The sequence below is a fragment of the Lagenorhynchus albirostris genome, chromosome X, assembly GCF_949774975.1.
Source record: "Lagenorhynchus albirostris chromosome X, mLagAlb1.1, whole genome shotgun sequence".
Classification (NCBI taxonomy): Eukaryota; Metazoa; Chordata; class Mammalia; order Artiodactyla; family Delphinidae; genus Lagenorhynchus; species Lagenorhynchus albirostris.
The window spans coordinates 38200855-38343958 of record NC_083116.1 but is presented as its reverse complement, the minus strand read 5'-3'; the positions used below and the strand labels follow the sequence as shown (position 1 = coordinate 38343958).

At 47.2% G+C, this 143104-nt stretch overlaps 3 protein-coding genes across 5 annotated transcripts; 2 read left to right on the top strand and 1 right to left on the bottom strand.

Moving 5' to 3' along the window:
* Positions 1 to 55503: 55503 nt before the first annotated feature.
* On the bottom strand, positions 55504 to 113742 carry TSC22D3 (TSC22 domain family member 3). Of its 3 annotated transcripts, none has more exons than XM_060137568.1 (4): positions 113587 to 113742; positions 112518 to 112943; positions 58171 to 58222; positions 55504 to 57018 (listed from the first exon to the last, which is right to left on the bottom strand). In XM_060137568.1, the coding sequence occupies exons 1-4, from the start codon at positions 113679 to 113681 to the stop codon at positions 56788 to 56790; spliced, it is 804 nt and encodes a 267-aa protein (XP_059993551.1). In that variant the 5' UTR covers positions 113682 to 113742; the 3' UTR covers positions 55504 to 56787. The 3 variants fall into 3 exon arrangements, with proteins under 3 accessions (XP_059993551.1, XP_059993550.1, XP_059993553.1); XM_060137567.1 differs by lacking the exon at positions 113587 to 113742 and adding an exon at positions 113329 to 113484; XM_060137570.1 differs by lacking the exons at positions 112518 to 112943; positions 113587 to 113742 and adding an exon at positions 58941 to 59332.
* Positions 67197 to 69928, top strand: LOC132513957 (COP9 signalosome complex subunit 9-like). Its single transcript, XM_060138606.1, has 2 exons — positions 67197 to 67259; positions 69621 to 69928. Exons 1-2 carry the CDS (start codon positions 67197 to 67199, stop codon positions 69798 to 69800), a joined length of 243 nt encoding a protein of 80 aa, XP_059994589.1. The 3' UTR covers positions 69801 to 69928.
* Positions 113743 to 114975: 1233 nt separating the features above from the next.
* NCBP2L (nuclear cap binding protein subunit 2 like) lies at positions 114976 to 134658 on the top strand. The gene is made up of 2 exons (XM_060138187.1): positions 114976 to 115076; positions 134055 to 134658. Exons 1-2 carry the CDS (start codon positions 114993 to 114995, stop codon positions 134634 to 134636), a joined length of 666 nt encoding a protein of 221 aa, XP_059994170.1. The 5' UTR covers positions 114976 to 114992; the 3' UTR covers positions 134637 to 134658.
* Positions 134659 to 143104: the final 8446 nt, after the last annotated feature.

The following is a 143104-nucleotide window of genomic DNA, read 5'->3' as shown; positions in this document are numbered from 1 at the left end:
GGACACTGACTTTTTGGGATGCTAAATGCTTCTGGAGCTTTGTGAAGAGTGCTCCCTTGTCTTTGAAGCCTGGTTCTGCTTTTGTTTTTGCTTTATGTTGAATATTGGGATATTTACAATGATCTTTTGAAAAAAGTGATTGAAAAGGGACTGAATTGAGTTATGAAGCATGTTCTTTTGACCCTCTAGCCCTCTTTAACTTCAAGTCTTTGCTCTGGGAGAAGCTGACATGGAGCACTGATGCTATAACTTGCTGATTCTGCTATTTCCTGAAGTACTGGGTCAGTTGATCAGGGCTTGCCATGTCAGAATATTTTGACATCAGACCTGTACTCTGGGCCCCCTTGGGCAATCCAGTTCCTAGGATGAGGTTTTGAGGCCCTCAAGAAAGGCCCTCAGTCCCCATCTTTGATCCCTATGCCCGGGGGGAAGGTCAAGATTCAATTCCCTGTGACACCCAGTAAAGTGCCCTAAGTACCACTGAGGCCATTCTTTTTCTCTCCAGTGGGAGAGACCCAAGTGTGCTGGATGGCAAGTGATTCTTGACTGGGGAACAGTAGCAGGAACAGACCTGGAGGGGCCGGGGAGGAGGCACAAAAGCTGGAGTTGCAGGGAGAGCACAGTTGAAAGGAAATAGCTATGTAACTGCTTCTGAGCAAAAGGCATCACCAGGTTCGATTTCCCATATGCCCTAACCTCCCCTTACCCTCAGAACTGGAGAAAAGAAGATTCCTTGGACCAGGGCTGAGCTGGGCAACCCTCAAACCTAATGCCTTTATCAGAGGTTTCTTTCATCTCAAGTTGGAGCTTTCCACGTTTGGAATAAAAGCGTTTTCTGCTCAAGAGTTTACTTAGCTTGCCCATTAATAGCATGTAGCCCTTAACCTGAGGGTTATTAGAATCATGGAAAACTTGAAATTTTAAAAAGAGAAACGTTGTCTCCCCTATTGACCTGCCCTCCTACCAACCTCCCTCTTAACTAGCTCTTGGGCGGGGGGATGAGGCCTCCGAAAAGGAGTCAGGTTATTGGTGGCACCTCCCCAGCAACTTTTAAGGTGAGGACGGGGGAAGAAAGCTCTGCACTGCCGCCCCGGGGCCCACCACTCGGACTGGAGACCACTGAGTGGGTATGTGCCCAGTTTGCAAAAAGAGCCATTACGTTCAGTCAGGAAGTAGAGCCAGCCCCCAGCCTCGCCTTAGTCTGCACCTCCAGCCTTGAGACGGCTGGCTCTTCAGTTGATTGGCTCCTGCAGCACTGAGACCCAGTCTCCTCTGTTTCTGGTTTTTCCTTGCCCTGCCTATGCCGGGGATTCACTTCCATTACCCTGACAAGGCCTTTTGCGACCAGTGCATTACAGAACCAAAAGAGATTATAGGAGGGCCCTGTGTCTTTGGAGTCCTCTACAGAGGCCAAAGCATCCCGCCACCCCGGATCATGAGGTAACTGAGGTCACCAGGGTCATCTGTGCTGCCCTCCTATCGGAGCTGCAAATGGGAGAGGGGGGGATTGGAATTCACACAGCCATATGGTGGGAACACACTGAAGTTAATTCACACCTCATTTCCAGGCTGAGGCTTGACCGATCATGTGCCTGTTAGTCATTTGCTGCCTCTTGCCAACAGCCGGCAACAGTAAGGCTGTTCTGAAAGGCTCAGCCTTTGGCACCTGCTTATCCAAAAGCACGCTCGGTGGTGTCCCTCCCCTCAGAACCAGTCATTGGCCCCTGGACACTCCTGCCTGAAACAGGTTCTGTCTTGACGGTCATGGTTGAAATGCAATGGAGCTACAGCTAAAGACTCCCCTTGCTGCTGTATTCTTTCGCCAGGTTTTGAAGCCTGTTTTCTCTTGTAGATTTTTTTGGCGAGTCTCGCACTCCTTGTTTAAGAAAAAAGCAAATTCTCCAAATTATGACAGATGAGGCTTGATGTTCCGCAGAATCTTGCTTGGTTCAAATATTTCTTCTAAATCACCTTTTCCAAAGTCTTGGCCGGACAGCGGCAAGGGAGCTAAGATGTTAACGGGCATATTCGGATCCCTGGTACTAAACACACGTCGGGGTTAGGATCCATCAGGCCTTGCCATTGGTTCTCGGGTTGCTCTTCTGGGATATTTCTGCCAGGGCAGGTGATGTTAGCTGCCTCAGAAGAAAACCTTTGTGCTGTTAAGAAAAACCTGTGTTAGGAAAACTATTATTTCAGGGAGAAGATTGAATGTGAGGCCAGATGTTAGTTTTCAAATCTCAAGGAAATTCCAGCGTAAAGTCAGTTTCTGAGGGTTTGCCTTAAGTCTGCTCACCAGAAGACTGACCTATGGTCACATTTGGTACATTTGCATGGGGGTGAGCTCACCGTTTCTTTGGGTTGGGGGAGCATGCCACCCGGCTTGTGAGATCATAGTTCCCCAACCAGGGATTGAACCCATGCCCCAGCACCGAAACTGCTGAGTCCTAACCACTGGACCGCCAGGAATCCCCGTGAGTGTATATTAATGAGAAACGTTGAAGTGGAGGGTGAGCGATACAGAGGGTGATACGAAGAAGAAGCGATGGTTCTTTCCTTAAAACTTTCAGGAAGTTGACTTGGCCCCAGAAGACCCGTGGTAATGATGGTTGAGTAGCTGCTCTACATGGCCTCTAAGATTGCAGAGGTAAAGGGTTTGCAGGGACTGGACAGGTCCCCACTGCCTCACCCTTCCTGAGGCTGCTTTCCTGTCTCAGCACTGAGGGCCTGGCCACCACCTTCCATCCCTCCTCCCCCGCTCTCCTGTCTGGATGCCCTTAGCCTTTGATGTTCCTAAGGACATTGATCTTGCCGTGAAGTTCCTTAGGCCCTCTGTTCCTGAGCGTGTTCCCTTGGTTTTTAGCTTGCAGAGTGAAAGGGAAGGAGACACAGAGCGGCAGGGTAACTTTTTCCATCCCAACCCTTGGTAAACTTACCCGCCCCAGAGCCTCAGAAACCTGGCTGGCTCCTCTTCCAGCTGAGTCCACGTGGTGTGATCCTCTTTGCTGCTGACCTGTTGTACGCCCCTTGGTGACAGCTCACTGTCCCCACCCCATGTCTGGAGGGACACCAAAGCCAGCCACCAGAGTCGGACTCTTCCCCATCTTTCCCTTTCTCCAAGCTCTTTTCCCCAGTACGTTTCTCCGAAAGCTCAGTGGCCAACTATAAAATTAATTAAAAACAGGGAGGGGAAGGCTCTTTTTGAAGCAAAAATGTCTGAAGCCCTGCAGAGTGACAAGAGGCCTTTCTCCCATTCCTCTCCATCCTGCTTTGTTTTTTCAAATGGCTCAATTCTATATTCTCTAAGTTCACCTCCACACTTGGCGTGTCCACTTGCTGCTGCAGCTGGGTCTTGTTGCTTCTTCACCCATAACAGTTGCCATGAGCTCACTCACATCTTGGGGTTTTGATTCAGGGTAAATCCCCTACCTACAGACAAGTTCAGTTCCAAGAGCGTGTTCGTAAGTCCAATTTGTTCGTAAGTCCAACAAAGTTAGCCTAGGTACCCAACTAACACAATCAGCTATACAGTACTGTACTGTAATAGGTTTATAATAATTTTCACATAAATAATGCATAAAAAACAAAAAATAAACATTTTTAATCTTACAGGACAGTACCTTGAAAAGTACAGTAGTACAATACAACAGCTGACATACAGGGGCTGGCATCGAGTGAACAGGCAAGAAGAGTTACTAACTGGAGGAGGGAGGGGAGGTGGGAGATGGTGGAGCTGAAGGACCATCAGCAACAGGAGATGGAGGGCAAGCTGCAGTTTCACTCACGCCTGACGTGGATGGCACAGGTTCTGGTTCCTTGCTGATTCAATTCTGTCTACCCTCTTGAAAAAACGGTCCAGTGATGTCTGGGTAGTACTGTACCAGCTACATCACTGCTGCTTTTACACTTCTTCCAGACATCCTGGGCTTGAAATAAAGATACTGTACCACTGTACTCTATACAGTACTGTACAGTAAAGTACACAAAAGCACAACCAGTTGTAGAGGATGCACGCACGTGACAGTGGACGCCAGACATGAACTAACTTACGTGACTGGACATGTGAACGCACATTCGCATCTTTGAAAGTTCGCAACTTAAAGGTTCGTATGTAGGGGACTTACTGTGAAACAAACAGGGCAGCCAGGCTTGTCCATTCACCCGGGCGATACACAGCAGAGGTTCTCTGTATGTAAGCAAGCCTGGAGCCACTCCACCCAACTGTAGCCCTCATCCTCAAAGTTCCTGGGGTAGGGCCTCTGATGACACAGTGGGTGGGGACTCAGTGTGCCGGAGGGGCTGCAGCGAGGCAGGGGAGGAGCACAATGAGAGGAGGTCTGCTGCAGCCCAGATGAGGACCCTTCCCAGCCTGGATGAGGACCCTTCCCCCTCCCATGGTTTTCCTGCAGCCACCAACCACGGGGCCTGTCACTACTGTCCGACTTCCACCAGGGGGAGCCAAGCGGGCTGGAGGGAAGGGAGACCTGCTCAGGGCTCTAAGCACCTGCCGGAACTCCAGGTCCCCTCTTCCCTTTTATGTCCCCAGCAGTCAGGGTGACAACGTGGTGTCCAATTCCCACTCATTCAGCAGACAGGAAAGTGCACACAGTGTAAGCGTATTCCAAGTGCTGTGCTAGATGCTAGGAACACAGAGGAAACTGCCTTGGTTCTCTACCCGAGGCACTCGTCTAGAGGGCGAAACAGGACGTTACAACTTGCTGTGATAGGAACTCTGATGAGGGAAGAGCAAAGTGCGCTAGGAGTACAGAAGGGGCACCTGAGTCAGTGGTGGAAGTCAGGGAAGGCTTCCTCGTGAAAATTATTTTGACTCAAAGCAGTTGATTACAAGTTGGCCAAAGGGGGACTGGGGAGAAGGGTGTTTCAGGCGAACAGAATAGCATGTGCTTACCTGGACATCCAAAAGAATGCAGCTGGGGTGTGTGTGTGTGTGTGTGTGTGTGTGTGTGTGTGTGTGTGTGTGTGTGTGTGTGTGTGTGTGTGTGTGTGTGTGTGTGTGTTTAGGGGTAAGATGGGGAGCCGCGATGAGGAACGGGGCTGGTGAGACCAGACCATGAAGGATCTTATAAGTAGAATGACCGGACGCCTATTGTCCCAGGGTACTTATTAATAGCACGCCCTTACACACTGTTCTGCTGTGGTTAACTGAGGACCCTATCATATGGTACCCTACTTGTAAGACATGCTTAGGAGTGTGAACTTTATCCTAGGAGCAGAGAGTTTTAAGCAGGGTACTGACAGGATAAGATCCACACAGTTAAAATAGACTGGCAGCATGTGAAGAATGGATCAGGTGAGGGTGAGTGTGGAGGAAGGAGATCAGTTACAGGGCCGTGCAGTTGTCCAAGGGAGAGATGAGGGCAGCCAGGGCGAGAGAAGTGCTGGTAGAAAGAAGACCAATCTGCAATATATTTGGCAGGAAAGTGCAACAGAACTTGGTGATGTTTTGATGCATGGGTTGAGGGAGGAGGGGGTCCAGGACAACTTCCATTTTTCTGGCTTGAGTGTCTGGTGGATGCTGGTACTGTGGAGGATGGGGCGTGATGCTGAAGTTCAGCTGAGGAACTGCTAAGTTTAAGGTGCCTGGGGGAGGGCCCAATGGGCAGCCGTTGCTGCCAGCGGAGAGGTTGTGCTCATCAGTACATTTCTGCCCAAATGCCCTCTCCAGATAGTCATGAGGCAGTGGGGCTGTAAACCGGGCCAGCCTTAAGGATGCTGGGTGTTTGAATCCAAAGGATAAGGAAAAGTGGGGGGAAGTTGTGGAATGGGAGGAAAGCTAGGGAACAATGAAGAAAGGTAAGAAGTGTTTTAAATGCACAAGATAAAAATCTGGATTGTAGGTTATCTAAAGGAGAACGATAAATAGAAGCCAACAAAGAAGACTCCAAACGAAAGAAATGTGGATATTTTAAAAATTACAGACAGTTTACAACAGCATTATAGACAGTTAGGGAGACGTGTGTAAAAAGCCTTAACCTGTAATCTGCCACCCCACGACAGTGATGATTATTTTGGTGTATTTGGGAGGTATGCATGAGTGAAGCAAGAGCAGCAACAGCAGGTTAACTAAAGAAAATCTATGGTAACAGTTTAACAGGGTCCAAGGCCAGATTTAGAAGGCTACATCAGCAACCCAGCTAGGGAATGGCAATCAGGGACTCACTGAAAGCGGGGGGCAAGGGCTTCAGAGCCTTGTGTCCACACTGAACAGAATCCTTATGTTTTTCTTCTCAATTAAAATGTCTATTTTGAGATGATTATAGATTCACATGCAGCTGTGAAAAATAATTCAAAGAGATCCCATATGCCCTTTGCCCACTTTCTCCCAGTAGGCACATCTTGCAGAACTAGAGTGTAATATACAACCAGAATCAATATATTGATACAAGCAAAATACAAACAGTGCCATCACCACCAGGAGCCCTCACAGCCACTTCCCTCCCACCCCTGCCCCCTCCTTAATCCCTGGCAACTACTAATCTGTTCTTCATTTCTATAATTTGGTCATTTCAAGAATGTTATATAAATAGAATCATACAGCACGTCACCTTTAGGGATAGTTATCAATAGTTTGTTCCATGGTATATATGTACAGTTCAGCCATTCACCCATCGAAGGACATATGTATTTCCAGTTTGGGGCTGTTAAGAATAAAACTGCTATGAACATTCATGTACAGGTTTTTGTGTGAACACAAGTTTTTATTTCTCTGGGATAAATGCCCAGAAACACAGTTGCTGAGTCGTATGGTGGTTGCACGTTTAGGTTTTTTTTAGAAACTGCCAAACTGGTTTCCACAGTGGCTGCATCATTTCGCATTCCCAGCAGCAGTGTACGAATGGTCCAGTTTCTCTGCATCCTCACCAGCCCTTGGTGGTATCACCGTTTGGCTTTTGGCTTTTGTTTACACACCTCTGAGAGGTGTGTAGTGATGTCTCCTGGTTTTCATTTGCGTTTCCCTAATGGCTGATGATATTGCCCATCTTTTCTTGTGCTTATTTGCCACCCTTAGATCCTCTTTGCTGTAGTGTCTGATCAAATCTTTGTGGATCTTTTCTAAGCCTTCTGTTTCAGCTGGCTCCCTCTGACATGGCTCCAGCACAGAAAGGGGGGGATAGGGCGCCACCGCAGGACTGCCAGCTGGGGGTCGAAATACAGGTCGCCACTCAGCCTCCACTGACAACCAAGTAGGGAGCCTCCCTGTTACTGGTGGTCAGGATTGGTAGTTCCAGCCTCCACTGATACCTCCTGGCTGGGAGGGGTAGGAGTTCCTCGTTACTGCTCCCCACATGGCCTCCACTGACATCACAGGGTGGGAGGGGTGTGTCTCCATTACTGCTGGGTGACAGAGAAAGTCTTAGCTCTCTACTAGAGCTTTTTTTTTTTTTAATTTATTTTTGGCTGCATTGGGTCTTTTTTGCGGTGCAGCGGGCTTCTCATTGCGGTGGCTTCTCTTGTTGTGGAGCACGGGCTCTAGGCGCACGGGCTTCAGTAGTTGTGGCACATGGGCTCAGTAGTTGTAGCTCGCGGGCTCTAGAGCACAGGCTCAGTAGTTGTGGCGCACAGACTTAGTTGCTCCCCGGCATGTGGGATCTTCCTGGACCAGGGTTCGAACCCATGTCCCCCGCATTGGCAGGTGGATTCTTAACTACTGTGTCACCAGGGAAGTCCTCCTAGAGCTTCTGACACCACCCATCCAGGAAGGGAAGGGTAGTCGCATTACCGCCTTGTGGGTGTGGAAGTCCTCCGTCCCCACATGGTCTCCACTGATGCCTGAGGAGGGACCACATTACCACCCAGTGAGGATGAAAATCCAGCTCCCTCCTCTGCCTCCTCTCCCTCCCCATCTGGCAGGGGACTCGGGTGGGAGCTTGGGGGCCTGAAGCTGAAGTCTCTGCTCCCCCCTTGGCCTTTGCTGGTAGCGATGGGGCCACAGTTTTTCCTGTGGTGTTTAGCAACAGTAGAGAGGTTCATATCTAAAATGTTCTGTCTTCCTAGGCTGCCCCTTTCCTAGAGAGAGACAACTTTTGCTGGGGCTTTTTAATCTGCAACATTAGCCTTTCCAGGTTGTCATCTTCTTCAGCCCAAAGTCTGGGAAAATGAGACAAGAAGAAAACTGAGGGAACTCACCACCATGTCGTTCCTTGAGTCCAAAAAACCCTAGCCTGCCTGCCTTCTCCACCTTTCAGAATCTCCTGTGGTTGTTTCGTACATACTCTCCAGAGTTTTCAGATGTACTTAGCAGAAGGAATCGGCAAAAGCACATCTACACCATCTTCCCAGACCTCCTTTTGCTTTTGAAAAAAACACAACTTTGTATTGACGAACAACATATCGGAAAATGTGCAATTCATAAGTTTACAGCTCAATGAATTTTCACACACTGGACACACCTAACACCTAGATCAAAGCAACAGAACATTACCAGCACTTCATGAGTCCCCTCATGGCCCTTCTCGGCCACACTTTCCACACTGCAGCAGCTACTGCCTCTGTGGCTCTTACCTGGCTAGCCCAGCAGAAGGGCAGCAACAGCTGGAGATCCACTCTTGCTTGTAGCTCTCTCCTGTGTTGTGTGCGTGTGTGTGTGTATGCCTCCTCACGTGCAGGCTGGTGGGGTTTTGCACACCACTCTATCCATCTGACCTCCTCGCCTGGGCACCTTAGGTTTGCAAGTTCTTCACAGACCTGAGTTCAAATTTGAGTTCCATTACTTACCCAAAGTTCAGTGTAGTGACTAAGAACATGGGCATTGGAGTCAAACCTGAGTTCAAATCCCAGCTCTCCCATTTGTCGGCTGTGTGGTCCAGAAAAGGGTAATAACAGTAGGCCCTTACATGGTGCTGTGAGGATTAAATGAAACAACTCATGTGAAGTGCTTAGAAAAGCACTTGACACACAAGCCAACCCTCAATCAATGTAGGTATTAACCACGGTTAGTATTAGCACTTGTGTGAATCTTAAGGGATATCAATTATGTCAAGTGCCCGATACAGTTCCTGACACTCGGTAAGTGTTAGCTCTCCTCCTTCCTGCCTGCAGGGGAACACTAAGGAGTTGGTACCTATTGTAATTTTGTTCTCATGGGTCAGAGGAAAAGAGGGAAAAGCTTCAGTGGGGAAGATCCTGTGGTTGTTTCATACATACTCTCCAGAGTTTTCAGCACACACCGTGGCTGTGCTGTGATGTCCTTCCCAGGACCTCCTGGGAATATGCATCAGGCTCCCTTGGGACAGACTTCCTTCCCCTGCTTGGGAGCAAGGTCAGGTTCCAGTGCCTTCCTTCATGCCCCGACTCTGCACTCTTCTCAGTGAAGGCCTGGATGGAGCAGAAGGTAATGCTCGTGGGAAAGCCAGCCCCCTCTCCACAGGTTGAGGTCTGCCTGGCCCCCCAGCTCTGACACTACTGTACTTCCTTCTTAATATGGCAGAGTAAAGGCCCTGGAGAGTTCCGGGCCAGTACAACTCCATGTCCTAGCTTGGTCCCTGTGAGTCCTTTCCTTTCTCTGGCAAATGGTACTGGCCGCCATGCCCAGGCCTGCCTCGGTGAAGTCCCAAGGTGTCTCCCAGCACCCCAATCTGGGGGTTAAGGAGAGAGCTTGTCAATAAATAACCAAAATGTAGTCTGACATAACCTTCATTTCCAAACTATGTCACTACACATTTCTGTTAGGAGAGAAGGAAAGAGTATCTTGAAGTTGAACAGAGCTAGGGCATTACAACTCCCCAAAGTTTGGGGATCAGCTACTGTAATACCTGAATGTAATTTATGAACTCATGCTCTGCCTTGTTCCAGTGCAGAGATTTGCTACAGCCTCTGGATTTATGGCGTTGCCCTTCTCTCTGCAGACAGCAGGGGGCCTCATTAGCACAAACTCAATGTCACTGACAAATATATGGGGAGGGATGTTTGCCAAGGTTCTTGAAGCAAAGTAAAACTTTAACAGAAATGTGCAAGAAAATTGGCTGTTCGGCTTAATTCCCTTAAAAAAAAAAGGATTTTCTGAGTTAATAGGGGTTAAGGAGAACCTTCTTATTGTTCCACTCCATGTGGTTGCAAATTCATCCAAAATTCACAAGTTGTCTTCACTGCCTCAATTTGGAATTGGGATCCTGAGTAGGGTTGCCAGATTTAGAAAGTAAAAATACAGGATGTCAAATAACAACCCTTGACATTTCGTTGTTTCTTTTTTAAATAAGACTCTGAAAGATGGAGACAGGAAGGCAGAGCAGCTAGGGAGCTCAGGACCTGAGGAAAAGCATAGTGGTGAGTTCCTTGGGTTTCCCTTTTTTTTTTTTTTAAATAGCTTTTATGTCCCAACATTTCATTGGGTTTCTTTTTTGTCTCATATATGCTGGACTTGGTGCTGGGGAGGAAGGCAATCCAGAAGTGCCAGTGGGCACAGACAAAAAAAGCCCTTACAAAACCCAGCTCTCTCTAGGCAAAGGAACAGGAAAGAGACAGCCTGAGACAGAAAACTTTCAGATAAAAACTGCTCTACAGCAACCAAACACCACAAAGAAAAGGGAAGACCTAGTGAGACACCACAATTGCAGGCCATAAGGAGGTGTCCCAACACGCCCACACACACACACACACACACACACACACACACACACACACACATACACACACCAGGGTGGTTTCATGAAAGACCTAGCATGGGGCCGCGGTTTTCACTGCCACCAGACCATAAGGAGGTCCTTCATCCCATGGTGCCAATGGAGATACCCTCTCCCCTCCCAGTGCAGGCCTAGTGGGGAGCCTGGCCTCTGGATGTCAGCGGAGCCTGAGTGGGGACCTTGTCCTCCTTCTCCCAGCAAGATGGTGTCTGAGCAGGTTGACTAAAACAAGGTTTAAATGAGATCCAGAATCTCCTAATACCCCAAATGTGCAAAGTGCAATAAAAAAATGACTCATCTCTCCAAGAGCCAGGAAGATCTCAAACTGATTGAAAAGTGACCGTCAACAGACGCCAACACCAGGATGATGGAGATGTTAGAATTATCTGATAAAGATTTTAAAGCAGCCATCATAAAAGCGCTTCTATGAGCAAATATGAACACGCTCGAAACAAATTAAAAAATAGTAAGTCTCAGCAAAGAAATAGAGACATAAAGAGACGATTGGAAATTTCAGAACTGAAAAATACCAAAACCTCAAAGGATGGGCTCAACAGCAGAGTACAGGGGCCAGAGAGAAAGTGTCAGCGCACTCCAAGATAGAACAATAGACATGACCCACTCTGAACATCAGAGAGAAAGTAGATGGAAATGGAAGAAAAAGAACAGAACCTTGCCGACTTGTGCGACTATAATAACGAAAACCTAACATTCATGACATTGGAGTTCTGGAAGGAAAGGAGAAAGAGGATGGGGCTAAAAAGGTACTAGAAGAAATAATGGCTGTAAACTTCCTAAATTTGGCAGAAGACACACACCCACAGATTCAAGAAGCTGGGTGAACCGCAATCAGGATAAACCCCAATATAATCCACACCCAAACACATCAAAACCAAAGACAGAAAAAGTCTTAAAGACAGGCAGGGAGAATTGGGATTGACATATATACACTATTGATACTATGTATAAAATAGTTAACTAATGAGAACCTACTGTATAGCACAAGGAACTCTACTCCATGCTCTGTGGTGACCTAAATGGGAAGAAAATCCAAAAAAGAGGATTATACATATACGTATAAAAATTAATTAAAAAAAATAAAACACAGGGAGGAAGAAACAACACCTTACCCATAGAGGGAAAACAATTCAAATGACAGCAGATTTCTCATCAGAAACCAAGGGGGGCAGGAGGCAGTGCTGAAAGAAAAGAAATGTCAACCCAGAATCCAGAGCAAATATCCTTCAGGAATCAAGGTGAAGAATCAAGACGTTCTTAGATGAAGGAAAATTAAGGACAATTTGTCACCAGTAGACCTACTCTGAAAGAATGAATGACTAAAGGAAGTTCTCCAAATAGAAAGGAGTCGATTAAAGAAGGAATAGAGTCATAGAACATCAGAAAAAAGGAAAGAACATGGTAAGCAAAAACATGGGTAAATACAATAGGCTTTCTTTCTCCTCTTGAGTTTTCTAAATTATGTTTGATGGTTGAAGCAAAACTGGTAACCCTGTCTGATGTGGTTCTCAATGTATGTAGAAGTGATATTTAAGACAATTATATGCTTATAAATTATACTTTAATAAAGCTAGAAAAAAATAAAAGAAAATAAGAAAACAGCCCACTATATTATAAATGATGGAGTGTAAAAGGAGATAAGATTTCTATACCTCACTCAAACTGGAAAAATGTCAATACCAGTAGGCTGTGATAAGTTACGTGCATATTATATAATGCTTAGAGCAACCACTAGAAAAGTCATGCAAAGAGATACACCCCAAAGCACTATTGATAATTAAAATAGAATTTAAAAATGGTACAAGTAACCCACAGGAATTTGGAAAAAGAAAACAAAAAACAGAACAAACAAGAAACAAACAATAAAATGATGGTCTCGATCTCCAGAATATATAGCAAATAATCCCATTTGATGTATATGGTTTAAATACACCAAATAAAAGTATTAGAGTTACACAGTAGATTAAAAAACATGAAAAGAATACTGGATGGATGTTAACTAGATTTATTGTGGTGATCATTCTGAAATATATACATGTAGTGAATCATATTGCTTACCTGAAACTAATATAATGTTATCTGTCAATTGTATCTGCATTTTTTAAAAGTTAAAAAAAAATACTGGATGGCCAGCTAAATTTGAATTTCAGATAGAAATGAATATTTTTTTTTTTTTTGGTACGCGGGCCTCTCACTGTTGTGGCCTCTCCCGTTGCGGAGCACAGACTCCGGACACGCAGGCTCAGTGGCCATGGCTCATGGGCCCAGCCGCTCCGCGGCATGTGGGATCCTCCCGGACCGGGACACGAACCCGCGTCCCCTGCATCAGCAGGCGGACTCTCAACCACTGCGCCACCAGGGAAGCCCCAAAATGAATAATTTTTGTAGTGTGAGTATGTCCCATGCAACTGCTATTTTAAGTTCCCCATAGCTGCTTGTTTTCTCCCCAATTTGCTCACCTCTCCTACAAAAATCAATAGTCCGATGAAAAATAAGCAGTTTAACTCAGGTCTCTTCTCCAAGGAAACTGACTTGATTGTCTATGAGGTAGATTTCTCTCACAAGATTATTGTGTGGATTAGGCGAGCTAATGGAAGTGAAAGCCCTTAGCACCCAGGAGTTGCTCAATAAATATCGTTAACTTCTTTCCTGAATCATCAAGGAGAACTTCCCAACATCCTGGGCCTGTCTGTGGCTCAGAGATAAAACCCAGCTGACCCTCTGAACTCTGAATGTCATTATTATTTTAGTAACGAATGCTTTTATTGAAAAGATAAAACATGGTTAACAAAAATCCAGGCAGTACAAAATTGTATACGATGAAAAGGAAGTCTCTCCTATCCCAGCCACAGTCCTCCACTTCCTCTCCCTAGAGGCAACCGCTGTTACCAATTTATGCTTCCAGAGGAGCTCTATGCATATGTATGCCTATATATAACCCTCTTTTTTCCCACCAGTGTGAACATACTAGCCGCACTGTTCTGCACCTTCACACGCTATTTTTAGCATCTAATTGCCTGGCTGCAGTGGGATACAGGCCCCGATCCTGAGGGTCCTTATGAAAAACAGCCCTTTGAAACTTGTTGCTACCGCTGTTGTAAGGATGTCGTCAAGGATGTCGTTCATTGTATCCCACAACATCCTCTCTGAGGACCCCCGGGAGGAATTCCTGTCTGATCTGAGTACTGGGAACAGTTGCCCTTCTGAGCAACGACTTTGTTTTTATCTCCTGGACATTGTGAATTGTGTAACAAGGTTTCCCCTTTCCTGTTGGCTGCTAGAAAGCTTAGAGCCAACTTTCGGGCCCACCCTTCGTGGGAGCAGAGGTTTTGATGGTATGCATTCCTACCCTTATTCTTGGCTCCACGTCCTGCCCACTCTTGTTTTTCTTTCCATCTTTAATTTATGCTGCCTTGACTTATCTTGTGTGCCCTTGTAAGCTGCTGGAAATCTTTTCTGAGAAAAGGCGAAGTTGGAATAATTAAATGACCGCCTGACTTTATTTGCTCACTCACTCACTCCGGTCCCCACCCCACACCCGCCTTAACCCCCATCGTATCCTTTCAGTGGCTTCTGGAGCTCTCCTCTGGCCTGCTTGACTCTTACTCTCCCCTCCAACCTTTTATTTAAGCTGGCTTTCATTGCACTTGGCCTTGGGGAGCCTCTCTTGCTTGTCATTGTCCCCCCCCCGCCCCCATCCCTCACCATCGCCCCCACCTCCATATACATTGTGGGCAGCCTTTCCATGCTTGATTTGATCATTCTAGGACCAAAGACTGTGGCGCCTGGCCACACATCCAAACAACTCTCCATCCGCTCCAGGTTCCAGCTTGCACCCTTGGCAGCGGGCCTGTGTTGGATGATGTCAGTGGTGTGTGCTACAAGAACAGAGCCATCACGGGCTCAGGTTACGTCTCAGGACCAACTTGGTCAAAGCTTTGAGGGAGGGTTCCATAGAAGAGAAGAATTCATTTTGAAGGGCGCTGCATCCTTGTTTCCCAGGTAAAGGGTTTGCAAGGCCAGGAAGGCAGAGTGGTCTCTGGAAAAGACCGCGAAGACCGTCCAGAAAAATTAGGAGTCTTGAGTTCTGTTCCCACACCTGCCACTGAATGGCTAGGCAATGTCGGACAAGTCCTGTCTCCTCCCTGGACCCTGGTCTTTGAATTCATAAAGATAGAAAGATTAGATGATCTCTAAGGTCCCTTCCAGCTTTAACAGTTCATAGTTTCATGCTTGGTACTGCTCTTTTTAGGGCCTCTACACACGCCTCCTGCCCCGGGGTGTTTCCCAGCCTCTGTTAGCCACCCCACAGATCTAAGCAGGTTGGCTGATTCCGCTCCCACCGGAGGGTGTGCTCACTCCACTCGTCTGCTGCAGGTCTGCCTGTCCTGGCCTTGCTACTGAGACACTTCTACTCCTCGGCCACAGAAAAGCGGTTCCGGCAATTGCCAATCATCTAAACTGGCAGAGATGCTCCTATAGACCATAATAGTCTGAATTCAAGTTGAAAAGCGTAGTAAGTTCAAGGGAGACGCAGCTAGACGGTCTGATGGGTCCACTGCTTAGCTAGTTGTGTTTTTCTTTCTATGCCTCTGCAGTATTGTCCGTTTCACACTGCAGTGCTGCGGCGGGTAGATGGTCTGGATCATAATGAATGGTATTAATTAGCACAGTGATCATTCCCATCGGAGCTCAAAGTGCTCAGAAGTTAATCGTTACTTTTTCCATGGGGTAGAAATACATATTTATTAAATTTAGAAATCCTTCAAACACACAGAAAAATACAGAAACAATAATAGCTGATTTGAATAGTTCATACTTGAGTGCAGTAATGTACTAGGCCTGTTCAAAGTACTTTTGGTACATTAACCCATTCTTCACAACAACCCAGTGAAGGTGGTACTGTAGCCACAAGTCAGATTTAACAAATGTTCACTTTTTGCCATACTTACCTGAAATCCTTTAAACAAGCAAACAAAAAAGAAATACAACATGGCAGAACAGTTAACATTCTCCCTACCCTGTTCCTCTTCTACCCTCCCCATTGACAACCATTATTCTGAAGTTGGTGGTTGGTGAGGTAGGGTCTTTGCTAGCTGTGTTTTACAGTTTTACTACATGGTGTATTTCTATAAACATTCTGTAGTATTGGTTCCCGGTTTTTTATTTTACATTAAGTGGAGTCATGATGTACATTTCCTTTTGAAACTTGAGTGGTTAATTTTGTATCTTGCTCTAGTGAATGGCCTCATTCAAGCAGTTTCCAGATCAAAAAATGTCAAGCGTTAGGGCCCATCTAGACCTGCCTTAACAGAGAGCTCCCAATTCCCTCACAGCCTTGGGCTTCAAGAGGTCTTCCCATCAGCCTTCCATGGACCAGCTTTATGTCCCTTCCAATAGAGCCAAGCTAACTGTCTCCTATCAGGCCGCCAGCCAGGAATTTCCTCAACTTCAAGCTGCCCCCCTACCAAATCCCGTGTATCTTTATTCGCCACCTTAACTTTCTTCATCCAATTTCACCAATCCCCAGAGCTTCAGTGATTAATGACTGGCTCACAAAACTGTATACAACCCAGATTTTCTCCCAATCTCCAGGCCTATATCTCCACCTGCTGAACTGGACACTCTGTCTGGATGTCTTAAAGGCACCTCCGATTCAACTTGCCTCAAGGTGAACTTATTTCCACCCTCCTCTCTAAAACAAAACACAAGTCTTGAAAGAATTGTCCGCACACATGGGTTCAATGTCTTGCTTCCCATTCGCTCTTCTTTTTTGAATCCATTCATTCTTCAACCCTTTCCCATCTAGCTTCCAGCCCTACCACTTCACCAAAACTGTTCTTTTCAAGGTTCCTGGTTCTCTCCAAGTTACCAACTCCAGTGATCAGTTGTCTGTCCTCAACTTATTAGGCCCCTCAGCACCAGTTGTCCCACTGATCACTTACTCCTTGTTGATATTCTTTCTTCACGTCGTTTTGGGGGCCCCTCCACACTTTCCTGGTTTCCCTACCTCACTGGTTGCTCCTTTTCGATCTGCTTTGCCAGGCCCTTCTCATCTTGTGCTCGCTAAACATTGGGGTGCCCAGAGCTCAGCCCTCAGGGCCCTCCTCCTCTCTCCCTGCTTTCAGTCTGACGGGGAGCTCATTCAGTCTCATTACTGATGAACCCCAAATCTGCAGCCACACTCCACACCTCCTCTCTGAACTCCAGACTCATATAGCCAAGCACTTACAAGGCGTTTCGGAGGTCTCACAGCCCCAGCAAGTGTGGTCAAAACTGAGCTCAAGTCACTGCCCAAATCAGATTTCCCCACTTCAGGAAATGGCCCTAAGCAGAAACCTAGAAGTCACACTTGACATCTTCTACCTGACCTCCCGTGTCCTATCCATTGCCAGGTCCTGCCAATTCTGCTTCCTAAACCTAGCCTTGTCCCCACCACATCTCAACACCTCTATAGCTTTCACCCCAGACTGGGCCACCATATTCTCTTTCTTGGACTTGTAATTGTTTTCTCTGCCTCTGCTCTTGTCCTCCTGTAATCCATTCTCCATACATATAGCAGATATATCTATACCTCTATCTCCATCTCTATCTATCTGTATAAATTTTGATATTTAAAAACTGCTGCTGTGGACAATGGGCAGATACTAAAGGATCTGGAGTAGGCAAGTTGATATATTTGACTTACATATATATTCGATGTATCATAATCTTTGATTGATCATACATATGTGTATATATGTGAGAAAGCATATATAACAAGTCCCCTATGTCAAATCCTTTGACATCTGCCCATTGTCCACAGCAATGGTTTGCAAACTTGTGTGTTTTTTTGTTTGTTTGTTTTGTTTTTGCGGTACGCGGGCCTCTCACTGTTGTGGCCTCTCCCGTTGTGGAGCACAGGCTCCGGACGCGCAGGCTCAGCAGCCATGGCTCACGGGCCCAGCCGCTCCGCGGCATGTGGGATCCTCCCGGACCGGGGCACGAACCCGTGTCCCCTGCATCGGCAGGCGGACTTTCAACCACTGAGCCACCAGGGAAGCCCAGGTGGTGTTTTTTTTTAAGCAGTGAAACTTTGATTTAAAAAAAGGTTTTTATGGAAACAAATGAAACTTGTTAACACAGGTCAACGTGGAGCTCTTCTAGTTGGAGAGGGGCAAAGATCCTACAGCCCCTTTCACTCAGTGTCCATCCTCGTCCCTTCCTCCCTCTCACCGCCCCCCCCCCAGAGGCTCCACGGAGGCCTCTCTGTGGAAGCTTAGCACTCCACGGAACACAGTGGGAAAATCTGCAGGATAAAAAGTCCAAACTCTAACAAAACAAACAGCAGCAATAAGAAAGTACTCTACGCTCTGGGTCCCGCTCCCCTGCCCGTCTTGCCACCCTACAGCATTCCTTCTGCATGGGCCACCCCCAGCAGTTTCAGCCCTCAGTGCACAAACGTCCTGTCCCCTGGGAGAGTCCCCCATCATGCCTGCTTTGCCTCAGTCCGACAAACTTCTCTTTCAAGAGTCAACACAAAAGTCAGCACTGCCCCTGCGAAGTCTTGCCTCACTCCTCCAGGAGGACTTGCGGGGGCGGTGGCCGGCTTCAGTCTCAGAGCTCCCGGAGCGTTGCACTTTCTTGGCCTGGGTGCCTCAAGGGCAGGCATCTTCCTCTGCTTATCTGTGTGTACCACGGCGCCTGCTTTGTAACAGGTGCTTGATTAGTGTTTGGAGAATGGCAGAGGAGACAGAAGTGATGGTCTTGACCCTATTAATAGACCCTATTAATATGTCACTGTGACCAACAGGACTACCTAGATAGGGCTATCTTTACGATAAGAATGAACTCCCGGGAGCCTGGTTTCTTCTCTCCCAGCCTGGAAACCGTAAACACTGTATCCTCACTGTCTCAGGTTCCTGAGGGGAGAGGTTTCTTCAAGCCAGCTGCCTTGGCCGCTTTCCTGAGCCATATCTGCCTGTTTGAGAGCCCAACAGCAACTTGGTTAATGAGCCCAACAGCAACCAGGTTAATGAGCACACAATGGCCACAATGCGCTGGGCTGCGGGTGAAGAGAACAGTCTCTCTAGTCTCTATATTATTTACACTAACTTAACAAAAGCACTGCGCACAGGTGGAGGGGCACCAGCCTGAGCAGCCCCAGGGAAGGTGGTGGGGGATGGTGGAGCATGGAGCCTAAAAATTCAACACCAACCCTCCCTGGAAAACAGACTGAGGTGGCTCTTGCCATCTCCTGATGGTTTTTTTGTTACTGGTGCTTGCTTTTGTTTTGCTTTGTTTTGGGATTTTTTTTTTTTTTTAGTCAAGGAGGCACTCAGGGGGAGAAAGGGACTCAAAATAACAGCTCCCATTTATTTAAAGTTTACTAGGCACCAGGCACTGCAGTGATGGTTTTGTGTCTATTAGATCATTTAATTCCTCATAACCCCTTGCGATAGACACTATCCTTCTTGTCCCCATTTTACAGATGGAGAAACTGAGGCATGGCAAGGCCAAGTAGCTTGCCCCAAGTTACACTAGGAGTGAGCCAGGATTCAAACCCCTGCAGTCTGCCCCCAGAGCCCACGCCCTTTACCATTGCACTACACTGCCTCCCACTGGCTGTACAAAGACCATGGCAGCTGTGGTCATGGTCCTGGGGAGCTAACAAAGAGGGCAACCAAAACTGACATGGTCTTCAAGGCAGGGCAGAAATAGTAAATGAAAGCCAGAGAGGCTCACCAGTCAGAGCTGGTGCTGGGGTCTTTGGCAGCAGCGTGGCGGTAGGATGGAACGAAGTGAGGAGATTTTCCTAGAGGGGCTGACAGTTGCGCTGAGACAAAGCAGAGTCAGGGTAGAAATCTGTGATGGCAAGCTTCCTCCGAGGAGGGCCAGGCCACTAGCCTGCTGCGGGGAATGGACTAATACCCCACATCCACTCCTAGGCAGATTTCCCAAAGTGAAAGCAGAGACTCAAACAGATTCTTGAACACCCATGTTCCCAGTATTATTCACAATAGCCCAAAGGTGGAAACCCAAATGTCTATCAACGGATGAGTGGGTAAACGAAATGTGCTCTATACATCCAGTGGAATATTGCTCAGCCTTAAAAAAGAATGAAGTGCCAACACATGCTACACCTGGATGAACACTGATGATATTATGCTAAGTGAAGGAAGTCAGTCACAAAAGGACAACTGCTGTATGATTCCACCTACATGAGGTACCTAGAATAGTCATATTCATTGAGACAGAAAGTATCATAGTGGTTGCTAGGGGCCGAGGAGAGGGAGGAGTGGTTAAGTTATTTAGTGTTTAATGGGTACAGAGTTTCAGTTTGGGATGATGAAAAAGTCTGGAGATGGATAGAGGTGACAGTTGTTCAATAGGTGAAAGTACTCGATGCCACTGAATTGTATACTCAAAATGGTTAAAAAATAAAATAAAATAAAATAAACAGGCCCAGCAGCGGCCTGGTCCACTGAGCTTGCAGCCCACAAGGAATGGTGATGGGTTTTGAGGTCCAGGGACAGAGCCTCAGATGGCCGGAGCTCGTCAGAGAGAGGAGCGGCAGTGAGTGTGCATTACCTAAAGAGGGTGCCAGAGAGCTCTGGGATGACGCGTTTCCTCAGACACCTCCTTCCCCCACCACACCCCCAGTCTGCGCCTGTATACACACACACACACACACTCACTCACCTACCCTCTGCAGAGAAGACATTGCCTGCCAAGCCAGCAGGAGCAGCGTCGGGTGTGGCCTGGCTCCCAGGGAGTCCTGGGGAATCCCTATAACTGGGCAAAGGTCGTGCCTGCTTGTCTCAGCTTCTCCAGGGAGTGTGTCCTCCCCTCCAAGGCCCAAGTCAGTTTATTCTCCAGTGAAAAGATTGCTAGCAGGTGCTACCTGTCCAGTCCTCAGGATCATTCTGGGGGAAAAGGAGGCAGTTCAGTCCAAGTGGAAAGATCAGGGACTCAGACTTGGGTTCAAATCCTGATTCTGCCACTTGGCAGTGTATGACCTTGGGCACAGTGTTCAACCTCTCTGTGCCTCAGTTTCCTTGTCTGTACAACGTGATTGCTAATAGCTCAGGGACTTCTCTTCAGTTGTGAGGATTAAATGAGATATGTCAAGTGCTTACAGCAGTGCCCGCACGTAGTGAAGAAAGCTATGGTTCGCGGTGTCTGGGGAAGACAGTGACAGCCAGTCTCCAAAGACCACTGCCTTGCATCCCCCTAGGCGGTTGCTGGGTGAATCTCAGGAGGCCGTCTGGAAAGGCGTGGGGGAGGGAAGCGAAGAACCAGCCGTAGAGAGCTGGTGACACTGCTGGCCGTCCGCGCCTGGGATGCCTTCAGGGAAGGGGAAGGGGGCGGGTCCATCTCGGAGTCTCCAGGGGCCAGCTGTACAGTAACAGCCTCTGTTTCAATTCCTCCCCTCTTGGTGTCTAAGCTTGTTTTTGTGTCTGGAGAGGAAAGGCATGGGCGGGGCTCTGCTGCACAGCACCAAGAACCACAAACACGCCCCCGGAGTGAGGGTACAGAATGTACCCAGACTGCAAACCACACCCTTGTGGCTTGGGGAGGCCCCTGGGGTGGGCTGGAGAGTTGTCACACTACATTGTTTGAGAGCCCTGTGCCTAGCAACCGGCCTGGGATTCCACAGCCTTCAGACAATGGGATGTCCTAAGGGGGCCAGGACTGAGTTAAGGGACCTCCCATCAAAGCGTCTTCCTGGATTGAGGGTGCCTCTGATCTGAAGAGAGGTCCACGGACCCCTGGCACCCTCCTGGGCCAAACTAGGTCTGGAGCTGGCCTAGGAGAGCTTCCAGCCTAAGGCCACCATGAGGGAACGTTCCCAGCCACAGCCAGACCCTCCTCACACCCCAACCCACTTATGGGAACAGATTCTGCCTCTCTCCACCTGTCTGCACCATCCCCAGGAGGCCTCACTAGGGTTCCCAGAGCAGTGGAAGGAGGGAGACAGATGGGACATTTGGGGAGGGTGGAGACAGTTTCCCAAAGGCTGAAGTGACTTGAAAATGAAAGACAATTGGGAGGAGGCCAAACCCACAAAAGATGAGGAAAGGACTTCTGGTCGGACGGGTTGGAGAGAGAAGGTCCTTTGAAACCAGATGAAATTCTGTGGGGACAAGTGCAAGGGGATCATTAGCGACAAAACCTAACAACATAATTTGGCTCAACACAAATAAACAAGAAAACACTGAGTAAAGGAGGGAGTTGACCACAAGCTGAAGATGAATCAGCCTCAAAATAGAGCGTGGCTCACTTATGTTGGCCCCATTTTCCAAACCAAAGATCAGGATGCATATTTGACAAGGATGAGTGTACTTAGGCTAAACAAGCTACAGTGTTTGGAATTGAGACTCTCTCCCCAGGAAACCTAGGTCCTAGGCTCCCTGAGACCATGCTCAGTAACAGTCTAGTCTTCATCAGAGAGATATATCCAGAATCTGATGGAAATGAAGAAGGTTCAGAAGAAGAAAAAGATGAAAAATGGGACCTCTGGGCAAAAATGAGCAAAGAAGAGGCAGCGTGATGAGGTGGAAAGAACCCAGGTACCCATGTCCAGGAGCTGGACTCTTAGCTACTGTGCAACATCAGGGAAGTTACTGAACCTCTCTGAGCTCGTTTCCTTGCCTTTAAAAGTGGAATCATAATATCTGCCATAAAGATTTTTGTGAAGATTTAAGGGATTCAAGAGATGCAAAGCACAAAACACACAGTAGGTCCTCAATAAATGCATAGCTGTTGGTTTGGAGAAGGGAAGAATAAGATACCAGAGGATTTTATGAGGGGGCTACGAAGTAGTTGTTCTCCCACATCCATGGAACAAGGAGAAATGGAAGATAACTGGAGTAGCAAGGACTTTGCTGGGTGTGGGTAGGTAAGAACCTGGTGACCATCAGAAGTTGCAAACTGGCAGCTGACAGGCTGAATCCAGCCCTCAGGCATGTTTTGTTTGGCTCAAACAGTGTTTTCCAAAAACTTGAATTAGTTGCCAACCATTTAAAAAGTGGAAGATGTCACATAAAAATCCGTATTTCTGGCTTCTCTTGAAAAAGAAAATCTAGCAACTCTGGACCCACATGCCTGCATGACAGCGATTGTGGGAGGGGAGTGAGAGAGCGCTGCTTCCAGAAGGTCTCTCACACCACTGTTTCTCAAACTGTAATTCTCGGAGTAATCACCTGGGAGTTCTGTTAAAATGGACATGCTAATACCCAGCATAGGCAAATCCATAGAGACAGAAAGTATAAGAGTGGTTGCCCATGGCTGGGAGGGAGGAGGGAATGGGGGGGAGGGGAAGTGGGGGGTGGAACGGGGTGATTGCTAATGAATACCAGATTTCTTTTGGGGGTAATGAAAATTAAACCAGATAAGGGGTGGTGGTTGGGACTTCCCAGGTGGTGCAGCAGTTAAGAATCCACCTGCCAATGCAGGGGACACGGGTTCAAGCCCTGGTCCGGGAAGATCCCACATGCCGTGGAGCAACATCGCCCGTGCGCCACAGCTACTGAGCCTGCACTCTAGAGCCCGCGAGCCACAACTACTGAAGCCCGCGTGCCTAGAGCCGGTGCTCCGCAACAAGAGAAGCCACCGCAATGAGAAGCCTGCGCAGGGCAACGAAGAGTAGCCCCCTCTCATCACAACCAGAGAAAGCCCGCGTGCAGCAACGAAGACCCAACGCAGCCAAAAATAAAATACATAAATTTATTTTTTAAAAAAATAGGTGGTGGTTGCACAAGATTGTGAATCTAATTCTAGAAACAACTGAGTTGTCCTCTTTCAAAGGGTGAATTTTGTGGTATGTGAATCATATCTTAATAAAGCGGTTACTTTAAAAATGCAGATGCTGATTCAGTAGGGCCAAGGTGGGGCTGGAGAGTCTGCAGTTTAAACAAGCTCCCAAGCGCGGTCAGCGAGCTCTTCACACCACCGGGTTTCAACCTGTGCTGCACGCTGGAACCACGTGGGGAGTTTTAAAAACTACTCACGCCCGGGTCCCACCCCCAGTGATTCTAATAACTTTGGTCTGGGGTGAAGCCCGGGCATCAGGATTTTTTTTTAATGCCCCTCACTTGATTCTACTTTGCAGCCAACTTTGAGAACGACTGACACCCCCTGGCCGCTTTCCCCTTTCCCATTTCCTTACTCGGGGGCGCCCTGAGGCATTTGACCCCTACTTTGCTCCAAGCCCCTGGAGGCCAGCCTGGCCCTGCCCACTCCCCTCATCCCACCCTAGTTCTGGGATTCTGAAGCCAAACATTTCCTCCCCCAACTCCTCCCAAGTCCCTTGTTAGTGTAGGTTGTTTGGTTTTCTTGGGCAGCTTTGGGTGAGGACATCTGTCAGAGGCTTTTGGAAAATCAAAAGAACTCCGATCTTCCCAGGTGCCTTGGTAACTAAGCCAGGACTCGCTGCCTGGACCCAGGCAGGGCTCCGCGGCCGCCCGGCCTCCCCGCCCCGCCCTCGTCTGGCTGCCGCAGGGCCCACGCGCCCTCCCGCTCTCCGGTGGCGCCGCAGGGAAGCCATGTGCTCGAAGGGGAGGGTGAGCGAGAGGCAAGGGATGCCGATTAGCCTTGATGCCCCCTAAGAACCAACCACAGGGACTCTTCCAGTGGGACAAGGACAGCAGGAGGGGAGGAGAGAGGGCGGAGGCTGGGGCGAGACCGTCCACGGAGGTTTACTGGGTAATTGACGATTGCGTGAGAGCATCTTAGAGCAGCAGCCCTGAGCAAGGTCCAGGCGTGGGCAAGTCATTCCAAGTGAAAAGAGGTTATAACCACAAAAAGACAGAACATTTCGTTCTGAGTGGGAGGAAGACAGCTGGGCAAGGCCAATGGAAAGCCCCCCCCCTCTCCCGCGCCTCCAGCCAGCCTTGCTTTTACAGGACTGATACCATTTCCCAGATGTTTTAAGCATAACATCTGTATTTTTTCCCCCACTGACTACTTATTTTCTCTGTGCAGTCGGCTTGAATATAGCTATTTGTGTCCTCTTTCTCTCAAGTGCTTGTCTCTTTTCCTAGAGATTGGAAAGGATTTAATTAGATTCTACCTAGAAGGTGCAGTGAAAGCTGGGGAAAAAGCTGGTGTTAACTCAAAGGCTAGATTGCTATAGCGATCCGAACTGATTTAGCACCGGGGACATTTTCACTCTTGCTCTTGATAACTCCTGGGAGGTGCAGGGACAAGGAGGTGCCTTTGGAGGCCTGGTGTACAGTTTGGAAAGCGAACAAACACCTCCAGTGGTGGGTCACTGCCTGGCCCTCCAGGATCCCCTCTCTTTTCAAGACTAGCTTTGCCCCTTGGGTTTTCGGTGTGTGGTGTGAATCGGGGCACATGGGTGCCTGCACTGGAGGATGATAGCTGAGGGGCTACCGGGAGGGCTATGTAGGAGGTGATCTTTTGAGTTCTTTGAGCTCCTGTTCCTTCCTTCCACCCAGGAGATGATCAGAGATCGGCGCTGTGAGGGGACCCCACCCCTGCCCCCGTGCACAGGCCTGCTTTGGGCAAGAGCAGGGTTGGACATTCTCACAAAGCTCACTCCGTGGCGGCAGCTGCTCTCCCGCACTGAAAAAGTTCTGACCAGACAGACCCTTAGCATCTCCTCGGCCCCGCCCCGCGTAGCCATCTTGCTCTCTGCCCCTGCCCTTTGCCCTCTTTCTCTGGCTCCTTCTCCCACAATGGCACAAGAGATAAAAGGCAAAAGGCTGAGCTGTAGAGGCAAGTGGCTCTGAATTAGGATGAGAGGCCCCGGGAGGAGGCAAAGGTGGCCTGAGGGGGACAGTTCTGAGCTGTGACTCTGGGAAAAAAATCTGACAGGGGAGATGGGCGTAAAGTCAAAGGGGGGTAATTATACTTCTTAAGATTTATTGAATGCTTACTAAGTGCCAGGTACAGGGCTAAATGCTTTACATGGATAATCTCATTTAATCCTCTCAACTATCCTAATTGCCACCATTTTACACCTGGGTAGTAGCAATTGTGGCTCGGAGAGGTTGAGTAACTTGTCCAAGGTCCACAGCTAGTAAAGGGAGAGTGAAGCCTAGACCTCAGCGCCATCTGAGTTTAGAGCCACTGCCCTTAGCTAGAGAGCCTCTTCACTGACCACATAATGGCTTCAGAGGTTACCAAGGAAGGTGCTGGCAACTCCAGCCCAGGCCCTGAGGGACAACTGCGTCCCACAGATCCTGAGGAAAGAGAGCGGGGCTTGTGGGAAAAATCTCACCCCACCCTCTGTGACCAGCTTTGCAGCCCGAGACGATCCCTTCCCTTCTGTCAGCCGTAGGTCCCTGCCCTAGCCTGTGTAGAGCCACGTGCGGTGGGAGGAGCCTGAGATGGGGCAGGATCAGAGGGCGGTGCAAGTTTCTGGGCTAGCTGGAAACAAATCAACACGCAGAAGCAGGCTCTTCCTTCTCGACTCTTGCGTCCCCAGGGAGTGCTAGGCTTGAGCTAGGAGAGTGTTCTAGATGTTCCTGGCCAGCAGGGCTAAGATGGGGCATCTCTTTCATCAGCCGTGCTAAAAATCGCCCCAGAAAAGGCCAGCACTGTTTAGACACCTGTTGTTTTCCTCGATGCGAACCTTTCCGTAAGGGTTGTTCTTCTTCTTCGGAATGTTCTTCAGGGTTGCCTGGTCCTTGCCCGGCAGGCAGGCCCTTCTGGCCAGGGACAGTGAATCACCCAGACCAGAACTGATGCATCTGCGTGGGAGAACACTGTGTGCTCTGGACTGGTGCCGGAGCCCGAGGGGAAAGGGAAGTGTGCAGGACTGAGCGGACCAGGAAGGACTGGGAGGGGCTTCTGCTCTGGCAGCTGCTCAGGCTCCTCCCCCTAAGCTTCGCCAGTGTCACCTCAACTCCCTCCCTGTGTGGCAGGAGGTAGTGGGAGAAGCCACGCGATGCCCGCGCTTGGAGGCAGCTCCCCCGCTGGCCCTGGGCATTGAGTCACAATCCCCATAACTTACTTCCCCAGCGTGTATTTAGCATTAGTGGAGGTCATCTGATTTGAGCTGGGTTCTCCTGGACTCCACCCCTTCTCTCTGCTCACCATTTCTGCCATGACTCAGGCCTTGAGCATCTGTCTCCTGAATTACCGTCAAAGCCTCAAGCTACCACCACCACCCCCTCAGCCCATTCCCCTTGCCACTACCTGAACCATTGTTCTGAAAGGTATCTGTCAGTCCTGTGGTTGAAACCCTTCAGTGGTTCCTCATCACCCCGCAGGGCACAGGGTAAACGTTTTGACGTGGCATTCAAGGTTTTCCAGGTTTGGCCCAATCATGCTCTCCACCAGTGTAGGGATGCCGGATAAATGCAAGGGTGCTCAGTTAAATGTGAATTTCAAATACACAAAAAATAATTTTTTAGTTTAAGTACGTCCCTGGCATTGTGTCCGGTATTTTTATTTGTTAAATCTGGAAACCCTACTCCAGCCACATAGCCATTCTTACTGATATAGCCCTACTTCAGGCCCTTAGCATCACTCTCTTGGACGAAGTCGCCAGCATCCAGACTGACTCCTTCACCCCTGGGCTCTCCCTCTTCTAAACCATCCTCCCGTCCGCCCCAAGATGTTGCTCAGGCCATTCTCTCGCTGCCATCCAAGAATGCTCTTTGCGTTTCCCACTCCTGTCCAAATCTTTCTCCACATTCGATTTCTTCCTCCATTATGCTCTGTCACAGTGTCCCAACAACGGTCACTCCCCCCTCTTCTGGGCTCTTGACACACCCTACTCTCCCACCTAACATTTGGTTATGTCATTGCTTCCGTTGCAACGCGCTGATCTGTGGAGAGTGTATCTTCTACCCATCATGATGGCCAGCATCATGCCTCGTCCTTTTTATTCTCTCCCTCCTCCCACCATCGCAGAGTGGGGCCTCAGTCGCTGTAGGTCGGTGGATCAGTGCTTTCTTTGCTCCCTCACAAGACTGTGAGCTCCTCAAGGGCCGTCTCTGGACTGAGTCTTCGTGCAGTTCTGTTTGGTTTAACAAACATTTCTTGAGTGTGTCTTCTGAGCCAGGATCTGTTCCCAACGTGAGGGTACAGAGATGGCATACAGGGGGCATAGTGGTGCTGCCCTCAGGGAACTCACGGTCTGTCTAGGGAGTTCTGATACGTATGGTTACTTACAAGGCAATGTGAATTGTACAATGAATAAAGCATATACAAGGTGTAAAGTGCTTACAGAGGTGGAAGTGATGAACAGAATCTGGGAAATGGGATGTCGGAGACATTATAGCAGAGGTTGTGCCTCTTTGGAGGGAGGGTAAGAGCATTCCAGGCAGGGGAACTTTGTGTGTAAGCACAAAAGCTTGGAGGCAGGAAAGAGCATGGTGTGTGTTAGGGAACCATAGGGTCCGGTATGAAGGACCTGGAACAGTAACATGAGGTGTTTGGATGGTGAATGATGAGGAGCTGTTCAAGGGTTTTATCCCCAGTTTTATTGAGATATAATTGATATATAATATAGTATAAACTTAAGGTGTATGTGCTGATTTAATACACGTTTATATTGCAAAATGATTACCACAGTAAGGTTAGTTAACACATTCATCACCTAGTTTTCATCTCATTCATTTCATCTCATTGGGCAGACTTGTGTATTAAGAGAGGCAATCAAAGCCCAACACAAAGCACCACATACTGCATGATTCCACTTATATGAAATGCCCAAAAAAGGCAAGTCCGTGGAGACAGAAAGTAGATTAGTGATTGTCTGAAGCTGGGGGTGGGAACAGGAAGTGACTGCTAATGGGCACGAGGGACCTTTTTGGGGTGATGGAAAGGTTCTAAAATTGGATTGTGGTGATGGTTACACAACTCTAAATATACAAAGATCACTGAATTGTACGCTTAAAGCAGGTGAATTGTATGGTATGTAAACTGTATCTCGATAAAGCTGTTTCAAAATAAGAGACCATCAGTCTGGCCACAGTGTGGGAGATGGATCGGAGTGAGGCAAGCCTGTGTGGGGCGAGAGCAGTGAAGAAACTTCTGCAAAGGTCCGGGAAAGAATTAGTGAGCTCCGGTGCTAAGGCAGTGGCAGAGGGGCTGGGGAAGGAGGGTTGGAATTGACAGACACTTAGGAGGTGGAATCAATGAGATTCGGTAAACAAATTGCCTGGAGGGCATAAGTAAGAGAGACGGAAGGGTCTAGGGTGACACTCTGGTTTCTGGCTTTGATGGTGGGCAGGTGGTAGCACCATCGAGCCTCACAGCGCTTGGTATAGTGCCTGGCCCTCAGCACAGGTCTGTGGAATGAATAAATGATTGGACGAATGAATGAAGTGCATTCGTATCATCTCCTCCTGCTCTATTGCTCCCTCTCAGCCATAGGCTAGGCCTTTGGACCCCGGTGTACTTGTTTCCATCACTGCCTATTTGGAGGCATGGAGCGGCCTGGAGATTCCGCTGTTCCCAATTTACCTCTAGGAAACCTGCATCTTATTTCTTCCCTTCCGGCCCAGAAACCACCCAAGCACACAAGGGGTCCCTGGTCTGGGGTGGGAGGCACTTGGGAATGGATGGCCACCTAGGCCCTGAGGACTCTTGCCATTGGCTCAGGACTCTTACACCCTTAAGCCCCACCCTCAACCAGACTCTCTCACTTACCCGCAAACCCACTCCCTCTCCCATCAATCAGCGATGCATCCCAAATGCTCAGGGAGCACTGCGTTCTTAGGCTTCCACTTAAGTTCCCACTCGCATCAGTGACCCGCCAGACCAATGGACCAGTGTTCCTCTAAGTGTTCTGTTTGGACCACCTGCCTCAAAATGATGTGGCGGGGGGCGACTTCCCTGGTGGCGCAGTGGTTAAGAATCCGCCTGCCAATGCAGGGGACATGGGTTTGAGCCCTGGTCTGGGAAGATCCCACATGCCGCAGGAGCAACTAAGCCCGTGTGCTACAAGCATTGAGCCCGCGTGCTGCAACTACTGAGCCCGCACGCCTAGAGCCCATGCTCTGCAACAAGAGAAGCCACCGCAATGAGAAGCCTGCGCACCACAGTGAAGAGTAGCCCCCGCTCACTGCAACTAGAGAAAGCCTGCATGTAGCAACGAAGACCCAATGCAGCCAAAAATAAATTAATTAATTAATTAATTAAATTAAATAACAAATTGACAGCAAAGTCCTTGGTCTATCCATTACTACTTGCTTCCTTTATATAAAAAAATGACTTGGGGCGTGTTTATTCAACACACAGATAGCTGGACCCCACACTTGACCTATTCTATCAGAATCTGCAGGGCTACTTTGGTTAGGGCCTTCCCTGGCGGTCCAGTGGTTAGGACTCTGTGCTTCCAATGCAGGGGGTGAGGGTTCAATCCCTGACTGGGGAACTAAGATCCCACATGCCGCGCGGTACAGCCAAAAAGATTAAAAAAAAAAAAGAATCTACAGGGCCGAGTAGGAGGAAGGAATGTGTGCTGCATATTTCTCCCTGGATGGTTGTGAGACCCAATAATGTGTGAGCGTGGATTGGGGGTGCTTGTGGCCGTGCCGCCCCAGCAAGCAGCCCCTGGTGGCCACCCGATGGACAGAGAGTCCTCCCCAAATGCTCCCTCCCACGGACATGGTTGTCCTTCCCCTGATGTTCACCTTCCTATCAGGAAAAGCACTCGTGCCCTGCTGCTAATCAGGTCACCCTCTTGCACAATCTTCTGCCCCTCCTCCTTCCTCCACTAAGTTTCCACAGGACAGTCAGTGCTCAATGGCTCTCTCCTCTGTACTCCTGGCACTCAGCACAGTCTGCCATGCGTGAGAATTGTTTGTTTACATGGGAGCTCTTGAAGAGCCCAGACCAAGTCTGGGAAGACTAATACATTTAGACCAGCAGCCTCCAGGACACAGCCGGGCATAGAGTAGGTGCCTGATAGATACTAGGAGGGACTGAATCACTAAGGAAAGGAGCAAGAGGACTGAATGACATAAACCAAAGTCTTTCGCATTTGGCTTTAGGAATGACCGCATTTGCCTGACAGTGAGGTCAATAGGTCAACACCTCTGCGTTAGAGCCCCAGAGAGGGTGGGGACCTAGTGACCAAGCTAAGGGGCTATGCGGGTGATACTGTGGGCTGCAAGGAGCTTCATTCATTCGTTCATTCATTGAAGCAATTTTTAGTGAGCTCCTCCTATGTGCCAGGCGCTGCACAAGGTACCAAAGATAAAATGGGTGACAGGACAGACAAGCTTCCTGCCCTCACAGAGCTTACAGTTTAGTGGGGAAGACAGATGTTAAATAATTGCAGAAAGAATTATAGCTGGGAGAGGGCTATGAAGGCAAAAAACAGTGTCCAGTAAAAGCGTATATGACAGGATGACTTGAATTAGCCTGTTGGGAGTGGAAGGGCAACACTGTTCAAGGAGGTTTACCCAAGGAGGTGACCTTGAACCAAGATCATAAGCATGACCAGGAGGTAAACAGGCAAAAAACTGGGGAAGGGCATCTCAGGCAGAGGGTACAGCCACGTGAGGACCTGAGGCAGTTACAAGCTTGGTGTGTTTGTGGAACGTGCAGGAAGGCTGGTGTGGCTGGAACAGATGGAGTGACAGGCTGGGGGTGCAGGAGATGACACTAGGCCAGATCACGTAGGGCCTTGTGGGTCTTCAAATTTTACTTAAAGCGGGATGGAGGGTTTTAAGCTGGGGAGAGGTACAATCTAATCTGTAGTTTCAAGAGGGTCTCCTGGCTGCTGTGTTCGTAATGGATTGAAGGGGGATGGGAGTGGAAGCAGAGAGACAAATCAGGAGGTTGTGAATGGTCACCTGGCCGGGGATGGTGGCTATGGAGACCTCAGTGAAGGAGTTCAGCCCGCACATTTTACCGATGAGGAAACTGAGGCCCCGAGAAGGGGAATGACTTGCCCATGGTCACCCCGCCCCCTGGCCGTATTGTCCCACAAGAGGGTTATCAGAGAACCAAGCAGAGAAGGCTAAGTGGATTCTGGTAGGATGAATTCATGGATGCCTCGTGGCACATCTGGGGTTCTGGAAGCCAATGCAGATGCTTGGAGTGGGAAGGAAATGAAGTGTCTCTGGTATCCATTATTTGGGGTGCTCTGTAGTTCTACTGCCTGGGGGTGCAGTGAAGCCAGCACCAGCTCTCAGTCACATATCCCAACTCTGTGTAGTCTGGCCATTGCCCAGCCAGGAGCTAAGTATTTACTGGCCAGTTCCTTCCTGCCTCCATAGTATAACGAAGTGCTGAGCTGGGCAGAACTCCCAGAGCTCCTGGGTCTGGGAGCAAGCAAGCCAGCAACCTCATGCAGGGCCATGTGAGGTCAGGGGGAGGGGCCTACACGCCTGAGCTTGTGTGGAATTGGCTGCTCGTTGACACACCACTTGTGTGGATGGCCAATCACAAGAACCACAGCATCCTTGCTCTTTTTTTCCCCTCTGCACTTATCCTTGTGAAAGCCACAGAACTTCCCACCACAAAGTGAGCTGGGGAGAGAAGTCCCTTCCCTCCCCTGTCCCACGCCAGGCCCAAAAGGCCTTGGGGAGAGGCACCCTGCTCACAGCCCAAGGAGGATGAATGCTTTGCTTTCCAAAGCAAAATGTTTGCTCTTTGGGGGGAACTCTGTTGAAGACCAGTTAGGGAGAAATGACAGCAAATGGATGGTCAACCAAGGCTTTGCTGAGATAGCCTTGGCTGTAGATAATCATGAACCCTAGACAGGAGAATTCTCACAAGTCATCACTTGCTAGTCAGCATGGGCGTCCACATACACTGCACCAGCCAAAGTGGCATTTGTCATCTGCCTTCCCTGGGCTCCAGCAGGTCAGGCCTCTCCTCAGTACCTACCCATCTGCTTTGGGAGTTCCCTTCCTTGGGCAAGCGAGGCATTGAAAAGTGGATTGAAAAGGGTCAGGGAATCTTTTCTTTTTTCAATTGAATTAGAGTTGATTTATAATATTACATAAGTTTCAGGTATACAACATGGTGATTCAATATTTTTATAGATTTTATAGATTTTATTTATAAAATATATTTTATATATATTATATATTAATAAATATATTATATTTATAAAATATATTTTATTTATTTTATAGATTTTATAGATTACTCCATTTATAGTTATTATAAAAAATTGGTTATTTTATAACCAATATTCCCTGTGCTGTACAATATATCCTTGTAGCTTATTTGTTTTATACATACTAGTTTGTACCCCTTAACCCCCTACCCCTATCTTGCCCCCCCCTTCCCTCTTCCCACTGGTAACCACTAGTTTGTTCTCTATATCTGTGAGTCTGCTTCTCTTTAATCCTGTTCTTTCATTAGCAGGGTGAATAACCTCTCCCTAAGTCCATTTCACCATGTAGAAAATAAGAGGTCCAAGTAAATGCTCTCCAAGTTCCCTTCCAGTAGGGACATGCTAGGAGTCTAGTAGCTGCTGTGCACCAGATACCAGGCCAAGCATTTTACATTCCTCAACTCATTTAATCTCCACAGCAACTCCTGTGACATAGATACTATTATGCCCCACCTCCCCCGACTTTACAGATAAAGAAAATGAGGCTCAGAGAGGTTAAGCAACTTACTCAAGAACACACAGCTAGCAAAGGGCAGAGCCGGGATCTGAGTTCAGGTCTGTCTGATCCCACACCCCACACTTGTAACTGCTTCCTTAAGCAGTGGCTTTACAGGCTCTACACCAAGGGCACCAAACTGCCCTTGAAGCCCTGCGAAGCTGGGAAGGCCCAAGAGACAAAATGACCTTGCCTCGTCATTTTACATTTTGTGTGCCAGCCTGACAGGTTGGTAGAAGCAGGTGGACCCTTTGCTGCCATGAGCTGAGGGGTCCAGAGAAGGCCTCTTTCAATTAGTTCCTGGCAATGGTGCAATGGTGGGGTGTCCTGGGATCCCAGGGAGAAGCAGAAGGGCACTGCCAGCTGGGAAAGTTGGCAGGAGGAATGCCTCATGAGGGCATCACCCGATTTATAGCTTTGGATCCCTCCCCTGGGTTCTGGGATGTCTGACAAATACTGGCCAGGTTCTCAGGTCTATACCCTAATGATATTAATGAGGGCAGGGGAGCCTAGTGAAAATTCAATAGACAAGTATAAAAAGTTTCACAGACTCTGTCTGCAGAAGTTCTTTTGAAGGTCTGCACAAAGCCACAAGGCCTGCTTGGAAATCTTCGTCCAAGGAAATTATTAACCTTCCTCATTTCTGGAGAATGATGCTATTGGTTTATTAAATGCCTAAATTAAAGGGAGAGGATACAGTGCAGTTGGGGGTTTTCCATCATAATTCATCTGAGGCTCTCAGTCAGGGAAGTTCGAGCCTGGGGCTGACTGGGCTTCCTGACCACTTCCTGCTCCCAGGCTCCCTCCAACCCTGTGCCTCTAACAAGTTCAGGTCACTGGGAGTTCAGGTCTCATTAACCCTTTGAAGTCTGGGTGGATAAATCACAATTGAAGTCCACGAACCACGTCATGTACATCAAAGATTGGCCAAGGAAGCAATTGTTCCAGCGTGGATGCTTTTATTGTAAGGATCAAATGAGATAATGTGTGTGTGTGTGTGTGTGTGTGTGTGTGTGTGTGTGTGTATGTGTGTGTGTGAGAAAGCACTTTGTGATCCTGGAAGCACAGTAAACTACTTTTATTATTATTTTTCTCAATAGGATGGTTTATTTATTTACAAGATGCATGCCTGCCCTCATTAGGCACCTATAAACAAACCACGTTGGTACTCGTTGAGCCTGGAAAAGTACTAAACATTCTTTGTATTTCCTCCTGCGTTCCTCAAGCTAATTGACACTTAAGAAATTTCTGATAGACCTGGAGCCTTGCGCATGTGGAGCCAGTGTAATTTGCTGATTGTTTCTCCTTCACAAAGAATGTGAATCGCGGGAAGATGCAGGAGCGTTACCCAGCAATGCAGGGCGTGGGTTTGTCCGTTGCTCCACCCAGGAGGAGAAATCTCAAAGGGCAGAATTGTGTGCTGAGTGGCCGAGCAGCCTTCGTAGGCGTTGGGATGGATCAGTCACAAAGACAGGGCAGCTAGGAAACGGAGCTAATGTCCTGAGGAAACCCTCTTCCAAAAATGCCTGAGGTGACTCTCATACATTACTGGTGGAAAAGAAAATGGATACAATCCTTTGGGGGAGAATTTGACAATATCTCACAAAATTATAGATGCATTTACCTTTTGACTCACCAATTGTATTTCCAGGGATTTACCCTGACAGTACACCTCCAACAATATAGAAATGCATATGCATGAGGTTATTCATTACAGCGTTGTTTATAACTGCAAAATATTTGAAATTACCTAAGTGTCCATACATAAGAGACTGGTTGTATAGACTTTGGTACAGCCAAAGAATGGAGTACCATGCTGCTGTAAAAAGGGAGGAGGACCGTCTCTATGAACTGATAGGGAGTGATTTCTAGGATATGTTGGTAAGTAAAAAGAGCAAAAAGCAAAAAATATATATATCTGTAATATGCTTCCTTTTGTGTAAAAAGAAGAGGAAGTAAGAAAATATAGCTGCATCTGCTCACTTGTACAGAAATGCAAGAAGCATAATAGAATTTGTTACCTACAGAGTGGATGGGAACAGCACATAGTAGGTGCTTCATAGGCATTTCCTGATAATGACTGACAGGTGCTATAGAGGACACTGTGGAAGGAATGGTAGATTCAGCCTGGAGTATCAGGAAGAGTTTCTATTGCTGTCTTGAAATATGAGTATGTAGTCACCTGGTTGGCTGGCCATTATGGGAGATTGTTCCAGGCAGAGAGAAAACTTATGAGCAAAGATCCAGACAGGGGAGATAGCCCGGTGTGGAAAGTGGCTGGGATATTGGGTGGGAGGGGGGACTATTGTGAGAAAGGCTGGATAGGGCAGGCGGGAACCAGAATGTGGACTTTCCTTTATGTAATGATAGTGAGTTTGAATTTTATTCTATGTAACATGAGAAGCCATTGGAATATTTTGAGCAGAGGAATGATATGGGTCAGTTTCTGCTGCATCGATCCCTCTGGCTATGATGTAGGGTGTGGACAGAAGCGGGAGAGAGTAGAAGCAGGGGGCCAGTTCGGAGGCTACTGCAACCAGCCAGGTGAGAGGGGACAGTGACTTGGACCAGGAAGGTAGGAGTAGAGAGGGAAAGGAGTGGTCCTGTTCTGGATATATTTGAAGGTGCAGCTGGTGGGACAAATTGATAGACTGGGTGTAGGGGAGCATGAACAAGAAAGAGGAGTCTGGGATAACTCCTGGATATCTGGCTTTAGTGACTGGGTGTCTGATGGAGCCATTCGGCAAGATGCGGAACACGGTAGAAGGAGCAGAATGTGTGGGGAAAGGTCATGAGTCACCTTGGATGTGTCAAGTGTGAAGTGTCAGTGGATTGGGTCAGTTGGAAGTATGGGCCTGGGGCTCAGGGGAGAGATCTGGACTGGGGCCATAGATGTGGGACCATATAGATGGAGGTTGAAAAGATGAGGCCAAAATGGGAGAGTGTGTGTATCACAGTGAGGAGAAGAGGTCTGAGGGCAGAGTCCTGGGGAACACTAACAGGAAAGAGGGGCAGAAGATGAAAACCTCATGAAGGTGGCTAAAGAGAAATCATAGTAGAAACAGCAGGAGGACCAGAAGAGGGCCATGGAGGCCCAGGGGCAGGGAGTTGCAAGGGGAACACGCTCAGCAGTGCCCAGGGCTGCAGGGGGACCCCCAAGACAGGAGCTGCAAAGGGTCCATTGTGTCTGGCAGTCACTTCTGATCTTTGAGCAGATGGGAATGGGGGCTGGGTTAGGTGAAGCCAAACTACAAGGACTGCGGAGTGAGAGGAAGGGCTCAGTGAGGGGGGCTCTTCTTCAAGAACCTCTCACTGTGAAGGGAAGGAGTGAGGTGGGATGGCAGCTGGGGGAGGGGAGGATAAAGGGTTGGAGGAGTGTCATTATTATAAGGAAGAAACAAGGGAGCTCATTTTAGCTCCAGAGTTAGTAGGCACACAATACTGAAAACCCAGAAGAGGAAGGACTTCACCAGTGGAGTTGGGTAGGGATGGGTGAGGGCCTAGGTGGCACAGAGAGCCCACAGATTGGGGTTAGGGTTGAGCAGGAAAAGGCAGACCTCTCTCTGAAGAGTTACTTCTCATGAAATCATTTTCAGCGCGAAGGAAGCAGCGAAGATCAGATTATCCACGTGTGACTTGGGGCTCTTTGTAAACTCCGAGAGTGCGGGTGTAGTCATGTGTTAGTTCAAATAAGACCCTGCGCCGGGGTCACAAGCATCCGCAGAGGACGGTGTTGACAGAGGCACTAGTCGCCCGCTGGAAGCTGCAGACAGTGCACACTTCAGGTGCATTTGTACAGACTCAAACGCAGCTTCATGTACGCTTGAGAGCCTCGGATATTAATCAAGGCGAAAAGTCTCCCTTAAAACAAATTATGAGACTTTACAATTAATAAATAGGACCTAATGAGTGGGTTTGCCAATTGTTCTTTCCTGCTCTGGACTTTGGCCAGAAGCTGGAGGGCTGAGAACAGGACAGATAAACCTACATTGATAAACCTACATTGACACGTCATTATCACTTAAAGTCCATGTTCGTGTTGCACATCTTATGGGTTCTGACAGATGTATCCACCATCATAGAATAGTTTCACTGCCCTAAAAATCCTCTATACCCCAAGAATTTGTCCGTCCCTCCCCTCAATCCCTAGCAACCACTGACCTTTTTCCTGTCTCCCTAGTTTCGCCTTTTCCAGAATATCATATAATTGAAATCACACAGTATGTAGCTTTTTCAGATTGGCTTCTTTCACTTAGTTATAAGCATTCAGATTCTTCCATGTCTTTTCATGGCTTGATAGCTCATTTATTTTTAGTGCTGAATAATATCCCATTGTCTGGATATACCTCAGTTTATCTATCCATTCACCTACTGAAGGATATCTTGGCTGCCTCCCAGTTTTGAGAATTCTGAATAAAGCTGCTATAAACATTCATGTGCAGATTTTTGTGTGGACATAAGTTTTCAACTCATTTGGGTAAATACCAAGGAGCATGACTGTGTGTGTTTAGTTTTATAAGAAACTGTTTTTTCCACATCCTCTCCAGCATTTGATGTTGTCAGTGTTTTGGATTTTGGCCATTCTAATAGGTGTGTAGTGGTATCTCGTTGCTGTTTTGATTTGTATTTTCCGGATGGTATATGATGTTGAACATCTTTTCATATGCTTACTTCCCATCTGTATGGTGTCTGTTCAGGTGAGATGTCGCTTCAGGTCTTTTGTCCATTTTTATTTTTTTATTTTAAAAACTTTTTTGGCTGCAGCACGCACCTTGTGGGATCCTAGTTGCCCAACTAGGGATCGAATCTGGGCCCTCGGCAGTGAAAGTGCGGAGTCCTAACCACTGGACTGCCAGGGAATTCCTGGTCTTTTGTCCATTTTTAAATAGGGTTGTTCATTTTCTTCTTCTTTTTTTATTTATTGGAGTAAAATTGCTTTACAATGTTGTGTTAGTTTCTGCTGTACAATGAAGTGAATCAGCAATATGTATACCTACATCCCCTCCCTCTTGGACCTCCCTCCCCCCTCCGCCCCCCCCATCCCACCCATCTAGGTCGTCACAGAGCACCGAGCTGAGCTCCCTGTTCTACACAGCATGTTCCCACTAGCTATCTATTTTACACGTGGTAGTATACTTGTGTCAAACTTAATCTCCCAATTCGCCCCACCCTCCTCTCCCCACCCTGTGTCCACATGTTCATTCTCTACGTGTCCACATGTCTATGTCTCTCTTCCTGCCCTACAAATAGGTTCACCTGTACCATTTTTGTAGATTCTACATATATGCATTAATATATGATATTTGTTTTTCTCTTTCTGGCTTACTTCACTCTGTATGACAGTCTCTAGGTCCATCCACATCCACAAATGACCCAATTTTGTTCCTTTTTATGGCTGAGTAATATTCAGTATATATGTACCACATCTCTTTTTTTTTAACATCTTTATTGGAGTATAATTGCTTTACAATGGTGTGTTAGTTTCTGCTTTATAGCAAAGTGAATCAGCTATACATATACATATATCCCCATATCTCATCCCTCTTGTGTCTCCCACCCTCCCTATCCCACCCCTCTAGGTGGTCACAAAGCACTGAGCTGATCTCCCTGTGACATGCGGCTGCTTCCCACTAGCTATCTAGTTTGCATTTGGTAGTGTATATATGTCCATGCCACTCTCTCACTTCGTCCCAGCTTACCCTTCCCCCTCCCCGTGTCCTCAAGTCCATTCTCTACGTCTGTGCCTGTATTCCTGTCCTGCCCCTAGGTTCTTCAGAACCATTTTTTTTTAGATTCCATATATATGTGTTAGCATACGGTATTTGTTTTTCTCTTTCTGACTTACTTCACTCTGTATGACAGACTCTAAGTCCATCCACCTCACTACAAATAACTCATTTTCGTCTCTTTTTATGGCTGAGCAATATTCCATTGTATATATGCACCACATATTCTTTATCCATTCATCTGTCGATGGACAATTAAGTTGCTTCCATGTCCTGCCTATTGTAAATAGAGCTGCAATGAACATTGGGATACATGACTCTTTTTGAATTACGGTTTTCTCAGGGTATATGCCCAGTAGTGGGATTGCTGGGTCATATGGTAGTTCTATTTTCAGTTTTTTAAGGAACCTCCATACTGTTCTCCATAGTGGCTGTATCAATTTACATTCCTGCCAACAGTGCAAGAGGGCTCCCTTTTCTGCACACCCTCTCCAGCATTTATTGTTTCTAGATTTTTTGATGATGGCCATTCTTACCGGTGAGAGGTGGTACCTCATTGTAGTTTTGATTTGCATTTCTCTAATGATCAATGACATTGAGCATTCTTTCATGTGTTTGTTGGCAATCTGTATATCTTCTTTGGAGAAATGTCTACTTAGGTCTTCTGCCCATTTTTTTTTTTTTTTTTTTTGCGGTACGCGGGCCTCTCACTGTTGTGGCCTCTCCCGTTGCGGAGCACAGGCTCCGGACGCGCAGGCTCAGCGGCCATGGCTCACAGGCCCAGCCGCTCCGCGGCATGTGGGATCTTCCTGGACCGGGACACGAACCCGCGTCCCCTGCATCGGCAGGCGGACTCTCAAACACTGCGCTACCAGGGAAGCCCTTCTGCCCATTTTTTAATTGTCTTTTTTTTTTTGATATTGAGCTCCATGAGCTGTTTGTATATTTTGGAGATTAAGCCTTTGTCCGTTGCTTCATTTGCAGTTATTTTCTTCCATTCTGAGGGTTGTCTTTTCATCTTGTTTATGGTTTCCTTTGCTGTGCAAAAGCTTTGAAGTTTCATTAGGTCCCATTTGTTTATTTTTATTTTCATTACTCTAGGAGGTGGGTCAAAAAAGATCTTGCTGTGGTTTATGTCAAAGAGTGTTTTTCCTACATTTTCCTCTAAGAGTTTTATAGTGTCCAGTCTTACATTTAGGTCTTTAATCCATTTGGAGTTTATCTTTGTGTATGGTATTAGGGAGTGTTCTAATTTCATTCTTTTACATGTAGCTGTCCAGTTTTCCCAGCACCACTTATTGAAGAGGCTGTCTTTTCTCCATTGTATGTTCTTGCCACCTTTGTCATAAATTAGATGACTATATGTGCATGGGTTTATCTCTGGGCTTTCTATCCTGTTCCATTGATCTATATTTCTGTTTTTGTGCCAGTACCATACTGTATTGATGACTGTAGCTTTGTAGTATTGTCTGAAGTTGGGGAGCCTGATTCCTCCAGCTCTGTTTTTCATTTTCAAGATTGCTTTGGCTATTCAGGTGTTTTGTGTTTCCATACAAATTGTAAATTTTTTTGTTCTAATTCTGTGAAGAATGCCATTGGTAGTTTGGTAAGGATTGCATTGAATCTGTAGATTGCTTTGGGTAGTATAGTCATTTTCACAATATTGATTCTTCCAATCCAAGAGCATGGTATATTTCTACATCTGTTTATGTCATCTTTGATTTCTTTCATCAGTGTTTTATAATTTTCTGAGTACAAGTCTTTCACCCCCTTAGGTAGGTTTATTCCTAGGTATTTTATTCTTTTTATTGTGATGGTAAATGGGATTTTTTCCTTAATTTCTCTTTCTGATTTTTGGTTGTTAATGTATAGGAATGCCAGAGATTTCTGGGCATTACTTTTGTACCTGCAACCTTACCAAATTCATTGATTAGCTCTAGTAGTTTCCTGGTAGCATCTTTAGGATTTTCTATGTATAGTATCGTGTCATCTGCAAGCAGTGACAGTTTTACGTCTTCCCTTCCAATTTGTATTCCTTTTATTTCTTTTTCTTCTCTGGCTGCCGTGGCTAGGACTTCCAAAACTATGTTGAGTAAGAGTGGCAAGAGTGGAATCATTTTCTTATCATTAAGTTTTAAAGAGCTCTTTGCCTATTTTGGATAATGATCCTTTATCAGATGTGTCTTTTGCAAATATTTTCTCCCAGTCTGTGGCTTGTCTTCTCGTTCTCTTGGCAGTGTCTTTCACAGAGCAGAAGTTTTTTTGTTTTTTTTTTGCGGTACGCGGGCCTCTAACAGCTGGGGCCTCTCCCGTTGCGGAGCACAGGCTCCGGAAGCGCAGGCTCAGCGGCCATAGCTCACGGGCCCAGCCGCTCCGCGGCATGTGGGATCTTCCTGGACCGGGGCACGAACCCGTGTCCCCTGCATCGGCAGGTGGACTCTCAACCACTGCGCCACCAGGGAAGTCCAGAAGTTTTAATTTTAATGAAGTCCAGCGTATCAATTAGTTCTTTCACAGATTGTGCCTTTGGTATTGTATCTAAAAAGTCATTGCTAAACCCAAGGTCATCTAGATTTTCTCCTGTGTTAGCTTCTAGAACTCAATATTGTCATAGTTTTATGTTTTACATTTACATGTAAAGTCAGAGGACTGACACTATCTGACTTGAAGACTTACTATGAAGCTACAGTAATCAAGATCTTTGTCTAGACTCATCTTCTTTTGTATGTGGATGTCCAGTTGTTTGAGTACCATTTGTTGAAGAGAATACCTTTGCTCTGCTGTGTTGCCTCTGCTCCTTTGTCAAAGATCAGTTGAGTATATTTATTTGGGTCTATTTATAGGGCTGTCTTTTCTGTTCTGCTGATCTCTTTGTGTATTCTTTCACCAATACCGTACTGCCTTGATTACTTTAGCATTATATCAATAGTAGGTCTTAAAGTCAGATAGCGTCAGTCCTCTTTGTCCTTCTTCCATCTTGAGTTGCCCTAGAGTTTGCAATATACATTTACAACTAATCCAAGTCAACTTTCAAATAATGCCATACCATCCCATGGGCAGTGCAGGTACCGGGTTGGCCAAAAAGTTTGTTCTGGTTTTTCCATAACATCTTAGGGAAAAACCCCATAGAGCTTTTTGGCCAACCCAATATCTTATAATAACAAAACATCCTAATCCTCCCTCCCGTCCCTTGTATTATTACTATCAATCATTTTACTTATACATAAACACACATAATCAAATACATTATTGCTATTATTATTTTGAAAAAAATTGTTATTGTAAGATCAATTAAGAATAAGAAAAATATTTATTTTACCTTAATTTCTTCATTCTCTGATGCTCTTCCTTTTGTCATGTAGATCTGAGTTTCTGACCTGTATTATTTTCCTTGTCACTGAAGAACTTCTTTTAACGTTTCTTGCAAAATAGGTCTACTGGCAACAAATTACCTCAATTTTCATTTGTCTGAGAAAGTATTTCTCCTTCACTTTTGAAGGATAATTTTACAGGGTACAGAATTCTATGTTGGTGCCTTTTTTCTCACAATACTTTAAATATTTCACTCCATTCTCTTCTTGCATGCATGGTATGTGAGGAAGAAGTCAGATGTAATCCTTATCTTTGCTCCTCTATGGGGAAGGTGTTTTTTTCCTCTGGCTTTCTTCAAGATCTTTTTGTTTGTATATGATTTTCAGCAGTTTGTATATGATTTGTCCTTGTGTAGTTTCGTCAGCATTTGTCCACTTGGTGTTCTCTGAGCTTCCTGGATCTGTAGTTTGGTGTCTGACATTAATTATTGCTTTAAACATTTCTTTTTTCTCTCTTTGTTTTCCTTCTGGTATTACCACTTCATGTACGTCGCACCTTTTGTAGTTGTTCCACAGTTCTTGGATATTCTGTTGTTTTTTTCACTCTTTTTTCCCTTTGCTTTTCAGTTTTAAAAGTTTCTTTTGTCATATCCTCAAGCTCAGAGATTTCTTCCTCAGCTGTGTCCAGTCTACTAATGAGTGCTTCAAAGGCATGCTTCATTTCTGTTACAGTGTGTTTGATCTCTAGTGTTTCTTTTTTTTTTTTTTTTTTTTTTTTTTTTTGCAATACGCAGGCCTCTCACTGTTGTGGCCTCTCCCGTTGCGGAGCACAGGCTCCGGACGCGCAGGTTCAACGGCCATGGCTCACGGGCCCAGCCGCTCTGCGGCATGTGGGATCTCCCCGGACCGGGGCACGAACTCGTGCCCCCTGCATCAGCAGGCAGACTCTCAACCACTGCTCCACCAGGGAAGCCCTCTAGTGTTTCTTTTTGATTCTTTCTTAGACTTTCCATCCCTCTGCCTGCATCATCATCTGTTCTTGTATGTTGTCTACTTTATCCATTAAAGCCCTTAACATGTTATTCATACTTTTTAAAAATTCCTGGTCTGATAATTCCAACATTCCTGCCATATCTGAGTCTGGTCTCTGATGCTTGTTCAGTGTCTTCAAACTGTGTTTTTTGCCTTTTAGTATGCTTTTTGTTGTTGTTGTTGTTGTTGTTGTTGTTGAAAGGGATACATGATGCACTGGGTAAAAGGAAGCAGGGTAAAGTAGTCCTTTAGTGACATGGTGGTAAGGCATGGGGGAGGGGAAGCATTCCACAGTCCTATGATTAGGTCTCAGTCCTTCATGATGCTGTGCCCCTCAACTATGAACATCACCAGTGTGTCTCAGTTTTTTCCCCAACTTTGGTTGGAGTCGGTTGGAGTTGAGTACTTCCTTCCCCCAAGCTCAGCTAGGCTCTGGTAAAACCCCAGAAGGTTAGGCACTGGTTAATTGGCTTCTCCAGAAGGCAGATCTTTTTAAAAAGAACAGAATGCTCTGGTGTATTTCAAAATTACTTTTCACCTCCCCGCTGCCTGAGCACAGGGAGTTTTGTTTTTTCTTTTTTTCCAACATTCACTCTAAGGACCTGGTTGAGCTCCTGGAGATAAAGTTCACAAAAGTATGATGGCTTCCCTATGGCTGGGTCCCCTGGAGTTTTAAAATCTCAGGCTTGTCCACACTGAGCCACCGGCAATTCATCAATTACACTTTAGGTTTTCCTACCCCAGTACTGGTTCCCATGGAGGTTTCTGCTCTAAGTTGTGAGTCTGTATCTGCTTGCCTGTCTCTCCAGTTTGGGGGGCAGCAGTTTACCCAGTGATCTGACTTGTCTTATGAATCTAAGCCTTTTACTTGTTGTTGGATGGAGTGGTGACTTCTAAGCTCCTTACATACTGGACTAGAAACAGTAAGTCTCTATGGTTTTCTGTGTGTTTATTTATGGTTGGTTTCCCTGACTATACTATAGGCTCTGTAAGGACAGGAACCTTGCCTGTCTTATTTGTCTTATATCCTCAGCGCCTAGCATTATGCCTGGCACATGGTAGGTCCTCAACACTCAGTGTATGTTCAATGAAAAAATAAGGGACCAGGAGTCAGAAGACATGGACCGTGTGATCTTGGGCAAGTCCCTTCCTCTCTCACAGCCTCAGCTTCCTCTCTACCTGATGTTGCTCTTGTTTGTTTCTTGATTGTCTGTCTCCCTCCACTAGAATGTAGGCTCCAGGAGATCAGGAACCTCATCTGTCAGAGAGCCTGGCACACAATATGTTCTCTATTAATATTTATTGAACAAACAAGTGGGTGACTGAATGACTGAATCTACAAAGGGCGGGGGTGGCTTTGGTAATTTGATGACAGGGATTTCTGGGAACTTTCCCTTTTCCATACCCTAACGGTGTGCCTGTCTGGGCTAGTTTTACGTACTCCCAAGAGAGCTTAATGCCTCTCTAGTAGAGGAACGGAAATAGGTCTCATGGGTTAAGATGATCAGAAGTGTATGGAAAAACAACTTGCCGAACTTTGGAACTCAGCAGCTTCCCTTCGTGTCGCCCAGGAGAACACAGGCTGTGCTCCGACATGTGTGTCTGACAACAATTTGAAGCTTGATGTCGAGCCCTTCTAAACCACATAGACTTAGATAATGTGACCCAATTCTTTGGTTTTGCAAGGAAGGGGGTATGCAACCGGGAGAAGAGAATGCAGTTATTTACCGGTTTCTTCCTAAGGGCAAAAACCAGAATGTTCAGCATTCGTGGGAGGAACAGGACTTATGTTTTGCCTGAGGAATTCTTGCTAGCTGGATGGGCAGGGTCAGGTGACAAACTTCCACAGCTCAGCCTGGTACCAGAATGGGCTCTGCCCAGAGGCGGGAAAAATATTTTCTTTAAGTCCTAGTTTCCTCAGCATTCCCCAATCATGCCCTGGTGTCGCATTTCACAGGCTTGATGGGGGAGATCGAAAGTCATTAAACTGTGGACCTTCAAAGGAAACTCTTGTAGAAGAATTCAATTGGGAGCCCCGATGACCAAAGTTCTAAAGAGTCCCTTGCTTTTTGCTAAAAGCAAAATAAACCCATTCTTGGACCCTCTGCAAGGCAGCCACTGACGATATGACACGGAAGCCTTTGGAGTTAGAAGGAGAAGGGAATTGAGGGAGCAGTCTGTCTTTAGGGGACACTGAATTGTCTATGTCGTTCTCCATAAGGTTGGCAACTGCTCTTCAGCAAGTTTGAAGGCTGTTGAAACAGATCCTGTATTCCTAGGTTTGGGGAACTAGGTGTGATTGGGTAATTTTCACCCACAAAAATCTTTTAGCTCTGCAAAATGCTACATTCCCATAGAAAATAATCCCCTCAAATGAGCATCTTCTCCACGCAGCCTGTCTGTCTGCTTTTCTTCCTTTCTTTCTTTTTGGCTGGGCTGTGCGACATGCGGAATCTTAGCTCCCTGACCGGGGATCGAACCTTTGACCCCTGCAGTGAAAGCACGGAGCCCTAACCACTGGACCGCCAGGGAATTTCGTGTCTTGAGTGTGACGTTGGAGGGTGGAAGACAGTGATGGTTGGTGGGGTGAGGCCGGACTCGCTCTTTTCCCAGGGCATAGACCACACCTGCCTGCCAGCTCTGGTACATCCCCTTAGGTGGAAGTCAATGGCCACAGACCCTTTTATGATGCACTTTTTTATGCCTTCTTCCTCTTTTCTTCTTCTCTCTCTTTCTCATCTTTCAGTATATCCAAACACCCAGAGAAGAAACTTCTGGTTGTTTACTCCAACATGTATTCTTCTCTTCCTTATTACCAGTTGGAAGAGGGAAGGGAGACGGGGCAAGACAGGGGTAGGAGATTAAGAGACACAAGCTACTATGTATAAAATAGATAAGCAACAAGGATATATTGCACAGCATAGGGAAATATAGCCATTATTTTATAATAACTTTAAATGGAGTATAATCTATAAAAATATTGAATCACTTTGTTTTATACCTGAAACTAATATAATATTGTTACTCAGCTATACTTCAATTAAAAAAACCCCACAAAAATGCAAAAATATGTGCAAATTACACAACACCAAGTTAAACACTGGATCAAAAAATAAATCACAAGCAAAACTTTGAGATGAGTAAAAAGAACACACTATGTATCAAACTTATACAGCTTAAGTGGTGCTAAGTAGAAAATGTATGGCTGTAAACATCTATCTATATTTAAGTAAAGTTTCAAATCAATACCCTAATCTTTCATCTTAAGAACTAGAAAAACAGCAAGTGAAACTCAGAGTGAGCAGAGAAAAAGAAAATTATAAAGGCAAACATGGAAAGTAATAAAATAGAAAGTATAGAAAAGTAGAAAAAAGTCAATAAAACCAAAAGCTGGTTCTAGGAAAAGATCAGGGCACGTGAGTGAGCTTGGTTGAAAGGAACTAAGCCCAGTCCAAATAGGCTGAGCCCTACAGACTCATGAGCTAAATAAATATTTATTGTTTTATGTTACTGATTCCGATGGTTGTTTGCTATGCAGTGTTATCGTGGCAATAGATAACAGATGCAGCTTCAAAAAAAAAACCTCACAAAACAGAAACTTAAATTTCTTTGGGGGTGGCCATGTATGCAGTCAAAGAAAGCCTCCCTTAGGAGGAGTGGCCAGACTAAGAGCTAGCCAATGAGATGTAAGTAGAAGTGTTGTACAGTGTTTCTCGCAAGCTCCCTCAAAAGGAAGCAGTGATTTTTTCTTCCCCTTCCTCCTTTTTGTTGTCTGGATTGTGGATACAATGGCTGGAGCTTGAGCAGCCATTGTGGACAATGAGGCAACATGCTATAAGTCTGGTGGAGCAGCAACTTGGAAGAAATTTGGGTCTCTGGTGACTTTATAGAGTCACCCTATCAACCCTGGACTGCCTACCTGCAGACTTTTCTTATGGGAGAGATAAATGAACATCTATCCTTTTAAAGCAACTATTATTATTTTTTTCTGTTATTGCAACCAGAGCTAATCGTAACTAATACTATACACTCTCCCTAAAATGAGACTGGAGCTTGACAAGTGGCTCCAGGTAATGGGGTGAAGTTTTATAGGTTAAAATTGGAGAAAAGTGAGCATTTAGACTGCCTTAAGGGATAACAGAGGGGATTTCTCTAGGCAAGAGGTATGGGAATACCACTAGGCTGTATGCAGTTTCCCTTCACAGTAAGCCCCAAGAGAACCCACATCACACTCTCAGATTTGTCACAGTATCCTCAGTGCCTAGGCCAGTGTCTGACACATAGGACAGGCTCAATTGAAAATTGTTGAAAGAATAAACAATTTGTTGCTTTCATAATTGACATAATCAACAGACAAATTTACATGTGTGATTTGAAAACTGGGAAAGCTCCCTCCGTGTCCCCATCCAAAATTTCTTCCCTGACCTACCATCACCTGCTACAACATCTGAACCTCCCATAAATTTGTTTTTTTTTTGTTTTTTTTTTTTTTTTGCTGATCAGCATGTGTCAGGTCCTGGATTCAGCTCCGAGGATGTAGTGGTGAGCAAAACAGGTGTGGGTCCTGCCTTCAGGGAGCTTCCTGTGCAGTGAGGGAGAAACAACAAACAAAAATACGTGAACTAGTCATTCCCATTTGGGATAAGTGCAAGGAAAGAAACAATAATGGGGGAAACTTCTGTAGATAGGGTTAGGGGTGAGACCTGTCAGAGGAAGGGAGACAGCCAAAGGACAGGAGCAGCCATGCAGAGAGTCGGGTGGCAGAGCTGGTGGGAGCATCTGGACTGAGGGAACCACGTGCACAAAGGCTCTGAGGTGTGTTTCAGGAATGAAAGACACTCAGGAGGGTTGGAGCTTGGTAAGAACGGGGGAGTGACACACGTAAAGGCTGGAGAGGTCAGCAGAGGCCAGATCACATAGGCACTTGTAGGCCATGCAAAGGAGTTTGGACTTTATTGTAAGTGCAATGATAAGCCTCTGATAAGCTTAAAGTAAAGGAATACTAGGATCTAGTTTTGCATTAAGAAAGTCGCTCTGGCTGCTGTGTGGAAGTGGACAAGGGCCAGTGTGCAAGCAGGGAGACCAATGTGTGAGGCCTTTGCCTCCATGTGAGAGATGAGGGTGGCTTAGACCAGGGAGCCGTGATGGGGCTGGAAAGAAGTAGAGGGATTCAGGGTGTGTTTTCGGAGGTGGAGTGGGTCACGCTGGGCGATGGATTAGATGTGGGAGCTGAGGGGGAGGGAGGAATCAAGCGTCCGGTTTGAGCAGCTGTGTAGATGGTGGTGCCTTACACTGAGGTCGGATACACTGGGGGAGTTGGGAGTCAAGACTTTGATTTTTATCAGGTAGATATTGATGTACTTGTGAAACATACATATGGGGCTGTCAAGGAGACAGTCGAATATTTGAGCCTGGAATTCAGGGGAATGCTTAGGACTGGCAATATAAATTTGGGAGTCATTAATGGGGGGATGCTACTTAGGACCTTGGGAATAGATGGAACCAACCAGAGCGAGAAAGTAGGGTAGAGCCGAGCCCAGAGGCGCTCCAACATTTAGAGGAGGAGAAGCCTGCAAACGAGGCTGACAAGGGGCCATAGGGTTATTTGTATACTGCTCATCATCCCCAGCAGAATGTTTTAGAGTTTGAGGAGGCTGATAAATAGCATCTTTTTTCTTCTGCCTGAAATCAGAATTGATCAAGAGAGACATACATATGAGTCAGACAGGAGATAAGAATATCTCCTTTATTAATCATGAAGCTGCCTGGAGAAAGAGTAGAGCTGCCTGTAAACAGGCCTGTTAATATGAGCAGCCTGTCTCATCTGCCCTCTCCACATGGAGACAGGAAACCAGCACCAGGATCACAGGGCCCGGGTTTGCCCTGGCCCGTGCCTAGCAGAGGGCAGGGCACCCAGCAGGTGCCAATGTGTGTGGCACGAATGGATGTCAAGATTGAAACCATCCTCACAGATCATCCAGGAATCACCTGGGGAGCTGACCAGTGCCGGTGCCCAGGTTACAATCCCACATCGATTTTATCAACATTTCTGGGGACGGAGTTCAAGACACCAGCATTCCATTAAACTCTTGCCAGGTCATTCCAATGTGCAGCCAAAGTTAATAATCATTGCTCTGGCCCAGTTCCTCCCTTTACCGATGGGGACCCTGAGGCCTAGAGCAAAAGGGTCATCTGTAACTCATGGGCTCGTCCTGGCCCTGCTGCCTACTGCATGAGTGGCTGGGACAAGCCTGTTTCTCTGTCCGGGCGTCCATGTCCTCCTCTGGGAAATGAGGAGGTTGGGACAGTTGATCTCAAGGGCCCCGCCCAGCACTGATGGCGTATTACTCTGTCCTCTGATCCCAGGTGTGACTTAACTCGCTGGGACATTGCTTGTCCCTCGAGATGCTTCTGCACGACGGTTAGGCTAGCTTTGCCCTTGAGATGTCTGGGTTCTGGATGGCAAAGGACGGCAAAGAAGAGATGTTTGGGACAGTTCGGGACCCACAGAGTCAATCTTTGGTGGAGAATTTGTCCTGTTTGTTCTTAGGCAGTGGCAGCAGGAAGTTCCCGGCAGAGGAGCCATGCTGAGGAAGGTCTAAGGGTCTGGGGCTGCCCCTGGGGCCCACATTCCTCCTCTTCTGGTTCCTGTCCTATCCTGCCCACTCTCTCCAAAGTCATCTCTTTTTCATTCCTTTCCTGCCCTCTCTCTTTATCTGCATCAGTCACAAGTGTTTCCTAGGCGAACCGATTCCCTCTGCCTACCCAAGATGACCTCTGTGCCACCCACCCACCTCCCTCCCATGTGAGTTTGGTGACCCACAGCTCGTAAGTGTGTTGTCACAATATAGGCAACCAGAAGTGATTCATGCAATGAGAAAGGCTGGGAAATAAGGCTGTAGGTGATTCCTTCCTCTACAAAATCACGTGGAGTGTCGGGGTGCTGAGCGATGTATCTGTCTTTAAAAGTGGCTTTTTCTTCAACAACTTGATAAGAACTCGATATGAGGATGAAGAGAATCTGGGGACTGGAAGGAAAACTGAGGCCTAGAGCCAGGAGGTAGCTGTACAAATCTCATGCCTAGAGGGCTCTTCCTGGCCCGGGTACTTCCTAGGCACGTGGCTGAGAATCGATCCTGGGTAACTGCTTTGTTTTGCAGATTGAGAAGCTCACGTCTGGCGAGGACACCGATGACTTGCCCAAGGTCCTATAGCTCGTTAGCCAAAGACCAGGACAACAGCCCAGGACTCCTGACTCCTCTTCCTAGACTATCTCAGCTGCCTCATTCTACCCCAAAATGACCTTTAAGAATTAATTTAATTTAATAAGCTGGTGGGGTTTTTGCTAAGGACTCTGGAGAGGAAATGTCAAAAAGAATAGACCAAAAGATAAAGATGGGGAGGAGATCAGAAAAACCTCAGTGTTCCCTTGGGGCTTTTCTTGTCTTTCTCTGACACCTCCCAGCCGGCCCTCCCTCCTCACTGTGGGCGGCCTCTGAAGCATGGCTCTGGGCTTTCTGCTTGGCCTCCTCTGCACCCACTTCCTGGGGTGCACATCCACTCGCATCACTCCAGCCCCTGTGACACGCAGACACACCGCATCTGGTGCTCCAGCCTCAGACCTCACATTTCTTTCCATGGCTGGTTCTGGGATATTTCCATATGGAAATATGCTTAGCTCAGCCAGAGTTCAAAATTGGAATTCATCTTCCCTTGGCAAATCTGCAGCCTTTTCCTACACCCCTGCCTCTTCGGTGCTTCCATTGTCTCTCAATCCTCTGGACTCCAAACTTTCACGTCACCTGAGGCTGCGGGGAGGGGAAAAGGGGAGTTGGTGTTTAATGGGTCCAGAGTTTCAGTTTGGGAGGAGGAGAAAGTCCTGGAGATGGATGGTGACGATGGTTGCACAACAATGTGAATGTACTTAATGCCACTGGACTGCACACTTAAAAATGGTTGCAATGGTACGTTTTATGCTATATATATTTTATCACAGTTGAAAGGAAGAGAAAACACAAAACTTTCAAGTCATCCTTGACCTGTGGCTACTTTGCTTTCTCATCCCAACTCACTTTATTACCAGGTCATGCTGATAATTTTTTCACTTAGTGGTGGTTCCTCAAACTTTCACATCCTCCAGCATGACCAGGGGAGCTTGTTAGCGTTATCAATCCCAAGCCCCGCCCGCTCCCCTCTTTAGTCTGGGGGTAGGGCTTGGAATCTGCATTTTAAACCAACTTCCCAACAAACCTGAGGTGAGTGGACTGCAGACCACACTTGGAGAAACACTGCCCTACAGTGCCTTTTGGCTTTGTCCCTTTGTCTCTTTTCCACGACCCCCTCCCTGCCCCGGCTGGCCTTTATCACCTCACACCTGGATTACCGCAACAGCTGGCTTGCCTTCGGCTAGCCTTTCTCTGCTCCAGCCTCCCCAGCTGCCAGGACCCATCTTCTGCAAATATCTTTGGCATCACATCACTTCCCCGCTCAGAAGCTTACCATGGCTCCCTCAGACCCGTTAGGTCCTAGCTCGATTCAACTGGCTGGGAGCCAGCCAAGTTGGCCTCGCATTCTTCCTCTTTCCTCCTTTCCTATTCACTCCATCCAGCCAGCTTCATTGGTCATTTTTAATCTCATGTTAGTCCCTCTGCTAGTTGGGGGTGGTCTCCTTTCTACCTCCCCCCACCCCACCCCCAGAACACCTCTGGTGACTTAGGGGGAATTATGAAAACTGTTGAGATTTTCCAGCCAGTTTCTCAATGCATCCATCTCCCCTCCCCTCCATCGTGGCCTGGCCATTCACTTGCTATAGGACTTCGGGCAAGTTGCTTCACCTCTCTGTGCCTTGTCTTCTCGTTCTCTCATCTGTAAAATGGAGATCTTAATGGTACATCCTCATAGGTTTGCAGAGATGATTAAAAGAGGCAATAGAAGTAAAAGGGCCTATAGAACATTGTCTGACACAAAGGAAGTGCCATGTGCCAGCTATTATTACTTAATCATTGTTATGATGGCCCCTCCCAGCGAGCTCTTCCCTGGAAACCGCTTCTGCTTGGAATAGCTGACTGGTGGCGTTCTCTGTCAAGCTTTGCCTGATCTAACAGAGGTAGTTAATTGTTAAGTATTTGGGTTCCAGCGAGCAGCTCTGCATGAGACAACCTGAGGAACTAGGCTGTCTACAAAGCAATAATTATGTCCATCGATTTCTAACCAACTAGGAGGAGAGGAGGTGAGATTTGAAATCAAGATTTTTCCAGGATAAGTAGGATTATGTTAGGACACTTCAAAATACCCTAAGAGACATTGGGTTGTGCACGTTATTTCCTATGGTCTTTCTAGAATCCTTCTCCCTTACACGCCATGTCCCAGTGGCCCCGATTCCTCATCTGCTCACTCCCTGGGTTCCTTCTTGGAGCCTAACCAGAAACACCCTCTTCTGTGGTGGTTTCCAGCCTGGGAGCCCTGCACCTTGCACCCCTGAGGTCTTTGTCTGTAAATAATCTACCACCCACATTTCTGTTCTACTTTTCAAATCCACCTCTATGCTTTTGTGGCGAATACAGTTAAGTTCCTTTAAAAGCCCCATTGAATTCACAGTCACTGCTTGTCATTACGTGTTCTCTCTCTTTCTCAGAGAATACAGGCATACCTTGGAGATACTGCGGGTTCAGTTCCAGACCACGGCCATAAAGCAAATATCGTAATTAAGCGAGTCACATGAAGTTTTTAGTTTCTCAGTGCATATCAAAGTTATGTTTACACTATACTGTAGTCTATTAAGTGTGCGATAGCATTATGGCTTAAAAAACAATGTGCACACCTTAATTAAAAAATACTTTATTGCTGAAAAATGCTAACCATCAACTGAGCCTTCAGTGAGTCATAGTAACATCAAAGATCACTGATCACAGATCACCATAACAAATATAACAATAGTGAAAAAGTTTAAAATATGGCGAGAATTACCAAAATGTGACACGGGGACAGAAAGTGAGCAAATGCTGTTCGAAAAATGGCACTGATAGATTTGTTTGACGCACAGTGGCCAGAAACCTTTAATTTGTAAAAAAGAAAAAAACAAAATGCAGTAGCCACGAAGCACAATAAAGTGAGGTATGACTATACTAAGAGTTCAACCACTCTCAGGTTGGGGGAGATCTGAGAAGAGTTTTGACATTTAAAAGGCGCCCTTGTTGACAAGGCTGTGGGAACCACTGCCCCATGGGATCACGGGGAGCCATGGGAGTAGCACGGAGCTCTCTGGCTCTCAGTTTTCTTATCTGTGAAATGGAGGTGAATCTTAAGTGCCTCTTTTTCTAAGGGCTGGCTGCGTGAGGATTAGATGAGATGATAGATAGGAGGGTCCTGGGAGAGGGGGCATGTCCAGGCAGGGGACCATTAAGGCTGCTGCTCTTCTGGTTCTTTTCCTTGTTCTGGGTCCAGCTGGACCAGCTGAGCCCAGAACCCCAAAGCCTGTGAAGGTCTTTCCAGGAGCAATGTGTTCTTTTGCCTTTCCCCACCCCTGCTTGGTTTTCTGTGGAACAACAACAAGAGCTGCTCCTCTATGTGACTAACAAACAGCCACAAAGTTCCTCTTATCTACTCTAGCAACCGCTGCGGCCTTAGAAGTTGCAGTGTTTGTCTCTGTTTAGTCACGGTTGCCTAGGAAGCCAAGTTGTTCTCTCTTTCCCACTGTGTGACTGTGGGTACGTTTTTTCCCCTTTCTCGTAGGGAAGGGCTAGATGACCAGAGAGGGCTGTATACTTGCTGGGGCATCTTCTGAGATTGCTTTTTTCATCGGTTGGTTCTTGTTTGGCTGGAAATCAGGGCGTTGTAAGTCTGCAGATGAGCCCAAGAGTCGAGAAGTCTCTCAGTTCTTCCTGAGAGGGAGATGGGATGGGAGTAAGTGGGAACTTGGGGGGGGCCCGGTTGGGGCAAGAGGTGGGGGAAAATAGGGGAGTAGCTGCCTGATTCAGTTTGTGTCCGTCCCAGCAACTGTGAAATCTGCACAGCCCCAAAATCAACCAAATGGGCAGGTGCAGACAATGAACTTGGCATCATGAGTAGGGAGGTGAGAAGCAGGGAGGGAAGTTGGGATTTGAGAGGCCAGCAAGCAGGGGTTTGTAACGTCCTAAGCGGTTTAGTGATTCGGAATGAACAGGCCAACATGTACGACCTCTACGGTGAAGGAAGCCTGACATTTGGAAAGTATTTAGGCAGCGACGGGTGCAAGAAAGGGAGCCAACACCTCTTGCTCCTTGAGGTTTATGGCTCAGGAAAATCAAGGAGTTCTTTTAAATTTCAAGTGACAAAGCGGGAGGTGCATATGTTGTAGGAAGCTGAGATTGAATGGAGTCACTCACATTTGGGGTGATAGCCTCCCCTGGGAAACCAGGGGGCTTAGAACACAGCTCAGTGGCTCCAGGTTAGGGCGTGGTGGAGGAGACAATGAATGCCCAGAATCAGAAATGGCAGGACGCCAGATGCCAGAGACATGGGGCCAGGGAAAGGGTGATGGGTGAGGATGAACTTCAAAGAGAGGCAGAAGAGGGAAGTGGAGTCGGGATCGTTAGACTTGGCCGTGCCCACGAGGCTGGTGGGTTTTGTGAGTGAACTTTCAGCAGTGACAAGTGGGGCAGCAGGGCTTGAGAGCATCTTTCCTTGGGGGAGAGGGATGGGGTTTGGGCCACCGCATACATTGTGTCCTTTCCTCACTGAGGCCCTCTTAGCTCCTTTGCCCATGTCAGGGGTCTCCTGTGGATTGGTATTAAAGAGAATGCACCAAGTAATCTGGATGATGTTTCAAAAGAGGGAAGGGGCCCACTCACATTTATTCAGTTCCTCACTTCATGCTCCCTCACATGGACCCCCTGTCCTTTTCTTTTGGACCTTCTTGGGGTATCCTTCCTCCCGAATCACCCCCTCGAGCTGAAGTTGTGTTAGTAGTCACCTCGCCACTCACTCCGAAGCTGTTATATGAAAGCAGGAGCAGGACAGAGGGATGGATGGAAGATTGGGTCCCAACTCGCCATAATAGCTGTGTGACTTTGTGCAAGTCACTTAAACGGGCTGAGCCTCAGCCTCTTCACCCGTACAATGGGGGTGTTGTGACAGTTACACAAGATCATGGCTGTAGCACAGGCCTGCCACTCAGGGGGTGCCGGTGAACGGACAGCGAGTCAGAAAACCAGTGCCCCTGGGGCCCCTACCGCCCACTCCATTTTAAACTCAGTAAGACACCAGGTTTATTTTTAGAAAAAAAAAGAGCAAACTTTATTGAAATTTCAAGCTACATTTGAAACATCAAAGTCCAAATCCTGGAGACATAACATCAGGATAAGATGTCAGAAAGTGGAAAGTGTTCTCACTGCCACAGAACTCCCTAGAGACAAGCTCCCTGAGCACATCACCCAGGCACCGTCGGGTCAAAGCCATTCCCTTGTCTATCCTTGTCCACAAGAGGACACCGGCAAGCTACTCATTCTGTTCATTTGCAAGTTTTCCAAAAAAAAAAAAAGTTTTCGAATGACAATGTGGAGTTCCAGCTGATCTTCTCTCAACCCCATTCTATGTAGTCAGCACCAGTGAATGGTGGGTTTGGCATTCAAAAGAGGACCTCACATGTCTTCAGGGGACAGATGGGGCAAAGGTTGCAGCAGCAAGGCATTCAGAGGGTGCCCCCCCCCACCTTTACTCTTTAGTTTTACTTAACCTAAAGGACAAACTGGATCAGCCTGGTAGATGAACACAGTCAAAGAATTAGCCTTAAGAGATAAGGGACCAGTCAATACTCCCAAAGCTGGTTAGGCCCTTCAACACATAGGTGTATGTGTATATGTATACATCGCTACACTAAGATACAGATCTAGCCCTATGGGTATATATACGCACGTATGGCTATATAGAAAAACTATGCCAACACTAACCAAACAGAACTTTGTAAGCGGTCATCCCAAAGCCGTAATCCCACACTGGGCTGTGCAGAAAGCCATGCATTACACCATATTAACCAACAGAAGGCTGACTTGGCTCAATCTCTCCCAACTGTGGCCCTGCCTTGGCGAGGCAGGGGAAGAGAGAGAGGCTGCCTCTGCTTAAACCACAACTGGCTTCTTCATAGGACAGTCGTTGTCAGGTGAAGCTGTTGAAGATGTCCATGGAAATGAAAAACCAGACCCCTTAGACTTTCTGGAGCAAACTGGCGGCCTGCCTCAAACTACCTTTCTCCTCTGCCAGTTGCAGCTAAGTTGCCCAGGCCCTGGGAGCCCCCAGGGCGCGGTGGCATTAGAGGCTCGCTGGCTTGGGGTGACGAGGCCCCATGCAACTCAGCCTCCAGAGACCTGCTCTTTGTCAGGGGTCTGTCACTGGAGTGGACCCAGGTGGCCATGTCCTTGGGACATCTCTTGGCACCAGCTATGCTAGGTGTAAAGTTCTCCACGTGAGATGACGCTTGGGGAGCCAAAAACAAACTGGAAAGAACTAGGTAGAACAAGTTTAGTGGCTCTGCCCACCCTGAGGACAGAGCCACTTACACCGCAGAACCACCGGGGGCCTCGGGTGCTTCTGGGGTTTCGGGAGCTGGCTCCTCGGGGCTCAGACGGGACTGGAACTTCTCCAGCTGCTCTGGGCTCGCCAAGGTCTTCAAGAGAGTGTTTTCACGCTCCAGCTGGGAGTTTTTCTCCACCAGCTCCCGGATCTGCTCCTTCAGGATCTCCACCTCCTCTCTCACAGCATACATCAGATGATTCTTCACCAGATCCTGTCCCGGAGGAGATCACGACAAAGCTATCCGTTAGCCGCGGCGGCCCCTCTGCGGCACCTTCTCCTGGCCGTTGGGGCGCCTGCGCTGTCCCTCATGCTGCCAACCTCCAGCCTTCCCTCAGCAGCCCCTCGGAATGCTGGCCCCGCAGCCCTGGTCCTCCTGCCCCTTTCTCCGAAGCACCTAAACCTTCGCTCAGGAGAGCTGCGTGATCGGGGCCACGCCTGAGTTGGGAGCCCAGCTTTGAACTACATAGGAATTCCCCCCTGTAAGTTTCTGATGACTTTCAAAGCTGGCCTCCTGGGAGACTTTTGGGTGAGACTTCTGCTGGTTGGCGGTGGTATGCTATATCCCCATTTCCACATAAGGTCCCGCGGCTGGCCCAGATCCCAGGGAACACCTGCAATGCACCCTGTACTGTTGGTCTGCTTTACCCATCTCCACCAGGAGAATATAATGGGCTCTTCTGGAGACTTCTCCTGTCCACAGGACCCAGCATACTGAGCTGCAGCTGTCCTGCAGCCTGGCCGGAAAGGACACTGGCCCTGGGGGAAGGTACCCGGATGGCTTCATCCTCTCTGAATTCAGATGACTGCACTGGGGGCGGAGAGCTGTGTCATTAGGCTCCGGGGCACAATAAAGTGTTTGCTAAAACTGCTGGAGGCCCCAATCCCCTGCAGCCATTTTGGCTGCTTGGTGGAGTACGACCTCTACCTGGTGAAGGAGGGAGAAGGGGTGGGGTGCTTTGCTTCCTGTTTCCTCCCAACTCCTGACCCCAGCCCAGGCTCTGCAGAGGCACTGCAGTGCGGTGGCATCCAATGAGCTCTGGCCCCTGCCAACTGTGGGATGCAGACAAATCCAAGGGTCTGAGCTCCCTGCCCTGCCACGGGCCCAGGAGGGAGCCAGAGGCTGCTGCAAAGCCCTGGGATGGGAGAAGGAGGAGGAAAGGAGAGGGTCCAGCAAGGGTGGCCTGGAAATGCCCTAAAAGGTGCCACTCTGATGGGACTCTAGCTAAGGCCTCCAAGGGGACAGGAGGCAGGCTGTCAGCTTCCTCGGGCGCTTGGCTTTTGCACCCACCCGCTCACTGCCACCCTGAGTTACATAAGCAGTAGCCAGGTCTGGGGATGGGAATGACGCAGTGATGCCACTCACCATGGCCTGCTCGATCTTGTTGTCTAAGGCCACCACGCTGGCTCCGGAGGCACTGCCAAGACAAAAAGGAAAGCGACTGCGTTACCCACTTGGTTCCAGTCTGAGTACCTGGTAGCGGTGGCCACAAAGTCCTCCATCTGCCCCAGCTCTTCCTCTCTATCGCCTCGCTGGCCCGAAGTTCCGGGCACTTTGTCCCTAGGTCCCTCTCTGGCCCCTGCAGGAAGCTGCACCTCCCCACCCAGACCGGCTCCGCGCCGCCACCGCCCAGAGCTCCGCGTGGAGCAGCGCGCGGGTCCAGGGGCGCACGGGCCAGCGAGGCCTGCTCGGCGACATGCAAACAATGGGGGCGCGCGGCCCAGGGAGTCCCCGGCCGCCAGCCCATTCCGGCGCCGGCCCAGAAGGTCCCAGGCAAACCTACCGAGCTCCGAAGCTAGCTAGGAATTCCTCCTCGGCTCGACAGCTTCCGGCCTGCTCCCCAGCGGCGCACGGCGCGCGGCTAGCCCCCCTGCCCAGCCCAGGCCCACTGCCCCTCTGCCTCCGCCCCCGGCTGCAGCAGCTCGTTCTTACGGTGCAGCGGCCGCAGGGACGCTCCGACGGCGGATCCCAGCGCGGCGGTGACCCCCCCCTTCCCTGCGTCCCCTACCCCCGCCCCTTCCCAGGATGCTGCACCGCGGGGAACGGGGACCGGCGGCGCACGGCTCGCTCGGAGATCCCGCTCTCAGCCCAGCCCCCGCCGGCGCCCGGGCTTGGGAGCTGTGGCCAGGGGTTACCTGTTATCCAGCTTAACGGAAACCACATCCCCTCCAAGCAGGGAAGAGAAGAAGGAGATGTTGAAATTGTGCAGCTGGTAGACCGCCACCTCCATGGGGGTCTGATACATTTCGGTATTCATGGCTCGGGCTGCCGGGGAGCTCTGGCCGGGCTGCGGGCTGCGGGCTGGGCTGGGCGGGCTGGGCAGCCGCTGGCTGCTGGCGCGCTGGACGGGGCTGGGCTCTGCGCGTCGGGCCCTGGGGCTAGGAGGGGGGCGAAGGCTGCCGAGCGAACCCAAAGCCGGTCGGGCGTTCCAGAGTTGAAGGGAAGTGACTCGAGGGGTGTCACCTGGTGTGTCAAAAACTCCACGGCCGCCAGTCCAACCCAGACTCGGAGATATTTCGGCTCCTTCTTCTTTATATAGGAGGAGCCGGCTGCGTCACATGGCGTCAGCGGCATGCAAATGAGTCCTGTACCGGGCTTTGTGGCTCAGTTAAACCACATCCCCTCCCTGAACCTTAGTCTGGGACTGTAAACAGTTCAGCACTTTCTTGTGCCAACTGGCATCTCCAAAGAGGGCTCTGGAGATTGGTAAAAACCAAATGGAACTGATTTCTTAGAGAAATGAGAAGTACAAATGCCATTACAGGAGGTAGGAAGCCTTCAGTAGAGGGCGGCGCTGGTTTTAAAAGCTCTTCTTCGGATGTCCGCCAGCATACCTCCCGTGTCTTTGCAGTGCTGTCACAGGCCGCCCTCCCTGGACACCCGCCCTCACCATCAGGACCCTCACTCCTTCCTGGTGCCTGCCTTCTCAGCCTCTCTCCTGCACACAGACTTTGTCAGTTGCATGTCCCCTCACCCAGCCAGCTTGTCCACTGGCTTGCCCCCATCCGCAGCATCTATCCACTCACCTCCTCCTACGGATGTACCTGTCCGTGTACTGACACATGCACAGATCTGTGACATGCACGGACTAGCTAATCTGTACATGCCAGTGTGCATGTATGGAGGAGAGCATGAGTGTCCAGGAACTCAGATGAGTGGGGGAACATGTACAAGGGGGCAGCTGGGGGCCAGGTGGGTGACAGAGGAGGTGGGGAGGAGACAGTAGGGGAGTGGGCACTGCAGTGACCGCAAGATGCCAGCCCTTTTCTCTTTGGTCTCAACACCCTATTCAACATCATCCAGGATCTCATGTTCCTATTTTTAAAAACAAGATTTTGTTACTGTCCTATGAACAGCAAATGACAGCAAAACTACAAACCAAGGTTAAATATAAACCATCCCAGGAGAACACCCGCCCTGTGATTGGTCCAGCCACACACGGGGTTACAGGGTACTTCACAGACAAACAGATTCCAAATCACAGGGAAAATGAGGTGACTGTTGCCTACTAAGAGTTACACATGTTACCATCAAAATATATTTTCATTCTTTTAAGCGTCAAGCTTAAAAAAAAAAAAGCCATCAGAGGTTTGAGGTCCTTTTATCCTGCTCTTTCCTAAGTGAGGCCACCTGGTGGTCTGAAGCAGAATTGCAGCCAGATGGAGCAACCTAGACCAAACAAGGGACAGGTGATGCAACTGGGAGTATTATTTACACCAACTCAGGGCCGTAAGAAGAACATTGGGTTTCACCACACATACAATAGTTTGGATGAAGTTAGGGCCAGTACCCATGAATCAGTTGGTGATTCAGGCTATGGTCCAAAGAAATACCCTAGTGCAATCAAGCTATTGGAAAAGTACTGGGGCCTCTTATCAGCAAAGAAGGTAATTATTATTTGCTTCAGGATATTTCACCTAACCAGGTACCTGGCACAGACACCCTGGCCAAGGCCCCAGTTAAGCCCAGTCTGAAGGCCTTAGTTTTCTTCAGGCTGCCCGTGCAGTCATGCCACCGAACAGCCAACATTTTTCACTATGACGTGGAGCTCCCATTGGATCCCACCGGTGGTAATACGTGCACAAGGGCCATTCTATTTGCAAAGGACCGACAAAGAGATCTACCCAAGCAAACCTACTGCATGCACTAGCCCAGGATGGTGATTTCCTTCACCCCAGTTTAGCTGGGAGACAATCCCAATCTCAGGATATCATGTTATCTTCAGGTCACAAACTCCCTGAACAAGGTGTTCATGCTAAGCTGCGTGTGGTAGACAGAACAAAGTGCATACCACATTTATAGGTCATCAAGAACATTATTTGAGCAAAAATAAAAAAAAAAACCTTCTTAAATCCGGAGCTTAGCTGATACTGGAATTCCCTGATATATTAATCTGCCCTCTGTGTCACATAGAGCTTTCTTGGTCCAGGAAGAGTCTGAGTTGACCTTTCATTGGCTTGTAAATCTTTCCTCAACTCACTATTGCTACCTACCCCAAGATTCCAAGGGAGATGATGAAAAGAAAGAAAGAGAGATAAATAAGCCGGGTCGGCAGGGAAAAAACACCACCAGGAAAACAGGGCATGGGACCGAAGAAAAACCAGCTCCTTCAATGGGGACTCCCTTATATGGAGACAGAGGCACAGAAATCCAGGTAGTTTGGGGAGGGGAAAAAAAACAACAGATGAAGTTTGCTAGCAAGGCTGTGTTTGAATTGTACATTAATTATACTTCAATTAGAAATAAGCTCGGCTTGAGACCCGCTGACAATAACAGCTACCATTAACTGAGCAACAGCTGTGGGCCAGGCACTGTGTTGGCTGAGTCACAAACCCTGTGGTGTAGGTGCTGTCACCATCATTTAACAGATGAAGAAACCGAGGGTCTGAGAGGCTACCTTGCCCAAGGCGGTGGCACAGCTAATAAATTATAGAGCTGGGACTCCAGCTCAGGTCTTCCTGAGTAGAGACCAAGTTTGTTCTTACTACACTTACTAGTGGGGGCAGGGAGTAGGTTTGTTGAATGAGTGAGTCAAGGAAGTTGGGGGACGGGTTGGAGGTGCCAGGAAAGTGGTGTAGAGGAAGAAAAGGTGAGGGGCAGGGAAAGTACTCCTAGGACTCCAGCAACATGGGGGACCAGAATAATATACAAAATGTCCAAATGAGCTTCATAACAGGGCTTTGCTCACCTGCATTATTTCAAAAGGCAGCCACTGCAGTCCTTAAAGAAAGCCCTCTCTGCCTAGGAAATAGAAACTATGAAGCCAACTAGCTGGCTCCCAGAATGGACTCCACAGCGTCCCAAATTAGGTATGGAGTCTCATGACAATAATCACAGTCCAGTCAATTTCCAGTTTGTAACTGGCACCCTTAATTAACTCTTTCTCCCCCCTATACCTGCTGTGTCCAGCTTTTAGGAGAATTAAACCAACAAGAAAACAAGCTAATTTCAGGGATTTCGTTTCAGAAAAACAACTTTGAAAGGATGTCCCAGGTTCAGCCCACACTGAGCCAATCTCTCAGTCCCCTCTGCACCTCTAGTTTACCAACCAATAGTGAGAAGAGCTCACCCTGAGGGCTTATGATTCTCAGTTCGCAAATAATGGCTGGATCCCTGGATCGCAGGCTTTGCTAAAGGGAGACCACCAACCTAAATGTCTCTGTAGAAAGATTTTCAAACAGCAGGGGTAGGGGAGACAGGGGCAGATAGGAGGGGGAGAGGGAGAAGTTGGAGGAACCCAAAAGGCTTTCTGTGTAACCCTCGGCACACCGGAAAATTCCTCTGCCCAGAATAGCTGAGCCAAATGTTGCAGTGAGTGGAAGCTTGTGCTGTATAGGGTATCTGTGATCTGATCTAACTTTTCTGAGTAAAGTGCTGATCTATGAGGCTCTCAGCGTCCTTGTGTCTCTGGAGGTGGGCCTCAGGCAGGAAACAGTGGCCTAAGGATTCAACAGCATAGCAACTCCAACATGTGTGTTTCCAAATTTCCTTTCTTCCATCCTGTGAGTTACATGGTAGGCTGGACCCAGAGCCACCGTGGTCACAGCGCCCAGCTGATGAGCCAGGTCCTTTGCTGGCTCTCGGTTCTAGGCCTACAGCTATGGGATTCTGTGATTAAACAGACACAGCTGACCCTCCCTCTCTCAGGGTGACTTTCTAGGTGGAGGGTGGCATGAGGAGGATGGGGTCAACTCCCACCGTTTCAGGTGGCCCTGGAAGCCAACTTGTTCCCTTTGAAGTGGAAGAAGGGTCTCAACATCGTCACCGTTCTGTTCCACTTCAAAAGCCAGACTCTCTAGGACAAGAGTCCTTCCTATTTCGGGTTCCCATGGCGCAGGAAGGCGGAGACTGGGCAGTCTGGGCCTCATAACCTGTGGGCAGGATCTCAGCACGCTGCCGAGGGGTGGGAGGCAGACTCAGGGTGGGTGCGGTAGGTAGGGGGTGGTGAGAAGGGGGAACATCTCACTTCCCTTTTTGTCACACTCAAAGCATTGTGTACCACGCAGCCCAAAGGAAACTCTTTATAGGCAAGTCTTCCTTATTTTCTACAGGGAATGTTCCACCCCCAAGGCTCGGCAATGTTGGCGGCGAAACACAGGGTCTTGCGGCAGGAGAAGCGGGAAAAGACACGATGCGAGAGGTGCGGGACAAGCCACCAAGCAAACGCTGCGTTAGGAGCTGGACAAGGAAATCAAAAAGGATGCTGAGCACCAGAGTGTTAGCACAGTTGACAGGGCGGCTGCAAAACAACCCTCCCCATTTACCCCTCCACGGCGGCCCCCTTCTGCCTGAAGCTCTGTCTACGTCTAGTTACTGACTTGTCCCTTTTTCTGAAGAGGCTGGGGGAATAAGGAGGCTGAAGTGCCATCATTTAATTTGTGCTGGCTCCACTCTTCTCTCTTCCCCTTGGTTCCACTCCAGTGTGGGAGACTATAGACAGGAAGGATGCTGCCACTTAATCTTTACCTTGGCCTCATGGAAAATCCCCAAAGTCCAGAAGGAGGGAAGCAAGAAGGAAAGACGGAGACAGACAAAGTGCCTTGTCCTCTGTGGGTCACGTGAACTGCCCTGCATGGCCAGGGCCCAGAACGTCGACTTTGGGGGGCAGGAAAACAGGGAGGAGGATGCGCACGCAGATGCAGAAGGCAGTGGTGGGCGGCAGGGAGCCCACGAGGAATCGTGGTGGAGAGGGACACTGTCTTGGAAAAGTGGCTCTAGCAACTGATTTGGGCCAAACCCTGGCACTGAATGATGGCAGGAGCAATGAATTGTGCCTTTCAGCTCCCTCCCCAGACAGGATCCAATGTGAGCTTCACAAACAATCTCCCAGTGACACGAGGGATGACAGGCAGAACCAAACCCCATTTGGACAAGGCACTCCACTCCACTCACCCTCGTTCAAAGAAGTCAAAAAGGGCTCTTGTCAAATCACCTTTGTTACCGCAACTTTGGTGGCTAACTATGGGGGGTAGGCAGTCTCTCCTGGCATCTCAGCAAGACTGGAAGTACTGGCAACGTTATCCAGGAATGAATGCAATTTAGCTCAGTGGATCTTAAATTTCATGAACCTTGTATCAATATTTATGCTTGTCTCCCTTCTCTTTTTGCCTTGCAGCTGGGAAAATTTACGTCCATCATTTTTCTAAGCTCTCTTCTCATTTTCCACCATCCCCATTACCCATCTACAAGTATGAAACAGATATTCCTGAAAAAAGAGAATGTCAAATTAACCTCGGTAAATGGAATCCCCTCCTCCACCCAACACTAGTTGCCATCATCATTCAATACAATTCAATTCAACTCAATTCAAAGTTGATTGACTGCCTATTCAAAGTACAAGGCACATTTCAGGGAAATTAAAAACAAACAAACAAACTGGTAGTGCAGGTTAACAACTATGCTTCCTTCCAGAATATCCTGGGCCTCTGGTGAACTCTGAAGTCTACCTACTGGTTAGATCTCAGTGAAATGTTTACTTCAGGAAAAAGCCTAGGGCTTGGGGGTGCTCAGGAGAGTAGCCTGGGGTTTGGGAAGGCCACACCACCGCCATCACCCCTGGCATCACTTCAGTCCTCAGAATCGGGCCCGCCTTTTTTCTCCCCACCCTGTCGTTTGGTCCGTGCCCATCTAGATGGGGATTAACATAGCAGCCACAAAACTTGGAATTTCTGTGGGACCCAAGGCTCCTCTGACATGGTGGCCAACAGTGTCAGGGTCCCTCACCCTGATTCCCTTCCTTTGTAAACCAGGGGAACAAAGCACAGGTCCTTAAGGGTCTCTGAGTTGCCAGCCCCTTCCTTCTGAGAAGGGGGTCTATGTTTAGCACGGGGAGGGGGTCACCTCTGTCAACCTCCTCGTGGTCTTATCCTTGTTCTATAGTGCCCTCCCAGACCAGCGAGCATCTTCACGTGGGCAAATAAACTCCCCCATCACGGCCCACCTTCTGGGAATCCTGGCCCTCGACAGCCTTCTCAGGGGCTGGGAAAGGAAGCAGCAAGAACATGGCTACTCTCCGTGTTTGTTTGTCTGCACCAGCCCTCCACCAGCTTCTCCGGGCCAGGGAGACACTGGCAGGGCCTCTCCCCAGTCCTTTTGCTTTATGGAGTAGTCCCAAGAGCCGAAATTCCAAGCCTTTTTTTTTTTTCTGGCAGTTGCCGGGGTTACTCTGAGTGGTATGTGAAGGACTTGGGACTATTGGCAATGCTTGGAAGACGAGAACCAGGAGAATCTTGCTGGGGACGCTGAGCCAGCAGACAAGGGGCCTGTGAAGAGGCCAGGGGCTCTGAGGTGCAGCACCTGACTCCCCTGTGGGCCCCGCTATAGAATGGGTGACCTCTGAAGTGGTCCAGGTTCCCTGGGGAACAAAACGACGGTAATAACGCCGGCCTCTTCAGGCGCGGGGGCTCCTGGGCCACGATGGGTGAGCATTATGAGTCTCCCAAGGCTCTCACATTGTACGCCCGAGGCCCTTGTTTAACTCACAGCGGAGCTATTCACCGTGGGCTCACTTGAGGTAGCTCCTTGATCCTCTGTTGTGCGACTCTGTGACTTGTGAGGAAAGGCTCTGTAATTGCAAAGGGCCTCTGGCTCTCCAGCCGCCTCCCCCCTCCCTTGGGTTTCCCGGATGGAAAGAAGGCAGCCCAGCTGAGGTAGGGGGCAGTGGCAGGAAGGGGCAGGGGACACACTAGTCAGGAGAAGAGAAAGAAAGGACAGAAACAAGGCAAGCTTCTCCCTGGGGGCACCCCACCCAGCCCCAGCCATGGGAACAGAGCCAGGCAGCTCAAAGGCATGCGGGGAGGGGTTAAGGAAGGCCTCCTGCCCGGTTTGAGAATTGCTGACAAGGAATACACACACCTTATCAGGAAGAAAGGGCGGCACACAAGCACACATACACACACACACACACACACACACACACACACACACACGTTTATGCAAACACCCGTTCAGCCTTTGACAAAGTCTAATTCACAGAGCTAGGCACGCAGAGGGCATCATTCCATCTCTGTCTCTCTCACCTGATGCCAGCTTCGTGACCCCCAAAGGGGTAGTAAAGCAATAGGACATGCAAAGTGGCAAGGCAGGATGCTGTAGACCCAGTCAGAGTGTTACAAGCCGTGGCCTCTGCTCTCTCTGACATCCAGAGCTGGCTGCGTGCTGTGCTGGGGTCATAGGTGACAGGCTCTTGGGGGAAGCTTGGAGTGGAAGTTAGGTGGGCATAGGGGGAACCAGCTTGAAGCTTCACACTGTACACCGGGCACAGGAAGTGCTGGTGCCGCCAGGTCCACAGTTTTCAAAGATGTCAATCACACATTCAAATGAAAGAGAAATAAAAACAAGCACCATTTGTGTACAATCAATCATGTGAATGCCTAGGAAATGATTCCCATAGGCTCCTCACGAGGACAGCTCTAAAGAGAGCCAGTCCTGGCATAGATGTCACATGTGACTGACGACCTGAGAAGTGTGATTTGAACGGCACTGAGAAAAATTCCTCTCAGTCCAAGCTGTTTGCCTGACCGGACTACTGCAGTGCCTACAAACGTCACCCTCGGAGTCATACCTTTGAGTTATAATGGAATTCTTTACACTTTGAGGAATTAGGAAAGTTTTTTCTTCCAGTGCAAAAGCCCTGGGAGAGTACCACATTCTGCCACTATCAGCTATAAATACTTAAATAGGGATAAACTAAAGTTCTGTAATACTTTCAACACAGTAGTCAGTGGTGGATCAGCATCAGAAGATGATTAAACACACAGCAGGTACAACTTGCTGGTGGGCTGTGGAGGGAAAGAAATGGGTCCAGGTGAGGAGAGTATGGATATCCTGGGCTCCAGCCCTAGAAAATCTAGTAGAATACATCTGTGGCTTGAGAAGGGTACTTTCAGGAGATGAGGATGCAGCTCTTCTGGCCCCAGTCCATGGAACTGCTTTTGGGAACCACTGGCCTACAGGTGAGAGCCAAGACAGGATCTACCCGAAGACTCCCCAGAGTGCCACGACCACCACGACCCATTCTGTGTGACACACGATGATGGGGCTCAGCATATTCTGAGCCTAACATCTGTTCAGTCATCTCCTTCCCTGTCATGTCTGGCTACCTCTTTCCCTCTCACTCCTGAAAACTTGATCAGAACGTGAATGAGAGCTGCTATTAGAAAGATAACGCAAACTTGCTCTGATTTATAAATCAACCTTTGGCAAATTTGGCTTCTCTGTTAATGAGGAACAGATTGCTTCTAAGACACTTCACAGCTGTCTGTGGGAACTCTTGGCCTGGGAGGTTGGAGGCGTGGGGGGCAGGTATCACAGGGCGGGAAGGGAGAAGAACCTGGAGAGAGGGAGAGAACGGAGAGGGGCTGATTTTTCTCCAACAGCACAGTCTGGTCAGTTAAGCTGCCCTATCCCCCTTCAACAAAAGCCAGCTCTCCTCCAGCCCTGTGGCTGTCCCTGCCTGGTCAAACGTGGATCCATTCCGAGGTTGGCTGGAGGGCTGTGACTCATTCCCCCCTCAGGAGCTTGCTGGGGCTGACTACAAAGACTTGCCAGGATCTCTGCAAACGTGCCCATCCCGTCCCTGAGCCAAGCCTTGCGCTCCCCTGCCCCTACCATCCGCATCCCATCCCATGGCTTGCAAGCGCCTCCGGGGCAAGGAGGGCACCCCTGCGGCTTACTGACTCCCCTCTCCCAAGGGAACTCACTGCTCTCTGTGGTACGCATCCGGCCTGTGTTTCAGTATTTTATTTTATTTTTATGTTTAATTTACACTGTCTGCTAGGTTTGGGGCTTAAATAAACAAAGGCTATGTTTCCCCCAAGGCCTGGACTTCCCGGTTGCCTGTCAGCAATAGAGTAACCCTTTTAACCTCTTTTCTTGCCCCTTGAGACACGCAGTGTTGGGGGTGGGATTGGAAGAGAAAGATACTTTGGGTCAAAAGCCTGGAAATTCTTAGTGCCAGCCTAAAATACCACCCCCTCGCTCTTCTCCACATGAATGTTAAGCCCCGAAGCTGCCTTAGCAAGTACAGACTTCCTTCAAAGGCCACTGCAAGACTGTAAGGGTTAAGGCACAAAAACGGAAAATTCAAAGTATTTGCATTGATTATTTGAAAAATCTACTTACAGATGTCTTTGTACCACTGAGCAAAGACAGAAGGGCCCAGGTCTTGGTGGGTGGAGCCTTGGCAGTGAGCAGCCTTAAAGGCCTATAGACTGAGCAGAGCTCGGTGGGCCTGCCTGGGAAAGGCTTCCTGCCAAAGTTCATACACCTTAAAAAATAAGAGGAACACTGGCCCCTGTGTCCTAGGATAGAGCTCTAACAGCAAAGTAACAAATCCTGGTCAACAGTTCTGACATCCTGTTATTTGCTAAAACTAATAATACTGTGGCGTTTGTTGACAGAGTTGCAGAAGAGCTAAAGTAAACATGGAAACTGAGGAAAGGCCAAGTATAGACGGTTACTAGCTCAGCAGTTGAGAAAAGGGAGTTTCACAGACACTCCTTGGACATCTGGGGGCAGTGGGGCCTGAACACAGTTGGGAGACAACCCAGAGGCATCTGTCTTGTCACCAGGTGATTTCTCTCTAACAATAGGCTACTGCAATAATGGGCTTGGCCCATGGAGCTGAGTCCTCAGACAGAGAGTAATGACAAGACAAATTGAGAGGGACTCTCCTAGTGCGTATGCCAGGGTAGGTGCCCCCTGAGAAACGCAGCTCTGGCACCCATTCTAAATGAACTAGGTCAAGTGGGAAGAAAATACGTCAGAAGGCCAGAGTTCCTTTTCTACCTTACCACCAGGCCCCCAGAACTGCTTAGAAGGCTTCTAAACCCCCTATGCTGCTAGCTCCTCGTTCATGAAATGGGAATGATGCCCCCCTGCCCCACATAAACAACACACAAGGTGTATATGTTTATGGACTCCCCAAAGTCTGGAAATGGAGATAACATTGTATAGTTTTTGCAGACTGATGATGTCCTTGACAACATGTATATATGTGCCTATGTTTCCAGACATGGTGGATATCCTATAGGCGGCATAGCTGAGTTCTTCAGGTAGTAAAAAGGGCCATGTGAATGCGATATGTGCCGTGATGAGTAAGGGCCCTGGTCCTCAAATGCTGTTGGCAAAATGGCTCACCAAACGAGCAGTCCTATCAATGCTGTTTCAAAGTCCAGCATTTCTAACTTCCTGTCCAGTTCCAGTTTGTTGTTTCCATGATTTCACAAGTTATGGATACTGCCTATGGGGAGGGGCATAGTTTGAGGGACTGATGTTCAGATGGAATCAACATTCAAAATTTAGTGTCTTGACAGGCGGAGGTGAAGCAGGCGGTGGACGAGATGTTTCCCGAGGGTGCCGGGCCCTACATGGATCTGGACGAGGCAGGAGGCAGCACAGGGCTCCTGATGGACTTGGCAGCCAATGAAAAGGCAGTTCATGCAGACTTTTTTAATGATTCTGAAAATCTCTTTGATGATGATGATATCCAGTGAGGTGTGTCCGGCGGTGTGTTTGCTCAAGTTTTGCCACGCGGTGGTGTGGCGGATCTCCTCAAAGGACAATTTCAGATGGTTCCAGAGAACTTGTGGAAATCACTTAAAATTAGGAGATGGTTAACCAAGAAAGAGAAGATGGTTTTAACCATCTGGATGAGGCCTGTTAATCTCTGAATGTGGCCAACTTTTGTCCTTAACTTCAATTAAAAAAAGTGATGTTATTAAAAAAAAAAAATTTGCGTCTTGAAGGTCTTAGCAATCCTTCCCTCACAGAGGACTTGTAACTTGCATAAAGTTTTGGCCTTGAGAGCTTCTCCAATGGCACAGTCAGTAATCAGCAGGACCCCTAGTCTTTCAAGCAGGACTGAAGGCACAGCGAGATAAGATCATGACCACTGGAAGTGGACAGTGCAAATGGTCTCAAGTGAGCAGTGACTGGCTTTCTAGACTAGAATACAAGCTCTTCGAGGGCAGGGGCTTATCTTATTCATCACGGCACCCCCAGAGTCTAGACTAGTGCCTGGCACACAGTCTCAATGCCATAAACATGTGCTTAATAAGTAAAGAGAAGGTTTAGATAAGTATTAGAACTTGGCTAATGGCCTCCACAGGGAAGAACTACAGGCAAATTCATGAATTTGCCTCCTGTTAACATGTTAATTTGGGGACAATCATTGTACAAGAGCAACTCTGCAGTTAAAAACACGGAAGACTGGTGAAAATCAAACATACTTGGAAAACCCAACCCAAACACAATTTAATTGAGTAAGTGGCCACTAATGACCTGGAACCAAGGCCCGACCTCTTCAATAAAAGGGATAATTCACCCGTGTGTGTGCTCCTGGTTCTGCACTAATGCTGGGACTTTGCTCAGTTCCCATCTTTAGCTGGAGGGGCTGGGTCAGTTGGGAACAGGGCACCCACAGGGAGCAGTAGAGGGTGATGAAGCCCAGGAGGAGGGCAGCCAAGTCTCAGCTGGCAGTAACATCAAAGAGGGATTTCAGGCTAGCAAGCCTGATTCTGAGCAAGTGACAGCCACATAACTGGAACGATGTGGCGGGGGTGGGTTGCAGATAAAAAATCCATCCTGACTAAAAATACCCTGATGACCATCAACATAAAGGAAATTCTCACCATTAATGTCATCCTTGGGTTTGAAGTCTTGAGGGTCCCTGTTAAAATGAAAGGTCTTTCTCAGAAGGGGAACTATTTAGTTTTTCTCCGGGAAGGAACATGATGACCTGCTCACTGTGGTCCGAATAGTTGGGGGGCTTCTGGGAGAAGTGACCCAGGCTGACTAAGTATATAGACTAGGGGGGTACTGCCTGGGGTGGGCCATACAATGGGTCCTGGCTAACTGGTGGCCTTAGGCTTTCAGGGGACAGGCAAATGTGCCCAAATATTCCTGGACTCACTGTAAAGAAACCAAACTGCCTGAGTGGGCAGCTTTGAGTAGCAGAGTTTATGACAAAGGAGATTGTTTTCTCCTGCTCTTCTTGGTAAACACAAGCAAACTGTTCTGAAGAGGCCGCGAGGAGCAGTAATATATATATGTCCAAGCCGACTCGGGGTATCTATCTTCAGTGCTTTCCCGTCCGGGGAATCTTGTTTGCATATGCTCATCAAAGCATCCTCCCTGGAAATCTCCTCCTCAAGTCCTACTGACTCACTGATAAGTTGGCATAGGTGAGAAATGGAAGGCTCTGTGACTGATAAGGGGTTGATGGGTTCTCCTTCCCCCTGGTAATTTCTTTTTACCAAGAGCCTCCTGTTGACTCAAAGGAATGCGTCCAGTGGGGGAAATGCCAGGCAGGAGGTCAGGTTGCTGGGGGGAGCTTTCTTTGGCCATCTTCCACCAGTCTCTGTTGGCAGTTGCCTTCTCTGCCTGTGTAGCAGGCGACTCTGGCGGCAGACACAGTACTCACACCAGAGCTGGCCAGGGCAGCCCTTGCCCCTCAGCACCCCTCTTTCTTGCCCTTGTAAAACTGGCAAAACCTCAGCCCCAGAACCCCACTCTAGCTTGACCAGGTGATGGCCAACTGCTTGATACCAGGCAGAGCTGGGCCGATGGAGGGAGGCAGGGGAGTAGGGCTGGGCAGGTTCTCCCACCCCCGTGGCTCTGTTGTGAGGTGCTGACAGCTGAGAGAGGACCTGAAACCAGTTAGCCTGGGGCTCCCAGCCAGCAGTGTATTTTCATCTTGTTTTGACTGGGACTGTCCTCCTCTGTGTAAACACGTCCATGTCAAGGGGAAGAAAATGTAGAACAGCTTAAAATAGGTGGGTGGAATGCATCCCACCCATGAATCACCAGCTCAGGGAATGCCCTGCAGGTAGGCCTTGCTTTAAGCAAACCTGACATATGAAAACCTTAATTCAACAAGAGGGTAGCGATGCACCGCTATTAGGTCTTGACCTATCACTGAGAGATCTCAAAGCCACATCTGGTCCAAATAATAACTTCAGTAGCTCCCATGTACTGATTACTTAGCAGGCACTGTGCTAAGAGTATATTCATTAGCCTTTTGAACGTTGTCAAGAGTTATGGATAACTGATAGTAGGAATTGGGTATCGTATTATCATTAAGCCCATTTTGTGGATGAGGAAACTGAGGCCCAGACAGGTTAAGTGACTTGCCTAGAGTTACCTGGCTCGTAGTGGCAGAGGAGAGATGTGAACCTCTGGGGTGTGATTCTAAAGCTCCAGGCTGTCTCTAGCTGGGCATTTAACTTTGTCTTGAGATTTCTAGGCAGGGCTGCATTCTTGGCATGAATGTCCATTCGTGCTGAGCCCCCTTCATCACAGTTTGCAGGGGAATTATTAACAGGCCTTTATCAGGGTTAGGGTGGGGGAGCCCCCCCAGGTGGGGGATGGTTCTTGCCACTGACTAAAGGATTCCCATAAGGGGGGCCCCCCTAGCATGCCAGGATCGGACAGATCTGCATTTCATTTCAGGCCTGGCAGACTGTTTAAGGGCAACTGCTTGACCAGACACAGGGAAGGTCCCTCCTAAATTGCAAGTAAGTACAAACTACTCGACACCAGGCTGGGGTAGGGACAAAAAGACTCAGTATAATCCAGTATAAGGAAAGACCAAATGTAAACATGTATTTTGAAAAAAAATGTCACCAATCACAATGTTGGTGCAGGCCTGGCCCCCAGGCTAAACTGTGAAGTAGGAGTGTGTCTTCAGAACCTTCCTGCTTCATTTTTGGGTACCTTCTTCCTGCCTGTCCCTGCAGGTGACCTGTGCCCTCCTGCTACCTAGGGTTCCATGGGGCCCCTCACTACTGTTTGCAGCTGCCTGTCTTCCCTAGCAATGCCCCCTTTAAGGGGGACTCTTAGTCTCCCTCCCCCAAATCATAAGGACCCAGCCCATCCTAAAGGACAAATCAGGAGATGTGTTTGTGTAAGTGATAAGTAGTAGCTTAACAGGTTTTCCCCAGATCATGGGGCTCTAACCCTTAGATTTCAGTCAGTGGTACAATTTTAGGCATGGGCGGGGGGTGTGGAGGTGGGCAGAGAACAAGCTGGGTGGGGGCAACAGTGGGAGTGGGGGAGACTGCTCGTCAGTGACCTTCAAATCTTGCCAAGTAGGCCATGTGCTCCTGTCAAGTCTGGGTCTGCATGGAGGGATAAGCGCTCCACCCTTACACTCATGCTGTATTGTTTCCAGAGCATGGTAGACAGGGCACTGGGATAATAGTCAGGAGACAGGAGTCTGGCCTGGTTTTGCCTCTGGCTACTGGAACAACCTTGGAAAAGTCTCATAACCACTCTGAGTCCCAGTTTCCCCTAAATGTAAAATGAGAGGATCAAGGCTGCGAATTTATAGTTATTTGGGGGCTTATTTGATGAATGATACCCCCATTTAGACTGGGAGCTCCATGAAGCCATATACCAAGGGCCTATAACAGTGTATGGCACATAGTAAGTGCTCAACGAATGGAATAATTGAATGAAGGAAGGAAGGAAGGAATGGCAAAAGTGACTTCTAAGGTTGCTGCCAGTTCCATCAGTCACAGCCTTGATGTCCTCAGATGCAGCTCTTTACAGCTGTGCCTCTGAGTGGAGAGGCCCAGGCCAAAGGCTGGGTTAGGCCTTCAGGCCCTTGCCCTCAGGACCAGAAGGTACAGGGGCAGCCTGCACTGCAGAGGGGCAGGCTCTGGGACCGAAAGCAGTAGGCAAGAGCTTCTGGGAGGCCCAGGAGGCTTGCAGGATGCTGGATGGGGTGGGGGTGTGGTAAGGAATGTAGGAAGGGAAGGGTCGGTCAGGAGAAGTCAGGAGAGTAACTTTTACACAGTTTTCTGTAAAACGGGAAGCTGAGATAAGGGAGACTTGATGGGTGTCTGGGCTGAGGTAGGAAAAGTGCCGAGTTGCATGGTGACTCAAGGTCAGGAGCTGGAATGGGGCCCAGAGCTCTCAAGCCTCTGCTCACCCCCTTGGGACTGGCCTCTGGCTCCAGGCCAGCTCCCTGAATCGCTCCCCTCCCCCACTCAGCCGTCCACAATTCCAGCTTCTTACGCCAACCTGCTTCCCTGTCCAGCTGATGCCTTGGCTGCCCCCTCCCCCTCCCCCACTGAGACGTGAAGTCCTCCCCCAACCTCCCTCCGAGACTCCGGTGCAGTCACCCATTAGACCTCTAGAAGCAGACTTGCCCACCCCCCTTCTCAGCATCGCCCGCATTCAGACTCTGACGCAACTCCTCACCTTCTTACGCAAAAGGCTGCCTCCCTCCCCTCCCCTCCCTTCCTGGCCTGCCCCCCTGCCCTCCCCTCCCCCACCCCACTCCGTGCCAGGGCACTCTCCTAGGAATACTCCCAGACAATATTCTAAGGCGCTGAGATATTCTCGCGTGTCCCCACTCTTTCCTCTAGCACCCTTTCACGTTTCAACAGGAGCCACAGTTTCAATCCAGGAAAATGAATCTTTAAGAGTGAAATTTCAGGTATTAGTGAGTGGAGAGAGAGAGATTTATGGGGCAGGGGTCTTTCCCAGAATTCCTGATATAACGCTGTGGAGGTGGTTACCTCCATAGTCTGGATGCTTGTTAGACCAATTCTGTCTTTTGCTGCCCTGGGATTTGGGAGATCAAAGTTCTGGTCCCATCTCTGCCATTAAAACTGTCTGTGTGACCTTGGGTAAGTCATGTAATCTCACTGAGTCTCGGTTTCTTTATCTGTCAAATGGGAGTAATTACCCTTGCCCTACCCACCTCGACAGGGGTGTTTTGAAAATTAAAGGAGATGTGTGTGTGTGGTGTGTGTGTGTGTGTGTGCGTGTGTGTGTGTGTGTGTGAGAGAGAGAGATAGAGAGAGAGAGAGACCACTAACTGCAAGGCCCGGGACAAATATCAGGGATTACTCATTCAGGTTACTTGTACAGCCCTTTTTACAAAAATGCCAGTGTGCCTTTGGCCTGCCCCCTTCCTCTGTTTCTCCTCGAGGGCTTGGGCCTTAGCCAAATCTGGTCTCCTGTGTAACTCTGCCCAGCTTTGAGAACATCTCCCGCCCCTCCCCCAACCCCTCACCACCCATCCTGTCGCCCTCAGGCCTTCCTTCACCATCCAAGGGCCTCTTGCCACACTCTCTCCCTCTCTCGCAGCCCAGGGCCCAGGGCCATCCGTGTGCGCCGAGTGACCCTGCTCTCCCAGCCCTGACCTCAGCCCATCCCCATAAAAGCTTTGAAGAGGAAGGACTCTGGGGCAGGGGTAATGACTGAACTTGATGATTTGCTACAGAGGCTGAGCACAACGCAGAACACCCAGCATGCGCTCCAGAAACACATCATTGTTTGGTTGCGTGTGCTGAGGGAGACCTGGGGGTGGAGTCTGCTTTGGGGCTCCTGACATCGCACCAGATAGGCAACTGCTCCACCTCTAGATCCGCCAGGCCCCGCCCGCCTGGTCTTCCCACCCATCTTTCCCTTCACCTCTCAACCCAGAGAATGTGCTGGGCTCTTTCATCTCCAGGACCTGCATGCTAGAATGTGATTTGGGGCCTCCCTGGCCTAGCGCCACTGAGTTTCTCTGGTGACCCCACCTTTCCCCCAGGGACAAGAGGCTGAGAGCAGTCTGGGGCACCCTCTGAATTTCCCAGCATAAGCAATCAGCTCTCTCTGAAGGCCGTACCCAGGAATCTTCTCACCTGAGGAAACCTGGGTTTCCCTCTTCAGAATTAGGGGCTCCTGGGATTTTCCTAGGGGCTGGAGAACAATGCTTACCACAGTTCAGCATGGATCTAATAGCTCTGCTCCTATATTAGGTTGACAGCAGTCCCCTTGGCTGGAATGTCTCTTGGTCTAGCAAATACTAGAGAGGGTTTCTTCTAAATGGCGGGGGCAAAGCCCTTACTTTTATCCTTCAGGGCTTCGTTTCAACCTCCCCTCCCCAAAGGAGGAAATTAGAAGCAAAAGGTGACCTTGCTAGGCCTTGGCAGGGAACTGGTGACAGGGCGGCAACACAAGGCCTTATTTTGTTGGCCCCTGCCACCTGTCTCCCTCCCTCTGCCTGCTGTTGGGGCCCCATGTTGGCAGGCAGGTGGAGAGGAGGTGGAACTCTCTGGAGAGGCCACCTGGGAAAGCTGGTCTCATAATGAGAACCTCAGTCACCTGGAATTGGTTTTTCTTCACTCTATTTTTTCCCCTAAGAGGCTAACAATTCCAATCAGGGATTTGTTTAAGAGCATCCAATGAATGGGGCAAAGGTCACACAAGAGTACTGGGCTCTGAATCAGGAGAGAGACCAACTTTTGCTCCTGGCCCTGCCGTGACGTTGTTCTGTGACCGCAAGCTGGTTGAATTCCCTCTCAGGCCCTCAGTTTCCCCACCTGTCCAGACTCTATCTCTGGTCCTGGGCAGGGATCAGCGATGTATAAAATCCAAGGGTGTCAAATACTTAGTGATGGGCCCCTGAACCCTCTGTCCTCTGTGGAAGAAGCCCTGCCAATTTGAAAGCGTTTCCATTCCCCAAACCCCACTTGGAGCTTACCCTTTGGTGAGTCCACTGTAGCAGTCACCACCCTTAACATCTGGTCCAGGACCCACTGAAGACCTCTGTGCCAGGCGGTGGCTCCTTAACTGGCATGCCCTCCAACCAAGGCCCCCCTCACTGAACATGCATCCATGTCCCTCCCTTCCAATCTCTCCTTTGAGATGACCTCGCCCTGCCTCTTCCTCCCAATTCTCCTTGCTCTCCTTTCCCCCCAGCTCACTATTGCTCTGGGAAAACCATCCTTCTTTTCTCCTGGCAAATATGTCAGATACACACTGGCTGGCTTCCTCCTTAAATGGGCAATTCTCCCCTTTGGCCTACTTGGCATTGTCTGACCTCTTTTTGTTGTGTTTTGCCTTCCCACATATTCAGAGAGATGGAAGGAACCTTGAGGATCAACTAGTTCCAACCCCTCCTTTTATAGGCGAGGAAACAAATTTGAATACAGCAAATGACTTGCCCAGGGTCACACAGCCAGGCAGGGGCAAAGCCAAAACTCCATCCAGGTCTACCTGATTCTGGGGCTTCTGCTCCTTTACTCTGCTCCCTTACCCTTCAGGTAAGGCCTTAGCCCACCAGCTGCCATTCCCCTCTTTCTCCAAATGCACCTATTGCCCATGTCACACCGCTGAGCACTGATTCTATTCCCTAATTGTTTCCCATGTGTGTATCTAGGTTTCCCAACGAGAAAGTAGTCTACGAGGGCGGGAGCTAACTCATTCCTCCCACTTGAATGAGGCACAAAAAGGGGAAGTGAGCCACCTAAGGTCATGCAGCTCTTCAGTGGTAGAACTGGGAACCAGATCTAGGTCTCTGAGTCTCCACTTGGGGCCTCTTCCCACTATACCACGATGTGGTGCACCTCTCTTTTTATCCCATTTTTCCCATTCTGTACTGTACTGGGATGTTTCATTCTTGCTTCTTCTTTATATTCTTATCCTCCTTCTTAACTTCTGCATTTCTCACAAATCTGCTGGATTTTAGAGCTGGAAGGGACCTCGGGGATCATTGGTTTCACCTATCACTGCACAGATGAGGAAACTGAGACCAGGAGAGGGGAAGTCATCTGCTCGAAATCAGAGAGCTAATTAGTAGCCCAGCTGGGAGCCAAGTCCAAGTCACCAACTCTTAGTTCAGTGCTCTTTCAACCACCCTCTTCCTGTCTGCACTCTTTGCCAAGAGTCCTTCTTGTTTGGAAATCCCCCCTCCTCTGCCCTCCAGGTCCTGCAAGATCTGAGAGTGCTTGGGCCCAGGGTCATAGAGCATCATTGGGGAAAGGTAGAAGGAGCAGAGGCCTGGAACTGCCCATATCCTCCCACTTCCCACCCTGGAAGGCCCCAGCCTGGCCTTGCCGAGAGTGGTGACTACCAAGTATGTGTTGAGATAAAGCAATAGCCTCTCGGATTCTCAGTTCATGGCCTAGACGGTGGCGTCAAAGCCCGAGCCGGCTGCAAAATGAGGTCAGTTCACTGTCCTCCCAATGGAAAAATCTTGTAAAATCAATAGCACTTATAACGTCAACAGACCCGGAGACCTTTCCTGTTTATTTTTTCCTTCTTTCTCACCCACCCTGCTGTGAAGGCACAGACAACACAGGAATCTGGCCAGCGAAGCTGCAAAGGCCAGACCATAGCTCCCAGAGCCCCTGAACCGAATGGGGAGGGGTGGGTGCACATCAAGGTATGAGTGACTTGTGAAGACCCTGGCCAAGGCCCTCCTGGCTAACCCTCGGGCAATGCTAATCAGATCCTAGGCCCTCCTTGGTAACTGGCACCTGGTTGGGAATAATCAGAAGCTGTCCGGAGCTCCAGTAGTGATTCTGGAAGCTCGGCCCTACCCGAGCTTTGCCACACTGGGCCTTCACTAAGGAAGAGAATAACTAGAAAGCCAATTAGACAACACCATGGGGCCTTCCTGCACTGGGAAGTGTCTGAGGCCCTCAGACTGGAGTGGATGTTGGCCCTTTTCCCAGACATCCTTCCCCCAGCCCCAGTGGGTGTATACTACCTTCCCTCCATGCACACAGAGAGTGGCTGCCCTCATGCTGTTATTTGCATGGTCACAAACAGGCTTCCTCCTCCTGCCCCGAAACTGGTCCTGAAACCAGACCACAGAGCCTGAGCCTGACATTTCTTCTATTAAATGCTGTCCTTTATATGAAAGTACTGTGAATTTATTCCAACCTGGATTCATTTCACAAATATTTACTGAGCGCCTACTCTGTATCAGACACTGGTAGCTTCTATCAACTGTGTTTTGTGCAGTTGAAGACTGCTGTACCTCACGAGTTCCAAACGAGCATGTAGGGTCAGATGAAGCTCGGGGGTCAGCTGCGAAGGCAGGTCCTGAGAGTAAGCGTGTACCATAGTGTGGGTCTCTGCACATCAGGGATACTGAGGCATGGGCGCCTAGGGTGGTGAGCTGGGAGATGCCACTTCTACACAGACTCCTAGGACCAGGGACAAACCTCACACACCAGAGAAGTTGTCCTGGGTAGCCACAAGAGGCAGAGGTGAGGACAATCACAGGGCCTTCCATGGCTAAGGGACAGCTGTGCGCTCCACCCTCAGTCCTTGCCTGTTGACCTCGCAAGCAAGGCAAAGGACAGGACATTTTGGAAGGAGCGGTGCTCTCTTTTCTGATATGTCCCCCGGGCCCCTGAGTTTGGTTCCCTTGCTGGTCAAGAGGTATCCAAGGCATTTAAAGGCAACTAGGTATTTCTTCAGGGGACAGTGTTCCTGGTTAAACACCCACCCCCACCTCCCAAGTGCATGAACTTGACTTTGCAGCTCATCTTCTCCTAGGCAAGGTCTTGGTCCTGGGCCTGGTCCCCCAACCCTGCCCTCTGGGTGATCTTGCTAAAGGATGCCAAGGGAGTTGGTGGCAGGGGCTGGGAGCAGAGCCCAGGTTTCCTGGATGCTGGCCTGGCACTCTTGCCACCAGATCCCACTGCCTCTCCCTCTCTTCTCTTGCCCTTTGTGCTCTGTCTGCACCGTCTGGAGGCACGTGCCCTGCACCCCACTAGCTTTCACTGCATGAGATATTTCTGTCCGACACCAGTCAGCAGTTCAACCATATGGGGCATGGGGAGTCTGGCTGTCTGCTGCCCGTGGGGCCAGGCCCAGGTGGGGGAGGGGGAGGGCGGGTCACTCTGCTGGTCTGGGATCCACAGAGCTGCAGCCCTAATGCAGTCATTTTTTTTCCAGGGGCCCTAGGTGGGGCCCCTAAGCTTAGCATCCCAGGGCTAGGGCTAGGTCACCGTGGGTCCCCACTCCCAGGGCTGTTGCTACGATACTGGGTTCTACAAGTGCTGAGTGGCACTGCCGGGGCCGGATGCAAACGGCATGCAGCAGGGTCTAGCTGTGAGCCAGTTGGCCAGCTGACATTTCAGGGTCCAAAGAGCTTGTGTGTACTGGACAAGCTGTTTATTGTGGTCTTGGCACTGCCCGGCCCTTCAGACAGCAACAAATGCTCCCAAACTGGGAAAGGAGAGGAAATAAGGAGACAGCCGTAGCCAAAGAAGACCTGGAATCTCTTTCCTCACACCATTTGCTCCCTGCAGCTGACATGGTGCTGGTGCCAACCATCGGAAGTGCCCCTGTGAGGGTACCGGAGGGGGCAAGCCCCACAAACCTCCATTCGTGAAGACCTACATTGCAAATCATGTACATGCCCACATCAGCATCCTTCCGACTGCCCAGCTCTCAGAGGCCACTGCTGAGGGAAGGTTGAGCAGTCAGAAAACACTAGGAATGAGAAATCTTGATGTCACAAAGTTTAAACACGCAGAAGAACTGGTACCCCAAGGCTGAAGGTTCTTCACACACACACACACACACACACACACACACACACACACGGAAACACACACATGCGCGCGCGCGCACGCACACACACACACACACACACACACACACACACACACACCATCTTCAGAGAGATAATTATCAACAGGCCATGATAGAAATGGTCATTTCGAGTCTTAGCCTGGTTTTTTAAGTTACACTCAGGGTTGACAACATGCTGGGGAACGTGCAGCAAGGGCATGTGTATTAGAGCATAGGGTGGGTGGACAGATGAGACATAGGAGACCCCAAATGAGGGAAGCTGAGAAGCCAGAGTCCAGAGAAGTTGTAGGAAAGGTAGAGTTTCCCAGAAGACATTTGGCCCTATCCACGCCTGCGAGTCTAGTCTGGCCTATGGCCTGAGGAGAAGCCTTACTTGGGAGGGACGGAATCAGGGATAAGCGGTTGAACTCGGCCTCAGGCTCTTGACCTCCATACCTTGTTCCACCCAAGATTGTGGCTGCCAGGGCTGGACAAATGGAACTGCCAGAGTGCCTTCTGAGTGTCTTGGTCAGGTCCTCCAGTTTGTCTATGGTTTAGCACATAGTCAGTCTTATCAGCTCAGCTGTGCATGATAGATGCCTCCAATACACACACACACACACACACACACACACACACACACACACACACACACACACACACGGTAGCAGTAATGAACACCAGCAGTTAACATTCATTGAGTGCCTACTTTGCACCAAACATAGTTCAAAGCACTTCATATACAGTACGTATTTTATCTCAATTAACCCTCCCCAGTTTACAGAAGGGGAATCTGAGGTCCAGAGAGATGAAATAACTTAAAGTCCCACCAGGTAGAGTGGCTGAATAGGGATTCAGTAGAGGTCTGGCTGACTGCAAAGCCTGTGCTCATTAAACTACAGGGCCCTTGTGACTAAGCATATGAATGTGCCCATTTATACAAAAAGCCTCAGGGAAGGAAGGAAGAGAGGGGTAAAAGGGAAGATTGGAGAGCTGGGCCTTGGAGAAGAACCACAATGGTGGAGGAGATGGTGGGCCATGGTGTGAAAGAGGGAAGATGGGCAGCAGAACGCCCACCAGATGCCAGAAGCTAAGATTATCTAAGTTTGCAACCTCACACCTCTTGGGAACCCCCAAGGCCCCCCATCATGGTGCTTGCCCTCACACCAGTACTCACTCAGTAAAACTGCTAAGGAGCAACCTTGGGGAATACACACAGACCAAGTTGCTGCCTCCCTCTTGGTAAGACCCAAGCTTTAAAGTGGTTTCCTCAGAGGCCAGGTCACCAGACATTACTTAAGCCCCCAGCACGTGGCAGGCACTAGGGGGATAGAGACAAACCCAACAGGCACCCTGCCCTTGAGATGTGGCAGGCTGGCAGAGGAGATGTTAGATTGGCCTTGAGCCACCCCCAGGGGTTAACTGGGGCTAACGGTGCGGGCTGTGCACAGTCAGGGAACAGAACGAAGCCCCTGGGTCTCCCCAGAGACAGGGCTGCTGCCTTTAGCTCCACTCACAGAGCTAGGCAGCCCAGCTGGCACCATTCTCCACTGGGTTGCTTCTACAAACGTAGCTCGGAGCAGCCTTTCAGGGCTGCGCCGGGACACTTTAGCTGACACACAGGGAGCCTGAAATGGGTGAGGGCTGGGAGAAGTGGTGAAGCCACAGGAGGATACCCTTGCCCTCTCGTTCTTTAGCTTCTGCCTGTGGGCCTCCCACCTCCAGCAAGGGGAGAACACTCTTCTTCAGAGCTCTCCCCCACCAGCCCATCGTCTCCTCCCTTCCTGGGAAGCCCAAGGCTTAGAGAAATGAGTCCAAGTAATTAACTAATTAATGAATATGGATGGGAAAGTTGCTGAGGTTGCTGGAAAACACCCTGTTGCAGCCAACACACACAGCCCAGCCAGGCACCCGCCTCCCAGCACGGGTGAGAAGGAAGCTCCGAGCAACTACTCGACTGTATCTCCCCAAGGCTCCAGCTGCATCAGAAGCACCCGCCACCCAGCAACCCCTCGCCCGATGCCAGGAGACCTGCCTCTGGACGGCACATCCCCTTGCAATGACAGCCACCACCACCCCACTCCAGCTGGGGCTACGATCTGCTCAGTTACTCGGCATCAAGGGTACTCTCTGTGGTCCAAGGAAGTCCGCCTGCGGGCTCTCCCAATGCAAAGTGCAAGGCTGCAGGAGATGGATGGATGGAGATAGGAGAAGGGGAGAGAAAAGCAGAAGGAGCAACCAAGAGGCACACACAGCTGGCAGGAGCCCATCTCCAGCTGTTGGGCGGGCTGTTTCCTTTGATAAAGCACTTGGCAGTACTCCCAGTTCTGTAGTTTCTGGCCTGCGAAAGCACACCCGGAGCACAAGCCTGCCTGTGGGAGGACTTCAGCCTTGCTTTGTTTTCTTTCTTTCTTTCATTTTTTTAAGCTTTAGAAGATGCCCCTCCCCTTCCAAGGAACCTCATCCCTCCCCCACACCTGGACAAAGTGAAGTTGTACCAACAGGTGATGTGGGCTGGGCTGCCAGCTGGTCGTCATAGAAAGTCAGTGCCACAGAGGCACAGGGGTGTGCAGTGAGGCCTAGGCCTGTGTGTGTATGTGTGTGTGTGTGTGTGTGTATGTGTGAGAGAGCGAGAGAGAGCGAGAGCGAGAGCGAGAGCGAGAGCGAGAGCGAGCGAGCGAGCGAGCGAGAGAGAGAGAGAGAGAGAGAGAGAGAGAGAGAGAGAGTCTGTGTTTGTCTGAGAGGCTCTGCTTGTTTGTTGTGGCTGACACTGCCTTCTGTGTGGCACACCATCACTGGTCTCCCCACCTAGCATCCTTCCAGGCTACTAATGTTTCCCCAGAAAGCACTGGGAAATAGGAGTCCCGCGGTCACGTGATCACACAGAACAACACGCCCTCCCTCAAACCCCTGGTCCTGTGGCTTTGTGGAAGCCAGTCTCCTCCGGCCCGTGTGAAATGAGGGGCCGGGCTTGAAGGCCTCCCAGGTCCCTTGGAGGAAGCAGAGCAGGCGCTGTAGCAGAGCCCCTGCCCCCTCGTCTCCCCCAGGCTCCTCGACAGCCTAATGACAAGCCGCCCCCAGGCCCCAGTGTCCCAGATCCCTGAGGGGAAGCTCATCGCCCGCCCGCCTGCCCGGGAGTGGCACGGGCTCCTCGCGGGGTCCCCAGAAGCCCCCACTCCCCGAGGGCCCCGAGCCAGCACCCACTTCCACACCCAGTCCGCCCCCGGCGCCCGGAGGCCGGGTCTCCCGGGGGCCGCTCAGCTCGCTTCGCAAGGCTGCCTCCCAGGGGAGGAGGACCGGCCGGGAGGAGACACACAACTTCCTCCGCAGCCAGAGGGGGAGGCCCGGGGCGGCCCTGAACCACCGACCCGCCGCCCCACCGCGTTCACGGCCCAAACCGAGGGGCCGCCGGCCCTTAGCCATGGGAGAAGCCAGTCGGGAAGAAGCAAACACGGAAACAAACACAACCTGGGAACTGTGGACCAGCTTCCAAACTGAAAGTCCTCAAATATACCTTGGCCGCCCCCTCGCAAAAAAAGCATTTGCCTCATGAGAAAACCTAGGCACTTAGACTGCAGGATGGCAGAGCCAGAGCACCTCGGGGGATCATGTCGTCCAACCATTTCATCTTATGTATGGGGAAACTGAGGCCCAGAGTGAGGTGGAGACTTCTGCTGGTTAGCAGAAGAGCTGGCACTAGAAGTCAGGGAACTAGCCCAAAGAGTTCTGGGTCCTGGCCATGGTTGGAAGACGATATACCAACCCAAGGCCCAAGTAAGAATTCTGGGATCTAGAAGCTCTGAGTTGACATGGGCAGGGTAGCCCGGTGAGCTGAATGTGGCCATGAGGCTGGTGTGGGTCTGTGAGCACTTTAGATCCCTTTCACCTGTCAAGGGATATGCCTGTTGATGTTATGGGGCCATGTGGCCATCACACCTGGGGCTCAATGTCAAGTCGGAGTTGGGTTGGGGACCCCCGCTCTTTCTTGCCTTCACCTTTTCTAGAGTATTCTTCCTACCAGGGCTCAAGCTCTGGAGAGGGAAGAAACTCAGCCATAGTTTCTCCACTGGTTGGGGAGGGCAGTATGGGGGCAAGCCTAGGTATGTGGCTTTTGCCACCTCTTTGGGATTCAGAGCCCACCTTGCTCCTTCACAGCCCAGGTATAATCCTCCAGTTGTGAACAGGGAAGAAGAAGTGGGTAGGCAGGAGTGCCTATCAGCTTCAAGAAGGTAATAAGCCTTAGATAGCTTTCTTAACTTTGAGCAAGCTCTGGGGCCAGATTGTAAGCAGATGGCAAGGCCCACAAGGCTAAGCCTGGCATGCTCAGGCTGAAATTATATCGACTGCGTCTGTCTTCAAGCCATGCGCTGGGGCTGAAGCTGAGCTGACCCCACCCCCTCTGACGTAGCCAACCCTCCACTACTAGAAGCCACTAACCCTTCACTATGGCTAGTGTGGAAACAGCACGTGCTGTTTTCTGAGACACAGTGACCTGGATATCTGCGAGAAGCTCCATTAACATAAAGAGCTCAGCATGGAAGACAATCATGCCCAAAACTTTTAATACTTAAACACATGCTTTAGAACCTACTTTAACCACTTCCATTCCCCCTTGTGCTTGCTGAGGGCTGTGGTATTCAAGTGACAGTTAGAACAAGGTCCTTCTTGATCCCACCCATGAAGTTCTGCACCGAGATTCCAGACAGTTGCATTTACCACTTAATTCCACCCATCACTTTATAGAGACCATCATTTTATAAGACATTTTGCTATGCGTTATTTTACATCTGTGGACTATCTCTATCATTGTTCTGGAGTGATTTCTCTGTGTGTGATCTATCTCCCTAGCTTGATCCAAAGCTCCTGATGGGTGGGAAGCGGGCCTTTGGTGGCTTTTTCTCCCCTCCTCCCTCTCCCTGTAGCACTCAGGACAGTGGTGTGGCCAAGAGGATGGTCTCAATAGTGCTTGTTCAACTCAATAACAACAACTCGGGAGGCCAGCATAATTTCTGAATTCATCGGCAGGCGCATCCAGTGATGACGGAAATCTGCAGCTGGATGTATCCGCTGCTGTAAAGAAAGAGCTATTCTTGAAGGGAGGGTCACCCAAAGCCAGCATGTCAGTTGACTTAACTACCCCCTCCCTGTCCCATCTTGATGAAACAACAACTAAGCAGTTGGGACAAGAGTGGGGTGCCTCACACCAAGCGGCCATTAAGCCGAGGAGCTGGACATTCCACTTCCCAACATCCTCTATTCTGTTTCATCCATCTCTTTGGCAACAGAGTGTTAGGCTTCTTTCTAGGGTCGTTTCCACAAGTGACAGTCTCCCTGCGTCTAGCTGTGGGAAGACAGTGGACCCAGATTGAATTATTGATAGGAAATTATTTGAAACTAGAGATCATGTTTGTTCATTAATGGTTATTAACGTATACCTTGTTTATGGGTTTACCTAGGGGAAAATAAAAGAGGACTGGCTTTGATGGTGGATACACATTTATGGATGGGAACCTTGAGTATTTAGGAATACTTTTCCTAAAACACTCATTCCAGTCAGAACTGTCTCTAGGTTTTTCCTTCTCTCCTGTTTCATAAGTGGCCTCACCAACTGAGTAGCTAGAAATCTTTCATTTCTAACAGGAAGAATACAGAGGTAGCCTGGAGACCTATGTTATAGCTGAGATTGAGAATTTAGCTAATATCTCTAACGAGTGAGCTACTTACTATTAACCTGGTCATTAATTAAGGTCATGTTTGCACTTCAATTGTCAGCCCCAAACATCTGTTTGTTTAAACCGAGGTCACTTCAGTTTATTACAGTTATAGCCACTGGTGAGATAATCTGCTTAGATTTCACAAGTATGTGTGAATTGCCTACCTCAGCCCTTATTTTCACAGAATAAGAGTTCTCTTGAAGGCACAGGGTCAGACTTAAGATAATACATGCTTTTCCTTCTCAATAGAACTAAAAACAAGGCTTTAATTAAGTCACCAAAATTCTCGGATTGAATATCTATATTACATTTCTTAATGATGTTAATCTGTCCAAGGGTGACCCACAGGATTCCCATTGATCCAAGAACAATCTTTAGGCAGACATTTTATTGGCTCGGAGATTGTTTCCCGATCATTCAGCACTGCCCTTCTCAATGGTGGAGTCACCCCCACTTTGTTGATAGAGACTGCAGGTGGCCTGGGAGAGGGGGGGCAGTGGGGAGGGATGATAGAGATCATGAAACAGAGAAAGGGGGGGAATGCAGAGGCAGAGAGCTTAAAGAGGTCTGTGAGTGGAGAAAAGGGAATAGGGGCCAAGATGGTTCTCCCAGGCAAGCCTAGGACTTGAGGAGAGTCCAGACATATACACCCTCACAAACCCTCACCACACACACACATACACACACACAGAGGCACACATGCCTCTTTTACATATACCTTCCTCACCCTGACTCTCAAGTCCCAAATACAGGAATAGGCTCAGATGGAGTTACAAACATATGTCACACACACAAGAACACCAACCCTCCCAGATGCCATCTTTCCAGCTGTCCCTTCACGAACACAAGTGTCCCTCCCCATCTACACATAAATATATTTACCATACATTTTCCATACCTTTTTTTGCATACGATTTGAACATATTTTTATGTACATTCCACATTACTACCCAAACTCCCTCCACACAACCAAGTCCTCGCATATGTACACAGCTACACACATACACACACTCATACACATCTTCCTTCCCATCAGAGGCCAAAAAAGTCTGTGCTCAATAAATTCTAGTGCTTTCTTCCTTGGTGCGTGGGATTTGAAGAAGTGGCTGGATAGCCAGGTGAACTAGAGAAGTGCTTTTCCTAGCATGGTTCTTAGCATGGTGGAAAAGTCCATCAAGGACATTTGAAATCCCTCACAGAGTTCACTCCCTTGGCCTATAGACAAGACACCAGCGGTAACCTTTAGCAGCTGCCAAAAGCATCTAAGACTCTCTTAGTTCTGCTATGCTAGCTGACCTTTGCAAGGAATCCTGGGTATTTTGAACCAAGAACATTTAGTATAAGAAACAAAACAAAACAAAACAAAAATAAAAATCTTTCCCTGACATTTAAGAACAATACTAAAGTGTCTGTGCAAATTCACCTGGCAGGTTTGGCCTGTGGCAAGATGGCAAAGAAGGAAAAGTTGATTTTAAAGCCCACCAGCCCTGGATGTCCTCTTGGAGCCTGTCCCCATCCGCCTCCCCATACATGCTCTGGAATCTCATTGTCCCCCACCAGGCTGCCTCTGTTCTGGCCAAAGAAGACTAGAACTGGGAAAAGGCTTTTGGATTCGACAAAAAGGAAGTGATGAGCAAGCTGAGAGTGTGCAGTTAGTCTATTAGATCTAAGATCCAGGTGGTGGGCACTGTGATCTATGCAGTGCCATCTGCATAGGAAGTCTACGGTCCAGTTAGTTTCTATCCAAGTCCCACCAGCCTGCCCATTAAAAAGTTGAAATGTGGCTAGGCTGAAAAGCAATCAGATCTGTTATTGACACTGTTTCATTCTGAATAGCACAGAGGACTAAAGGCTTTCTTTACTTAGTTCATTAGTTAGCTAACAAGCATTTTCCAAGCACCTACTGTGCATGGAGCACTGTCCCAGACACTCGCTCTTGCCATTGCTGCTTCTGCTATTTAATTTCTGAATACAGGCTGTTGCCAGACATCCAATTTTCTGAGTGCTTGCTCTGACAGGGAACAATGACTAATGAACCAAACATCAGGGAGGGCCCTCTGATCTCCAGCACAGAACATGCCCATAAAGGCAGAGTCTAATTTGTTCAGCAAGCAGCTGCCAATTCTTCTGGGATCTTAATTACCTGGAGCAGTTTATATGGGTGAATCCCCTTGGGAGAGAAACCCTGAACTCCGTCTTTCTCACATCCTATCATACGCCAGGCCCTACAAATGGCTTTAACCCCCAGCCACTGCACATGGGTACAAAGTCCAGGACACGGTGGTTCACCAGACAGGCATTCCGGCACTGCACACGACCCTCCTTCACACCTCTACACACACTCCCCTACACACACACACACACACACACACACACACAGCGGCAGCAGTGGCTTATAGCGGAAAGCACTCTGGACTGCAAGTTAGGAGATCTTGGTATCAACCCAGCTCTGCCTCTGCTTCTCTGTGTGACCTTGGACAAGACTTTTTCTGTCTCTGGGCTTCTGTTTCCTGTCCTATAACGTGAGGGGTGGGACTAGATGATCTCTGTGGACCTTTCCGGTTCTACGACTTGACATTCTACTTCCTGAGTCCCAAGAGAGCTGTGTGACCAGGTCAGGTTTGTAAAATGAGGATAAGACAAGATGGGGGCAGTGGTCGACTCAAGCAGTCACCATCATGGAGAAGGGGATATCTCCTTGGGTCGGCCCCTCCCAAAGTTCCATTCTATTTCTGAAAAGTTTCACAAACCAGGCTGGGGGATCTGGTGGCACTGTGGGCTCTGCTGCTCCCTTCAACTTCATCTCCCTCCCCCATCATTTCTTTTTAACCCTTTTTCCAACTCTCATTCCTTTTAACCAGGCTTTCAGCTCATCCTGACTAGTTCCCTTTAGCAAGCTCTTCAGAGAGACGGATGATTAAATGGTCTTGAGAGTCTCCTGAGTCTGTAAAATGTAAATAACAGTCCCTGCCCTGGCGGCCTTCACAGGCTTTCCAGAGGATCAAATAAGATAAAGTCTGTGAAAGTGCTTTGGAAATTGTCAAGTGCTATGCAAATGCGAGGGATTATTATTAATGATGGTTGGGGAGGCAGCCACGTGATGCAAGGGGGAGCAGAGTGTCAACTTGCCTGCTCTCCTCACCATCTTCGCTGGGTGAAGGCACTGGTGTTGCCAGCCAGCTTGTAACCGACTAACACATCAGTAGGGGTGGTTCTTTGATTAGCGTTACCCCCCATTGTCCCCTAGTAGAGTTCAGAACCAGAGGAAAGAGGACAAGGAAGGAGTAGGTTGATCTGGATATATAGAGAGTAAGGCCTAGGGTAGTGATTTTTTTTTTCTTACAAAAGCGAATCCTTTCTTTCAAACAGAGTCTCACATGGAAAACCCCATTTATAAAACAGATGAAAGCAGAGCTACTCTAGTTGAAGTTGAGATGAGGCCCATGGATTCCCACTGGCTGGGCTCTCCGTTTGCCCTCGAGATCACTCTGGTGGCTCCCCAGGGCTCCAAAAGGAGCACATTGGAAAACTAGCAGTGTAGAGCAGGAGCTCTTGCCTGGCACCCAGTGCTCCAGACATCCAGGGGGCAGCCACAGCCTGGGCACTGGAGTGATGGGGGTACAGGACATAGAGAAGGGGAGTGAGAGAATGCTATAGAAAGGCAGACAGAGTTGGGGGCAACACCTTTTGTTTACTCAGCAGCTTTGTCTAAGGTCCCAGGCCGGCATTCTCGGGTTACCCTAGAATGGGGCTGCAGTTTTGTGAATCAGTGCTGGAAGGCCTACGGAAAAACATGGGTCTAGAAATGGTAAAACAAAGGATGGGACCAAATGAACGTGAGCAGGGCTCCTGCTTTCTTATTTTGCTTTGAGGGGCAGGGGGTGTTGGGCCTGGTCAGGATTGGAGTCCAGAAGCCTGAGACATAGAACAAGGAGAGACAGCTGGGGAGTTGGGGGGTGGGGAAAGAGTAGGCTCCGTCCTGGAGCGCTTGCTCCATTTTCCCACCCTCCCCACCCAAACAGGCTCAGCGACAGGGCACGCTGACTGACTAGGCAGAAACCGATCAGATACTGCAGGTACAGGCTGAGGGTTCCAGGCCAGATAGGGGTATGTGTGTCCAAGACTTTCACACAGCCAAGACATGTGTTGTTGCTGACTCCCTAAGGCAGATGGAACAGTGTCAGGGATTTTGTTTGAGTCGCTGTAACTGGGAGGATATAATAATAATAAAAAAAAATCACCTTAGACTAAATGATGCTGGCATCCGAGAAACATCCGGCGCTGGTATTTCTATATTATTCAGGCCGTTTGCAAAAGCCCAGCATCTTTCTCTCTGTGGAGATTCTTATTCCACATGTGTCTTCCCCTGATTCCTTTTGCACATGTGGTGGCCTAGAGCTCCTTCTCAAATTACCCTGAGGTAGCTGCTACAGAGACACGTTTGCTGTGCCAGGGCTGAGCAGGAAATGGGTAACCCAGAGCAGAGGATCAGCGGCAAAAGCCATTTGTGCTCGAAGGAAACGAGAGCATTTGGAATTCCGGTGTGCTTGGGCGGAGGGGAAGAGGTCGTTACACGGGCCCAGACAGCCTTTGTCCCTGCTCTTCTGGAAAGGAGCAGTGGGACCATCTCGAAAAATGTGTTGGATGAGAGAATCACTTGGCTAGAGGTTACTTCCCCTGCATAAGCCTGTGTGAGCACAGACACCAGGAAGGAGGTAGAGAGGGGGGCTCCTGAGGGGCCTGGGGAGGAACAGAACTCAAGGAGGAAAGAAGAGCAAATGAGCCAAAAATAGCTTAGCAACAGACCCCTTGGAAGGACTGTAACCCTTGCTCTGTAAGTGGTTAGAGCTCCTCCCTTCAAACGAGAATGGTTTTGCTATTACAAGTAATTGCCTCACTCTTGCTTTCTCAGATATTTAAAGTCAACTGAGTTAGGTACACACACACACACACACACACACACAGACACACACACACACACACACACACGAGCGAGGATTTCCAGTTTCTTCCCAGCATCATCCAAAGTGCCTGCCTGGCTGGTGGGGGGAGGGCAGAGGCCAAGGCCGAATTTAGGCTCAGCTGGAGCCTTACCCCTGTGTATGGGCTTCTATGGGGATGGGGGCAGGGCACAGCCAGGACTCTCCCAGTTGCCTCTGCTAAAGTCAACTGCATCCCCTGGGATGACTTTGCACATACATGGAGAGGGTAGCTGCCTGCTTGGTATGATTTAAGGGGCTAAAGGTCAGAGGAACCTTGCCCAAAAAGGTCAGCTCTGCTAGCCCCCAGCTGAGCCTGCAGTTCTCACTTCACTTCCATCAAAGGTCTAGGTCTAAACAGAATTGTGACTTGGGCAGGGGAGGCACATTCAGTTACTACCAGCTGTTTACACCTTAGCTGGATTCACTGTACCATATTAGCAGTAGCAGCAAGTAAGCCTCCCTCAGGGGCATGGTTAAGAGGCAGGGTGATCAGGAAAGTTCTGGAACACGAGCTATCTATCACCCTGTAGCTGAGAGCCCTAAGCAGCTGGGGGTAGTTTGAGGGAACCTGTGCTAGAAAGGAGAATGGGGGAGAAAAGAGAAGGTCAAAACCAATTTCTACCCAGTTTGCCATTTTCTGTAGAATGTGCCTGCTTCCTCTATCCAGGCTGACAATGTTTCAGATTTGGCAATTAGGTTTACAACAAGAGAGATAAAATCACCTCTCCAGACAGAGGCATTTCCCCAGAATTCAGACTCATCGCCTCCCACATAACGTAGGGACCATGTGCTGGTGAGGAGGGATGAGATCTGGAGCCAGGAGTGTCATTCACCACCCTCCCTACTGGGCTTCAAGGCCTGGCATGGCCCACCCCTTGCTTCCTGAGAAGAGGAGCATGACAACAGTCACTAGTTTTTTTTCTTTCTTTCTTTCTTTTTGCTTTTAGTTCTTTATTTTTTTAATTTTTATTGGAGTATAGTTGCTTTACAATGTTGTGTTAGTTTCTACTGTACAGCAAAGTGAATCAGCTATACGTATACATATATCCCCTCTTTTTTGGATTTCCTTCCCATTTAGGTCACCACAGAGCATTGAGTAGAGTTCCCTGTGTATGTTCTCATTAATTATCTATCTTATACATAGTATGAATAGTGTATATATGTCAATCCCAATCTCCCAATTCGTCCCACCCACTCCCCTTCCCCCTTGGTATCCATACATTTGTTCTCTCTACATCTGTGTCTCTATTTCTGCTTTGTAAATAAGATCATCTATACCAACTTTTTCAGATTCCACATATATGCATTAATATATGATATTTGAGTCACTAGTTCTTTGTCATGGCGGGGAATCTGCTCCCTTGGCCAAGCCCCTGCCCTGGAGACAAAGAATAGGAAAGGAACACACAAAGAGCTGCACCTGGAGGCCAGGAGTCTGTTTCCGTTGGTGCTGGGAACAGACCTGAGTGGAGTGGGTGCTCCTAAAGACACTGGGTTGGACTTTGCAGCTGGGGTCCCTTGGCATTGGAGAAGCTAGAAGTCATCTGGACAACTAGAGCCCAAAAGATGGAGCCCTGCTGTCCAGCTTATATTCCCCAGAGACACCACGGAAGCCTAATGACATTGCCAAGGGAGCAATCCTGGCAGCCACGCTTCAGGGGAAGGGATGTGGAGCAAAGATGCAGTCCCAGGCTCAGCAGAGGGCTCATAGCCAAAATGTGCCCGGCAGGCAAAAATACAAACATCAATTCACAAAGACTGCAAAGAATTAAGTCTAGATAGAGCCCCCTGGCCTCTGTGGGCTGCAGGGACCTGAGGAACCCCATCCACCAGGTTGCCACAATGCCCATCATGGCAACATGGCATCCACTGCAAGCTGCTGTGACTGGCTCAAGGGTCTGGGGTCCGTCCCCTTGGCCTCTAACTGCCAGGCAAAAAGCAGCAACAAGCCTCCTTCCTTCACCTACAGCTTGGCCCCTGGCGGGATGCACCTGGCCAGCTCTGCTCTGTTTTCTTAAGTGTGTGCGGAGCCAGAGAGGAGCGAGGGAGGGAGGAAGGGGGTGAGGAGGGAGGATGGACTCGAGGAAGGGAGGAAGGGCCAGGATGCTGGCCTCCTGAGGTAGCCCGGATTCTGCATGAATACATTACTGACTGTGAAAGGTAGCAGTGCTGCCTCTTCCAATTCTAGCACTTCTGGGAGTCATTTCTCAGCTCACACTTCCCTCCTGTGACAGATACATAAATCCTTGGCTGAAGAGGCTGCCATGCCCCTTCCTGTCTCAGACGTGATTTTCCTCAGATGAATTGCACCACCTCCTTCAGACTTGCACAGGTCGGGTGACCAGACTAGGCACAGTGCAACAGCCATCAGGCTATGGAGAAGAGGGAGAAGGGAACGACGATTTCCTGTCAACTCCCTGGCCCTGTGCCTCCCCAAGTCAAACTAGGTACTGGTAGGCAGACCCCTTAGACCTTCCTGGACAAATCCATGGCTTAAACAACTATATGACACATTCCAAAGACACACAGAGAAGATTTCTGAAAGCCAACTCCCAAGTATTTCTGGTGGCTTTTCCACTTTGTGAAATGTCTGTGGCAACACTTGGTCTCAGCTTAGCTTCTCCCTACACCCAGGTTCTCCTCCTAGTTTCTGTATACTCCAGGGATGCAAGCTCACTTTCATATGGGTCCAAATAATTAGGAAGGCAGAACTACTGAAAAAAGAAAACTAGACCCATAGTGCAGTTTGAAAGCTAGCTATACATGATTTTTTTGTGTAACTTTTATTTTCGATTATCTATGCCACAGGTCCAATGTTACCTCAGCCACGTAAAATTCAACTATGATCGTATTTGGAATCTGTGTGTGAGCAGATAATTTATTTTTGCAAGAATCTTCTTTATTTATGCTTGACTTGGATTGGTGTCAAAGTGACCCTGCATGCCTGAACACCCAGAGAGCAGCTCAAGGGTGTGTGTGTGTGTGTGCTGGCAACCTGGGATTCAGTGACCTCTATGGATAATCCCCGATGTGGATAATGAATATAAGAATAATCAAAGTATGACTCTACCCAGATACGAGAATGGGGCTATGTGGGTAGGGCAGCAAAAGACAGAGGTTGCAATGAATTATAAGCACACAATTTAGTATCATTAAGGAAAAAGCATGATCCTGGATGCTCTAAATAAGGAAGAAGCATGTAGGAACTCTGAGGTCATCTTCCTTCTCTATTCTATGGCCACTGGCCATTAATGAAACCCTACACTGTTCCAGTCTCCCGTGGGACAGCCAGCTCCGAGGGTTAGGGCAGGTGATTGGGTCCTCCGAGGTCCAGTTAATTTTGCTCCTTTCCTAACCTGCATTCTTGCAAATGTGTGTCACTGGTCAAAGGAGAGATTTGGGCGATTGGCTAAGGGCAGAGACGTGCCTGCTAACTCTCAGCTGTTACGGAGGACAGAATGAAGTTTCTGGTGGAGAATTTGGAGACTGTCTAAGGAATGGAGAAATACAAACTGATTCTAAGTATTTTTTAATAGATTTTGCTAATTTGGAAAAGAGAGCTGACAAAGGACATAATAACCACCATTTAATCATATTAAGGGGGTATATCTGAAAGCAGGAGGACAGAATTTAGGAGGAACAGTCTCAGAGAGCAGAGGTTGTTAAACACTGGAGTGTATGACCAAAGGACAATGTGGTATTTCCTTTCTTAGAGGTGTTGGAAGATCAGCTGTCTCTCCTTGAGCCTTTGGCTAAAGACAGTTCCAGGGACAATACAGGAAAGACATTCAAGGCTCCTGAGGTACAATCCAGGTGGAAAGCAGGAGACCTGACCCAAAACCTTTATCACCTTTCCACTTCCTTCCAGGGCTCACCTCGCAATCCGCAAGGTGAGCCCTGGGAGGAAGCAGGACTAATAATCATGTTCCCTATCTCAGGGCAATGGAAGGAGGAAGTGGCCCAAGCTTATTTACACAGAGCCCATTACAAATTCTTGGCAGAAGTGGGAACCCTCTTGTACAGTTTGATTTTATACAAATTTCCCACCGAATCTTGCCCGAACCTGTCCGGAAATCAGCACCGGTTCATGCGAAATTGCTACAGTGACATATTTCCTGTCCTTCTACTGTGGCTTTGTGCATTCAGAGAAAGATTGGAACCTCTTTGACTTGCTTCCTGGATATACTCCTTAGGTTGGAGCTGAATATGTCCATGAACAATGCTGAGAAGTAGTCAGTGAAAGCTGGTGAGGACAACTTCTCAGTGCTGTGTCCCCGTGTGTGCCCGAGCATGGTAGAGACCATGCCCTGGAGCCAGGGAAAGGCCTGCTGCTGATCTGGAGTGTTGAGTGTCACGGGGCAGAGCAGGACACCAGAGATGTAAAAATAGCAGGGTGTTCTTACACTTGGAATCGGGCTGTCAGAGGGGGACTTCAAGCTAGGTGTACATGGACAAGACGATGTCAAGTCATACTGCATGGCTCCTATTGACCACTCTGCTAACACAGTGTGGTAGGATGGCCCCAAATCCAATAATTTGCCTACCACTCTCAAGATCTGGGCCATATTTGAGGACCACCAGTATTGTTATTTATTTACTACTTTCTCTAAAATAACTTAAAGCAGATTAACTTTTTAAAAATGCCTCCACCTCAGAAATATTTTTGAAATCATACAGTGTACACACTCCCCCCCATACATGTTAAATAAATAAATAGCTACAAAAATAGAAGAACAAAGTTAGTCCACGTACCACCTAAAATCATCTTGCACACCACCAGCGTATGTTTACCGCACTTGAGGGAACAGTGTCCTCTGTATAGTGCACGCAGATGGTCCCCACCGCCAACAAGCACAGCTTTATTTCCTCCTGCGATGTAAAGCCAGCAGGGCTTTAGAGGGCCGAATGGCCGGGATGCCTCCCTCACGCCTTCCTCTCAGGGCTAGAGCCCTGGCTCTTATTATTTTCCTCCTTTCAGGTGCCAGCCCCAGCCAAGGCTGGAGTTTGCAGCAGAACACAGGGCCCTTATTCTCGGTCAAGTGCTCCTTCCCTCGAGCTATTTCCCCTGCTGAGAATTCCTCACTAGACCTCACTTAACTTGGACAGTGCCCTCTGTGGAGTGGACTTCCTCAGCCTTGGCCCCAGGGGCTGCTTTGGCTGGAGTGCCCTAAGCCCACATCAGTCGCCTGCCTGTCCATCCCAGCGCTCACATGGGCCCCAGCAACCTCCGGCTGGGAAGCTCGGAGCACGTGGTGCCCTTAGCTGGGAACACCGTATTCCCTGGGAAGCCAGCGACCCCCCTCTGAGCCTGCTCTCCGGGTGGTCAGGAGACAAAGGAGGCCCGCAGCAAGAACATGAGCAGTGGGGCTAAAGCATCCTGCAGGCCAGAAAGATTGTGCCAATGTTGGCTAAACACAAGGACTGTCTAACAATCAGGGCTGACCAACAAGGCAACCGGCTTGTGGGTAGATGCCTTCAAGCTGAAGCAGTGTGTCCACCCCCTGGGGATGCTTTACAAGACATTCTTGTTTGGGCTGGAGAGTTAAGGCCCTTCAGTGGCTTATGGCCTTTTTTGATGTTGTTGTTAAACAGATAGTCATTCCCCATCCCCATTTCCCCCAATCTGACCTGGACACTCTCAGGGTCCCTGGATACAAAGTCTTCAGACGAGCAGAACTGCTCTGAGGGAGGCGGGGCTGAGGCAGGGAGTTCCACCCACTCGGCCCAGAGCCCCCTAACTTCCACTACCCACCAGGAAATGCCTTGTAGTTCAGGGCAGCCCAGCTCGAAAATCCTCTGGTGAGGAAAATTAAGCCAGGTGAGGACCCAAACCCCTCCAACTTTAAAAGACACATGCAGATTCTTCTTTGTGACCTTATTTGGAAGTGTAACCTCTATTTGGTGAGGGCAGTGGCACAATCAACCTCCCGTCTTTCTTTCTGTCCCCCTCTAAACTCTCTCCTCTTCTCCTTTCCTCCCTTAAATTCACCTTCTCCCTGGCTTCTCCCCTGCCACCAACTCTCTCCTCCCTTTCTCCCTTCTTCTTTCCTTTCAGCAGTCCCTAAGGCACTAAGGAGGATCATAGCACTCTATATAGTGCAGCACTATTCCCTGTGGGAATTCTAAGATCCCTTGCAACCATGGGAATCTATGACTGATTAACTGAGGGGCAAGAAATGATTGTTGAACAAACTGAGCCAAGAAGAAGGAGGGTTAGCGGCGAGGAAGCAGAGTGTGCGGTGTTGAGGGTGAGGGTGCTAGGGCAGTAGGCAGGTGTCAGGACAGGTGGGGGCGGTTCCTCTTCTACTCACCCTCCCCACCACAGTCTCCCCAGCAGTGGAGAGGCTGGTGGGTACACGGTTGGCAGAGGACACTGGAGATGATCTACCATGTAGGGAACCCCGAGCTCTCAAGCCTCTTGAGAGCTCTCCGGTTAGTGAAATGGCACCTACTGTGGCTCTGGACCCTCACCATATAACCCAGGGAGAGATGACCCACTGTGAAGGAATCTGAAGGCAGTGAAATGTACCAAACACCAACATTCACCAAGCAGATTGGTTTCTGGTAGCTCATCTGGGCATTAGCTGGGGGGAGAGTAGCTATACATAGCAGCCGTCAAATTCTAGTCTTTCTTCTTAGGCAGTCTTTTAGGTCTGGATGTGAACATCCAAGACCTGAAAATCCCCCTAATTCGAATGAGAATTTCCACAAAGACACACATGAAGAACTCAAGAAACGCATTCTGGACTGAGGACCTGAGCTGTGGGGGTGAAGGCGCCACTGGGAGACATTTGGTGGAGGGCTCATTGGCAACTACACACTGACCACACCCCCAAACACCCTCGTTCTTGTTACTAACTCATTCCGAGCCCATCATCCTTGAGTTTCGAAAATGGACCCTAATGTTCTATTCAGCCTAGACCCTCTCTTGGAGTCACGACTCTACACATTTACCATCTTCTCCTTCCCTTTTTTGCTCATATGAACCCCCTCTTTGTCACTCCCACCATTCTAACATTCAGGGGTTCAATGACATATTCAACTGTCCATGCATCCCATCTACACACATCAAGATTTTAGAGATGTAGCCTTCCAGAATATCTGAATTGGAAGAGACCCTAGAGACCACCTTGTCTCCCCCCTCCCCCATTTTTTAAGTAGGGAAAGAAGCCCACAGAAGGGCAGGGAGTTACTTACTCAAGCTCAAGCATCAGATTGGTGGCAAAATCAGGATTCGAACCCAGATCTTCTGGATCCAAATCTGACCCACTTTCCACCACTTCGAGCTGTAGCTCCTCCAGGAACTGTGCCTCCTCCACGAGTTCAGTGTCCTCTACAAGCTGGGGGTCTTCCACGAGCTGGGGCTCCTCCAGCCTTTCCCCCTTCATCTCACTGTTGCCCAGGGAAACCTTGATTGCCTGGCTGGGGTTGGCTCCTGTCTCTCTCTCTCTCTGTGCCTCCCTCTCGCTCTCTAGCTCTCCCTCTGTAGCTGCCTGGCTAGGCGGGAGCAACTGGAAACTCTTTCCCAGGCTCAGAAGAAAAAGTGCTCAGGAGCCTTGGGGCCAGCCTGGGCTGGCTCAGCTGTGGAGGTGGGAGGAAGTTCCCGGCCCCGGCCCCGGGCCCGAGTGCCTTTGGGGGCTCCCAGGCTCTGAGGGAAAGCTGGAGCTCCTGGGGCGAGCACTGCCCTCCAGATCTTCTGCCGAGGCCGGGCCAGCTTCCTAAACTAACTCCCAGACTGAAGGGGAGGGCCGGATCCTCCGGGGGAGCCCAGACGGCGGCTCTGCCAGCCAGCCCCTGTGGTTGGAACTTTCAAAAAGACCAATGTTTCAGTAACTGATTTCTTTTCCAACCCGAACAGCAGGCCTTTCTGTCCCCCTTGCATGACTGTGGCTGTGGCATGCAGCCCCAGCCTGAGCAGAAGCAAGATTCCAGGGCTGGGACTCCGTAACACCCAAACCACTGGTCAATCCCGTTAAATGAAATCAAATTCAAAAACACCGTTCTTGGCATCAGGTAGACCCAAAGCTGGTCTCCTGGCATGGAGGTGTTGTGTACCTACTGGGATGGGATGTCCACAGCCATCTAGAGACAAGAAGTCATGAGGCCATTGGATCAAGAGAATCAGGAGACATGGTTTCTTTTTTCAGCTGGTCACTAATTGGCTGTTTGCTTTGTGGCAGGTACCCACCCATCCCTGGGCCTCGGTTTCCTCATCTGTAAGGGGTGGGCGTCAGACCGAATGGCTGCGGAAGTCCTACCAGTTCTGAGCTTTTGTGTCTCCGGCTAAGATGCATGTGGCAGCCACCAACCCTCGGGAGGGGGAAGCTCAAGGTCTTGAAGAGGCAATCCCCAGCTCCACTGCCCTCTGAAATCCTTCTCTATTTGCCAGCAATGCCAGTAGGGTGCCCTGGTGCTTCTGTAGGTCTTGATCTGTTAAAAATTTCGAAGCTCCCAGCAGCTCGTCCCCCCAACAGGAGGAAGACCAGAAGCCTTCTCAGTAATTTCCACCTGAGTGTGAATGAAGAAGGTTCAGAGAGCAAGCCTTGATAGGGAGAACGCTTGCCAGACTGGGCTGCAGGTGTTAGCTGGCTTTGGGCAGGATGGGGTGTGTGATTGACGGAGCAAGGAGAGGGGTCGGTGAGGGGACTGGTGAGAGAGGGAGATGAGGCAAGTCTGAAGAGGTTTTCTTCTGGCTCCACGTATGACTTGCCTAATGATAACGAAGGCTTCCCTTTACTGAGTGCTTCCTGGGGGCGTCCTCTCACTTAACCTTCCCAACCACACTTTCACCATTTTCTACACGAGGAAACTGAGGTCCAGAGAAGTCACTTGCCAAAGTCACAGAGTCTGTCAATGGTAGTCTTATCAGACTCTTCAGGAGCACACAGTGGCTAATGTCCTTCTCTACTCCTCAGCGGCTCCTCCAGGAACTTTCAAGGGTGAAGAAGCCCAACCCAGCTCCCCACAAGGGCCAGCACCTCCCACCTCCCTGGGACAGGAACCAGGGAAAGCAGAGTGGGGGCCCTTCCTCTCTGCAATCCTTGCTCCCCCAGTCTCTACAGCCCTGGGCACATCCTGCAGCCAATACTAGAATATACCAGCAAAGCCTCCCATGTTTGAATAGGAGACTGAAGATACAGCATTTTGGAGACATGGTCATTTTGGGGGGCCAGTTCCGAGTGTAATTTTCAGCACATTAGTTCTTTTTTCTCTTCAGTGACCTTCATCCTGTTCATCTGGCAGGTGATGAGCTCTTCAAAGCCTTTCTGATCCCGATTTTCAGCTGATAGGCTATTACGGCCCTTAGAGAATCACTCTGCCTAAATCATGGCTGCTTGATCTTGGCAATGAGAAAATTTCCTCGGAGGTTTGCTCCTATCTGAGGGCCCCAGTGAGCCAGAGGAACTTCAAAATCCACATCTTAGGGTATTAGCGGTGACTGGGTTCATTTTAACTTTCCTTGCTACTGATTTGGGGCAAGAATCCCTCACAGAGGGACACAAGCAGTGCCCAAGGTTTTAACAAGGTGACTTTTCTTTTTGCGGATTGTCTAATCCTGGGGGAAGCCCCCTTAGCCTGTGTTCTCACGGCTTCCTGCACCTTTTCTTCATTATGATCAATTGTAATGATATGGTTATTTGTGTAATTATTATTTGATGTCTGTCTCCACTACTAGATTGTAAATTTCCTGCCGCGGGGATCCTTCCTGGCTTGTTGGCTGCCACTTTCTCCCCTGTGTCTGATTTTCATTTGTGTGTGGAAGGAGAAATCCTCCTCTTCCCCATGCACCTGGGGTGGGCAGTCTTATCCCAATGCCCCCCACATTGAGATGCTCCCCCAAATTGTTAGACTATGGAGGATGGGTGTCCCATTGAAGCTAATTTGTCCAGGAGATAAGGCTGAAGGATGCGGAGGGGACCTAACCGCTCCTTAGTCTATTCCCCCACATGATTCCAGTCCTAGGAGAGTATATGCTAGCTTTCATGACTGTTCTCCAATGGAAATTTCATACACATTTCTATTATGAAAGTATCTTCCTAAAAACACCTTCGGGCTTCCCTGGTGGCGCAGTGGTTGAGAGTCCGCCTGCTGATGCAGGGGACGTGGGTTCGTGCCCCGGTCTGGGCGTATCCCACATGCCGTGGAGCGGCTGGGCCCGTGAGCCATGGCCGCTGGGCCTGCGTGTTCGGAGCCTGTGCTCCGCAACGGGAGAGGCCACAACAGTGAGAGGCCCGCATACCGCAAAAACAAACAAACAAACAAAAACAAAACAAACAAAACAAACACTTTCATCTCCCACACAGGCACTTTCCTTTTCCTTATAAGCACCTACTCTGACTCCTTTGCTTTCCCCACCTGTCTATCTATCCCCTTCTGTCCATGGTCCTTATAACCAGCCCTCTCACACTTTTATTCAGTTCTTTATTGCTATTGTTACCACCTTCCCCATATTTGTAATATAACATCCCTTGGTAATTTTGTCTAGCTTCTCTGAATGCTGGTAGGCAGGAAGTTCTTTCTGATATCTAATCGCAATTCTTCATGCTACAGTAGAGGCCTATTTCCTCTTGTTCTGTTCCTAGTGTGGTTTGGAAACAGCTAGTCACCATCTCTGAGTTGTAACTTTTCTTATATTTGAAGATCAACCTCTCTTCTCTCTCTCCACAACCCTCAGGCCCACCCTTAATGTTCCTCTCTGATTAATCATCTTAGTTCCTTTAGCCTGGCCACGCAGCTCCCTGAAGCCCCAGGCTTTAGCCCGTTGGCTAAACAAGCCTCTCTTCCCTTCTGCATTCAGGCTGTTTTTCAGCCTGGACAAATTATCTGACATTTGCAGCCCAGAAAATTTACACCCCAGGCCCCAGAAAGGAGTGCAGCCTGAAGCTCTGTGCCCCACTGCCTCTGTACGATGAGAAGCATTCATAACTCACAAGGAGGCCCACAAAGGGAAAAGAAAACCCAGACGACCCTCCCCATTCTTTTTCTTTACAGTAAATAATTTACAAAAACAAATTTTCCTCCCCATATGCTATACTCACTTTATCACTGGTCCCCAGGGCCAGCCTTTACGCATTTCCATACTGTCATGGACTATTTTTAGCGAAGGATGACGTTAAGTACTAGCTGCCCCGTGGGCTTCAAACTCATCTCTTCCTCTTGTCAGAATGCTGTCAGTCCTCCTCTTGTGGACCTGCTGGCCACTCATGGCCTAGAAATATTTCCAAGAGTGTGAGCAGCTACCTAATGTTATGACTTCAGAGGTTCCTGAGAAAGCCTCTGTCTAAACACGTCTCCTTTGGCTTGGGTCTGATGATTAGAATTTCAGCAATAGAGATTCATTTCTTTAGTGCAATATCACTTCCTCAGGAAGCCTTGTCTGATCCTTTGTTATACTCTCTGAGAGAAGCTTATTCCTTTTCCCCCTTGGCACATATTTGTAATTATACTTTCACTAGCGTGGCTCTTCTGGTTAATGTTCATCTCCCCCAGTCTACGGACTATCCCATGATGGCTGTGACCATGCCTTTTGTGAGTTTCCCACTCTATTCCCAGTGCCTAACGGTGAGCCTGTTACATGGAAGGCACGCAAGAATTTGTTGTTGCTATATTTGTTGTTGACTGAATCTGGTCATGAACTTAAATGTGAATTCTCCAGAGCACTGATAGGAAAGGGTGTGGGCGCGGATGCCCAGGACACTAGCACGGGGACAGGGCTGCAAGAAAGTAAGGTGCTGACCACAAGCAGCATCCTCCTTCCCCAGATGATCTGAGGCTGGTTCCTCTTTGCTACTCCAGCTCCCTCTCCTTTCCCGTCAGCTCGAGGCTTCCCTCCTTCCTCAGCCCAACCCCAGGACCGTCATTTATAGGGAACCTGGGAAAGAAGCGTTTGACCAAAGTAGAAGCGAGGCTAAAATGACACCCTGTGGGGCCTCCAGCGGCAAAAGGTATATATATTATCAGGGCAGCACCTTGGCACGCCCCTGCTTCTGTCACCCCCCCTTAGAAGGGGTCTGGTGGAGACTGTGCCAGAGGTGCACAGATGTGAAGCCATACCCCCAGGCTCCTCTGGTGCCACCCTCAACTGCACTCCCAAGCTCAACGCTGCTGGTTCTGATGAGCTTTCCACAAGCATCCACGAGAGGTGCCTTCCTGCTCCCGGGCCCTGAAGGCCTCCACCTATCCAAGTCTAGCTAGGTCTCTGAGGGGAGGCTACTAGGGGCCAGCTTGCCCCGAGTCAGAGAGGGGCTATGAGAGGAGGGCCAGAGTAGGCCTCTCCTTCCTGAAGCTGGGTGACTCTGGGTTTCAGCCCAGGAAGAATAGAAAGTGTTCCTCACTGTTCCCACCGCAGCCAGCTCGTTCTGACCCATGAGCCCCGCTGGACTGGCAAGGTTCCCTTTCCCGCTCCCAACTAGAGAGCCCTACAGCTCTTCCCACAGGGCCACACCAATCCATTCTTTAAGGCCCTGCTGGAAGCCACAGCCAGAAAGAGACTCTCCTTTCCTAGTCTGCTTTGGCATCGCCTAAGCTCCGGACTTGCGGATCCAGGGAACAGCAAGCTCGAGGCCTTTCCCTCAAGGAGCAGAAGCCCCAGTGTGGCCTGCGGTGGCTCCGGTGGAACTGCTTGGTTCCCCGCCGGCCTTGGGATGCAGCTCTATCACTCTCAGCTCCCCGCAGCCCAGCCCGTGCCTCTGCTGCCTGCCTTCTGTGTCCTCTACAGTGCTTAGCGGGGTAGACATTCAATAAATCCGCAGTAGGCGCTAGATTACTAGCAGGCCCCTGGTCGATAAATGATGGATTGATTAACTGAAGTGCTTGGTCACTCAGTGCAGGGCCTGAGTTCATTCATTTCCCTGTGTACCTGGGGAAGGCGGAGTATATTGCCTTAAAACTGGGCAGAGGTTTTCTTATTTTTTTTTCTTTGTTTCTTTATTTTACTGCAACTGAGATGGTGGTCTTCAGCTTGTCTGAGGATTCATGACTCTGAGATTTGGATACAAATCATAACTGCTGGTAATTCCCAATGCCACCTTTTTGACTTTATCTCCCTGTTTCTTCCTCTTTTTCTCAGACAGGACAGCAGTGTCCCCAGCTACCCTCAACCTGTGAGCCATTTACCCCCTGGTGACACAGTGTGACAGGCTGGGCAAAAACGAGGAAAGAGAAGAAGAGGACTTATTGGTTTAGTCACAAACTTTGAGTCAATGCACTATTAGATCGATAGGGCTATTCTGTAATGTAGATATTCGAGTAAGCTTATTAGAGAAATACGTCATAGAATTCAGCAAGCCCCAGTTCACTGGGGGCTCAGTTGCACCAAACCGGTAATGCAATTTTCTGAACAGGCTAGGAAGAGAGCTAAGTATCACTGTGAATTCAGGCTAGCCTGGGGACTTTTAGACTTTGTGGAGAATGGATTGGTAATTGGCTTAGGCCTTCCTTTAAAAAGTTCCTCCAGCTTCCACTAAACCCTTCTCCCTAAAGTCTCCAGAACAGTACCTGAACCAACGAGCAGATAGATACAAAAGGAAGAAGAACTTCTGACACCTGTTTTGGGGCCCCTCCAGATGCACCAGGCTGACTCTTTAGCACCGTACCATCAGGTGATAGCAGGAGATGCCACCCACCCCCCAAAAAACACCCCAAACCACACTAAGCCCACAGCAGCTCACCTGCCTGGTTACATTTGCTGCTGAGTGTGGGGGCTCAAGAGGGAATCACCTTCACAGCCTGGCACTTGGCTCTGAGCAGATACTGGCCTGACACTAGGGAGAGCAGGCTGTTCCTCTGGAAGTGTAGTGAGCTCTACTTAGACCCCCATCAGGCTTCTGAATGCCTGGCCCCAGGGAAGCCTGCCACTGAGCAAGCAGAAGCTTGATGCCTCAGTAACCTGGCTCTGTTACATAAGGCACTACGCGAGATATGAGTCAGGGACCTCAGGCTGGCCCAGGCCCAGCCTAGTCTGGGAGTGAGGCTAAAAGGGAGGGGTGTGTGTGTGTGTGTGTGTGTGTGTGTGTGTGTGGTGTAAGCCAGGAAGGAGCCGCTGGAACCACTTCCCTTCCTCTCACTTCTCACCCCCTTCTTCCTCAGGGATAGCTGTAGCCAATCACTGGCCTAGAAAGCTCGGAGCGGGAATCCTGGCCAGACCCTAAGCTGCGAGCAGCTGCTCTCCATCTCCCCTGAAGAGAAGACAAGAGGAAGTAGGTTGAATACCCAAGGCTGTTTCGTGAGTAAATTCTTCCTTCGAGGAAGGATGGGGAAGGTCCCTGTGGGGCTTTGTCCACAGGCAGGGGCCTGATTTCAGGCTGGGTCTATTTGAGGAAAGTGGCTCCCAGGGGAGGAAGGCTGATAGCGTGCCTGGGGCATCACTGACCAAGCATGCTTCTTGCTCTTGTTTCCCCCTGGGCTAGTGTCTGCACATTGGGAAGCTTCCTAGTCAGTCTCCATGCTGGCTGGGATCTCACACCTCTTAAACTATTTCCAAAAGGGCAGTAGCTACTTTGGGGCAGGGATTTCCAGCTAGAAGGTACAAGTGAATTAGACTTGTCTGTAGAGAAGATTCCCTCCTGCCTGGATTAGCATTTGAAAAAGTTTGTTTTCTATTCTCCAGGACCCCATCTTATCACCGCTCTGACTCCTTCGCTAAGCTGGATTTCGGTATGGTACATGGTAGCTTCCATAAGCCATTTCCCTGCCCTGACTCCTCATCAAAACTGCTTTGAGGCTGGGATCTATCCTTCAGGCCTTCACAGAGATCCCATTAGCCCACAGGGTCCTGCTCTGCCAAAGCTGCGGCCCCACAGCGAAGCCCTAACCCTTGTCCCATTACTGCAAGCCTTGGGACAGCACATGTCCTGGGCCATTATTGCCTTCTTCATCTAAAAGGGAAATTTCATCTTTTTAGACCCCTGTGGTCAAGGAATGCTCTCCCTTGAGTGCACTGAGCACACAGATGCCCCACCAAATGGGTCCAAGCTTCGGGTCCAGGCAGCACGTTGGCTTCTCCAGGGGTAGAGAGACTATTGCATGACACCAACCAATTTGTTATGTAAACCCAGCCAGCCATGGCAGATTATGGCTTTGTAGTTATCTTGAGGGATGCCTTACATAAGAGGAGAAAGTTCAGGTAGGAGCAGAATCGTGATGAGCAAACACCATGCAATGGCCACCACCAGGTGCAGACATGGCCGACCTTATTCCTCTCAATCAGCCCACAAGGTGTGGGCAATGCTCTGCTGGGCTCCATCACTCAGGGGACCTGGAGACCCTGCAGCCATGGCCAGACACATGCATCTCCATTTTCCCAGACTTCCTGGCCTTCAGGACCTGTTATGGAAAGGATCCAAAGCTCTAGCTGGAATTGAAAGCTTGTTAGCTTATCTGGAAGTGCAAATATAAGCAGGATTGTTAACCTTCTCTTCAGGCTGGGAGGGAAAATAAGGTCATCCTGGAAAGAGTTATTTTCTGAGGTGTGGGCTCACATGGGTCCATTCCTGACAAACCAGAGGTGGAGAAGGTGAAATCTGTGTTCTGTTCTTGCCACCTTTCTTGAAGAGCACGAGCATTCCATCTAGACCTCTCAAGCTCCATGCTGGCCAGAGCTCCACACTGCAGCAGGCCTTTCAAGAACTCCGGCCCCGTCTCTCTGCTTCTTTTCTCCAAACTTGGCTTTCCCATGTTCCATTCCCATAGAACCCTACTCCCAGTGAACTGTCGCCCCAAGGAAAATTCTGATAAACTAATCCACACATAGTAGGTAATGACAAGCAAAGCCGTTACATGTTACTCTTTTAAAAAGGAAACCCTCAGGTAGTAAACCCCCGTAGACCCTGGCCATTCATTAGAGAGACACGCTCAAAACTTTTGCCAGTTCCTAATTCATGAGCATCCTGAAATCACATCATTTCTCTCATATGACTTCTACTATTTCTGTTGTTTGTTAAACTTCTTAGCTTTCTTTTCATTGTGATCACTAGCACTAGCAGTTGACTCAGGGAGGGGGTGTTCTCCCCAAAGAAGTAGACATTCACTCACTTCATGGGCATTACTACACTTGAATGGATTGACTAAGAGTAGAGGACCAAAAAACTGAGTTGAAAAGTAGGTGCTGGGCAACTCCACTCCTAGGTAGAGACCGAAAAGAATTGAAAGAAGGGACTCAAAAATATATGTGTATACCAATGTCCAAAGCAGCGTTCTTCACCAGAACCAACAGGTGGAAAGAACCCAAGTGTCCGCGGACAGATGAATGGATTAAACAAAATGTGGTGTATCCACACAATGGAATATGATTCAGTCATAAAAAGCAGTGAAGTACTGATACATGGATGGACCTTGAAAACATTACGCTAAGTGAACGAAGCCAGACACAAAAGGCCACATATTGTATGATTCCACTTATACGAAATATCTAGAATAGGCAAATTCGTAGAGACAGAAAGTAGAATAGAGGTTACCAGGGACTGGGGGGGAGGGGAGAATAGGGAGTTATTTAATAGGTACAGAGTTTCTGTTTGGGATGATGACAAAGTTCTGGAAATGGATAATGGTGATGACTGCACCACTGTGAATATACCTAATGCTACTGAATTGTACGCTTAAAAATGGTTAAAATGACAAATTTTATGTTATATATATTTTGCTGGTATATATGTACATACTAATATATATATATATATACTTTATATACATATACAAGACACACACATATGTAATATATATAGTAGCTGCTAGTAGAGCAGTAGGGTCGGTCACTACCCAAAGCCTCTTAGCACATGGAATTCACATCTGTGCCTCAGCAAAAAGGCGATTTCTTACATATTGAGGTTCTCATGAGGTATACAAACCATAAATGTTAAGTTTGCAAATGCATTTGTGTTTTTAACAGAGAATGTGCCTTAATCCAAGAGTGCCTATTCTTTGTCAGACCACTAGGCACTCAGGAATTAGTTATTTTGAATTAACTTGGGCTAGGGAAGGACTTTCAAAGTTTGATGCCAAAAGCAAAAATCACGAAGGCAAAGAATGACAGACTTAACCACACGGAAACCCAAAACCTCTCTACAGCAAAGTACGCCATCCTCAAAATCAAATGGCAAATTAGTTGACAAAGGGTTGCAATCTCTAATTCAGGATTTCTTATGGTGTGGTCCAAGTACCACTGCGCTATGGGATAGGAGTTTTAGATGGTACAAGGACAGAAAACTGATCTTAGAATATGAATTTAGGCACTACAGCAGGCAGGCAGGAGAGTTTTGTCCCTCAAATCACACCATGTAAGTGGCTACGTCCTCAGAAATCAGGTCCAGGAATATACATTTATGAAGTCATTAGTCTGAAGATTCAGAGAAGCACACATAATTTTTATGCAATTTTCTGTCAGAAGCCTGATCTCTGAATCTACATCTTTCCCTTTACTGTTATATATACGTCAACAGGGAAGGTTAAATGAATTAGCACACATAAAACAATTAAAAATCTTTGCTATTATTATTTTCTGAGCATCTAAGTGTGGGGACCAGTTGTTGCCAGCTCAGAAGCTTAAAGGTAGACTCCTGGGGCTCTCCGAGCTGGAAGGGAACTCAGATTCAGAGCAGCTCAGATCACATTGGCTGATGTGCTTGGGGGCCAAAGGCAGAATAGAGCTGATTAAGTAGTTTTGGATAAAATCTCAGAAATAAATTTAAGGTTACAACAACAATGACAACAACAGAGTATGGCAAAAGCTCCCATTCCAGCTTGCTACACCTTACTGATGGGAGAATTAAGCCCCCTCAAATTTCAACTTTGCAAGTTTTTTAATAGACTGTATTTCAATTGGAAATTTTAGCTCTTTGCCCGGCATATTACATCTGCCTCTTAAGTTTTCCAGTTTTAGAAGCATTTTCAAACGATACGGTATAGTCCCCTAATAATAAGGTGACCAACCATCCCAGTTTCCCTGGGACTGTCCCAGTTTGACCATTGAAACTCCTGTGTTGGTTGAAAGTCCTGGGATGGTTGGTCCCCTGACCTAATAAGGACATTTTAACCATTTGGTTAGTTTCTGGGATAATATTTACCTCTGCTTAACAATTCTTTCTTCATAGACAATTCTTTAGTGTCTTTCTGACCTTAGGTGGAGTCTTGGCTCTGCTCTTCATTGTAAGGCATCGGGCAAGTTATTCAATTTTCCCGAGCTTCAGTTTCTTTCATTAAAAAATGAAGAACGGTGATAACAGTACCCATTTCATTGGGTTGGTGTAACTATTAAATGACATTATGCAGCTATACGGCTTAGTACATGCTGTAAACACTCAATAGATGTTAGCTATTAATCTATTATAGTTATTAGTTACTTAACACAAGATTGAAGGGATGGTGTGTAAAACACATCATCTCCCCCCCCCACCCCAGTAGTTTAGAGGCACCATTTACATACCAACGAGCTACATGGCCATTACCACTGATTCACATGTATATACACAGCACTGTTCATCAGGACTTCTACCAAGCTATTAGAATTACTGCATGTGGTTCATACCGAAAAAAAAATCACATTTAAACCTTAATAAGAATTTTCCAAGACTAAAGTTGTAAAATCTTTACAGAGGACCACACCAACAATTAAGCAGTCATCTAGCCAAAAAAAACCTTTACTGAGTACTGGGTGTATAACTAAAAGCCAAGGGAAAGCCAAGTAAGTGGAAAACACGCCCTACCCTCAAATTGCTTACACTCTTGTGTTCCAAGGAAACCAAGAGCTAAGCTGGGAGCCAGGGACAGGTCAAAGCAGACAAACCAGAGAGAAATCAAGAACTTGCCCCACCCTTTCTCCCAAGAATATAGGAGCCCTTGCAGCAGGGGAGTGGGCTGCAGGAGGAGGGGCAGGAAGAGTCGCTTCTCCAGAAGAGACAGCCTTGAAGGTAGACGAATTAGAAGAAAAAGACACCCAGGCAGGAATCTGAAATATCAAATCATTAAATGGAACAGAAGGAAGAATGATGGCTGTGGTATGAAGATAGAAAACCAGGGAATAAATGAAGTAAGAAGAGGAAATTTTCACTCGGGAGAAGACTGTCCAGCTCAGATTTTGGAGAAACCCCGTGACCAGTAATAATGGTCTCCTACTTTGCTAATGAGCATGTCATTCTAGGCAAAACCTCAACCAAACTGAGAATCTCCAATCTCGAAGGTCCCAGTTGTCAAGGCAAATGAGAGAATGCTTTGTCCTGCTATTGTCCCGCTAGAACCGTTAAGGCCGTTACCACAGGACCCTGTCACTCCCCAGCCTCATGGAAGCCTGGGGGCTTGAGATGCTCCCTCCACCAATGCTCTCAGCCCCCCACCCAACCTGGTAGCATTTCCAGGCTTTGCCAAGAACCGAACGTCAACAAGCAAGTGTCAGTGGAGTAGGTGACAAGGAGGTCTTGCCACTCAAGAAACCCAGACCACCAGAAAGCCTCCCAAGGTGTGGCACAAGCGAACACTTCGATTTCAGGCTTTCAGTCTCACCCCTCACTCGCTTAGGTCTGACCCTCCCAGGCCTCCAACCTAGGAACCAGAGCCGAGGAAGCGTCCCCTCTTCTGTGTCATCAAGCCACTTCGGAGCCGTTTCTCTCCCAGCTGAAAGAGTGCAAGTTCTACAGGCGCGCTTTCCAGGTGTCTTGCCACCCCTCCCCCGCTGCCTATGAGCCCAGATCCCAGCAGATTGTTAGGAGCCTGTTAGGGCTTTCGCTCAGCAGGGTTGCAGCTGCTGTGGTCTGAATACGCTTGTAGTAATCTTTCACCAGAAATGAAGATTCCCTCGAAACCTTTTCCATACACAGTGTGGTTTCTTGGAGACAATGAGATAAATTGATGCGTAAAGTAAAATAATAGGTGAGAAAGGGCTTCGATGGCATGGAAAATGCCTGAAAATACAACCTGTTATAATAATGCTAATTAAGTCACTTGTCCCCTCCTGGAACTTCTGGGGCTGAGGACGCAAACCTGGGCTGAGCACTAAGTGAGGGTAGTTCTTGCCTAGCTCAATGGCTTTTAAACTTTCTTATTTGTGCCTCACTGAAAAGCCATTCAATTATTCAAGTATTCTGCGGGAGCTCAAAATTTCTTATTACCTTATCTGAGCACATTACCTGCCCACAACCTGGCATCTCAGAACTAGAAGGAACCTTAGAGACCACAGAGGTCAGGCGGCTTGCTCAGGTTCACACAGGGAAGTAGAGCCATAACTTGTACTGCAACCCAGGTCTCCCACAGCGGGGTTTCTCTTTCTCTTACATAACCTGTGATGTTGAGAAAGAAGAAGATCCACCCGCTTGCACGCACGGACGCGCACACGCGTGCGCACACACACACACACACGCACCAGTGCCCTGTTCCTATGGCTCTAAGAACACCAAACACACCACTAGGTTTCCTGAAGTTGCCTCCCCTGCCTCAAAATTGCCTCAGTTGTCCCCCCAAGACCGGCTCTTACCAGAGTGTCTCATACTGGAGGGCTGCAGCCACCTTTGGTCTTCCCATTGTGTTTCTATCCTTCCCTCTCTCTTCCTTGCCCTTCAGCAAGATTTCTAGAAAGCCTGACCCGCACTCCAACACACGCCTGCTATGACATGGATCATCCACCCTCCTGTCCTTAGGATGCTCTTTGGGGCTGCATTTAACCGTCATTGGAAACTGAAGGCTGGGATCCATGGAGGCGGTGCGGGGTCCCGCCTCATCCGGAGTTTCAAGAAATTCTCACAGGTCTCTAATTTTGCCTATCCCCCCGCTCTCCCCGACACCAGCAGCAGCTTAATTTGTCTCAACGTTTTGCTTGCCCTCATCCTCAGTCAGGGCCACTCAGTAATTTTAAAGCCCTTGCCGTTTCCATCTGAGTTTGCATATTTGGAAATGGGCTTTTTAATGAGGGTGGGACTCAGATCCCAAGAGCTACACCCAAACCATCTAGGACTCTGTCCACCTTCTGGGCTCCAGCATCTCCCTAGGAAAGACTCTGCAGGCACCTTTCAAAACAGGGCTCCCACCTGCCAGGCTTCCCCTCAGCCGTACAGGAATCCAGGTAGCCTCAGGGTCCGGTCGTGGCAGCCCGGGAGCCCGACAGCCGCCCCCCCCGTGCCCCTTCTGGCCTTCCCGTTGCCCCTTTCTGTCAGAGGGGCGGGTCCAGCCGAGGCGGCTGCGAGCCGGGCCCGTGTGCCCACCCGCGTGCCCTGCCACCCACCTGTGGAAGAAGAGCAGGATGGAGAGCATGGTCTGGTCGATGTTGCGGTTGCAGATGCCCTCGTTGATCAGGTAGCAGGGGTCCCGCAGCACGGGCTCTAGCGAATCCTGCCGCATTATGCTGTTGAGCTTGTCGGTGTTGAGGTTCTCGAAGATCAGCTTCTCCTGCAGCTGCCGAAAGTTGCTCACGGTGGGGCTGCCCGGGTTGTTGTTGGCCCCGCTGCTGTCGCGCTGGAGCCCGCTGCGGTGGGCCAGGGCCAGGCAGCAGTTGCAGCAGTCGAGGCCGACAGGTGAGCGGCAGTCGGGCTTGGACTGGGCCATATTCTCCGCCTCGGGGGACGCCTGGCCCGCGAGGTCAGGGGCGGCCGGCAGGTGCGCGCCCGCCGGGCCGGCCTGAGGGGACTCCAGGGTGTCTGGGAAAGACAAGCTGTGAGGAGAAGAGTTGGAAATGAGCGCCGAGAGCCGGCCACCCTCGGCTCGGCCCCCTTCTGGCTGTGCCGCTCGGGGTGCGAATAGAAACAGCTGGACAAACAGCTCTGAGCGGATCCTTCGGGCTCACTTCCTCCTCTTCCTCCTCCTCTCCCCCACCCCCTCCTCTCCGGGCCGGGGCCGCCCCCCTGAGGTGCCACACGCGGCCCCAGAGCCGTCCCAAGTTTCCCAAGTGTAAGCGGGGGCCCGGGGCGGACCTGTGGTAGCAGGAAGGGCGGTTGGCGGGGTAGAGGGAGAGCCGGGGCGCGCCCTCGCTCCCTCCCTCACGGGTTCGCTCCCTCCCTCACGGGTTCCCTCCCTCCCTCCCCGGCTCGCGGACTTGCCAGAACTCGGGCTCCCCGGGGCTGCGCCGGCGGAGCGGTAGCGGGAGCCGAGCGCGAGTGAGCGAGTGAGCGAGTGAGCGAGCAAGCGAGCCGCGCGTCCGGTAGTCGGCGCGGGGCCGTGACAACATGCAAATGACCCCTGGGGGGCAGGCGGACCACGAGGGGCCGCGCTTACCCCCGCGTGCTCCTCAGAGCCGGCGCGGTCCTGCCCCGCCCCCAGCCCCGCCCCGACCCCCGCACTCTAACGGCTGCCCGCACCCTCGCCTGAGGCGCCGGGAGCCCGGCCCAGCTCTCCCTCCCTCAACGCGCTCCACGGCGCCCAAGCTCGGGCTCTCTCGCCGCTTCTGGCGCATCTTCGGCCAGAAATCCCCGAGAGCAGCCGCTCGGGGCGGCCTCGCCACCCCGGTCTCGAGCTCGGCGGGCGGGCCAATGTATCTGGTCCCACCGCGGACGGGTGCCCCTACAGGAGAGACGCCGCCTTCGAGAAGCGGGGTGGCGGTGGTGGTGGGGGGGAGGTGCAGAGAGAGCGGTGGCCCCTGAGGAGAGTCTGAGGGCGCCGGGCACGCCTCGGGAGGACCCAAGACGGGCCTGGAACAAAAGTCACAGAAGCACACTCAACTGCTCCTTGGTCTCTGTCCCTTTCTTTTCCCTTCACTCATCTTCCCCTTTCCTCCCACTTGCTCTCTCCTGTCTCCCCTGAGCCCCAGCGGAGGCGGTCTCTGAGCTCGCTCCGGGGAGTGCCAGCCCCTCAGCGGGCTTCCCGCCGCCCCTGTTCCCTCGCTGTCTCAATCCCCCACCCCCCAGCCTGCCTTCTCTTGGCCCTTCTCCCATTCTTTATCTCAGTTTTCCTCTTTATTTACTCCTTTCTGGTCTTTCCTTTCTTTCTCGCCCCCCCCTTTTTTTTTTGAGGTACCCGGACCTTTCACTGCTGTGGCCTCTCCCGTTGCGGAGCACAGGCTCCGGACGCGCAGGCTCAGCGGCCACGGCTCACGGGCCCAGCCGCTCCGCGGTATGTGGGATCTTCCCGGACCGGGGCACGAACCCGTGTCCCCTGTATCGGCAGGCGGACTCTCAACCAACTGCGCCACCAGGGAAGCCCGCCCCCTTTTTTATTCTTTTTCTGGATTCCTTTTCTTTATTTCCTCATTCACCCCTTTCCTCCCCCATTCCTCTTTTTCTTGCCTTGGTTTCTTTCTTCCCCTTCCTTTCCCTCATTTTATTTCCCCCTCGCTTCCCTCACCTCTGCACCTCCTCTTTCTCCCTAGTTTTGTCCCATCCTCCCCTCTTCACTTAGTTTCCCCGATTTTTCCAAATTTCCTCTCCCCTCCCTTTTCCAATCCCCACCTGCCACCTTAGGTGATCTCTGTCCTTACCCTTTCAAGGTGGGCATGTAAATTGATACAGCCACTATGGAAAAAGTGATACATACCAATAAATTGATACATACCACTATGGTATGGAGGTTCCTTAAGAAACTAAAAATAGAACTACCTTATGACCCAGCAATCCCACTACTGGGCATATACCTTGAGAAAACCATAATTCAAAAAGAGTCATGTACCACAATGTTCATTGCAGCTGTATTTACAATAGCCAGGACATGGAAGCAACCTAAATGTCCATCGACAGATGAAGAGATAAACAAGATGTGGCACATATATACAATGGAATATTACTCAGCCATAAAAAACACAATTGCGTCATTTGTAGAGATGTGGATGGATCTAGAGACTGTCATACAGAGTGAAGTAAGTCAGAGAGAGAAAAGCAAATATCGTATATTAACGCATATATGTGGAACCTAGAAAAATGCTACAGATGAACCGGTTTGCAGTGCCGAAATAGAGTCACAGATGCAGAGAACAAACGTATGGACACCAAGGGAGGAAAGTAGCAGGGAGGTGTTGGGGGGGGGGGGATAAATTGGTAGATTGGGATTGACATATATACACTAATATGTATAAAATGGATAACTAATAAGAACCTGCTGTATAAAAAATTTTAAAAAAGATTATAGGGCAATTGTGTCCAATAGAAATATGAAAATCACATATATAAATTTTAATTTTCGTATAGCCATATTTTTAAAGTTAATTTTAATAATGTTTGAATAATGTGATTGAAAAACATCAATCTAATAGCCCTATATCAAACTCTAAATTTTGATAACAGAGAGAATATACTTTCTTTTCAGTTACTCAGAGAACTTTTACTAAAATTAAGTTATATAAGACTACAGAGAAAAGATCAAAAAATTCTAGAAAGTAGAGGAAGAATAGCATAGCGGTTAGCCTGTCTTGGGTAGATCCCACCTCCACCTTTGGCTAGCTGACCATGGGCAGTTTTCCCTTGAACTTCCTCTTTTCAAAATATCACCAATTAGAACAAGAACAGGCCATAATGCTCCAGCAATGTCCTGGTGGCCCCTGTGGCAGCTAACAGTCAATTAATGCTTCAGTTGCATGGAGGTCTCTTAAGAGGGAAGGTGGAGGGCAGGGGTAGAAGCCAGGATGGCCACGGTAGCTGGGAGCTTTGCAGAGGTTGGTGGGAGAGGCGGGGGAGGGGAGGAGGTAGGTGGCTCCAGGCAGCAGCTATTCACCAAACGTTATGGATGTATCTCAATATTTTAACAACTGGTGCAGCTTTATTATAACAATGTAACTGAATAACTAAAAAAAAAAAAAAAAGAGGTGCAGAGATTGGATGTTCATGGGCACTGGGGTGGGGAGGGGGCATCTCATGAAACTTTGACCTGAGGGTTCTTGACCCTGAGGAGAAGGTGCCTTTGGAGCTGAGCTGAAGTGAAAGGGCAGACTTGTGGGGAGCACGGCAGGCTGATGCCCTGGGTCAAACCCCACCTTTGTGAGATGTAGGGATGCGCTGGGTGGGTAAGTGGTAGGGTTCTGGGGTGTCTCAGAACTTGGAGACCTGGAATACTTTGAATGCATAGGATTCAATAACTATTGGTTCCTGAAAAATATTTAAAATATTCATGATGTTCAGTTTTCACTCAAAACTCAAATGGATTTCAGTTTCAGTCAGCACTCCCCACCCCCCTTCTTTCACAAGCCCATGGCCCTTGCAATAGAGTAGTATATACTGCCATCTAGTGTTCAAGACTTTGAACGTTTCCTGCCTGAGTCAGGTCTTGCAGAGACACTGAATTCCACTAGTGGAATTCCACTTGCCTGCTAGTGGAATTCACACTGCACTGGTCCTGAGAGCCGGAGGAAAGAGGAGGTGGTTCCTGTACACTAAGAGGGCTTCATGGCCAGACTGACACCAGTTGGGTCAGAGCCACCCTCTTCTAGTGGCGCTCCACTTGCCTGAGTCCCTGTAGATTGGGCTTTCATAGATTTGACATTCCCTCTGTATGCCACGAGGATCACCCCCATGATTAGGAGCAAAGGGCAGCCAACAAACTCCTGTTTCCAAGGCTCTTGGGTCTTATATGGGGCCCAGCAACTTCCGGAAATGGAAGGAGGGCCATACTCTCTCTGCTGTAGGGCCCAGAAAACCAAAATCAAGCTGTACCCCTGCTTCCTGACAGGATCCCAAGATAAGACGTGAAAGAGGCATTGGGAGGTCACTGACCAGTCCATCAAAGCTGAAAGTATGCTGTGTTCTCACAGACTACTGAAGATTGTTTGTTCTCTCAAAACCCAATCCTTTAGATGCGTTAATTTCCCCTTTTCTTCTTCTTCGCTGTCTTTTTTTTTTTTAATGTTCTTGGGTAAAAGCCAGAGGAGGTAGTAGAATATGAAATTTCATATGCATTGTGTGGACTTATAGCCTACTAAATTGTTTTTTAATTACAGTGTTTATGATTTTCCCTCTTGTTTATAATTATTTTATGTTAAACATTATAACAAAATATATTAGCTCCATAAATGTTTATTTAAGTTGTGTTTTGAGACTTGCTGGGACCTTTTGCTTCTACACTTGCCTGAGTCCTCTTATCTTTGTGCATAACCTTGGGACGAGGCCCTGGTGGAAGTATTTCCTTCTTGGCATTTGGCACCATTAAACTCCAGATTTTGTCCCCTTGACATTTCTCTTGTTGTAGTCTTTGCTCGCAAGCAGTATTGTTAATAATTCAGTACAGCTTTGCATACTATATCCAGGCTGATCAAGAGCAAATATAACTTAGAAAGAGGAAAATCTAGATAGTTCAGATATAGAGTTCAGAAAGCTGTTGTGTGTTTGCATACAAGTCCAGCTTGTACTGACATATAGCATAACTCCCCGGGAAGGCTGACTGGGCAGCCTCCTCTCTGTGAAGCCTTGCTTTGCTCACATATATTGTGTTGGATGGAGAGACTCCAAGTAGCAAAACGTTCTTACATAAACCCAACAAGCAGAAGGGGCCCCCACTTGCAGACAGAGCTGATGGCTTTCTGGGTGGAGTAGAAAGGGGAGAAAAGGGACACCTTCTTCTCAGATGGAGTCATCAACAGTCACATACTCTCCACTTGCCCTGTGCCAAGTATGGGGTTAGTGAGGTTTCAGAGTTAGATAAGACACAGGCCAAGCCCCCAAAGAACTCATGGTCTAGTTGGCAAAACAGATACGTAAACAGACAAATACAGCACAAACGGGAAGTGACGATGGAGGCCTGGTGTGTGTGTGGGGAGCACTGCTGTGGGACTGTGAAGGAGGGGTCAGCTCTGGAAGGAGAGAAGGGCAATCTACATGGAAAGAGGAGAGAACAGAGGCCTGGAGGTGACAGCAGGGTGTATGTTGGGGGCTGCGTGTGGATTACAAAGGAAGTCGGTGTTACTGGAAAGTAAGATGTGAGAGATGCAACAATGAGAGTCAAGGCTAGAAAGGGATTTCAGGACCAGGTCTCAGGGGACCTTGTGTGAAGCATTAAGGAAATCCTCCTGCTTCACAAGTTTGCCATACATTTAACAATTATTAAGAAAAGGAATAGATATTACTTATTGAGGTCATGCTATGTGCTGGGCACTTTACATATATCATCTCATTTAATCCCCACAACAATCCTATGAAGTAGGTACTATGATTCCAGTGATGAGCTGGGCTTGGGAAAGTTAAAGAAGCTCTCATGTCACATAAGTAGTAAGTGGTGGCATTTGAATTTGAACCTACCCCTTTCCAACTTCAAAGCTTATGCCTTTTACCATTAGGTGACTTTTTAGTGATGGTTTATTATACATTTACAAAGTATAACATCTGTTTTAAGAAGATTGCATACTGCAAAAAAGTGCAATCAATGATTTATTAACAAATATATATATAACCACAATCTTCTTTTTTTAATTTTTCAAAAATTTTATACAATTTAAAAAGTTACTTTCCATTTACAGTTATTACAAAATATTGCTATATTCCCTGTGTTGTACAGTACATCCTTGAGCCTATCTTACACCTAGTAGTTTGTACTTCACACCCCCCACCCCTATATTGCCCCTTCCCCTCACTGGTAACCACTAGTTTGTTCTCTATATCTGTGAGTCTGCTTCTTTTCTGTTATATTCACTAGTTTGTCATATTTTTTAGATTCCACAAATAAGTGATATCAAACAGTGTTTGTCTTTCTTTGTCTGACTTATTTCACTTAGCGTAATGCCCTCCAAGTTCAACCATGTTGCTGCAAATAGCAAAATTTCGTTCTTTTTAATGGCTGAGTAGTATTCCATTGTGTGTGTGTGCGCATGTGTGTATACATATATATACACACATACATATGTGTGTATATATACCACATCTTCTTTATGCATTCATCTGTTGTTGGAGATTTAGTTTGCTTCCATATCTTGGCAATTGTAAATAATGCTGCTATGAACATTGGGGTGCATGTATCTTTTCGAATTAGTGTTTTTGTTTTTTTCAGATGTATACCCAGGAGTGAAATTGCTGAATCATACGGTATCTATTTTTAGTTTTTTGAGAAACCTCCATACTGTTCTCCACAGCGACTGCGCCAATTTACATTCCCACGAACAGTGTACAAGGGTTTCCTTTTCTCCACATCCTCGTCAACATTGGTAATTTGTGTTCTTTTTGTTGACAGCCATTCTGACAGGTGTGAGGTGATGTCTCATCATAGTTTTGATTTGCATTTCCCTGATGATTAGCGATGTTTAACATCTTTTCATGTACCTGTTGGCCATTTCCATTTCCTCTTTGGAAAAATGTCTCTACAGGTCTTCTGCCCTGACCAATATATTTAAAGACTTTTGTTTGTACTGTGGAGAGCCAGGAAGGAAATTGATAAGTCTCGTATAATAATTAATATTATAGTAGCTGATGGACTTCCCTGGTGGTGCAGTGGTTAAGAATCCGCCTGTCAGTGCAGGGGACACGGGTTTGATCCCTGGTCCGGGAAGATCCCACATGCCACAGAGCAACTGGGCCCGTGCGCCACAGCTACTGAGCCTGCGCTTTTGAGCCCGCAAGCCACGGCTAATGAGCCCATGTGCCACAACTACTGAAGTCTGCGCACCTAGAGCCGGTGCTCCACAACAGGAGAAGCCACCACAATAAGAGGCCCACGCACTGCAACGAAACTAGAGAAAGCCAGTGCACAGCAACGAAGACCCAGTGCAGCCAAAAATAAATAAATAAATATTTTAAAAATATTATAATAGCTGAATTTTTTATTACTACCATGGGCCAGGTACTGTGCCAAGTGCTTTACATGGCATTATCCAATTTAATTATCACAACAACCCTGTGAGATACTATCATCATCTCCACTTAAAAGATGAAGAAACCAAGGCACTGAGAGGTTATATAGAATATCTAGAGAATAGGAAGCTGCCGTCTAAGCACTTACAGTCTAATTAAGTTCAAGTCAAGGCATACAGTAGTTTTTAGATAAGTCCATTTCCCTACCATCAATATTTAATTTTGTTAAACTTTCTTAATGGGAGAAAGCAGAGTATCTTTCCTGAAACTTTCACAATTGTTCACAGATTTGTAGACTGCTATAGTTGGTAAGGGTTTAAAACCTTCTAGATCAGGGCTTCTATTTTTTTTTGATGATTAGAAGATAAGGTTATATCTTTATTTAGTTGATCTGGACTTATAGTTAAACCATTTAAGAATTGTCCCGTGAAGGATTAAATCAATTTACATTGGGAAGAACCAATTATACAGACAAAAAAACAAATGATCTCAGTATCATGCATGCAATCTCTGAAAGAATCAGTTTTTTTTAAGAAAAAACATTATGAAATGGTAAGCAGTACACATTCAAAATATGTTTCTGTCAAGATTTTTTTTTTGGACTTACTATTTTTTAATGTAATTTTTTTTCATTTAAAATTTCTTTGGAAGCACAAAGAATAAATATAAACATAATATACAATATACGTATATAATATGTAAGTATAATATACATAAAATAAGAGGAAATAAATTAACAATTATTTCACCTTCTATAAAATTGTGTTGAGTTTTTTCCTATTTGTCTCTATGCATTTATACACGTATTTTGCATAATCATGGTTAGAACAAAGATCTAATTTGGTACACAGTTTTTCACTTAATATAAACAGTTTTATATAGTTTTATACAGTTCATAATTATAATTTTAAATGGCTACATAATATATTCTTTTATTTTGCATGTTCATATCAGCTTTATTATTTTCTACCTGCCAGCATCATTTACACAACTCTTTTTTTTTAAGTTCTTTTTTCTCACACACACACACACACACACACACTGTGTTTTATTTTTACAATAGATAAACTGACACCAAGCATTGTCAATGGATGACCACAACAAAAGCAACAATGATTGCAATTACCAAACACGAAACACACTCATACTACGTCATAATATTGACATTCAGTCCAGTAATCCTCCACTGTAACCGCTCCTTTACTTTGCAGTGAAAATTGATTTGTATATTTTTTGCCTCTGAGTCCTTGTGGGATTTTTTTTTAATTCAAACAGAAAGTCACAAAAATTATAATCATCCTCATCAGTTCACTCAGTCCCATGTAATTAATTTTTTTTCATCTTAATCTTTGTTAGCACTTTTATGAATTCATCAGTTTTCCATTAGAGTTCTGAAAATGCTTATTCATTCAGTTCAGCGGTATAGTCAGTTACCAGAAACCTGTACTTGTCAGAGTCTTTTCCATGAATTCCTTGAAGATGAAACCCTTTTATAGGAACATCTTTGCAAAGGCAACAGAGTACACCCAGAACTGTCTGTAAATGACAAAAGACTTAAAAATGACCACGGTTAAAGATTTGATGAAAGTTCATAATAATGCAATTGACAAGGAAATTTAGTTATTTCTGAGATATACATTTTAAAGTAATAACTATAATTATGACTTATAACATTATACCAGAACATATAAGATTTTTAGAAATTTCATGTAATGTCTGAAACATTTATATTAACATATTTCCATACAAATAACCCAAAGAAAGTTTAGTATTAGTTGGTTTTTTTGTTTGTTTGTTTTTTTATACTGCAGGTTCTTATTAGTCATCAATTTTATACACATCAGTGTATACATGTCAATCCTAATCGTCCAATTCAGCACACCACCATCCCCACCCCACCGTGGTTTTCCCCCTTTGGTGTCCATACGTTGGTTCTCTACATCTGTGTCTCAACCTCTGCCCTGCAAACTGGTTCATCTGTACCATTTTTCTAGGTTCCACATACCTGCGTTAATATACGATATTTGTTTTTCTCTTTCTGACCTACTTCACTTTGTATGACAGTCTCTGGATCCATCCACGTCTCAACAAATGACTCAGTTTCGTTCCTTTTTATGGCTGAGTAATATTCCATTGTATATATGTACCACATCTTCTTTATCCATTCGTCTGTCGATGGGCATTTAGGTTGCTTCCATGACCTGGCTATTGTAAACAGTGCTGCAATGAACATTGGGGTGCACGTGTCTCTTTGAATTATGGTTTACTCTAGGTATATGCCCAGTAGTGGGATTGCTGGATCATATGGTAATTCTATTTTTAGTTTTTTAAGGAACCTCCATACTGTTCTCCACAGTGGCTGTATCAATTTACATTCCCATCAACAGTGCGAGAGGGTTCCCTTTTCTCCACACCCTCTCCAGCATTTGTTGTTTGTAGATTTTCTGATGATGCACATTCTGACTGGTGTGAGGTGATACCTCATTGTAGTTTTGATTTGTGTTTCTCTACTAATTAGCGATGTTGAGCAGCTTTTCATGTGCTTCTTGGCCATCTGTATGTCTTCTTTGGAGAAATGTCTATTTAGGTCTTCTGCCCATTTTTGGATTGGGTTGTTTGTTTCTTTAATATTGAGCTGCATGAGCTCTTTATATATTTTGGAGACTAATCCTTTGTCCGTTGATTCGTTTGCAAATATTTTCTCCCATTCTGAGGGTTGTCTTTTCATCTTGTTTATGGTTTCCTTTGCTGTGCAAAACCTTTGAAGTTTCATTAGGCCCCATTTGTTTATTTTTGTTTTTATTTCCATTACTCTAGGAGGTGGATCTTGCTGTGATTTATGTCAAAGAGTGTTCTTCCTATGTTTTCCTCTAAGAGTTTTATAGTGTCCGGTCTTACATTTAGGTCTCTAATCCATTTTGAGTTTATTTTTGTGTATGGTGTTAGGGAGTGTTCTAATTTCATTCTTTTACGTGTAGCTGTCCAGTTTTCCCAGCACCACTTATTGAAGAGCCTGTCTTTTCTCCATTGTATATCTTTGCCTCCTTTGTCATAGATTAGTTGACCATAGGTGCGTGGGTTTATCTCTGGGCTTTCTATCTTGTTCCATTGTAGATCAGGGCTTCTTAACCTTTTTTGTGCCAAGGATCCCTTTGACAATATAATAAAGCCCATGGATGTCTTCTCAGAACAATGTTTTTAGATACACAGAACACAATACGTAGGATTACAAAGGAAGTAAATTATATTGAAATGTACTTATAAAAATACTAAAAATGGAAAACTGTCATATAGTTATGTAAGTGCTTGTTATTAATGTAAGTAGCAAGATATGGATGCAGCTCTGATAACCACGGTAACTTCAAAGTAATGATGAGTGTAACAATATTTAAAGACATCTGTAATAATAGTAATGTGACATAAAACTGTGATTTCTACTGATGACAAAGTCACAGGTACTGCTAATACTACTGCGATCTATTCTCTGCATTTATAATGGAAGGAAATCTAAATTTCAGTTAGAGGTTGGTGAAAATACAGATGTAATATTTTTCCCTTGAAGTTCATTTATCCCCTGATTTTTTAAGAGTTCCTGTTCTAGACCAAGCACCTTATAATATTAATAACAACAGCTAACATGAATGAGCCTTTACTATATGCAAGGCACGGTGCTAAGGGCTTTACAACCATTTTCCATTTATTGCTCCTAGCAAGCCTATGAGGTAGCCTTGTTTTACAGCTCTCCAAGAGATGGAATTAATTTTCCAAGGTTACACAGCTGGCAAGTGGAAGAGAACGACAGAGATTTATTTTCTCACAGTTCTGGAAACTAGAAGTCTGAAATCAAGGTGTTGGCAGGGTTCTTCCGAGGCCTCTCTCTTTGCCTTGTAGATGGTTATCTTCTCCCCTGGTCTTCACGTGGTCATCCCTCTGTACATGTCTATATCCAAACATCCTCCTTTTATAAGGATACCAGTCATATTGAATTAGGGCTCACCATAATGACCTTGTTTTAACTTAATTACCTCTTTAAAGATCCCATCTCCAAATATAGTCACATTCTGAGGTATAGGGGGGATTAGGATTTCAACATATGGATTTTGAGGAGGAACATAATATCACCCACAGCAGATCCCAGTTATAAGGATTCAGATTCAGTAGGTCTGGGGTGTGGACCAGGGATCTATAATTTTAAAAGGTCCCCAGGTGATTCTTATAGACGGCCAGGGTTGGGTTCCCAGCCACAGATTTTTCTTAGCACAGTGCTTGGACATGGTAGATGCTCCATAAATATTTTTTGATTGACCAAGAGGTGATGCCTGAACTGATCCTTGAAGGATGAACTGGGAAGGCTGAGCCCATTTTCTAGTGCCGAGTTGAGATACTAGATATACAATACTTAGTGCCTAGCACATAGTGAGAGCTCAATAAATGTTATATATTATTTTACCTGACCCTTTCAAACAAACTTGAAAGACAACCTGTGTTTGCACTGAGGCATAAATGAGATGATGCATGTAAAGTACTTAAGATAGTACCTGGTACATAATAAGTGCACAGGAAAAGGTGGCAGTGGATAGTGTTGGTGGTGGTGGTTTTATTATTTTTAGGTTTTACTGGACTGACATGGAATCGTCTATCTCTGATCTTCTGTGTTGTATGACTCTGCAGTTTGTCCTGTTACATTACTTCATATATAGTGTCTCCAAGCATGCTTATATTTGAGATTTCCCTTATAACAAGCACTGGCCCAGCCACCACTACCACCATCACCAGTCATGTGGTGTGTTCATGTTGTAATATCCAAAAGTGTATAGAAAATAGAGGAGCTGATGGTAGAAGAAATGGATCAGAACTCTGGTTGCCTTGGAAGATATTTTTGTGTAGTAAAGGGGTAGTCTCTGGTTTTCTGATCAGTACAGCCCCTGAAAACAGCTGGTAGAAGTGAATCAAAAGCTTTCCCCCTCTTTCTTGGGCACTTTCACTGTCTGGTAGAGTGTACATAGGCCACAAGTATGGTCCTCAGTCCAACCCAGTCTCCCCACAAGAGCCAGCTCTTCCTTCCCCACTAGCAGTTGATGATCAGTTTTCCCCCAGTTTCCCTAGCTAGTGCAAAACTCTTAGTGTTCTCGCAGAGCTTCATGGATATCGTAATGGGCATTCGTAAATGATGGGTATCAGACTTTGCTAGCTTGCTGCCCTATTAACCCAGAGTTCCCCTGGATATAATCAATTTTCTTGCTAAGGACTTCAGTGAGAAGGCACAAAAGTCCTTTGTTTTTTCCATGGTCCTTTGTTATTAGCTTTCCACCTCTCTCCATCCTGGGAATCCTGTTTTCACCAGTCATCTCATTTTACCCAAAACAGTAGTCTTCTCCCTCTTTGTAAGGAAAAACTGTGTTGTACTTTCCTGAAGCTTGGATCTCCTCTTGAAAGAAGGAGGTAAGGGCAGAAGGAAGCCAAGTAAACCTGGGGGGTGGTTGTCAGGGTGTGGGTTGAGAAGGATGGAGGTTGGGGATGCTGTTTTCTGTCTTCTTCTCTGAACTGAGAATCAAGGCCAATTATAGAGAGCAATGCAGGAGGAGGGTAACCATCTCGCAGAGATAACTTGTAAGGCCTCTATATTGTTTGTAGATCCGAAGCTACTGATTAGGGGCACCTGACCTAATATAGTAGAAAAATGGTTCGTGTTGTTCTTGCTGCTGTTTTTAATATCCTTCCTGAGGTGTATCTCCCTTCCTGTATTAGCTTTCTAAACCTTGATACTGTGCCCTCAGATTGATCTATTTACCCTACTTCCCGCTCCTTGGAGCTTTCTCATTTACCGTTCAGCCACCTCTAGAATTCTGGAGTCGGTTTATCTAGCCCTTTGTCACCATTCCATATGTTGACATACAGGCAGCCTCCAACATGTACATAGGCTGAGATCTCAAAGTTCACTCTGAAGTCAATCGTTTGGAAGGTGACGTGCGTTTTTCCATAGGAGAAAAAAATTGTTAATAAATGGTAGTTACATTTCCAGGCCAGCCCACAAAAGATATTTTTTAGCTTTAATGTACTAGAACAGTGGGCCATTTGCGATGAAAAAGTAGAAAATCTTAGTAATTCAGCAAAAACAAGAAGATAGTCCAAGGGAGTAAGAAATGCTTTAGCCTGACTCTGCTGGCTGGCGCTGGAATCAAGGAGGTTGAATTGGATGAGGAAAATGGGGCTTTCATGGAGGCTCTCAAGGGGACTTTGGAAGGCTACACTAGTTCTTTATTATTTCTAACTTCACTTTGAAATGGATCGCTTTCAATAATAATGAGTACTATATACTGAGCACCTACTCTGTGTCAGGCCCTATGTTAGACAGTTTACATACTTTCTCTTCATTTCAACCTCACAAAAGCACTATGAGGCAAATACTATAATGACCTTTATTTTACAGATGAGGGAACTGAAGCTCAGAAAGGTTTATAAGCTTGATGAAGGTTATTCACACAGTACAATGGGAAACCAAGTCTGTGGTTTCCCACTCCCCAAACTCATGCTTTACGGCATGTTACCTGGCTACTCTTTTCTTTTCCTTATCTGGGCATGTCATGAGCACTACTTTTAGGGCTCTCAGCCATAATTAGAGTTGTTTGTTAGCTTACAATGTAAACAAGAATCAGAGAAATCAAGAGAGGTAGAGGGAGGGAGAAAAGGAAGGAAGAAGGGAGGGAGAGTTTTGCTAGGCGAAAGTTCAGCTGAGAAACCAGGTATAGCAGTGCTTCTCAACCTGTACTGTGCGTTCCAATCACCCGATGCTGCTTCTGTTGCTCCACGGGCAACACTTTGAATTGCAAGGCCGTACAGTGCAAATGATAAACGAACAAACAAAACCCATTAAGCATCATTAATTTCTTGTTACTAATTTAATCGGGGTCAGCTTCTATACTGAACAGTCGCTTATTACACTCTTTTCTCCTGTGGGCTGTCCTAGGCCATCGTCTCTGCTTTGGGTCTGCCTGTCTGTTTCAGCTTATGCTCAACTGTTTTTTAAAATACACGTGTTAAAGACATATGAGCATCTTCTACCACTCTGAGGCCTAAGCAGCCTCAATCAAGCATTACTTTCTCTTGGCACAAGCCAGATCTCTGGCCATGAGGTCCAGGCTTCAACAGCTGCTCTCAGCTTTCTCTGTCTTCCTAGGAACAGTCTTATAAAGGTGAGGCATGTAACACTGCTGTCCCAGCTCTTTCTAATTTCCTTTCTCAGAGCTACTGCCTTCATCTGGAGCAGGAAACAGCATGGCTTTTTAAAGAGTCCAAATCTTTATTTCTTCCGCATAGTTGAAATAATACCAAGCATTAATTTAAGGCAGCCATTGAAAAGGTTCTTCGCAGAGTTCTCCTGCTAATTCCAGAAAGCCAGTAAAATTTGTTTCCTGGAAGGTTATTTGCTTTATCTTGCCACCTTCTCTCCTCCCTCCCCTGAGGATTTTGATTGTGATCATTTTGAGCCATTCTTCAAGTTTTTCTTCTATTTTTAGATGCTCTGACTCATTCTTCCCCACTAGCGAGAGTCAGGGAGAGCCTTCTATTCTAGCCAAGCTCTACTTTATGAAGTAGGAAATAGTCTCTCACAGTGTCTACAAATCAACTTGATGATCTGTGGCCTGCAACGACTCCATTGCTTTTCCATCTTCTTTAACAGTAGCCTTTCTAACTCCCTTTTCAGGTATGTATTCATCCAGCCTCCACTTTAATATACTAGGTAAGTTCACATTTCATCATTGGACACATGAAAAACTGTGCAGAAAAAGATTTGCAAGCTTCTCCTTGTAACTTCTATCCATTAATCTTACTTTTACCATATGGAGCAGAAATAACCCTTCAAATGTATCATGAGGCCAGTCATATCCTCCTTTAAAGGTTAACTATCTCTTTGCTAGACTAAACATGCCCAATTCCTAATCAATCCACTCTAGTCTGTAAGTGTTCACTTTAAAATAAGGTGCCCAGAAATGGATGTACTGCTCCATGTTTGGTTTGACCAGAGCTGAGTACATTAGGACTGTTCCATCTTGTGATCTTCTAATGCGATTTTACTATTGTGTGGGCTTAAAAGAAGTCACTTCTTCACATTTATTGAGCACCTCCTTTGGGTCGGATACTTCACATCTACTAAGCAACTTCTCCAAAGGTTCAGTGGCAGAAGTTCTCTGTTCTCTGTTACCCCGTGAAGCCAGGAAATGATATAGTTACCCTCTTCCAACCCTTCTTACTGTTATCTACAGCCCTCCAGGTCTCTCACTTACTGAGCAACTTGGTACCTCACTTATAGTCTCCCCAACTCTGGCCCTTAGATATGCTCAGCTTTCTCCTATTCAAAAAAGAAACAAACATGGACCTAGAGATTATCATACTCAGTGAAGTGAGTCAGACAGAGAAAGACAAATATCATATGATATCACTTATATGTGGAATCTAAAAAAATGATACAAATGAACTCAGTTACAAAGCAGAAATAGACTCACAGACGTAGAAAACAAACTTATGGTTACCAAAGGGGAAAGGGAGGGGGGAGGGATAAACTAAGAGTTTGGGATTAACAGGTACAAGCTACTATATATAAAATAGATACACAGCAAGGTCCTACTGTATAGCACAGTATCACAGAATCACTTTGCTGTATACCAGACGGTAACACAACATTGTGAATCAACTATACTTCAATTTTAAACAAAGAGAAACAAACAAGCAGAACTCTCCTTCGACACTATCCCTAACTGGTGCTCACCCTATTTCTTTCCTCCCACTATCATAGAAGCTTTTCAAAAGAGTAGTCTACACTTATTGTCTCCTTTTCCTCACCTCCCATTCAAAAGCCAGCCCCGCCTCCCTCCACCCCCCAGTCTGGCTTTTCTGACCCCAGAACACCACTGTTAACTGCTCTTGTTAAGGAAACCAATGACATCCTGATTGCCAAATCCAACGAACAATTTTAAGTCTTTGTTTTACTGGACCTTTGTTTTACTGGACGTCTTTCTCCTGCATTTAACATCTCATTGTTGCTCCACGTCTGTCCTCATGCCTCTCTTTTTTTTTTTTTTTAACATCTTTATTGGGGTATAATTGCTTTACAATGGTGTGTTAGTTTCTGCTTTATAACAAAGTGAATCAGTTATACATATACATATGTTCCCATATCTCTTCCCTCTTGCGTCTCCTTCCCTCCCACCCTCCCTATCCCACCTCTCCAGGCGGTCACAAAGCACCAAGCCCATCTCTCTGTGCTATGCGGCTGCTTCCCACTAGCTATCTACCATTTGTTAGTGTCTATATGTCCATGACTCTCTCTCGCCCTGTCACAGCTCACCCTTCCCCCTCCCCATATCCTCAAGTCCGTTCTCCAGTAGGTCTGTGTCTTTATTCCTGTCTTACCCCTAGGTTCTTCATGACATTTTTTTCCCTTAAATTCCATATATATGTGTTAGCATATGGTATTTGTCTTTCTCTTTCTGACTTACTTCACTCTGTATGACAGACTCTAGGTCTATCCACCTCATTACAAATAGCTCAATTTCATTTCTTTTTATGGCTGGGTAATATTCCATTGTATATATGTGCCACATCTTCTTTATCCATTCATCCGATGATGGGCACTTAGGTTGTTTCCATCTCTGGGCTATTGTAAATAGAGCTGCAATGACTCTCTTGAAAGTGCCTACTCCTTGGCTTTGGTGATGCTGCTCCTCTCCTGATTCTCCTCATACCTCTCTAGTTGCTCCTTTATATGCTTCTTTGTGGACTCTTCTTCTGCCACCCGTTAAGTGCTGGTGTTTCCCAGGATGTTTCTCATTCTACACCTTTCCCTTAGATCATCTCATCCATCCCCGTGGTTTTATCGACTGTGCTGTTGACTCCCAAATCTATATCTATGGCCCCAGACCTCTCTTGTAAGCTTCAAGCCTGAATACTCAATTGCAACTAAACATGTGGGACATATGTGCCACAGGTACCTCAACACCAAACTGTGTGTCACAAATTCATCTTCCTTTTCAAATCTGTTCCTCCTGCTCTACCTACCCCATAACTACCATTTTGGTGACTCAGAACTTTATCCACAGTAGTCCAGGCCTGAATGTTGGGAGTCTTCCTAGACTCTTCATTCAACTAGTTACCAAGACCTGTTAAGTCTATCTTCTAAGTGTCTATCAGGTATGTCTTTTCTTTATATTACTACATTGTATTAGTCCAGAGTCCCCATCATCTCTTTTTTTTTAAACTACTAAAATAGCTTCCCAAATGGTCTCCCTGACTCTGGACCTACTCCCCTTTAATCTTTTCTCCATATTGGTACTAGAATGAGTTTTCTGTAACGCATATCAGATCACATCACTCCTCTGCTTCAAGCCCTAACATGGCTCTCCACTGCTTACTGGTAGAGTCCAAACTGTTCCACATGCCTTACAAGGTCTTTCACAACCTGGCCCTGGCTACCCTTCTAGTCTTATCTTCTAGAATCCTTTCCTTATCTTCTTGCCCAAATGGTATCAAACTGAACACCCCACCATGCCTCCATGCCTTTGTACACACTGTTCTTTCTGCTTAGAATGACCCCTTGTTTTCCAGCCAAACCCTTATTCACCTTTCAGAATTGGACTTGATGTGTGTCTGGATAGATACACAAGAAACCAGTGACAGTGATTTGCCTCTGCAGAGAATGGGGTGGCTGGGGCACAGTGTCAGAAGGCAGACTTGCTTTGCCCATCTTTTTGTATATCTTGTACCACAAATCTGAATTGGTTATTCAAAAAATAAATACAATGTGATCATTTTTTAACAGACTCAGGGATCATGTCCCCCTAGAAAGTCCCCCCCTCATATTCCTCGTCTGTAGTTTTCTGTCCCTTCTCTGTGCCACCTCTGGGCCTAGTATGTGCTCCTATAAGTAGAATAATCACATTGTGTTGGAATTTATCTTGTAAGTTGCCTGTCTCCGCAGGTTGTGAGCTCCTTCAGGGTAGAGGATGCGTCTCATTCTTATTTCCCTAGAATCTAGAGTGCTCCAAGAATGTTTATTGAATAAATGAAGAAATGAGTGAATAAATGAATGAACTATGGGATTATAAAATTATAAAACAGGACTCTTAAGCCTGTGCTCTTTCCAGATCTCCCTCACTCTGTCCTTTTGCCCTGTGTTGAATCTAAAAAGTATTACTTCACATTTATCCCTAAGTACTATCCATCACCTTGTCAGTTTGGGTTCAATCATCCAAGACTGCCCAGATCTGTTCAAAGTCCCTCCTAACTCTGTGTCATCAGCAGATTTGATATGTACTTACTCTGGGTCACTAAATCACAGAATTGGAATAATTTGTCTAGTACCTGCTGTTTATTGAACACCTACAGTGTGTTAAGCACTGTGCAAGGTGTTTTCCCCTATGACCTTGTCACAGCATTTGCTTCAAGGTACGTGTTTTTATCTCCGGTTTACAGATGAGGAGATTGAAATCAGTGTGGTTAAGTACTTTGCCTAGGGTCACGTTGCTAATAAGTGGTAAAGCTGAGATTTGAACTGAGGTCTTTTTTTTTTCTTGCTGTGCGTGGGCCTCTCACTGTTGTGGCCTCTCCCGTTGCGGAGCACAGGCTCCGGACGCGCAGGCTCAGCAGCCATGGCTCACGGGCCCAGCCGCTCCGCGGCACGTGGGATCCTCCCGGACCGGGGCACGAACCTGCGTCCCTCGCATTGGCAGGCGGACTCTCAACCACTGCGCCACCAGGGAAGCCCTGAACTGAGGTCTTTTGACTTCAAAATTTATACTTGCTTCATAACACTACACTGGTTAAAAGGGGTGTCTACATTGCCCGACTACCGGGCAAGGGGTTCTCCAAGGTTAGCTTGAATTCCTCGGTGCCTAGTGTTCATTGCTCCCCAAGGCAGCCCATTCCAACTTTGGACTGCTCTGACCATTTCAAAAGCTCTTATTTGTAGGAAGCCAAAATTATAAATGAGCTGAACAAGACACAGCCAAGAATAGAGCTTTTTGGCTCACTCCTAGAACTTCCCTTCTAGTCTGACACCAAATCATTCGTTTGTTCAATCAGTTACAGACTCATTTCAACAAATAGCTGGAGCACCCAGCCTATATTCTGCCATCTCGTCTGCAATGAAATTATGGGAAACTTTGTCTAATGCCTGGATGAAATGAAATCCACTATAGCTATCACATTCTCTGATCTGCCAATCTAGTAACCAGGTCACAAAAGGAAAAAAAAAAGGAAATGAAGTCTGGGAGGGATATTTGTTTTTTAACGGGGCAATTTGTCAATGACTCAAAGTAATGAGTTTGTAGCAGCAGACTTTCAGACACCATTGACAGGCTGTCAGGAAGATGATTTTGGGGCAGTGGTCTTCCTACTAAGTAGGAAGGGCCCCCAATTTTCATTGCTTTGAATTGTATAGCACCTGGTTTTATTTAGGCTCCCATTTCCGGCTTCTATGCTTTTATTTTTCTTTGTGTTCTACCCTTGCACATGTTTTCTCTATCTGGCTCTTTCCCTAAATTTCTACACCCTCCCCCCAAACACACACACACACACACACACACACACACACACACACACACACCCTCCTTGTCATTTGAGAATCAGTGCACGCAGCCCTTCCTCTGGACACCTTCTCTGGTGCCTCCGAACTGGGTAACTGTTTCTCCTCCTGTGTGATGTAATGGAAAGTGCACGAAATATCCATCGCAAAGTAGATGCCCAATAAATGTTAGTTTCCTTCTCCCTTTCCCCGGGTATTTTGCTAAAATAGTATTGATCACACCATATCATGTTTTCTTGTTTACTTGTCTGGCTTCATCAGTCAATTCTGAATTCATGTGTTCTATCATTCAACACATATTTATTGCATGTCTACTGTATGTGCAAGTCATTGTTCATGCTAGGTGCTGTGGATACAATAATTTCTGAAAATCATACTTTCACTGTATCTTTTTCATTTTTGCATTTATAGCACTTAGCATAGTGCCTGGCAAATAAAGATTGCTCATTATAGGTTTGTTAAGAGAATGCATTTCCTCAGAAGAGTTTCTCAGAAGTGTGGTCCTTGGACTACTTGCATCTGGAACACCGAAGGGTGCAGGTTAAATGTTAAATGTCAGTTCCCAGATCTTGCTCTAGATCTGCTGAGTCAGATTCTCTTAAGGGTGGGCTTCAAGAAGCTGCATTTCAGTCTAGCTCTGCAGGTATTTCTTTCACACTAAAATTTGGGAACCATTGCAAAATAGGAGTCGTGGAGGGGGGAGAACTAATGCATATTTTTTAAAAGTGTAGCTAAAACCAGTTGAATCATTTTTAATGCCTCCTACTACCGTAGGAAAATTTAGTAAAGGGGGAAAAGGGCATTCATTAAAATTATCTGGGAAGGTTTTTTAAGTAGACTTGGAATATTCAAATAATTAAATTAAAGTCTAAGATGATGAGTGGAATTATTGCTAGTAAAATCTAATCTTAATTTAGGTCAGATTTATGATGCCAGAGAGTTCTTATTTTTATAGAGCTTCTTGTGTACTTGATAGTACATAGGGATTCTGCCTAACCTAACAACACAATATATTGATTTCCATATTATAGACTTGAATCACAAATTTATTATTTTAAATCATAAAAGAGTATGCCACAACTGTATTTGTGCTTTGACCCTGATTATGTATGTGTTTTATCTGATGCCTAGTCCTTGATCAGGATGATACTCGTGCTCATTCTCCATGAAAATTTGATCCATTTTACTGTTTTATACCGTATTTTCCGAGAGCGTACTGTTATTAAATGTGTTCTTTGGTAATAGATGAGGTATGTAAGATCTGAGTCAACCAAAGGTAGCGTAACTTCCCTTTCAGGAAGACTTGCAAAATTGGATTTTATGACCATGTTCCTGGGGCTTTTGGAACTTTCTATTTTTGGTTTGCCTTGATGTGATCCTCATGGTCAAGAGCTGAGATGTCTATGCATCTGGGCACAAACCTCTTAAATATACACAGGTTTGTATTTCAGTTTCCCTCCTTGTAACTTTACTTTTGTTAAATTCAATTTAGGGTTTCTTTGGTGGTGATACTGCTGCTAAGCTGGATCGGGAACTGCTGCCCTCACAGCACCCACCGGGCACTATGTCCAAGGACCTGAGAATTCTGTACAGCGACTCCTCCCTGGAGCTGAGCGAGTACCAGGGCCAGCTGTTTAGTAGCAACGACAATGAGCGTGAAAAATTACTGATGGAAGGCTCCACACTGTATGTGGGGAATCTTTCCTTTCATACAACCGAAGAGCAAATATTTGAGCTCTTTAGTAGATGTGGTGATGTCAAGAATGTTTTTATGGGCCTGGATAAAATAAAGAAAACGGCACGTGGTTTCTGTTTTGTAGAACACCATAACAGAGCTGATGCCAAAAATGCCATGCAATTCCTAAATGCGACCCACCTAGATGACCATATTGTCCACATAGCTTGGGATCTAGGCTTTAGAGAGGGCAGACAATATGGCCATGGCCAATCTGGGAGCCAGGTAAAAGATGAATTTTGTGAAGAGGAGGCTTTGGAAAACAGCCTCAGGTCCGTGGTAGGAGAGGAATCCACTAGAGAAAAACCTGCAACTGTAGCCCCTCAAAAAATATATTAAAGAAAAATACCAGGCCAGCAAATAGCCCATTTCATAACAAATCTAAATTACTTTATTTGCTGGGCAGAAACCCTTTTGCTGTATCTTTCTCTCTGAAATGTTATTAAATGGTGCGAACAAAAATAGTCTCTTGTTCTTGTCTTAATTTTGAAGCTGGTTGTCAGATTACCAGTTTGATCATCAGGTGGTCAAAAGTGAAGTGTTCTTCAGGAATAAATTAGGTACGTTAGATATGAGTCATGAAAAGCACAACTTCCCTTTCAGGAAGCGTCAGTTGGATTTTATGACCATGTTCCCAGGGCCTGAAATGATCATTGTTTTAGACTTGGCATAAAATAAAGTCAAAGAATTGGAAAACTTTAAAAAATTATTAAAAGAATACAAGCACATTATTTTAAAATATTAAAAAATCCAGAAGAGTCTATAATGAAAGCAAAAATCTTCCTGCCCCACCTCTTCCTACCCCAGGCCTATTCCCTGGGTAATAACTTTCAATTATTTTAGCAGGTTGTTTTGGTTTCTTTCCTGGTAGTTTCCTCCATATTTCTAAATAACATGACTGCTTATACTGTTTATTTTAATTTTAAATGTCATCTACTGACTCCCTGCTTTCATAGATGAGAATTTAGCTCACTTACACCCCCACTGGCACTTCTCTTCTCTCAATCCTCTCAATATAGTTTACAACACTTTACTTACATTTTCTATTGTTACATCACATAGGTTAGGTTATGCTGCAGTAACAAACAACCCCAAAAGCCTTAGTGGCTTAAAATCACTAAAGTCTGCTCCTCACACTACATTTCCATTGCTGATTGCCATGATCATATTCCTTCTGGGGCCCAGAAATCTTATCTACTATCAGTAGTGTGAATCAGTTATGGTAATTCCCTCTTTCTTGCTGGTGATTGGTTTAGGAATCCAGGCTTAAGCCAATCAGAGGTTTACAATCCTGTGAGATTAGTTATTAATAAGGTCATAGGTGGACAATGACCAGTGGGGTCCCCAGTAAGACAGAAATGAAAGATTTTTAATTTACGTTTGAAGGAGCGGTTGTCTCTCTCCTTCCCACTGGATGTGAATAAATATGTGTAAAATGATTGCTACAAGCAGCCTTCTTACAACCACAAGAGAAAAAATCCCTAGGATGAATTGGACTCTTTAGAAGGTGGGAAGAAGGACCAAAGAAACTGTGTCCTTCACAAAATTATCCAGCTGCCGAATCAACTAACCTTGTAGCACACACTACATCTGGATGTCCTATTACGTGAGAAAATACATTATTTTATCCTGTAAATCAGCTTGTTTACATGCATCTGAAAGTACTCTGATACCAAATACTTTTTCTTAATTTCATTCTTGTACAAAGAATTTAAATTGCACTCTCATGACCCCAAACTTACCTCTCCAGGGTTCATCACCTTTCATCTGGAAAGTTAGATAAAATCACCTTCTTACTCCTGACTCCTTCACCCTGTGACCTGAGGTTAACCTCTCCATTCAGTAACATTCTTTCCTGAGTAGAGGAGGAAAGGGAATGTCAATTTTTATAACTATTATGTTCTGGGAAATTTGCTAGAGGCTTTAAAACACAATTTCATTTACTCTTAACAGCTCTGCGCCCTTTACATAGATGAGAAAACTGAAGATCAGAGAGGTAAGGGCATCAACTAGTAAGTGGCAGAGCTGGGGTTCAAACCAAGGCATCCATGTCAATGATGGTGCCCTTAATCAAGGTACTCTATTATCTCTTTCCCTTATCTTCAGTCAGGCCAGGAGGTGGAAACCTCTCGTTGAGTTTCTTCTTTCTCAGGAAATTATCCCACTGACTACATCATATCTGAGCTCTCTCCCCCTCAAGCAAGCTTCTCAAGTGTGATCGCCTTTCAGCCTTGACGTGGAGGATCACTCAGACTCCACCCAGCCATATTTATCTTTACTCTCTGGGAGAAACAGGAGTACCCGACATGCATTTCTGGCTAATTTAGCTTACTCTGCATACAGCAATGGAGTTTACTAACTTTTTAGCATCCCCTCTCTGTAACTTCCCTAAAACATAAAAAGAGATTTTTCAAGTCATGTGATTAAAATTTTGTTTTTATCACAGGATGTTTGTGGAGGAGTACCTTGGCATATCTCCCAACCACTCTTCATATTGGCTACCCACTTACCCTGCTCCCAAGGATGTCTTTAAGGGTTTAACAATGTCCTATGAAGCATACTGTTGGTTACTTTAAAGGAACTTTCATACTGTATGGCTAGAGGACTCCTCCAGTAGTTCTTACAATATAACATATTCTTTAAAATCATGCTGAATAGGGGCTTCCCTAGTGGCACAGTGGTTAAGAATCCACCTGTCAATGCAGGGGACACGGGTTCAAGCCCTGCTCCAGGAAGATCCCACATGCCATGGAGCAACTAAGCCCGTGCGCCACAACTACTGAGCCTGTGCTCTAGAGCCCGTGAGCCACAACTACTGAGCCCAGCTGCCACAACTACTGAAGCTCGCATGCCTAGAGCCCGTGCTCCACAACAAGAGAAGCCACCGCAATGAGAAGCCCACACACCACAACGAAGAGTAGCCCCTGCTCGCCACAACTTCACCGCGTGCAGCAACGAAGACCCAATGCAGCCAAAAATAAATTTAAAAATAAAATAAATAAATTTATTAAAAAATCATGCTGAATAAATCAACAGAATAAAGGATAAAAATCACATGATCAAAATTCAATAGATGCAGAAAAAACATTTGAAAAAATTCAATACGCTTTTCATGATAAAAATGCTCAACATAGTAGGAATAGAACAGGACTTCCTCACTCTGATAAAGGACATCTATGAAAACCCCACAGCTAACATACTCAATGATGAAAAACTGAAAGCTTTCCCCCTAAGATCAGGAACAATAGACTTTTACTCAATATTGTTCTGGAGGTTTTAAGCTAAGATAATTAGGCAAGAAAATGAAATAAAAGACATTCATATTTAAAAGGAATAAGTAAAATATCTTTACTTGCAGGTTGCAAGAGAAAATCCTAAGGGGTCCACAAAACAGAGAACTACTAGAGCTAATAATTCAGCAAAGTTGCAGGAGATAAAATCAATATACAAAAATCAATTTCACGTATATGAACTAGCAATAAAAAGTCCAAAATGAAATTAAGAAAGCAATTCCATTTAAAATAGCATCAAAAAGAATAAAATACTTAGGAAAAAATGCAAAACAAGAGTGCCAAATTTATACTCTGAAAACTACAAAATCTTGTTGAAATTGAAGAAAACTTAAAGAAATGGAAAAATATATCCCATGTTCATGGATTGGAAGACTTATTAATATTGTTAAGAGGACAATACCTCCCAAATTGATCAATTGTTTCAGTGCAATTCCTATCAAAATCCCAGCTGGCTTTTTTTTTTTTTTGAGAAGTTGACAGGTTTGTCCAAGAGTTCATATGAAAATGTAATAGAATAGCCAAAACAATCTTGAAAAAGAAGAACCAATTTGGAAGGCTCACACTTCCTGATTTCAAAACATACTACAAAGCTACTGTAAACAAGACAGTGTTGTACTGGCCTAAGGATAGACATATAGATCAATGGAACAGAATTAGGAGTCCAGAAGTAAACCCTCACATTTACAGCCAAATTATTTTTGACAAGGGTACCAACACAATTCAATGGGGAAAGAATAGCCTTTAAAGCAAATGGTACTGGGACAGCTTTAAACGGATATCCACATGCAAAAGAGTAAAGCTGGACACCTACCACACAGCATATACAAAAATTAATTCAAAATGGATTAAATAACTAAAGATAAGAGCTAAAACTATAAAACTCTTAGAAGAAAACATAAACATAAATCTTTAAGACCTTGGGATAGGCAATGGTTTCTTAGATATGGCACCAAAAGCCAAAGAAGAAATAAATAATTGGATATCAACAAAAATTTAAAATTTTGTACTTCAAAGGACAGCACCAAGAAAGTAGAAAGACAATCCACAGAATGGGAGAAACATTTTGTAAACCATATATCTGATAAGGAACTTGTATCTAGAATATATGAAGAATTCTTACAATTCAACAAAAAAAGACAAACAACCTAAGTAAAAATGGGCAAAGGATCTGAATAGACATTTCTCCAAAGAAGAAATACCTATGGTCAATAAGCACATGAAAAGATACTCAGTGTCTTTAGCAATCAAGGAAATGCAAACCAAAACCACAATGAGATGCTACTTCACAAACAGTAGGATGGCTATAACCAAAAAGTCAGATTCTAATAACAAGTGTTGGTGAGGATATAGAGAAACAGGAACACTTATACATCGCTGATGGGAATATGACTTGGCACGGCTGCTTTGGAAATAGTCTGGCAGTACCTTGAAATGTTAAGCAAAGGGTTGCCAAATGACCCAGCAATTCTTCTCCTAGGTACATACCCAAGAGAAATGAAAACATATGCCCACAAAAAAACTTGTACACATATGTTCATAGCACCATAATTTATTAGAGGCAAAAAGTGGAAACAACTCAAACGTCCATCTACTAATGAATGGATAGATAAAATGTGGTATATCCATGCAATAAAATATTATTTGGCCATGAAAAGAAATGAAGTACTGATACATGCTATAATATGGATGAACTTTGAAAACATTATGCTGAGAGGCACCAGTCAAAAAGGACCACTTATATGAAATGTCCACTGTAGGTAAATCCACAGAGACAGAAAGCAGATTAATAGTTGCCAGGATCCAGGGAGGTGTGGGGCAATGATTGCTATTTGGTATGAGATTTCTTTTTGGGGTAGTGAAAATGTTCCACACTGATTGTAGTGATGGTTGCACAACTCTATGAATATACTAAAGCCTTTAAATGGGTGAATTGTGTGGTATGTGACATGTCTCAATAAAACTGTTTAAAAAATCACACTGAATAAAAAGTTTGCTGGGGGCTTCCCTGGTGGCGCAGTGGTTAAGAATCCGCCTGCCAATGCAGGGGACACGGGTTTGATCCCTGGTCCAGGAAGATCCCACATGCCGCGGAGCAACTAAGCCCGTGTGCCACAACTACTGAGCCCTCATGCCACAACTACTGAAGCCCACGCACCTAGAGACCGTGCTCCATAACAAGAGAAACCACCGCAATGAGAAGCCCGTGCACTATAACTAAGAGTAGCCCCCGCTCACCACAACTAGAGAGAAAGCCCTCACACGGCAACGAAGACCCAGTGCAGCCAAAAATAAATAAATATATTAAAAAAAAAAGTTTGTTGGATATGGGCAGATATAGGGGGAGACAGGCTATTTTATCTGTGTATATCCTGGTAATATTGAAGGCTTCTTCAATTAAAAATTTATTGTATAAGACTTATCTTCCCTACAACCCTACTTTCACCCCCAATTCATCTTCTTTCAATTTGTTTTCTTTGATGGGTTTTTCTATGGTGCTAGCACCACCAACACTTTCCTTTGTGGGGAGGGGGGATATATATTTAGTCAGACATTTGGATTTGTTCCTGTATTCTCTTTGTCCTGATAAGGATAGGGCACTGGACCAATTTCTGATCTCAATCTAGGGATAACTGGAAATGATATATAATGCTACCTTTGAATCACTTCCTTCCTGAAAGACACTTTCTCTGTCCTCTTGAGGCTCTTGGATTTTTTATTTTTGCAACTGGACAATGAGATTTTCATCTTCACCAATTTTCCAGACCAAAAAAGAAATCTCCCTGGAACTTTAACTAGCTGTCTCCAGTGGGTGTAAATTGGGCACAAGGTACAAAATAATGAACTGAGAATGGCCTTGTATCTCACCTCATAGGATCTCACATCTCATCTCATAGGATTCCCCCAAAACTCCCTTACTGAGATAATCCATGCTTTTCTCTAATAAAGTTCACTGTTTTATTATGTATGTTCTTTTGCTGGTGGGCAGATAAGATCTGCAGATAACAACTTATTCAAGGTTTACCAAGAAATCAGGGAAATGAAAAGGAGGGAAAACATTTTATAATGAGTTATAAATTTCTAATGAGTTATAAATTCTTTAATAGTCTTATAGTAGATTTCTAATTATTTTGAAAAACTGTGGTTTCACTATGTTTTTGTTTTTGTTTTTTGGTTTCACTATTTTTGAACTCATATTCATTAAATAATTATTGAGTGCCTACTATATGCCAGCAAGTCTGTAGGTTCTGGGAATACAACAATGAACAAGATGGACAAAAATTCCTGCCTTCATGGATCTTGTATTCTAAAAGGAGGAGACATAATAAATACATACAATATATATGTTGGTTGGTGATAAGTACTATGGTGTTAAAATAAAACACTACTTAGTGAATGAGCAGGTAGGATTGCAATTTAATATAGAGTGGTCAGGAAAGGCCTCACTCAGAAAGTGTCACTTGATCAAAAATCTTTAAGAGGTAAAGGAGCTAACCATTTGGATAATTGAGTGTGGTAGATTGTATGACTGTAATAATCTCTCTCATGCAGCATGCCCTTTTTGTAATGTGACTTTGCTACTCCTCCTATCAAGAAGTGGAGTTTCCCCTCTTCTTCTTGAATCTGGGCTGCTCCTGTAACTTGCTTTGACTAATAGAATGGAACAGGAATGATTTGTAAAATTATCTATGCTAGACCTTAAGAGGTTTTGCAGCTTCTGTTTTTACCCTCTTAGAACGTGGCTGCTACATAGAGAAATCCAAGCTCTCTTGATGTAGAAACAGGCCACAAGAAGAATTAAAGTGCCCCAGTTGACAGCGAGCACGAAGGCTCCATTCTTGTGAGTGGGGCCAGACCTAGTCAAGCTGCCCCATCCAATACCATGCGGAGCAGAGATTAGCCATTCCCACTGAACTCTGCCCAAAGAGGAGACAGACAAAAAAAGGTAAGTAAGTAGAATAATTATAAAGTATAGTAAGTTCTACAAAGTAAACAAACAAGAGGCTAAGAAGGAGAATAATATAAGGGACCTAATTTATTTAGAAGGATTGGCCAGGGAAGGCGTATCTAAGGAAATGGCATTTGAGTTCAGACATAAAGGATGTAAAGGAATGGTGGTAAGAGTATACTAGGCAGAGGGAAAAGCGAGTGCAAAAACCCAGTCTCGAAAGAGAGCTTAGGTGTTTCAAGCACTTTTTAAAGAAGACAAGGGGGGCTAAAACAAGGGAGATGATTCCGGGGAAACAGACAGAGATTTGATTATACAAGGTCCAGCAGTTGATAAAGAATTTGTATTTTTCCCTAGGTGAACTAAAGGGTTCTAAGCTGTGTAGTGACATGATCTTTCATTTTAAAAGTGTCACTTTTGCTGCTGTGGGAGAATGGATTAGAGGGGTCAAGAATGCAAGTAGAGAAATTAGGTCCTATTGCAATCCAGACTTGAGTGGAAAGTAGTCCCGTTAGAGTGATGACAATGAAGATGGAGAAGTGTGACTAGCTTTAAGATATGTTTTGAAGATACAGCCTGCTGAGCAGTGAGGACAGGATACGGGAAAAGGAAGAATCAAAGATGACACATCGATTTCTGGCTTAGGAAATAGGATTGATGGTAGTGCTCACTACTGAACGTAAGGAGATGATTAGGGGACTCCAGACTTCAGTTTTGAATACATAAAGTGTGCTATATTTGTGAGATATCTTTATATAGGTGTCAAGTGGACAACCGGAACTCAGAGGAGAACTCTGATTGAAAGATTTAAATTTGGGGGTCATCAAAATAAAATACGGTATTTAAATCTATGGGAATGGCTGAGATCACCCATTGAGAGAACATAGAGTAAAAACAGAAGAGAGTATAAGACAGATCACTGAAGAATACCAATATTTTAAAATTAGCTAAAGGAGGAGCAGATAGTTAAGCAGAATGAGTAGTGGCTAAGCAGTTAGGGGGAAAATCATGGGAGAATGGTGTCAAGAAAGGCAAGAGAGACTGAATGCTTCCTCTCCCATTCCTCAGAATAGCTATTTTGACCCTATACTATGTACTTTCCTCCTTGCACTCCGTAGATGACTTTGCCTCCTACTCACAAAGAATATAGGCCACCAGGAAGGATATCTCTCTCACCAACTCCTTACGTACAAACTTACCTACCTATGCACAGTCCCATGTTTTCTTTCTTTCTTTTTTTTTAAATTAATTAATTAATTTTATTTATTTATTTTTGGCTGCGTTGGGTCTTCCTTGCTGCGTGCGTGCTTTCTCTAGTTGTGGCGAGTGGGGGCTACTCTTTGTTGTGGTGCATGGGCTTCTCATTGCGGTGGCTTCTCTTGTTGTGGAGCACGGGCTGTAGGCGCACGGGCTCCGTAGTCGTCGTTCACAGGCTCCAGAGCGCAGGCTCAGTAGTTGTGGTGCACGGGCTTCGTTGCTCCGCGGCATGTGGGAACTTCCCGGACCAGGGCTCGAACCCCTGTCCCCCGCATTGGCAGGTGGATTCTTAACCACTGCGCCACCATGTT

Excerpts from the sequence above, each read along its gene's own strand:
- TSC22D3 (XM_060137567.1), bottom strand. The coding sequence starts at position 113,456 with ATGTTGTCACGGCCCCGCGCCGACTACCGGACGCGCGGCTCGCTTGCT. Across the intron at positions 58,223-112,517 it reads ATCCTGCTCTTCTTCCACAG|TGCCTCCGGAGCCAGCGTGG; the intron begins GTGGGTGGCAGG and ends TTGTCTTGGCAG. Across the intron at positions 57,019-58,170 it reads ACAAGATCGAGCAGGCCATG|GATCTGGTGAAGAATCATCT; the intron begins GTGAGTGGCATC and ends CCTCCGGGACAG.
- LOC132513957 (XM_060138606.1), top strand. The coding sequence starts at position 67,197 with ATGAGGATGCAGCTCTTCTGGCCCCAGTCCATGGAACTGCTTTTGGGA. Across the intron at positions 67,260-69,620 it reads TGGGAACCACTGGCCTACAG|GCGGAGGTGAAGCAGGCGGT; the intron begins GTGAGAGCCAAG and ends GTGTCTTGACAG.
- NCBP2L (XM_060138187.1), top strand. The coding sequence starts at position 114,993 with ATGGAATATTACTCAGCCATAAAAAACACAATTGCGTCATTTGTAGAG. Across the intron at positions 115,077-134,054 it reads AGACTGTCATACAGAGTGAA|GGTTTCTTTGGTGGTGATAC; the intron begins GTAAGTCAGAGA and ends AATTCAATTTAG.